Below are 144,179 nucleotides of genomic sequence, written 5' to 3'. Positions count from 1 at the left end.
TGTTTCTTGGTTTGTCTCTCTCATTTTTTTCCTTTACTCACTTGTTTTGTTCTTAAATTCCACATGAGTGAAATTATATGGTATTTGTCTTTCTCTGACTGACCTATTTCTCACAATATTATACTCTAGCTCCATTCATGTCATTGCAAATGGCAAGATTTCATTTTTTTCATGAATACCATTTCCTTCTGAGCTGCAAAATTTCTGCTGCAAAATCAGCTGATAGGCTTATGAGGTTTCCATTGTATGTAACTGTTTTCTCTTGCTGTGTTTAATATTTTATTTTTATCACTACATTTTGCCATTTGAATTGTTTTATGCCTTGGTGTGGGCCTCCGTAGGTTGATTTTGTTGGGAGCTCTCTGTGTCTCCTGAATCTGGGTGTTTATTTCATTCCTCAGATTAAGAAAGTTTTCTGCTATTATATTTTCAAATAAAATTACTGCCCCCTTCTCTCTCTTTTCTTCTTCTGCATCCTTATAATGCAAATTTTATTACAGTTGATGAATTTTCTGGGTTCCTTTAACCTATTCTCATTTCTAATTATTCTTTTTTGCTTTTTGCCATTCAGCTTGGTTGCTTTTCCATACCCTGCTTTCCAGATTGTTGATTGGTTCTTCTGCATCCTCTAATCTGTTATTGATTTCCTCTACTGTACTGTGTTTATTTATTGAGTACTTCATCTGTGACTTTTAATATTTTTATCTCTTTATTGATGATCTTACTGAGATCTTTTACTTTTCTCAAGTCCAATGGGTATCTTGATAAACATTACTTTGAATTATTTATCAGGCATTTTTTTAATCTCCATTTCATTTAGCTCTTTTGCTGTGGTTTTGTCCTTTTATTTCATTTAAAACACATTACTCAGGGGCGCCTGGGTGGCTCAGTCGGTTAAGCATCCGACTTCGGCTCAGGTCACGATCTCACGGTCCGTGAGTTCGAGCCCCGCGTCGGGCTCTGGGCTGATGGCTCAGAGCCTGGAGCCTGCTTCCGATTCTGTGTCTCCTTCTCTCTCTGCCCCTCCCCCATTCATGCTCTGTCTCTCTCTGTCTCAAAAATAAATAAAAAACGTTAAAAATTTAAAAAAAACACATTAGTCAGTCTCCTCATTTTGTCTAAATCACTTTGTGTTTGTTTCTATGAATTAGGAAGGTGAGCTATGGGGACACCTGGGTGGCTCAGTCAGTTAAGCATCTAACTTCAGCTCAGGTTATGATCTCAAAGTTTGTGAGTTTGAGCCTCGCATTGGGCTCTGCAAGGACGGTAGGGAGACTGCTTGGGATTCTCTATCCCTTTCTCTCTTCCCCTGTCCCGCTTGCTCTCACTCTCTCTCTCTCTCAAAATAAATAAATAAACTTAAAATTTTAAAAATTTTAGGGGCGCTGGGTGGCTCAGTCAGTTAAGCATCAGACTTTGGCTCAGGTCATGATCTTGCAGTTCGTGACTTCAAGCCCTGCATTGGGCTCTGTGCTGACAGCTCAGAGCCTGGATCCCGCTTCGGATTCTTTGTCTTTTTCTCTCTCTATTCCTCTCCCACTCGCACTCTGTTTCTCTGTCTCTCTCTCAAAAATAAATAAAGAATTAAAAAAAATTAATTAATTGTTTTTAAAAGAAGGTGAGCTATGCCTCCCAATCTTGAAATTACTGGCTTTTTGAAGAAGACATTATGTACTGCTTTGTAATTTACAGCCCCCTTTTCCCCAAAACCAGGTGTTGCAAGGATATCTCCTATATGAGCTGCATGTATACTACTGTGGTGGCTGAGCAGCATTTGCTTTCAGTCCAGTCAACTGCAATGGTCCATTTTGCCTGTAGTGGGTATACCGGGCAGGGCTTGGTTCCTTCATTGTTAAGGGGCCTCTGTGGGGCCACCAGGGGCTTGTGCTTGGGTGGTGTCAGCATTCTGACCAGATGCCTGCCCTCATTCTTCCAGGACTGCAGTGTCACTAATTTGCAGGATGTTGTCTTTCCTGTCCTCTGAGAAGCATTCGTTAGTGGGACCAAAAGTCAGATGGGTTGCCTACCCACAGTTCATTTGCTGGACTCACTGAACTTTCTTACTGAACTTCAGAGTGCCCTCCTTATATTGCACTCTGTGAAGTTTTTGTTGGCGGACCAGACGGATATTCAGACCAGATGTCTGCCATCAGTCTGTGGGTCTTCAGTTGCACTGGTTGGTAGGGAAGTTTCTCTGCACTGCCAGCTATAATGTTCTGCTGGGACTGTGAGTACACTAGTGTGTGTTGTTACCTTCTCTCCCCAGGGCAATAGTGACTTTGGAGTGGTGTGGGTCCCTGTCAGGGTTGCTTGCAGGGTTTTTTGGGTCAAGAGCCCTTTTGGAGGGATGTCTAATTAGTAGGGCAGGATGAATGGGGCAGATCCACAGAGGAACATGGGGGTGGGCATAGAGTAGTAGCAAGACAGGTGGAAAGGGCTTGCAGTGGTTCCTTTCTGGCTTATTTTCTGTTGGCAGATCTCTTGCTAACCTGATATGTCTTCCCTTATAAGTCAAGGACATTTTTTTCCTTTGCTGCTTTCATGATTCTTTCCTTGTCTGTGTGTTTTGTAAATTTGAATATAATATGCCTTTCTGATGGTTGGCTTTTGGTTGATAGATGAATTTAATAAGAGTTCTTTGTGTTTCTCATATTTTGATGTCTGTGTACTTTCGCAGATTTGGGAAGTTTTCAGCTATAATTTGGTCACATAAACCATATGCCCCTTTTCTCTCTCTTCATCTTCTGGGACTTCTATTATATGAATGTTATTCCTTTTTAATAAGTTGCTGAATTCTCAATTCTGCTTTCATGATCTTCTGCCTTTGTTTCCTTTTCTTTTCAGCTTCATTATTTCCAATAATCTTAACTTCTGTATTACTGATTTGATTTTCTGCTTCATTCATCCTCACCATCATGGCATCTATTTGAGTTTGCATCTCAATTATAGCATTTTGAATTTCAACCTTACTAGATTTTAGTTCTTTTATCTCTGCAGAAAGGTATTCTCTTGTGTCTTCTGTGTATTTCCAAGCCAAGTTAGTATCTTATGATCATTGTTTTAAATTCTATTTCAGACACCTTATTTATTTCTATATTGCTTAAATGCTTGGCCATAAATTCTAGTGCCTATTCTTTCTTTTGGAGTGAATTTCTCCATCTTTTCATTTTGCTCTGAAAAGAAAAGTAGAAAGAAAAAAAAAACAACAGAAAAAAATACAAAATGCAAAGGACCACGACCCCCAAGAAGAAAAAAGAAAAAAAAAAACTAAACTAACTAGACTCTGGGTGAGTTTTGGTCTACTTGTTAAAAGAATCCAGATTCAAAACGAAAATAAATTAGATGACACTTGGGGAAGATGGTGGCGTAGGAGGACGCTGGGCTCACCGCGCGTCCTGCTGATCACTTAGATTCCACCTACACCTGCCTAAATAACCCAGAAAACCGCCAGAGGATTAGCAGAACTGAGTCGCCGGAGCCAAGAGCAGACCAGAGGCCCACGGAAGAGGGTAGGAAGGGCGGCTAGGCGGTGCGTGCTCCACGGACTGGCGGGAGGGAGCCAGGGCAGAGGGGCGGCTCGCCAGCCAAGCAGAGTCCCTGAGTCTGGCTTGCAAAAGTGGAGGGGCCTGACGGACTGTGTTCCGACAGCAAGCGCGACTTAGCCTCTGGGAGGTAATAAGTTAACAGCATTACTCGGAAAGCAGGAAGGCTGGAGGACAAAGGGAGGGAGAGCTGCTGAGCCCCCGGACGACAGAGCTTACTTTGGTGGGAACAAAGGCGCTCGCCAGCGCCATCTCCCCCGCCCATCCCCCAGCCAAAATCCCAAAGGGAACCGGTTACTGCCAGGGAACTTGCTCGCTCCGCTCAAACACCCAACTCTGTGCTTCTGCGGAACCAAACCTCCGACAGCGGATCTGACTCCCTCCGGCTGCCACAGGGCCCCTCCTGAAGTGGATCACCTAAGGAGAAGGGAGCTAAGCCTGCCCCTCCTGCCACCATGCACCTTGCCTACCCACCCCAGCTAATACGCCAGATCCCCAGCATCACAAGCCTGGCAGTGTGCAAGTAGCCCAGACGGGCCACGCCACCCCACAGTGAATCCCGCCCCTAGGACAGGGGAAGAGAAGGCACACACCAGTCTGACTGTGGCCCCAGCGGTCGGCTGGGGGCAGACATCAGGTCGGAGAGCGGCCCCGCCCACCAACTCCAGTTATACACCACAGCACAGGGGAAGTGCCCTGCAGGTCCTCACCACACCAGGGACTATCCAAAATGACCAAGCTGAAGAATTCCCCTCAGAAGAATCTCCAGGAAATAACAACAGCTAATGAGCTGATCAAAAAGGATTTAAATAATATAACAGAAAGTGAATTTAGAATAATAGTCATAAAATTATCGCTGGCCTTGAAAACAGTATACAGGACAGCAGAGAATCTCTTGCTACAGAGATCAAGGGACTAAGGAACAGTCACGAGGAGCTGAAAAATGCTTTAAACGAAATGCATAACAAAATGGAAACCACCACGGCTCGGATGGAAGAGGCAGAGGAGAGAATAGGTGAACTAGAAGATAAAGTTATGGAAAAAGAGGAAGCTGAGAAAAAGAGAGATAAAAAAATCCAGGAGTATGAGGGGAAAATTAGATAACTAAATGATACACTAAAAAGAAATAATATATGCATAATTGGTATCCCAGAGGAGGAAGAGAGAGGGAAAGGTGCTGAAGGGGTACTTGAAGAAATAATAGCTGAGAACTTCCCTGAACTTGGGAAGGAAGAAGGCATTGAAATCCAAGAGGCACAGAGAACTCCCTTCAGACATTACTTGAATCGATCTTCTGCACAACATATCATAGTGAAACTGGCAAAATACAAGGATAAAGAGAAAATTCTGAAAGCAGCAAGGGGTAAATGTGCCCTCACATATAAAGGGAGACCTATAAGACTCGTGACTGATCTCTCTTTTGAAACTTGGCAGGCCAGAAAGAACTGGCACGAGATTTTCAGTGTGCTAGACAGAAAAAATATGCAGCCGAGAATCCTTTATCCAGCAAGTCTGTCATTTAGAATAGAAGGAGAGATAAAGGTTTTCCCAAACAAACAAAAACTGAAGGAATTTGTCACCACTAAACCAGCCCTACAAGAGATCCTAAGGGGGACCCTGTGAGACAAAGTACCGGAGACATCACTACAAGCATAAAACATACAGACATCACAATGACTCTAAACCCGTATCTTTCTATAATAACACTGAATGTAAATGGATTAAATGCGCCAACCAAAAGACATAGGGTATCAGAATGGATAAAAAAACAAGACCCATCTATTTGCTGTCTACAAGAGACTCATTTTAGACCTGAGGACACCTTTAGATTGAGAGTGAGGGGATGGAGAACTATTTATCATGCTACTGGAAGCCAAAAGAAAGCTGGAGTAGCCATACTTATATCAGACAAACTAGACTTTAAATTAAAGGCTGTAACAAGAGATGAAGAAGGACATTATATAATAGTTACAGGGTCTATCCATCAGGAAGAGCTAAAATTATAAATGTCTATGCGCCGAATACCGGAGCCCCCAAATATATAAAACAATTACTCATAAACAGAAGCAACCTTATTGATAAGAATGTGGTAATTGCTGGGGACTTTAACACCCCACTTACAGAAATGGATAGATCATCTAGACACACGGTCAATAAAGAAACAAGGGCCCTGAATGAGACATTGGATCAGATGGACTTGACAGATCTATTTAGAACTCTGCATCCCAAAGCAACAGAATATACTTTCTTCTCGAGTGCACATGGAACATTCTCCAAGATAGATCATATACTGGGTCACAAAACAGCCCTTCATAAGTTTACAAGAATTGAAATTATACCATGCATACTTTCAGACCACAATACTATGAAGCTTGAAATCACCCACAGGAAAAAGTCTGGAAAACCTCCAAAAGCATGGAGGTTAAAGAACACCCTACTAACGAATGAGTGGGTCAACCAGGCAATTAGAGAAGAAATTAAAAAATACATGGAAACAAACGAAAATGAAAATACAACAATCCAAACGCTTTGGGACTCAGCAAAGGCAGTCCTGAGAGGAAAATACATTGCAATCTAGGCCTATCTCAAGAAACAAGAAAAATCCCAAATACAAAATCTAACAGCACACCTAAAGGAAATAGAAGCAGAACAGCAAAGGCAGCCTAAACCCAGCAGAAGAAGAGAAATAATAAAGATCAGAGAAGAAATAAACAATATAGAATCTAAAAAAACTGTAGAGCAGATCAACGAAACCAAGAGTTAGTTTTTTGAAAAAATAAACAAAATTGACAAACCTCTAGCCAGGCTTCTCAAAAAGAAAAGGGAGATGACCAAATAGATAAAATCATGAATGAAAATGGAATTATTAAAACCAATCCCTCAGAGATACAAACAATTATCAGGGAATACTATGAAAAATTATATGCCAACAAATTGGACAACCTGGAAGAAATGGACAAATTCCTGAACACCCACACTCTTCCAAAACTCAATCAGGAGGAAATAGAAAGCTTGAACAGACCCATAACCAGCGAAGAAATTGAATCGGTTATCAAAAATCTCCCAACAAATAAGAGTCCAGGACCAGATGGCTTCCCAGGGGAGTTCTACCAGACGTTTAAAGCAGAGATAATACCTATCCTTCTCAAGCTATTCCAAGAAATAGAAAGGGAAGGAAAACTTCCAGACTCATTCTATGAAGCCAGTATTCCTTTGATTCCTAAACCAGACAGAGACCCAGTAAAAAAAGAGAACTACAGGCCAATATCCCTGATGAATATGGATGCAAAAATTCTCAATAAGATACTGGCAAATCGAATTCAATGGCATATAAAAAGAATTATTCACCATGATCAAGTGGGATTCATTCCTGGGATGCAGGGCTGGTTCAACATTCGCAAATCAATCAACGTGATACATCACATTAACAAAAAAAAAAGAGAAGAACCATATGATCCTGTCAATCGATGCAGAAAAGGCCTTTGACAAAATCCAGCACCCTTTCTTAATAAAAACCCTTGAGAAAGTCGGGATAGAGGAACATACTTAAACATCATCAAAGCCATTTATGCAAAGCCCACAGCTAACATCATCCTCAACGGGGAAAAACTGAGAGCTTTTTCCCTGAGATCAGGAACACGACAGGGATGCCCACTCTCACCGCTGTTGTTTAACATAGTGCTGGAAGTTCTAGCATCAGCAATCAGACAACAAAAGAAAATCAAAGGCATCAAATTGGCAAAGATGAAGTCAAGCTTTCGCTTTTTGCAGATGACATGATATTATACATGGAAAATCCGATAGACTCCACCAAAAGTCTGCTAGAACTGATACATAATTCAGCAAATTTGCAGGATACAAAATCAATGTACAGAAATCAGTTGCATTCTTATACACTAACAATGAAGCCACAGAAAGACAAATAAAGAAACTGATCCCATTCACAAATGCACCAAGAAGCATAAAATACCTAGGAATAAATCTAACCAAAAATGTAAAGGATCTGCATGCTGAAAACTATAGAAAGCTTATGAAGGTAATTGAAGAAGATTTAAAGAAATGGAAAGACATTCCCTGCTCATGGAGTGGAAAAATAAATATTGTCAAAATGTCAATACTACCCAAAGCTATCTACACATTCAATGCAATCCCAATCAAAATTGCACCAGCATTCTTCTCGAAACTAGAACAAGCAATCCTAAAATTCATTTGGAACCACAAAAGGCCCCGAATAGCCAAAGGAATTTTGAAGAAGAAGACCAAAGCAGGAGGCATCACAATCCCAGACTTTAGCCTCTACTACAAAGCTGTCATCATCAAGACAGCATGGTATTGGCACAAAAACAGACACACAGACCAATGGAATAGAATAGAAACCCCAGAACTAGACCCACAAACGTATGGCCAACTTATCTTTGACAAAGCAGGAAAGAACATCCAATGGAAAAAAGACAGTCTCTTTAACAAATGGTGCTGGGAGAACTGGACAGCAACATGCAGAAGTTGAAACTAGACCACTTTCTCACACCATTCACAAAAATAAACTCAAAATGGATAAAGGACCTGTATGTGAGACAGGAAACCATCAAAACCTTAGAGGAGAAAGCAGGAAAAGACCTCTCTGACCTCAGCCGTAGCAATCTCTTACTCGACACATCCCCAAAGGCAAGGGAATTAAAAGCAAAAGTGAATTACTGGGACCTTATGAAGATAAAAAGCTTCTGCACAGCAAAGGAAACAACCAACAAAACTAAAAGGCAACCAACGGGATGGGAAAAGATATTTGCAAATGACAAATCGGACAAAGGGCTAGTATCTAAAATCTATAAAGAGCTCACCAAACTCCACACCCGAAAAACAAATAACCCAGTGAAGAAATGGGCAGAAAACATGAATAGACACTTCTCTAAAGAAGACATCCAGATGGCCAACAGGCACATGAAAAGATGTTCAGCGTCGCTCCTTATCAGGGAAATACAAATCAAAACCACACTCAGGTATCACCTCACGCCAGTCAGAGTGGCCAAAATGAACAAATCAGGAGACTATAGATGCTGGAGAGGATGTGGAGAAACGGGAACCCTCTTGCACTGTTGGTGGGAATGCAAATTGGTGCAGCCGCTCTGGAAAGCAGTGTGGAGGTTCCTCAGAAAATTAAAAATAGACCTACCCTATGACCCAGCAATAGCACTGCTAGGAATTTATCCAAGGGATACAGGAGTACTGATGCATAGGGGCACTTGTACCCCAATGTTCATAGCGGCACTCTCAACAATAGCCAAATTATGGAAAGAGCCTAAATGTCCATCAACTGATGAATGGATAAAGAAATTGTGGTTTATATACACAATGGAATACTACGTGGCAATGAGAAAAAATGAAATAGGGCCTTTTGTAGCAACGTGGATGGAACTGGAGAGTGTGATGCTAAGTGAAATAAGCCATACAGAGAAAGACAGATACCATATGGTTTCACTCTTATGTGGATCCTGAGAAACTTAACAGGAACCCATGGGGGAGGGGAAGGAACAAAAAAAAAAAGAGGTTAGAGTGGGAGAGAGTCAAAGCATAAGAGACTGTTAAAAACTGAGAACAAACTGAGGGTTTATGGGGGGTGGGAGGGAGGGGGGGTGGGTGATTGGTATTGAGGAGGGCACCTTTTGGGATGAGCACTGGGTGTTGTATGGAAACCAATTTGTCAATAAATTTCATATATATAATAAATAAATAAATAAATAAATATTAACTAGTAAAAAAAAACTAAAATAAATTATAATAAAACAAAGTATAATTAAAAGAAACAAAAAATCATAACATAAAAAATAAAAATAAAAGAATATGTATATATAAATAAAATAACAATACTAAAATATAAAATTTAAAAAAAGATTTTGAGAAAATAAGAAATGAATTAAAAAAATAAAAATAAATACAGAATAAAAGTAAAATAAATGTTAGATCCCCTAGAACTGAAGCTTTGCAGCACTCTATGATCAATAGACTTGGTGCGAGTTGTGCAGGTCTTCTGGGGGAGGGGCCTGCCCAGCTGATTCTCAGGCTTACTTGTTTCAGTGGAAATTTGCCTCCAGGGTTCGAGGGGAAAGGGTTTGGTTCGAGCCACTCCAGCGTCCACCAGGTGGCACTGTTTCTCTCTGAAGTCTTGGCTGGTGGGTGGAAGATGGTGCCACCCTGCTCTTTCATCCCCTGGGAGGGGAACATATTGTGGCCATTGTTCAGGAGGCTCTCACAGAAGAGTCACAGGCTTTTGTGCAGATCCCTATCCTTAGCCTTTCTGTGTCTGGCAGTTGGCATGACCAGCACCACAATTCTCTTGTGTTTTATCTCTGGCTGGTGGCTGGAATTCAAAAGTCCAAAAAATGGCCTGGCAAAGTGTGGACCTGCCTCCCTCCTCCAGAGGAGAGCCTCATGGTGTGTCAGGCTCAGTTATGTCCTAGAAAAGCAGTTTCACTGATATGTAAAGTGGCTGGAGTGATTGTAGTGCACAGCAAAAATCTGGGATCAGATCATCTGCCCTCTGTGCATGCCTCTTTGTTCTGTTCTGTCCCAGAAAACCAGGTGCATAGTGTGTGCACAGTGGCTGGAGTCTACTGTGGAGTACAAGAAAGGTCCAACCGGGTTATCTGCCTTCTGTGTGTGCTTCTCTTCCCTGCTGTTGAATGGCTGCTCAGTGGCTCCCAAAGGGCCTTTTGTCCTTGAAGAGGCAAAATACCCTCTTCCAAATGCATCCCAGGAAGGGGAGTGATCTCTCTCAGTGAGACCCAGGAGATCCCCACACCACAGTCTTGCAGGAACCCTAACTGTTGCTGTCTTCCCACTCCCTGCTCTCTCACTCTCTTCTTGACCTCTCTCCCCATAAAGGGTTCCCTTCTCACCTCAGCACCATGGCTTTTATCTCCACAGTTCATGGCTCCAAACCTCTCATCTGCCACATTCTCTCTCTTCAGTTGTGCAGATTGTTTTCTTAATACTCAGATCAATTTCTTAGTTCAAAATGATTTGATGTACATTTGATGATCTAGCTGTGTTTGTTGGACAAGGCAAGGTCGGGGTCCCCTTACTACTCTGCCACCTTAACTCTTCCTCCTAAGATGTGTTCTTTATTCACTTTCTTTTTTACAATTTCCACCATAGTATCTAAGGCAGAAGTCCCTTTTTCAAAATTAAAGTTAATTTAGAAAATTATTTAAAAACGTGTCTGGGTCAAGAACATTTGAGAAAGTTAGCAGTATACAACACACAATTGAAGGTAGTTGAAAAAAATATTGGAGTTGCAAAACTTCTCTGTAATTCTGTTAATGCCAAAATATTCTACACATTCTTAGCCTATTTAAACTTTTTTTTAACTTTTTAAATGTTTATTTTTGAGACAGAGAGGGAGAGCTGGGGAGGGGCAGAGAGAGAGGGAGACACAGAATCCAAAGCATTAGCCTTTTAAAACTTTTAAAGTTTAAACTTTAAAATGTGTTTTCATTGACAGAATATTTTCATTGTTTATTGCATTGTCATGCTTTGTTTTACATACATCTTGAGGGGTGTCTGGGTGGCTCCGTCTGTTAAGCACCTGAGTTCCACTAGGGTCATTATCTCAAGGTTGGTGATTTGAACCCTGTTCTGGGCTCTGTGCTGACAGCTCAGAGCCTGGAGCCTGTTTCAGATTCTGTGTCTCCCCCTCTCTCTGCCCCTCTCCCATTTGCACTCTCCCTCTCAAAAATAAATAAGAATTAACAAAATGTTTAAAAAAATCCTTAGATATGTCTTGAAATTTGTTTATATCCAGGTGTTTTATAGCAAAATAATGTTATTGGGTTATTAAAATAAATGTGGTGTTTTATTTTTTTTGGTTAGCAAAATAATGTTGTGATGCATATGAAGTTGTGGGGACATTTACAGTAAGACAATGTTTATAATATAGATACACCTTTGCCCAGGAGGAGGGTCCTATATTAGCAGGTGTTACCATGATGACCTTCAAACAAAAACCAGAAGCTAGGAAATAGGGATCTCAGGCAATATTACTGTAAGAAGGGTAAGTCTTGGACCCTGATGGTAGCTATCTCTGATATGGTATGGAACAGAACAGAATTAGAAGTCTTGGGGATAGGGTAGGTTGGAAATTGGAAACTATTAGATATAAGATTGGGAATATGTTAAGTGTTTTTAGTGCATTTAGTCCCCAGTTGTTTTCTATAACACATCTGAAAAAGACTAGCTCTCAAAAAGACTTTACTGACTCCCCAATATTCTCAGGGGCAAACTGTCTCTTTTGCTTACCAAGAAGTGTTTCCAAGGCAGAGATAAAATAATTTTCTTCTACATTATAACTATTCTCATTCACTCGCACTTCAGTGTCCAATATTAACCACATAAGAAGTTTTAAATCAATGTTGATGTTAGTTTAGGAGAGCTACTGTCGATCAGAAATAGCTACTGGTATAACTTATACCCCATCCTTTTTCTCCCTTTCAATAACCCAGAATCCCAGGGGGATAGAAAATATATTTGAATAAATAATAACTGAAAACTTCCTGAATCTAGGGAGGGAAACAGAGATCTAGATTCAAAAGGAACAGTGATTCCCCAACAAATTTAACCCAAGGAGGCCCACACCAAGACACATAATGTGTGGCAAAATGGCAAAAAAAAAAAATAGTGGAAAAAAAGATTTTTAAAGGCTGCAAAAGAAAATAATAAGACAGTTACATAAAAAAGATTCCCCAAAAGGCTATCACCTGATTTCTCAGCAGAAACCTTGCAGGCAAGAATGGAGTTGCATGATATATTCAAAGTCCTATAAGGAAGAATTCTACAGCCAAGAATATTCTATTCAGCAAGCTATCACTCAGAATAGAAGGAAAAATAAAGAAAGAAATATATTTCCAAACAAATAAATGGTAAAAGAATTCATGACCACTAAATCAGCCTTAGAAGAAGTGTTAATAGGGACTCTGAATGGAAAACAAAAATCAAAGTAAGAGAAATAAAAATAGGAAGCACACACACAAAAAGTATACCTGTAAAATCAGTCAAGAATAGCACAAAATAAAATACCAAATATCTAAAACATGGAGGGGATAGGTGTAAAGAATAAATTTATAATTAGGGACTATGAGTATAATATAGACTGATATGTGCAGAAGATGTTATATATAAATCAAATGATAATCACAAATCTAAAAACAGTAATAGATATGTAAAAAATAAAAGGAAAGAAACCCAAGTGTACCACCAAAAAACCCCAGCAAATCATGAACGATAGAAAGAGAAGAAACTATCAGAGCAAGGCTACAAAGTGACCACAAGACAAGGAATAAAATGGCAATAAATAAATATATCAATATTTGCTCTGAATGTTACTGGACATTATATTCTAATCAAAGATATAGGGTGGCTAAGTGGATAAAAAACACAAGACCCATTCATATGCTGCCAATAAGAGACTCATTTCAGACCTAAAGACACCTGCAGATTGAAAGTGAGGAGATAGAGAAACATTTATCATAATAGTGGATGTCAAAAAAAAATCCAGAATAGCAATGCACATATAGGATAAAATAGACCTCAAAACAAAGCCTGTAACAAAAGACAAAAAAGACACTACATAATAATAAAGTGGACACTCCAAAAAGAAGATATACAATTGTAATATTTATGCACCCAACATGATAGCACCCAAATATATAACAACCACAAAGGAACAAATTGACAGGAATACAATAATGTTAGGGGACATTAAGACCCCACTTACATCAGTGGACATATCATCCAAACAGAAAATAGGTCTGTTGGGAAGAAGTAAGATTGTAGAATAGTAGTGGGACCCTATGCTTGCCTTGTCTCTTGAACACAGCTAGATAAATATCAAGTCATTCTGAATGCCCAAGAAATCTATCTGAAGACTGATAGAACAAACTTACATCTAGAGGGAGAAAATGGCCACATCATGAAAGGTAGGAACTGTGGAGTGTTGATTTGGAGGAGACAAGAATTGCAGGTGCTGTGGAGGGGAGGGAATCTTGATCACAGAGATAGAAGAGAGAGAGAAAGCACAGCAAGTAGGGAATTGCACAAGAGAAACTTTTCCCCAAAACCACTGTCTGGGAAAAGATGGGCTGAATACCACAAGTTTTTACAAGGAACAGAGCTAAAAGTCTGAAGTTTTAGAAGTCTAGGCCATCAGGGAGTTGTGCAAGGTAGGCTTAGCAGTGTTCATGTGGGGAAAGAAGGCAGAAGCCTGGGAGCAGACAGTGTGGTCTGAGAATCCCCTGGGTCACACAGGGATAAACAATTCCCCTTCTTGGAGTGCATTTGGGAGAGGTGGTACTGCCTTTCATGGGACAAAAGAGATGTCAGATGCCATTTAGTGGCCCTGTTAGGATAGCAGCAGAGTCACTTACTGAAGGCAGCTAACCCAGAAACTAGCTTTTGGCTGCACTTTACCATAAACTTCCAGCCCCTGCATGGCTATGCGACTTCTTTTCTGGGACAAACCAGCACCAGCCACAGTGCAGCAAGACCCTCTGTGAGATCACCAGTGCAGGTTCATGCCATGCTGAGTCCCTGAAATTTGGATTTTGAAACCTGGGCACAAACCTGAGATAAAACACAGGAGTACTATAGGGGCGCCTGGGTGGCTCAGTTGATTAAGTGTATTGTTCGGGTCATAATCTCATGGTTCATAAGATCGAGCTCCATTTCAAGCTCTGCACTGAAAGCACAGAAAGTACTTGAGATTCTCTCTTTCCCTCTCTCTCTCTAGGCACCTCCCCCATTCTCTCTCTCTCTCTCTCCCTCTGTCTCTCTCTCTCTCAAAACAAATAAATAAACATTTTAAAAAGAAACACAAGAGCACTGTACTGTGAGGCTCAGACAGATGTCTCAGACATGGACAGGGTGAAGGCAGGGTTCTGGTAGAAGACTGAAACAAAAGATAGGAGATTGTTCACTATTCTCTGAGGGCTTTCTGAACAGCAACAGGCATATCGTCTTCTCCAGGGATGATAGAGCAGGGTGACACAACTTCCCCCTGCCTATCAGCAAGAACAGATTTCAGTGAGCAACACAGTGCCCCCAGTGGAGACAGGAACCGTTTACAACAAGCTCCACTACAGTGCATCCTGAAGGTGCAACTTTTACTATGGCAAGTCTGTCTGAGAACCAGTGCAGCTGGCCCCTCCCCAAGAAGACCAACAACAATGCTTCACACACACCAACTCTACTGATCGTAGAATGCTGCAAAGCTTCATCTCTAGGGAAGTTAAGATCTAGCTTTTACTAACAAGCAGACAAAAAAAAAAAACAACTAATTAAAACTCACCACACATGTCCAAAACAGGACCGGGTCCAAACACTCCTCACTCCCTTGCCCCATGGCAAGGAGAAACTCTGCATAGGACTTATCTGTAGGAAAGAGTAGCCAAAACACAACGACAGTGAGCACACAGCATACACCAAAAAAATTCCTGAAGCACCAGGCCCTGGACAGTATATGACCTCTTCTTAATATAGCCATTTACTCTCAGGAGCAAGGAACATAACAGGTTTTCCTAACACACAGAAGACAGGGGTCTAGGGATGGAGGAATTCATCCCAAAAGAAAGAACAAGGAGAGGTCATACCCAGTAATCTAATCAAAACAGATATAAGTAATATGCCTGAACCAGAATTAAAAACCAAGCATAAAGTCACTAGCGGGGCTTCAAAAAAGCATATAAGAAGCCAGAGAGATCCTTACTGCAGAGATAACAGGCCTTAAAACTAATCAGGCTGCAATAAAAAATGCTATAACTGAGATGCAAAACCAATGGATGCATTGGCACTAAGGATGGAAGAAGCAGAGGAATGAATCAGTGACAGAGATGACAAAATTATGGAAAATAAGCTGAAAAGGACAGGGAAAAAATTATTGCATCACAAATGTAAACTTAGGTAATTCAGTGACTCCATAACGTGTAATAACATTCATTATCATAGGAGTCCCTGAAGAAGAAGAGAGGGGAAAATGGCAGAAGGTTTATTTGAGCAAATTATAGCTGAAAACTTCCCTAATATAGGGAAGAAAAATAGTCAAGTCCAGGTGGCACAGAGTTAATACTTATTCTCAGACCATTAAAAAAATGAGGAAGGAAATGTTCCAAGTTCATTCTATAAGGCCAGTATTACCCTGATACCAAAACCAGTATTACCCTGATACCAAAACCAGATAAGACACCACACAATAAAGGGAACTGTAAGCCAAAATCTGTGATGAACATATACAAAAATTCTCAACAACTACTAGCAATTTTCACGCAACAATATATTTAAAAAATTATTCACTGTGATCAAGTCAGATTTATTCTCAGGATGCAAGGATGGTTCAATATTTTCAAATCAGTCAACATGATACATCGCATCAATAAGATTAAAGATTTAAAAAATATGATCATTTTAATACATGAATATAAAGCATTTGACAAAGTACAGCATCCATTCATGATAAAAAACCTTCAACAAAGTAGGTCTAGAGGGAATACACCTCAGCATAATAAAGGCTATATGTAAAATCCCACAGCAACCATCATCCTCAATGTGGAAAAACTGAGAGCTTTATTCCTTAAAGTCAAGAACAAGACAAGGATGTCACTCTCACCAGTTTCACTCAGTACTGTACCAGAAGTCCTATCTACAACAATTGGATAACAAAAAGAAATGAAACACATCCAAATTGGTAAGGAAGAAGCAAAACTCTATTTGCATATGACATTATACTCTGTATAGAAAGCCATGAAGACCCCACCAAAAAACTATTAGAACTGATAATTAAATTTGGTAAAATACAGGAAATAATACCAAGATACTGAAATTCATTGCATTTCTATACACTAAAAATGAAGCAGCAGAAAGAGAAATTAAGAAAGCAATCTGATTTACAATTGCACCAAAAAGAATAAAATACCTAGGAATAAACTTAACTGGAGGTAAAAGACCTGTACACTGAAAAGTATAATACCTTAATGAAAGAAGTTGAATATGACACAAACAATACTCCATGGTCATAGATGGGAAGAAAAATATTATTAAAATGTCTATAGTATTCAAAGCAATACTTATCAAAATACCAAGAGAATTTTTCACAGAACTAGAAGAAAACAACTGTAAAGTTTGTATGTAACCAAAAAAAGAGCCTAAATAGACAAAGAAATCTTGAAAAGAATAGTGAAGCTTGAGGTATCACTACATGAGACTTCAAATTATATTACAAAGCTGTAGTAATTAAAAGAGCATGGTACTGGTATAAAAAAAATAGACACATAGATCAATGGAAAGAATAGAAAGCCTAGAAATGAATCCGCAATTATGTGGTCAACTAATCTTCAACAAAACCAGAAAGAATATCTAATGGGAAAAAGACAGTCTCTTCAACAAATGGTGCTGGGAAAACTGGACAGCTACATGCAAAAAAGTGAAACTGGGCCAGTTTCTTTCATCAAACACAAATATAAACTCAAAATAGATTAAACACCTAAATGCAAGACCTGAAATTATAAAAATCCTAGAGGAGAGCATGGATAGTAATTTCTCTCACATTGGCTGTATCAACATTTTTCTAGATATGTCTCCTGAGGAAAGGGAAGCAACAATAACCTGTTGGGACTACATTAAAATAAAAAGGTACTGCATAATGAAGAAAAGAGTCAAAAAAACTAAAAGGCAATCTACTGAATGGGAGAATGTATTTGTAAATGACATATCTGATAACGGGTTAGTATCCAAAATGTATAAAGAACTTCTACATTTCAACACCCAACAAACAATCCGATTTCAAAATGGGCAGAAGAAATAAACAGACCTTTCTCCAAAGAAGACATAGATCACAAACCAACACATGAAAAGATGCTCAATATCACTTATCAGGGAAACTCAAATCAAAACTACAGTGAGATATCACATCAGACCTGTCAGAATGGCTAAAATAAAAGACACAAGAAATAACAAGTGTTGGCTAGGATGTGGAGAAAAAGGAACCCTTTTGCACTGTTGGGAATGCAAACTGGCACAGCCTCTGTGAAAAGCAGTATGAAGTTCCCTCAAAAAGTTAAAAATAAAACATCTTATAATCCAGTAATCACACTACTGGGTATTTACCCCCAAAATACAAAAACACTAATTCAAAAGGATACATACACCTCTTTGTTTATTGCTGCATTATTTATAATAGTCAAATTATAGATGCAGCCCAAGTGTCCATCGATAGATTAGTGAATAAAAAAGTGGTATACATACATTTTGTGTGTGTGTGTGTGTGTGTGTGTGTGTGTAAAATTCCGCCTTAAAACAGAATGAGATCTGTTCATTTGCATCAACATGGATGGAGCTAGAGAGTATAATGTTAAGCAAAATAAGTGAGTCAGAGAAAGAGAAATACCATATGATTTCATTCATATGTGGAGTTTAAGAATGAAAAATGAGCAAAAGGAAAAAAAAAGAGAAAGGGGCAAACCAAGAAAAAGGCTCTTAAGTGTAGAGAACAAACTAATGGCTACCAGATGGAAGGTGGGGAGGGGGGCTGAGTTAAATAGTTGATGGAGATAAAGAGTATACTTACCTTGTCATGCACTGAGTAATGTATAAAATTATTGAATCATTATATTGTACAGTTAAGCTAATATAACACTGTATGTTAATTATACTAGAATTAAAATTAAAAACTGATAATTTAAGAATGTATTTTGTTTGTAATCAAGGAGAGCAAAATACATTTATTTGGAACAACTGAATTTCAATGCACTACATTATTGTTTATAGTTTTTAGGTTTTGAACAAATCTCCAACGTGTTTCCTTCCTTCTTTCCTTCCTTCCTTCCTTCCTTCCTTCCTTCCTTCCTTCCTTCCGTCCTTCCTTCCTGGTAAAATAAGAGTGTTACAAGATCTAGCACAAGGAATTGTGAGCCCACCTATATAGATATTCTTGAACGATAGTTTTATTCAATTTAATGCATCTTATTTGAGTGGATATTGTCAAATATTAAGTAATAGCTTAATGATATTGACAGTCACCTTAATAGGGGCTGGTGATTTAATTTTTCCAACATTAGTAAAGGACCATAATTCCCTTAGGATTTGAAATAACAAATGTTTATCTTCCTGCTGTTTTGTTTGGTATATTTGTTTTGTAATAAACCAGATTGTGGCCTTTACATATATCTTTTAAATCTAAAAACATTTCACTTTTTTGAGAAAAGGTCATTATACACTTCTAAAAGTGCTCATCATATAAAATGAATTGGGACACAATTGGTCAGCAAAACAAACAAATATCAAAAGCCACACAAAGCATACTTTTTTATAAAATTTCATATGTGAAATGTTACTGATTATGACTTAAATACTGAAATTGGTAGATTTAAAACTCCTACCTTTTGAACTAATTTTTAGTCCAAGGGAGAGGGCAATAGAGAAAAATAGGGTTAAGAATAGCTAGTGTAGTTCCAGGTCTATTTGGGTCTTTGAAGTTTTCCCTACAATAGTGATACTGACCTTTCCTAAAGTATTAGTGAGGAGGAAGGGAAATGCCCTCTCATTTTCCTCTGAGCATTCCTATTTTTTTATTATGCTCAATGTGCCATTTAATTTTTCAACTGCAACATTTGAGATGTCCAGGGTTTTCATAATAATAGAAGATACAGTATTCTTGCCTTTGAGTGTTTGGAAAGACATTTTAGTGAGACCATGAAGATGTTGTAATTGTAAATTCATAACTTTAGCTGTTTTTCTTTCCTTATTTTTTCATTGGAAGCTCTTAGAAATTTGATCCACAAGGGAAACAAGGTTATTGGTAGGTAATGTTGCCTTTTCTAAGTCAAATCTCCTTACTAGTGAAACCAATTCTTCATCTAGATCTTCTAGGAAGGCTGAATTTAAGAACAAATCACTTTGATGACTTTGAAAACTCTCAGGAACCATTGCAGAATATTGTTAAATTTTTTTTCAAATCTTTCAAAATAGTCAAAAGTAGTCTCTCCAGACTTTTCTTTACATTGTTGAATTTTTGTCCAATTTACTCTTTTTGCAGAAAATCTAAGGAATTTCCAGTATAATCCATGGGCAATTCTTCTACAATTTTCAAGATCACTTCATGTCTAAGGAAATCTTCCATTTGTGTTTTCCATTCTGGCTTCTTTAACCATTCCTTTGCTTTACTATCAGATATGAGCATATGCACAAGCTGGTATAGGCCAGCATATCCACAATTCATATGCCCTAACAGTTAAATCAAAAATCTCTAGCAAATCCTATGGGATCTTATAAATAGTCTAGGAATTCTTCAATTTTTTAAGCACTATTCTGGTCCAGCGGGGTATAAATAAGTGCCAGCTCACCTCTCCCTGACATTGGTTTTTCCTTAAAGGTTACTTAAATAATTGTTGATCCCTCAGTATTAATTCCTTGAGTTTTGGGGGGTTCTTCTTTGGGAAAGTAGGTGGCGGTAAAGCAGATAAATAGTGGATAAACAGCAGATAAATAGGGGAGTGCATAAAGAAAGGGATGCAAAGAAGTGAAAGGGGGCAAAGGTGGGAAAAAGTTATTGGCAGTTGTTTCCATGGTGTTTTCTAGCTTACCACTAGATTCTAAAAGTTTGTTGTTGTTGTTGTTAGTTTCCTGTAAGGAAGACATCTTGTTACCACATTTTAAAGCTTCTAAATACCAATCAAAATAAACTTTCCATTCTATTTCTTTAATTTTATAGCTGTTCTTCAAAAATAAATAAAAATAAATAAAATAAAATAAAATAAAATAAAATAAAATAAAATAAAATTATAGCTGTTTTTCCAATTGTGCATACAATACAATTATTTTTGGTAAATCAAATGATTCCCATTTTGGCCATCTAAGACTTAGATTATCTTCTGTTAAATTTTCTCATTTAATTGAGTACTTAAAAATAGGAATTCTGTATGCATTTTCCATACATAAAATCTCCCTGATTTCCTGTGTGTGACTGTTTTATGTTCAGAAGTTGTTCAGCTTTAGAAACAGAAATTCCCATATTATTTGGGTTGTAGTTTTGGTATAAAGACTGAAAAATTTTCGTGGGAGAGGAGAAAAATATAGTGGATAAAAATGTGCTGTTTATAAGTGACACTTCCAAGAGGCCATGAAACACACTCTTACGTGTCTCTGGTTTCCCACTAATCATCTAAACTGCTGTGGGGGTTGGAAAGCCAGATGATCAACCCTTATCTGTGCAACCCTGGATGAGCAAAACTTTACTTACTATGTTAAAAAGATGGAATTCCCAATGCACCATTTTTTTGTCTTTAGGAATAACTTCAGAAACTTTCTATAGGTTCTGGGTCTCCAGAGAACACCTTTCAGCTGGAAAAAGAAAGTGTCCCTTATTTTTGGAGCTGAATAATTTTTAAAAGATGTAAAAAAATATATATAAATTTTTAAAAACAGCTCATTCTTCAGAGCATTTCCTCCCCTATAGAGGTTGTGTTTCAGCTGGAAGGGGAAAGTGTCCATTATCTTTGGAGCTGAATAATTCAGTCTCTTATTTTCTGACCAATTAGCATTGTGCAGTCTTTAAATTTTTATGCTAAATCAAAGCCAAATATGAATTAGCCAACCCAAGTTATATTACTTTTCCTTAGGTTTTGTATCTAGAAAAATGTACTGGTATAAACAAAATCAGTCTAAATAACATATTAAATAAAAGTCAGGACCGTCAATGTAAAATAAGGAGATCCACATATCAGGAGAACTCACCGATCCACCAGAAAGTTGGCAAGAAGCCAGAGGGGCACAAGGAGCCTGTGCTGTTACCAAGCATCAAGTTCCAGAAGACGTCAGGTGGCCTCAGGTGGGTATCTCTGATATCCTGACAACTATGCCAAGAAATGTTGACACAAATTTACTAGAGAGAGGACTCTATTATAAAAAGAAAACAGAGAGTTTTATTCAGGCCTAAATTAAGACAGCTGCCCAGGAAACACAATATTCACAGGGAAGAAAGTGCTCCAGAAAATAAACAGTTTTTACAGGTTTATATACACTTTTAAAGTTTATTTTTGAGAGAGAGATAGAGGGAGAGAGAGAGAACGAATAGGAGGGGCAGAAAGAGAGGGAGAGTGAGAATTCCAAGCAGGCTCTGTACTGTCAGTGGAGAGCCTGATGTGGGTCTTGAATCCGTGAACCATGAGATCATGACGTGAACCAAAATCCAGAATCAGACACTCAACCAACCTAGCCACCCGGGCACCCCTATACTTTTTTATGTCTTGCAAAATCTCAAAAGATTATAGATTAACATATAGGCAAGAATTGCAAGTTTTAACATCAAGAAATACAGGGAGTAAGAACATTGATTGATATCGCAAAGAGAGATGGTTTTCCTTTAGGCTACTCATTCACAAAGCAAATGTACAATGCCTATGTGGTGGGCCATAAATCAGGTTTTTGTTTGAACAAAGTTTATGTACAGTCATGCTGATTTAGGAAGAACTCTAAAATGGCTTTCCTTGTATATCAGCCTTTAGAAAGATTTTTTCTTATTTCTTCATTTGTGTATATTTATGTAATTATCTGTGTATGAATGTGCTTATGTTCATGTGTATTAAAATTGATACTTTTAAGGGTTTGTTTTTATGTGTGTTTAAGCATAAAATGAAGTGAATTTTCTTTAGAACAACAAATATCCAATAATTGGCATTCTTATACACATTTGCTAATAAGATACTTACTATGTTATTATGTCAGAAATGTAAATGATACAACAAATCTTAATAAGTTAGGATTAGCTACTGCAACGATGTACAAAATAGTCATCTAATCACCCAGAAGAATGATGAAACTGTTGAAAAGATTACAGAGTTCATTCATTAAAACAGATAATTGACTGAAAATTAAAATTAAAATTTGAAATATATGTTATGAGAAGATTCAGTGTGTTTCTTCTAAGAACACAATAAATCTGTGTGTATTTTTCTGTATGTGTGTGCATGTGTGTGTATGCTTGTATATGTGTGAAGGTATTTATGTATATTCATACCTGTGCAATGTGTAAAGGGTATCTATATAGGTATATGTGTGTGTGTGTGTGTGTGTGTGTGTGTGTGTGTATGAAGGCACCTTAAATGCAGGAGTGGAGAGAATTTTCAATGAAAGATGTCTTCAGCTCAGAAAACCTAAAAGTGAATCTACATTACACATTCATACATGACTAGCACATAAGATTGATTACCATCTAGTTATATGTGTCAGAGGATAAATTCCTCCACTCCAACTGTTTCAGTGAAGTGAGACATTGGACAAAATGCATGTAGATCTTGCTTTCTCCGAAGTATGTCTCCAAATGTCCTAGGTTGGACCACAATACAGTTTCTTGGCGTTGGACAAAGACTAGTATATGCATTTGTATGTGTGAAAGGGGAGAATTTGGCAGCTTCTCCTATCCACCATTGCTTTAATTCTCTTTGCTCAAATACACATTTCAAAAATAATGCCCTTCTGACAAAGTGACATTACTACACGCTATTATTAAGGAATACACTTTAAACTGTTTCTGCATGCATGAAAATTTTGCAGGGCTATTGATACAATGGTTTTGCTGGGTCTTCCACTTAGCTGATAATCCATGTTCAGAAAAAGTCTGGTCCAAGTGAGTGGTGCAGTCTATTACAATCACCCTTGGGGTTTTGAAACCACATGACCATTGTTCTCTGGCACCATGCTCAAATCCATGGAGCTAAATAGCTGTACATGGGTTACAGTCAAATGCCTAGAGCTCACCAGCACCATGTTCCAACCAAATTAGCCCACCGGTCAGAAACTACTTACAATGGCAGCGTCCACATACTTGCCAAGTTCAGATTAGTTGCTGCTAAAAAAAGTGTACACAAAACTCACAAGAAACTCAAACTATCAAGAGGCCCAATTCTTCCAACATCCTGTATACACCAAAGTTGATGGGTAGACAAAGTTCTATGAGTGGCGTTGAGGCAACAGCAAACTTTGAAGCTGGATCATCTGTCAATCATGGAATATTCCAGATCTTCAGCCTTGCTGAGCGTAAACAAAAGTGACTTTTTGGAGGATAGAGATGAGAGTAGGGAGGGGTTTTCCTGGGAATGAAAAAACATGAGGTGAAAATACAATAGCACAATAATCACTTAAAATACAATAATAGCCCTTTTATCTGACGTATTTCTAAGTCAAAGCAGGAGAAGGAGCATCACAAAACAAGGTATGATTTCTCCAAGAAGCACAGGTACCTAGGGGTATTTTCATTCTTTCCTCTCCTTGTAGGGAGACCATAGACAGTCAGCCTGATTGTTCTGGGATATATCCATTCGACAAAAGGAGAATAGGAAGCATAACTCTCTGTCCTTAGTTAAAAGAGTGAGAAGGATTTACCAGAGGAAAGAGGAAAAGATACCAGCAGAGCTCAACACTCAGAAAAACTACTAATCTCAAAAACAGCTAAAGATAAAAGGAGATGATAGGTGGATGTGCAATTGACAACAGTGGCAATAGAAGATTGGTCGTCTACTCAGCCGAGGACTTCTCTAAATATCTAATCTTATACTTGTGTGGAAAAGTAATATATACAGGCGGTGGTAAGATTTGGAAGAGAGAGGAGATAAAGGGTACATCAATGAAAGCAAAAAATGGAAAGAAAAAAAGACAATTTAAACTACAGACCTTTCCCTTTAAATTCTCCTTGACTAAAAAGGTAGATGCAATACTCTAACAAGTATGGAAATTTTAAAGAGATGCCTGGAGTTCTGAATCCAAAATCCACCTTTCCCTGTCACAAGGTGGGACAAAACTACCAGAAGTTAAACTGCAGTTAATTTGCTTTATGCTTTTAGAGATTGGCTTGCCCTTTTCCAGAGGAAACTCAAGGACTCAAAGTACTTTGAATAATATGTCCTCATTACAAAGAGAATGATCAAGATAGAAGAAGAAAGAGAAGATGGTTGAGGAAAAAGAAGAGGAAGCAGATAAACACATAAACTCTAACCAAATTATGATAATCCATTTTCAAAACTGTTAAACCTAATGGAGTAGGATAGCCATTATGAAGTTGACAACAAAGGCAGCAGGAGAAGTCTGAAGCCAGTCAGCTGGGCATGGGACTTCCAGGAACCTCCACAGTTGTCCTGTGTTGATTAGAATCTATTGTTGTTATTGTTGTTGTTTTTAGTTATTTTCTATTTTTATAAGTTATGTTGCTTCCTTGGGAATGGCTATGGGAAAGAGATCAAGAGAGGAAAATGAACAATAGCTAAAATGCTATAAAACAGGCTTTGAAAAAAAAAAACACGAGTGGCTAGAGATGAAACATGCTTGAACTGGGTATAATTCCTTCAGAGTGAACTGACCCATGTTCTTGGTGGTCACTGCATGGTAATAACTTCCCTGAAGACACAGAAGTTATGGCCTAAGTCTATACAATTTCCCCAATTATCCTAAGGTGAACCATCCTATCCCTTTAGAGGGCACAATGGCCAGTCACCTTTTGATAGTTACAATTGTATGAGAAAGAGAAATATAGAAGAGAAAAACATTTTGGTGGTGGTAAGATTTGGAAGAGAGAGGAGTTAAATTTACATCCATGAAAGCAAAAATGCAAAGAAAAAAAGACAATTCAAACTACAGATCTTTCCCATCAAATTCTCCTTGATCTAATAAGGAGATGAAACACTCTAGCAAGTATGGAAAATTTCCAGAGACGTCTGGGGTTCTGGCTCCAGAAATCCACTGTGGATTCTTGTAATCAGCGGCCACCACTCATTCTGACCATCACACATTCCACACAGAGGCCTATGCATTAATGAAGAGACTGTAAAGATTAAACCCAGAGGCAGTTGCTCCCCAAATCCCTACCATCCAATAAGGATAAAAGAGAAATCCAAATTCTGAAGAGAAGAGAAGAGAAGAGAAGAGAAGAGAAGAGGAATATGGGAGGAAATTTATAAACACTAGCTAGAATGCAATGGGAAAATAGTAGCTTCAACTATACATCAGAGTACAAAGAAGTAAAGAATAAACAAATGATCCTGGGAAGATGGCAGCGTAGGAGGACGCTGGGCTCACTGCACGTCCTGCTGATCACTTAGATTCCACCTACACCTGCCTAAATAACCCAGAAAACAGACAGAAGACTAGCAGAACAAAGTCTCTGGAGCCAAGCGCAGATGAGAGGCCCACAGAAGAGGGTAGGAAGGGCGGCGAGGCAGTGCGCGGTAAACAGACTGGTGGGAGGGAGCCATGGCGGAGGGGTGGCCCGCCAGCCAAGCAGAGCTCCCGAGTCTGGCTTGCAAAAGCAGAGGGGCCAGTCAGAGTGTGTTCCCACAGCAAGAGGGACTTGACATCTGGAAGGTTATAAGCTAACAGCTCTGCTCGGAGAACAGGAGGGCTGGAGGACAACAGGAGGGAGAGTTGTTGAGCCCCAGACGACAGAGCTCAGCTTGGCAGGAAACAAAGGCGCTTGCCAGAGCCATCTCCCTCGCCCATCCCCCAGCCAAAATCCCAAAGGGAACCAGTTCCTGCCAGGGAAATTGCTTGCACCGCACAAACACCAAACGCTGTGCTTCTGCGGATCCATCCCTCCGGCGGCGGAGGGTATGACTCCCTCTCAGTGCCACAGGGCCCCTCCAAAAGCTGATCAAAGAAGGATAAGCGAGCTGAGCCTGCCCCTCCCGCCCCCGTGCACCTTGTCGATCCACCCCAGCTAATACGCCAGATCCCCAGCACAACAAGCCTGGCAGTGTGCAAGTAGCCCAGATGCGCCACACCACCCCAGGTGAATTCCGCCCCTAGGAGAGGGGAAGAGAAGGCACACACCAGTCTGACTATGGCCCCAGCGGTGGGCTGGGGGCAGACATCAGGTCTGACTGAGGCCCCGCCCACCAACGCAAGTTATTCAAGACAGCACAGGGGAAGTGCTGCGGAGTCCCAAACCACTCCAGGGAGTATCCAAAATGACGAAATGGAAGAATTCCCCTGAGAAAAATGTCCAGGAAATAACAACAGCTAAGGAACTGATCAAAAATGATTTAAACAATATAACAGAAATTGAATTTAGAATAATAGTCATAAAATTAATCGCTGGGCTTGAAAACAATATAGAGGACAGCAGAGAATCTCTTGCTACAGCGATCAAGGGAATAAGGAACAGCCAGGAGGAGTTAAAAAATGCTATCAATGAACTGCAAATAAAATGGAGACAACTACGGCTGGGATTGAAGAGGCAGAGGAGAGAATAGGTGAACTAGAAGATAAAATTGTGGAAAAAGAGGAAGCTGAGAAAAAGAGAGATAAAAAAATCCAGGAGTATGATGGGAAAATTAGAGAACTAAGTGATGCACTAAAGACAAATAATCTACGCATAATTGGTATTCCAGAGGAGGAAAAGAGAGAGAAAGGTGCTGAAGGTGTACTTGAGGAAATCACAGCTGAGAACTTCCTGGATCTGGGGAAGGAAAAAGGCATTGAAATCCAAGAGGCACAGAGAACTCCCTTCAGACGTAATTTGAATCGATCTTCTGCAGGACATATCATAGTGAAACTGGCAAAATACAAGGGTAAAGAGAAAATTCTGAAAGCAGCTAGAGATAAACGTGCTCTAATATATAAAGGGAAGCCTATAAGACTCGTGACCGATCTCTCTACTGAAACTTGGCAGGCCAGAAAGGATTGTCAGGAGATCTTCTATGTGATCAACAGAAAAAATATGCAGCCGAGAATCCTTTCTCCAGCAAGTCTGTCATTTAGTAAATAGAAGGAGAGATAAAGATCTTCCCAAACAAACAAAACTGAAGGAATTCATCACCACTAAATCAGCCCTACAAGGGATCCTAAGGAGGATCCTGTGAGACAAAGTACCAGAGACATCGCTACAAGCATGAAACCGACGGACACCACAATGACTCTAAATCCATATCTTTCTAGAATTCCACTGAATGAAAATGGACTAAATGCACCAACCAAAAGACATAGGGTATCAGAATGGATAAAAAAACAAGACCCATCTATTTGCTGTCTACAAGAGATTCATTATAGACCTGAGGACACATTCAGATTGAAAGTGAGGGGATGGAGAACTATTTATCATGCCACTGGAAGTCAAAAGAAAGCTGGAGTAGCCATATTTATAACAGACAAACTAGACTTTAAATTAAAGGCTGTAACAAGAGATGAAGAAGGGCATTATATAATAATCACAGAGTCTACCCATCAGGAAGAGCTAACAATTATAAATGTCTATGCACCAAATACAGGAGCCCCCAAATATATAAAACAATTACTCACAAACATAAGCAACCTTATGGATAAGAATGTGGCAATTGCAGGGGACTTTAACACTCCACTTACAGAAATGGATAGATCATCTAGACACATGGTCAATAAAGAAACAAGGGCCCTGAATGATACATTGGATCAGATGGACCTGACAGACCTATTTACTACTCTGCAGCCCAAAGCAACAGAATATACTTTCTTCTCGAGTGCACATGGAACATTCTCCAAGATAGATCACATACTGGGTCACAAAACAGCTCTTCATAAGTATACAAGAATTGAGATCATACCATGCATACTTTCAGACCACAATGCTATGAAGCTTGAAATCAACCACAGAAAAAAGTCTGGAAAACCTCCAAAAGCATGGAGGTTAAGAACACCCTACTAAAGATTGAATGGGTCAACCAGGACATTAGAGAAGAAACTAAAAAATATATGGAAACAAATGAAAATGAAAATACAACAATCCAAACGCTTTGGGATGCAGCAAAGGCAGTCCTGAGAGGAAAATGCATTGCAATCCAGGCCTATCTCAAGAAACAAGAAAAGTCCCAAATACAAAATCTAACTGCACACCTAAAGGAAATAGAAACAGAACAGCAAAGACAGCCTAAACCCGGCAGTAGAAGAGAAATAATAAAGATCAGAGCAGAAATAAACAATATAGAATCTAAAAAAAAAAAAAAAAAAAAAACCTGTAGAGCAAATCAACAAAACCAAGAGTTGTTTTTTTGAAAAAATAAACGAATTGATAAACCTCTAGCCAGGCTTCTCAAAAGAAAAGGGAGATGACCCAAATAGATAAAATCATGAATTAAAACGGAATTATTACAACCAATCTCTCAGAGATACAAGCAATTACAGGGAATACTATGAAAAATTATATGCCAACAAACTGGACAACCTGGAAGAAATGGACAAATTCCTAAACATGCACACGTTTCCAAAACTCAATCAGGAGGAAATAGAAAGCTGGAACAGACCCATAACCAGCGAAGAAATTGAATCAGTCATCAAAAATCTCCCAACAAATAAGAGTCCAGGACAAGATGCCTTCCCAGGGGAGTTCTACCAGACGTTTAAAGCAGAGATAATACCTATCCTTTGCAAGCTATTCCAAAAAATAGAAAGGGAAGGAAAACGTCCAGACTCAGTCTATGAAGCCAGTATTACTTTGATTCCTAAAGCAGAGAGGGACCCAGTAAAAAAAAAGAGAACTACAGGCCCATATCCCTGATGAATATGGATGCAAAAATTCTCAATAAGATACTAGCAAATCGAAATCAACAGCATATAAAAAGAATTATTCACCATGATCAAGTGGGATTCATTCCTGGGATGCAGGGCTGGTTCAACATTCGCAAATCAATCAACGTGATACATCATATTAATAAAAGAAAAGATAAGAACCATATGATCCTGTCAATCGATGCAGAAAAGGCCTTTGACAAAATGCAGCACCGTTTCTTAATAAAAACCCTTGAGAAAGTCGGGATAGAAGGAACATACTTAAAGATCATCAAAGCCATTTATGCAAAGCCCACAGCTAACATCATCCTCAATGGGGAAAAACTGAGAGCTTTTTCCCTGAGATCAGGAACACGACAGGGATGTCCATTCTCACCGCTGTTGTTTCACATAGTGTTGGAAGTGCTAGCATCAGCCATCAGACAACAAAAGGAAATCAAAGGCATCAAAATTGGCTAAGATAAAGTCAAGCTTTCACTTTTTGCAGACGACATGATATTATACATGGAAAATCTGATAGACTCCACCAGAAGTCTTCTAGAACTGATACATGAATTCAGCAAAGTTGCAGGATACAAAATCAGTGTACAGAAATCAGTTGCATTCTTATACACTAACAATGAAGCAACAGAAAGACAAATAAAGAAACTAATCCCATTCACAATTGTACAAGAAGCATAAAATACCTAGGAATAAATCTAACCAAAGATGTACAAGATCTGTATGCTGAAAACTATAGAAAGCTGATGAAGGAAATTGAAGAGGATAGAAAGAAATGGAAAAACATTCCATGCTCATGGATTGGAAGAATAAATATTGTCAAAATGTCCATACTACCCAAAGCTATCAACACATTCAATGCAATCCCAATCAAAATTGCACCAGCATTCTTCTCAAAGTCAGAACACGCAATCCTAAAATTCATATGGAACCAAAAAAGGTCCTGAATAGCCAAAGTAATTTTGAAGAAGAAGACCAATGCAGAAGGCATCACAATCCCAGACTTTAGCCTCTACTACAAAGCTGCATTCATCAAGACAGCATGGTATTGGCACAAAAACAGACACATAGACCAATGGAATAGGATAGAAACCCCAGAATTAGACCCACAAATGTATGGCCAACTAATCTTTGACAAAGCAGGAAAGAACATCCAATGGAAAAAAGCCTCTTTAATAAATGGTGCTGGGAGAACTGGATAGCAACATCTAGAAGATGGAAACTAGACCACTTTCTCACACCATTCACAAAAATAAACTCAAAATGGATAAAGGACCTGAATGTGAGACAGGAAACCATGAAAACCATAGAGGAGAAAGCAGGAAAAGACCTCTCTGACCTCAGCCATAGCAATTTTTAACCTGACACATCCCCAAAGGCAAGGGAATTAAAAGCAAATATGAACTACTGGGACCTTATGAAGATAAAAAGCTTCTGCACAGCAAAGGAAACAACCAACAAAACTAAAAGGCAATCAACGGAATGGGAAAAGATATTTGTAAATGACATATCGGACAAAGGGCTAGTATCCAAAATCTATAAAGAGCTCACCAAACTCCACACCCGAAAAACAAATAACCCAGTGAAGAAATGGGCAGAAAACATGAATAGACACTTCTCTAAAGAAGACATCCGGATGGCCAACGGGCACATGAAAAGATGCTCAACGTCGCTCCCCATCAGGGAAATACAAATCAAAACCACACTCGGATATCACCTCACGCCAGTCAGAGTGGCCAAAATGAACCAATCAGGAGACTATAGATGCTGGAGAGGATGTGGAGAAATGGGAACCCTATTGCACTGTTGGTGGGAATGCAAATTGGTGCAGCCACTCTGGAAAATAGTGTGGAGGTTCCTCAGAAGATTAAAAATAGACCTACATTATGACCCAGCAATAGCACTGCTAGGAATTGCCCCAAGGGATACAGGAGTACTGATGCATAGGGGCACTTGTACCCCAATGTTCATAGCAGCACTCTCAACAATAGCCAAATTATGGAAAGAGCCTAAATGTCCAGAAACTGATGAATGGATAAAGAAATTGTGGTTTATATACACAATGGAGTACTATGTGGCAATGAGAAAGAATGAAATATGGCCCTTTGTAGCAACATGGATGGAATTGGAGAGTGTGATGCTAAGTGAAATAAGCCATACAGAGAAAGACAGATACCATATGGTTTCACTCTTATGTGAATCCTGAAAAACTTAACAGAAACCCATGGGGGAGGGCAAGGAAAAAAAGAGAGGTTAGAGTGGAGGAGAGCCAAAGCATAAGAGACTCCTAAAAACTGAGAACAAACTGAGGGTTGAATGGGGGGTGGGACGGAGAGGAGGGTAGGTGATGGGTATTGAGGAGGGCACCTTTTGGGATGAGCACTGGGCGTTGTACGGAAACCAATTTGAGAATAAACTTCATATATTGAAAAAAAAAGTAGTGAAAAGAAAAACAGAAAATGAATGCCATGATCAAAGGTCAGTAGTTTTTGTAAATACTATAGGAAAAAAGTTAACCGGAGGCTTCAACTTAATAAAATATCATTTGCAATTTAGCTTTAATATTTTATTGTAACATTACTTGTTTTCTTGTGTTTTGATTTGGCATTTGTCCTCATTTTGCAGACACTTATGCATTTTGTTCATTTTTCTCGTCCAGTCTCCTAGGTGTTAACTTCATTAACTGTGAAAAATAAAATTGCCACCATAAGGAAATTAAAAAAATATATGTATAATAATTTCTGTCTTGTTTCCCTCATAGGATATCTGTCAGGGTCGTGCATATTTATCTATAAAGAAACAACGGTTATTGGTAAGATATTGTTGTTGTTGTGCATTTCGACCATTGCTCATCATCTGTTTGATTGTTTTCACTCTTTTTCTCACCTGCTAATCTCTCTGCCATGAGCATTTCAATTTTTTAATTCAGAAGTTCTTTTTTGTGTGTTTCAGAAATTATTTCCTTTTTTATATATACTTTTTGAACATTTATTTATTTTTGAGAGACAGATACAGGGCACGAGGGGGAGGAGCAGAGAGAGAGAGGGAGACACAGAAATCCGAAGCAGGCTCCAGCTTCTGAGCTGTGAGCATAGAACCTGATGCGGGGCTCAAACTCGCAGACCACAAGATCATGACCTGAGCCGAAGTTGGAAGCTCAACTGACTGAGCCACCCAGGTGCCCCTAAAAAATAGCTGTGCTGCAGTTTATTTTGTTTACTCCTGCATTGTTGAATATAATTTTCTCCCAATAGTTCTCAGTTAAAAGCACAAATATATTGCTGCAAACACCCTAAGCTATTTTCTCGGCAAAAGTATTTTTTTAAGTTTTTATTTTAATTCCAGTTAGTAAGCATACAGTGTTATGTAGGTTTCAGGTATAAAACATAGTTATTAAACACTTCCATTCATCATCCTGTGCTCATCATGACAAGTGCCTGCCTTAATGCTTATCATCTATTTAACCCATCCATCCATCCTACTCCCCTCTGGTAACCATCAGTTTGTTCTCTATAATTAGGAGTCTGTTTCTTGATTTATCTGTCTTTCTATCTTATTTCTTTCTCTTTGCTTGCTTGTTTTGTTTCTTAAATTTCACATGTGAGTGAAATCATATATATATATATATATATATATATATATATGCATTGAGATATATATTGAGAAATGCAACTAGGCAGCAAATAAGCAGTAGGACATGTGAGTCAGGGATTTAAAGGAGAGGTCCATATATGAAATCATATTATAGATATGCATGGAGATAAGTGAAATAAATCAATCAGAAAAAGACAAAGTCTGTTCTTTTGTGCAACTGTGCATTAACTTCCTTGAGGCATGTCCACGGGATGCCTATTGACTCTGTCTTATTTATATATATGATGGTAGTCTTAGTTGTACCCTGTAAACTAGCAGGGTCTGCCCTAACTTACTAGAAAGTAGGAAACTAGATGAAGAAAACAAACAAGGTGAAAAATCACTGAGAGCCAAAGCTAACTGATCAACATGCAAACAATGAAAATTAACAAGCAGTAAGTCCTTGAAATTACTATACCTGCCCAGGCCTGCCAATCATTCTGTTTAGGATCATTCCTCTTAAAAATCCTTAGTTGTTCCCAAATTAGAAAGAAACATTGATAGCCAAAGACAAGTTTTCTAAATGATCACAGAGTGAGAAAACTAAGGTCCAAAGAGCAGAAAGTGCTTAATCAAAGTCACATAAATATACAAATGTTTAGGTCTGGAGTTGTGTCCACTAATACCTACTAACTACTCATTAATTACTGACTTGTATTAAAACTTTTTAAGAAGGGCACAGTAGAATATTAAAACAGAGATTGTATTTCTATTTTAAGGATTCTTATTCATTCAGTTAGTCGTTCATTCAATAACTAGTGCATGATCTGTGATTTCATTGTGATGGGTACTGAGAGATCCACAGGTAACCTAGCATTTAAAGCCAATTAATTAAATGTAAGTTGGTTACTGTGTTTCCTTATTACATCATAAAATATTGCACTTTTATGGTGTTTTACTGGTGCCTGCCTTCCTATGCCAACATACCTGGGAGGTGTGAGCCTTGTCTTAGGGCCATAAGAAGGATTGCTTATGGCAGCAGCTTTACCAAGTACCTCATGGGTAACAGAGGTGGTTCCTAGGTATCATTGACTCAGCCCCATGTTTTGTTCTGATTATCATACCTCATCAGGCTAAGAGTTTCCCAAGGGTTGGAAGAATGACATTCCATTTCTCCTTTATGTCAGTAATTAGGTACTATGTGCTGTAAGTACTGTAGTTGTGCTGAGAGATAAAAGTCAGACACATTATCCTGAGTCTTATGGGCTGGGAATGAAGGAGGAAAGAAGAAATCATTTCCTCAATGTAGACAAAAGGGGGAACTAAATGCAACCATAATTCCAATCCTATATGTATGAGATATTTTAAAACTTAGAGAGGGCCTTTTAAGGGCCATTATCTCAAGGCTCTAAAACCTTGCAAAGTAGGTGGTATAGAATTCATTGGTTCTACTTCACAACTACAAAAACTTAGATTCAGAGGTTAATGTGACTTGCATAAAATCACAAGCCTGCAAAGTGACAAAGCAGATTTCAAACCTAGGTAAGTATTCTGATCAAGCATCCAGAGGTCCTTTTTCTGAGGGCAGATCATCTGCAGGGGGTTTTATTTTGGAAACTTGGATAAAAGGAAACAGTACAACGGGAGATATTTGCACTGGGGAATAAAGAGATTTTGGTTTTCTTTATTAATTCATTCAGTTCACAAGAATTTACTAAGTGTCTACTCTATGCAAAGACCTATCTTCAGCTTTGGGATACAGAGATGACTAAGACACATCTTTTGACTTTGAGGAGTTCACTAGTCAATGATGTGACAGACATGTCTATAAATTATTGCAGCAGAGTATGATAAAGTTATATTCAAAATAGAAAAGGAACAGTGGTGATTTAGGAAGATCTCAGGGAGGAGTTGATGCATGAACTGACCACATGACACATGTTTCTAAATTACATGATCTTTTGAAAACTGTTTCTCTATTTTTACCATGAGGGTTTGAACTAGATAGTCTCTAAGGAAACACCTAGTGTATTTTTTAAAGGTTGTAGTTCACAATAGGGGAGAGTTAAAAGTCTGTAAACTTTCAAAAGTACTAAGATTTATTAGTTATGCATCTTCTTTGTCTTACTGCCTTGATACACAGAACCACCTGGAATGGTGCTGAGGTTAATTGGCCTGAGATATCTTGAATAACTAATTATAGGTGCTATCTGAATTTTCAGGCATATTCTGGGTTCCTAATCTATTTTTCCTGTCTACTCTCTTTTTCTGTTCCCACTGACATAGCTCAGTAATAAATAATTTCATCACTCCTTTCTCTACCCATTCTACCCCTAATAATCATCTTGGACACTTCAATACCTAGCAGGCCCTGTCTTCTTCAACATTTTAATGTATTGAATTTACCACAATGTTCTGGATACCTACCATACACCTGATGTGGCACTAGTTTCTGGGGATACAAGCATGAGCCAAAACAGATTTGGCTTCAAACTTCAATGAGCTTACAGTTTAGTAAGGGAAATTTTAAGGTAATTGTAAAAATCATACAAAAATGTAAAAATACAGGTGGGATGATTTGTAAGAGGTAAAAGTATGGGGCTATGAAAATGTAAAAATGTGAGACCTGAAACCATAAAATTCCTAGAAGCAAACTCAAGCAGTAATTTCTCTGACATCAGCAATAGCAAATTTTTTTTTTAGATATGTCTCCTGAGGAGAGGAAAACAAAAGAAAAAAATAAACTATTGGGATTACATAAAATTAAAAGCTTTTGTACAGCAAAGGAGACAATCAACAAAAGTAAAAGGCCACCTACAGAATTAGAGGAGATAATTGCAAATGACATATCTGATGAAGGGTTAGTATCCAAAATCCAAAAAAAACTTATACAACTGAACAGGAAAAAATCATTAAAAAATGGATAAAGACATAAACACATATTTTCCCAAAGAAGACATAGAGATGGCCAAAAGACACATGGAAACATACCCAATATCACTCATTGTCAGGGAAAGGCAAATCAAAACCATAATGAGATATCACCTCACACCTGTCAGAATGGTAAGAATGGCTAAAATCAACAACACAAGAAACAATAAGTGTTTGCAAGGATGTGGAGAAAAAAAGAACTCTTTTGCACTGTTGGAAGGAACGTAAATTGGTGCAGCCACTGTGGAAGACAATATGAAGGTTTCTCAAAAAATTAAAAATAGGACTACCCCGTGATCAGTAAATTCCCTACTGGGTATTTACCCAAAAAACACAAAAATACTAATTCAAAGGGATATATGCAACCTTATGTTCATTGCAACATTATTTATAATAGCCAAGTTATGGAAACAATCCAAGTGTCCATCAATAGCTAGATAAATATAAATAGGTAAAGAAAACAGTATGTATAGCAACTATACATACACATACATACCATGGAATATCAGTCAGCCACAAAATAAATGAAACATTGCCATTTACAACAATATGAATGGAATCTAAAGGGCATAATACTATGTGAAAGAAGTCATTCAGAGAAAAATAAATACTATATGATTTTATTCATATGTGGAATTTAAGAAACAAAAAATTAACAAAGAAAAACAAAGACAAACAAAAAAACCCAGATTCTTAAATGTAGAGAATCAGCTAATTGTTACAAGAAATGTAGAGAATCAGCTAATTGTTACTAGAAGGGAGGTAGGTGGCAGAATGTGTGAAACAGGTTAAGGAGATTAAGAGTACACCTATCTTAATGAGCACTGAATAGTGTATGGAGTTGTTGGGGGACAAAAGTTGGGACTTAAATTAGTCAAGGATGTCAGGGAATGTTTCCCTTAGAGTGGCACAAATTATGATCTGAAGAAAGAGCAGAAATCAACCAGGTAAGAATGATATATGTGGGAGAAAGTTGGTCCAGGGAGAAAAGCATGCACAGAGGCCTTGTGGTAGGAAAGAGTGCAACTGATTTAAGAAACTTAAATAGGGGCACCTGGGTGGCTCAATCAGTTAAGCATCGAACTTTGGCACAGGTCATAATTTCACAGTTGGTGAGTTCGAGCCTCACTCTCTGCTGTCAGTGTAGAGCTTGCTTCAGATCCTCTTTCCCTTTCTTTCTGCCTCTCTCTCTCTCTCTCTCTCTCTCTCTCTCTTTCAAAATTAAATAAACATTTAAGAAACTGAAATAAAGACAATGAGTTTTGAGTCAAATAAATGAGGTAAAATATGGTGAAAGTAGAGCTGGAGAAATGGGCCAGGCCATACTATTCAGGGCCTGTAGTCCATGATAAAGATTTTAGTCTTCATTCTAAGAGTAAGAGAAAAAAAAATTAGTGTGTTTTTAGGAAAAGATAACGTTGTGTGAAATGATCAAATTCATGTTTTGGTAAGACCACTTCATCTGCATTAAGGAGAACAGGTCAAGTGTGGATTCAGAAATAACTAATGGAAGGTCCTTTTAGTAACCCAAGTAAGGGATTAAGGTTGTGCCAGTGTAATTGGAAATAATATTATTCAAAATAGTAACAACATACTTGAGATATTTAGGAGTTAGATATCATTGGCAAGATGTGGTGATAGACAGGATGTGGGTAAGGGAGAGAAAATGTCAAGAATGACTTTAAGGTCTCTGGATAGATGGATCCATTCACTGAAAAAAACTCTGGAAAAGAAACAGATTTGAAGAGCAAGAGCATGTTGAGCAATATGGAGATCGAGATGCTTCTGTGACATCCAGTGGAGAAGTCAAGCAGATGGTTGAATATAGAGGACTGCTGTTCATAAAGAATAACTTGGCTAGAGTTATAATTTTGGGAGTTTTTAACATATACATTATTACTAAAGCCCAGAGTTTGGATAAGATCACCTACACAGAGTGTATGTATAGATAAAAGGAGAATGAAGTACAATAAAAGAATATAAGACTCACCAAGGACTCGGGGACACCTGGTATCTGTCTTTGGAAGAAACATATGGATTCTGTGGGGTCCTAAGGTGACAGCTAGTCAGGAAGGAGCCAAGGGCAAGGAAAATAGCGAGAAACAAATTATCACACTGGGGACCCTGCATGGGGAAGACAAATCCTTATAACAATTGGCTCTGAAAATGAGAAGGGCTGGATTTCATGAATTCTTACAACCAGCAGAACTTAAAACCTGGAATTTTAAAACTCAGTAGGATCAGCTTTGGGCGAGTTCAGAGGACTTTAGGAAGCTAAGTCCCCACCCTTAAATAAATAAAAGGACAAAAAAAAAAACCTCTTGGATTTACAACCTGGAAGCAGCAGTTTCAGAAATGCCTGGGGCATATAGGAGGGAGAGTTATTTACTTATCTCAGAGGATGTCCCAGAGAGACAGGGATCACAAGAAAAGCTGTCCAGTAGCAAAGGAGCAAGTAGTCACCATTTCCCTTTCTTAGAAAGTAACAGAGAAAATCTCCAGAAACAATGATAAAAAAAGTAATAAAATGGCACTAAATACATATCTGTCAATAATTACTCTAATGTAAAAGGACAAAATGCTCTAATCAAAAGATATAGGTGTCAGAATGGATAAAACATAAAACAAGATCCATCTATATGCTATGTACAAGAGACTCATTTCAGATATACAGACACCTGCAGACTGAAAGTGAGGGGACTGAGAAATATTTACCATGCAAATGGATGTCAAAAGAAAGCCAGACTATCAATACCTGTGTCAAATACACTAGACTGTAACAAGAGATGAAAAAGGGCACTATATATATTTTTAATTAAAAAAATATATATATATTATTTATTTATTTATTTATTTATTTATTTATTTATTTATTTTGAGAGGGGGAAGTTGCTGATGGAGAGAGAGATTTCTGAGCAGGTTCCACACTGCCAACATGGAGGAAGGGCACTATATTATAATTAAGGGGACAATGAAACAAGAAGATCTAATAATTGGCCCAGATCTAACAATCCGAAGTTTCCTCCTCTCTCAAACAAAGCAGGGTTGAGGCCAAAGGACTTTGAACTCCAAGAGTCTGGGTGGAAAAGTGACAGAGATGCTTCCAGAGACCCACTGGAACAACATGACAGGTCATAGGTGTGTGATTGTTAATGGAGAGAGATAAAATGAATGGCGGGGAGGGATCCCTTTCTGTGGAGAGACAAAGAGAAAAGAAAGACAGGCTGGGGAAACATAGGACTGTATCTTGACAGGAGAAAAACCATGGACTGGGATGGGAAAAGATCCAATCTCTAATAGTGGGGCTTTCTCCAGACTGGGGTCAGCTGCCCTATTCCTGCAACCTGGGGAGGAGGGGAGCCAGCCCTGGGCTCAGTAACTAGTTCAGAGGCACAGTCTATAGTGGGAGAAATTGATCCCCTACAGGAACTGCTGTGGGAAGAATGTCCGCTCAAAGAAGCAGCACTTCCCAGAAACCAGGAAAGATGGAGTGGGAACCTTAAAGACCACTGGGTTTAAGTCCCAGCTAAGCACCAGGGAGGTGCGGGAGTTGGCAGAGCAGGGACAAACTGCACACACAGCATTGTGAGGCGGCGGGGCAGCTCTTCCCCGGAACTGGGAAGCACGGAGTGGGAATGTTTAAGACAAAGGGATTTAAACCCAAACCAAGTGCCAGGGAGGCATGGGAGTCGAAGGAGCAGGGCAAACTGCTTCATTTGCACCCTCAACACAGTGAGGATGGCTTGAACAGAGTGGTTTGGGACATCCGGTCCATGAAGGGGAAACTAGGGAGTCGCCATTTATCTCTCCATCACCAATAAGGTGGGGCTTCAGGGAATGGACAGTGGGCCCACAGTGGATGCAGGACCCGCCTACACCAAACCACACCCCTCCACAGTGGTTAACTGCATGTCTACAAGAGCAGGATTGATTTTGAGTAACCAGACAGCCCATCCTCCAGGCCAATGCTGTTGCATTTCTTGATTTAATTCTCTGACAATTCTAATTATATAGATATATTCTTCCTTCCTTTTCTCCTTATCTCTTCCCTCCTCTAGTCTGATTACTCTGGTTGTTGGTTTGTTTAAGCAGACATGTTTAATCTATTTTCTTGATAAATGTTCTAAAACTTCTTTATTCTCCCTTCTCTCTCTCTCTGGATTAAGCCATATAGTTTCTCTATCTGATCAATTTTCTTTTCTTTTTTTTTTCCCTGCCTCCTTCTTTAATTTCTTTTCTCTCTCCTTGGAGTAAGTCGTATAGTTTCTCTTTCTGGTCAATTTTTATTTTATTTTCTTTTTCCCCACCGCTGTCATTTATCTCTTTTCATGGGATAAGTCCTCTTCCATCATCAGCACAACCTCCTCTCTATTGTTTACTTATAGCTGGTGTTTATGGTTTTTTGTCTTTGTTTTTTTTTTTCCTCCTTGTGTGTTTGTTATTGTTTTCTGTTTGGGTTTGTGTTTTTTGTTTGTTTGTTTGCTTGTTTGTTTTCCTTTCCAGGACTACTTCAATGAACAAATCAAAGCACATCTAGTGGAAGGTCCAAAACTTCACTAAGAGTAGGGAGATAAAGTAACCAAAGTCATAACAACAGAGAGCAAGTAACACTCTCCAAAACACCACCTGAAGGACCAGGCCCTGGACAGTGTATTATCCCTCTTTTATATAGTAGTGCTCACAGGTGCAGGCCACATAACGAGCTTTTAAAACACATAAGGGACAGAAAACTAGCGACAATGATGAAATGCAAGAATGTTCATCAAAAGAAATTCCAGGAAGAAATGGCAACTAAAGAATTGATCAAAATAAATATAAACAGTATAGCTGAACAATAATTTAGACAAATAGTCATAAGATTAATTTCTGGGATTGAAAGCAGCATAGAAGACAGCAGAGAATCTATTGTTGCAGAGATTAAGGAACTAAAAAATAGTCATAATGAATTTAAAAATGCTATAAATGAGTTGCAAAATAAACTAGAGGCGGTGACAGCAAGGATTGAAGAGGCAGAGGGCATATTAAGTGAAAAAGAATATGAAATTATGGGAAAAGATAAAGCTGAGAAAAAGATAAAAAAATTCTGGACTATGAGGGAAGAATTAGAGAACTAAGTGATTGAATTAAACAGAACAATACCCATATCATAGGAGTTCCAGAAGAAGAGAAAGAAAAAGGGCTGAAAGTGTACTTGAACAAAACATAGCTGAGAACTTTCTCAATCTGGGGAAGGAAACAAACATTGAAATCCAAGAGGCACAGAGAACTCCCTTCAGGCATAACTTGAATTGATCTTCTGCTGAACATATCATAGTGAAACTGGCAAAATAGTTCTGCCCAACATATTATAGTGAAACTGGCAAAATACAAAGATAAAGAGAGAATTCTGAAAGCAGGTAGGGATAAACGGGCCTTAACCTACCAGACTGGACACATAAGGGTAGTAGAAGTCTTGTCTACTGAAACTGGGGAATTCACAGAGTGGATCTTGAGAAATTTAACAGAAGACCATGGGGGAAGGGACGGGGAAAAATAGTTACAAACAGAGAGGGAGGGAGACAAACCGTAAGAGACTTTCAAATACATAGAACAAACTGAAGGTGGATGGGGGTGGGGGATAGAGGGAAATGGGTGATGGGCACTTGTTGGGATGAGTACTGGGTGCTATATGTAAGTAATGAACCTTCTCTGACTGATATATGTCCTTCTCTGACTGACTTACCTCACCCAGGATAATACCTTCCAGTTCCATCTACGTTGCTGCAAATGGCATGATTTCATTCTTTCTCATTGCCAAGTAGTATTCCATTGTATATATAAACCACATCTTCTTTATACATCCATCAGTTGATGGACATTTAGGCTCTTTCCATAATTTGGCTACTGTTGAAAGCATTGCTATAAACATTGGCGTACATGTGTCGCTATGAATCAGCACTCCTGTATCCCTTGGATAAATTGCTTGTAGTGATATTGCTGGGTCATAGGGTAGTTCAATTTTTAATTTTTTGAGGAAACTCCACACTGTTTTCCAGAGTGGCTGCACCAGTTTGCATTCCCACCAACAGTGTAAAAAGGTTTCTGTTTCTCCATGTCCTCACCAGCATCTGTAATTTCCTGAGTTGTTTATTTTAGCCACACTGACTGGCGTGAGGTGGTATCTCAATGTGTTTTTTTTAATGGGGTTTTGATTTGTATTTCCCTGATGATGAGTGACATTGAGCATCTTTTCATGTGTCTGTTGGTCATCTCTGCCTATCCCCTGCTTGTGCCTGCATTCTCTCTCTCTCTCTCTCTCTCTCACACACACACACACACACACTGTATGCATTCTCTCTCTCTCTCCCTCTCTCTGAAAATAAATTTAAAAAAAAAACTTAAAAAAATGTAAACATGTAAAAACACTGTCTCTTCCTTCTTCTTCCTTCCTTAAATACAGTTATGATTGCTGGAATAACAGTAACCATTTGTGATGTGAGAAAATAGCTCAAGAGTATCTCAATGACTTCGCCCTAATGTCACTGGGTTACTAAATCACTAGCGACCACTTTATATTTCTTGTTATGTAAATATATATATATTTGTTTAAGGTACTATAGATGGATTTTCTCTTACTTACAGCCTAAAGAAACCATAATTGAGACTACTAGTGTGGGGTAATAATTCATTACAGGTGTGCCTGAATATAACTCTTACTTTATTGACCAGCATCCTATACCATATGCCATAATTAGACATAATTTATAAATAGAACACAATACTCTAGGTTTAGTTGTAAGTGAAATGGTACAGATTCTTTGTGGTATGGAATAGGAAGATAGGTAAAGTCTGGTGTTGGCAGGAAAGGCCTCTTCCAAGGATGGAGTTGGGCATTTCATGTCATTGAAAGTGCATAAACACTGGGTATTACTTTTGCTCCACAAATGATTGGCTCCTGCCTGAGGTTCCTTCATGAGTCCCACTCACTTCCCAAAGGAGCCCTTATCTCTTGGCTCCATGAAATCAGACATCTCAAGTGTACCTCTCAACTAAATAACAGCCTATAGTAGGCCTGGTATATTCCATAGAGCAGAGGTCAGTGGAGGTTGTGGCAACTCTGTCTGCTTTATTGAAATTCTCCTGGTAGGGATCAAAGTACTGCATACAGAAAAATCCAAAAATACCTCATAGACTGCTGTAGAGCAGATGGGTAGGATCTCTCCAAGAATCTTACAAATTGTCCTGTGACAAAAATTCCTCAAAATTTCCACCTGACTTGCACCCTGATTAATTCAGTGGGCCTGGCCTTACTTGTTTATGATTATCAGCCTCAGTTCCACATTATCACCCTCAAAACTTCATGTCATTGTAGCTCAACATCAGCTATTAGATTCATACTAAGATACTTAGCACTTACTACAGGATTTAGCAGGGATGGGTGTCAGTGGGCAGAGAGTGAGAAGGTAGGAAATAACCAAAATTTTCAGTGCGCTTGCCTGTCATTTTTAATGCTCCATCCCTTTATGTTAAATCATCATTACATCAAGTTTTAACCTTTCAAAATGGAAAATAGTTTTTTCCAGCTTTATTAAGGAATAATTGACACACAAAGTTGTATATTTGAACTGCACAACAGGCCGATTTGGCATAAATCAGTCAAATGATTACTATGATCAAATTAATTAACATGTTGAGGGGAAGATGGCGGCGTAGGAGGACGCTGGGCTCACCGCGCGTCCTGCTGATCACTTAGATTCCACCTACACCTGCCTAAATAACCCAGAAAACCGCCAGAGGATTAGCAGAACGGAGTCACCAGACCCAAGTGCAGACGAGAGGCCCACGGAAGAGGGTAGGAAGGGCGGCTAGGCGGTGCGCGCTCCACGGACTGGCGGGAGGGAGCCGGGGCGGAGGGGAGGCTCGCCAGCCAAGCAGAGCCCCCGAGTCCGGCTTGCAAAAGCGGAGGGGCCTGACGGACTGTGTTCCGACAGCAAGAGCGACTTAGTGTCTGGGAGGTCATAAGTTAACAGCTCTGCTCGGAAAGCGGGAAGGCTGGAGGACAAAGGGAGGGTGAGCTGCTGAGCCCCCGGACGACAGAGCTCAGTTTGGTGGGGAACAAAGGCGCTCGCCAGCGCCATCTCCCCCGCCCATCCCCCAGCCAAAATCCCAAAGGGAACCGGTTCCGGCCAGGGAAATTGCTCGCTCCATGCAAACACCCAACTCTGTGCTTCTGCGGAGCCAAACCTCCGGCAGTGGATCTGACTCCCACCGGCTGCCACAGGGCCCCTCCTGAAGTGGATCACCTAAGGAGAAGCGAGCTAAGCCTGCCCCCCCTGCCGCCGTGCACCTTGCCTTCCCACCCCAGCTAATACGCCAGATCCCCAGCATCACAAGCCTGGCAGTGTGCAAGTAGCCCAAACGGGCCATGCCACCCCACAGTGAATCCCGCCCCTAGGAGAGGGGAAGAGAAGGCACACACCAGTCTGACTGTGGCCCCAGCGGTGGGCTGGGGGCAGACATCAGGACTGACTGCGGCCCCGCCCACCAACTCCAGTTATACACCACAGCACAGGGGAAGTGCCCTGCAGGTCCTCACCACACCAGGGACTATCCAAAATGACCAAGCGGAAGAATTCCCCTCAGAAGAATCTCCAGGAAATAACAACAGCTAATGAGCTGATCAAAAAGGATTTAAATAATATAACAGAAAGTGAATTTAGAATAATAGTCATAAAATTAATTGCTGGGCTTGAAAACAGTATACAGGACAGCAGAGAATCTCTTGCTACAGAGATCAAGGGACTAAGGAACAGTCACGAGGAGCTGAAAAATGCTTTAAATGAAATGCAAAACAAAATGCAAACCACCATGGCTCGGATGGAAGAGGCAGAGGAGAGAATAGGTGAGCTAGAAGATAAAGTTATGGAAAAAGAGGAAGCTGAGAAAAAGAGAGATAAAACAATCCAGGAGTATGAGGGGAAAATTAGAGAACTAAGTGATACACTAAAAAGAAATAATATACGCATAATTGGTATCCCAGAGGAGGAAGAGAGAGGGAAAGGTGCTGAAGGGGTACTTGAAGAAATCATAGCTGAGAACTTCCCTGAACTGGGGAAGGAAAAAGGCATTGAAATCCAAGAGGCACAGAGAACTCCCTTCAGACGTAACTTGAATCGATCTTCTGCATGACATATCATAGTGAAACTGGCAAAATACAAGGATAAAGAGAAAATTCTGAAAGCAGCAAGGGGTAAACGTGCCCTCACATATAAAGGGAGACCTATGAGACTCGTGAATGATCTCTCTTTTGAAACTTGGCAGGCCAGAAAGAATTGGCACGAGATTTTCAGTGTGGTAGACAGAAAGAATATGCAACCGAGAATCCTTTAACCAGCAAGTCTGTCATTTAGAATAGAAGGAGAGATAAAGGTCTTCCCAAACAAACAAAAACTGAAGGAATTTGTCACCACTAAACCAGCCCTACAAGAGATCCTAAGGGGGACCCTGTGAGACAAAGTACCAGAGACATCACTACAAGCATAAAACATACAGACATCACAATGACTCTAAACCCGTATCTTTCTATAATAACACTGAATGTAAATGGATTAAATGCGCCAACCAAAAGACATAGGGTATCAGAATGGATAAAAAAACAAGACCCATCTATTTGCTGTCTACAAGAGACTCATTTTAGACCTGAGGACACCTTTAGATTGAGAGTGAGTGGATGGAGAACTATTTATCATGCTACTGGAAGCCAAAAGAAAGCTGGAGTAGCCATACTTATATCAGACAAACTAGACTTTAAATTAAAGGCTGTAACAAGAGATGAAGAAGGACATTATATAATAGTTACAGGGTCTATCCATCAGGAAGAGCTAAAATTATAAATGTCTATGCGCCGAATACCGGAGCCCCCAAATATATAAAACAATTACTCATAAACAGAAGCAACCTTATTGATAAGAATGTGGTAATTGCTGGGGACTTTAACACCCCACTTACAGAAATGGATAGATCATCTAGACACACGGTCAATAAAGAAACAAGGGCCCTGAATGAGACATTGGATCAGATGGACTTGACAGATCTATTTAGAACTCTGCATCCCAAAGCAACAGAATATACTTTCTTCTCGAGTGCACATGGAACATTCTCCAAGATAGATCATATACTGGGTCACAAAACAGCCCTTCATAAGTTTACAAGAATTGAAATTATACCATGCATACTTTCAGACCACAATACTATGAAGCTTGAAATCACCCACAGGAAAAAGTCTGGAAAACCTCCAAAAGCATGGAGGTTAAAGAACACCCTACTAACGAATGAGTGGGTCAACCAGGCAATTAGAGAAGAAATTTAAAAAATATATGGAAACAAACGAAAATGAAAATACAACAATCCAAACGCTTTGGGATGCAGCGAAGGCAGTCCTGAGAGGAAAATACATTGCAATCCAGGTCTATCTCAAGAAACAAGAAAAATCCCAAATACAAAATCTAACAGCACACCTAAAGGAAATAGAAGCAGAACAGCAAAGGCAGCCTAAACCCAGCAGAAGAAGAGAAATAATAAAGATCAGAGCAGAAATAAACAATATAGAATCTAAAAAAACTGTAGAGCAGATCAACGAAACCAAGAGTTGGTTTTCTGAAAAAATAAACAAAATTGACAAACCGCTAGCCAGGCTTCTCAAAAAGAAAAGGGAGATGACCCAAATAGATAAAATCATGAATGAAAATGGAATGATTACAACCAATCCCTCAGAGATACAAACAATTATCAGGGAATACTATGAAAAATTATATGCCAACAAATTGGACAACCTGGAAGAAATGGACACATTCCTGAACACCCACACTCTTCCAAAACTCAATCAGGAGGAAATAGAAAGCTTGAACAGACCCATAACCAGCGAAGAAATGGAATCGGTTATCAAAAATCTCCCAACAAATAAGAGTCCAGGACCAGATGGCTTCCCAGGGGAGTTCTACCAGACGTTTAAAGCAGAGATAATGCCTATCCTTCTCAAGCTATTCCAAGAAATAGAAAGGGAAGGAAAACTTCCAGACTCATTCTATGAAGCCAGTATTCCTTTGATTCCTAAACCAGACAGAGACCCAGTAAAAAAAGAGAACTACAGGCCAATATCCCTGATGAATATGGATGCAAAAATTCTCAATAAGATACTGGCAAATCGAATTCAACAGCATATAAAAACAATTATTCACCATGATCAAGTGGGATTCATTCCTGGGATGCAGGGCTGGTTCAACATTCGCAAATCAATCAACGTGATACATCACATTAACAAAAAAAAAGAGAAGAACCATATGATCCTGTCAATCGATGCAGAAAAGGCCTTTGACAAAATCCAGCACCGTTTCTTAATAAAAACCCTTGAGAAAGTCGGGATAGAAGGAACATACTTAAAGATCATAAAAGCCATTTATGAAAAGCCCACAGCTAACATCATCCTCAACGGGGAAAAACTGAGAGCTTTTTCCCTGAGATCAGGAACACGACAGGGATGCCCACTCTCACCGCTGTTGTTTAACATAGTGCTGGAAGTTCTAGCATCAGCAATCAGACAACAAAAGGAAATCAAAGGCATCCAAATTGGCAAAGATGAAGTCAAGCTTTCGCTTTTTGCAGATCACATGATATTGTACATGGAAAATCCGATAGACTCCACCAAAAGTCTGCTAGAACTGATACATGAATTCAGCAAAGTGGCAGGATACAAAATCAATGTACAGAAATCAGTTGCATTCTTATACACTAACAACGAAGCAACAGAAAGACAAATAAAGAAACTGATCCCATTCACAATTGCACCAAGAAGCATAAAATACCTAGGAATAAATCTAACCAAAGATGTAAAGGATCTGCATGCTGAAAACTATAGAAAGCTTATGAAGGTAATTGAAGAAGATTTAACGAAATGGAAAGACATTCCCTGCTCATGGATTGGAAAAATAAATATTGTCAAAATGTCAATACTACCCAAAGCTATCTACACATTCAATGCAATCCCAATCAAAATTGCACCAGCATTCTTCTCGAAACTAGAACAAGCAATCCTAAAATTCCTATGGAACCACAAAAGGCCCCGAATAGCCAAAGGAATTTTGAAGAAGACCAAAACAGGAGGCATCACAATCCCAGACTTCAGCCTCTACTACAAAGCTGTCATCATCAAGACAGCATGGTATTGGCACAAAAACAGACACACAGACCAATGGAATAGAATAGAAACCCCAGAACTAGACCCACAAACGTATGGCCAACTCATCTTTGACAAAGCAGGAAAGAACATCCAATGGAAAAAAGACAGCCTCTTTAACAAATGGTGCTGGGAGAACTGGACAGCAACATGCAGAAGGTTGAAACTAGACCACTTTCTCACACCATTCACAAAAATAAACTCAAAATGGATAAAGGACCTGAATGTGAGACAGGAAACCATCAAAACCTTAGAGGAGAAAGCAGGAAAAGACCTCTCTGACCTCAGCCGTAGCAATCTCTTACTCGACACATCCCCAAAGGCAAGGGAATTAAAAGCAAAAGTGAATTACTGGGATCTTATGAAGATAAAAAGCTTCTGCACAGCAAAGGAAACAACCAACAAAACTAAAAGGCAACCAACGGAATGGGAAAAGATATTTGCAAATGACATATCGGACAAAGGGCTAGTATCTAAAATCTATAAAGAGCTCACCAAACTCCACACCCGAAAAACAAATAACCCAGTGAAGAAATGGGCAGAAAACATGAATAGACACTTCTCTAAAGAAGACATCCAGATGGCCAACAGGCACATGAAAAGATGTTCAGCGTCGCTCCTTATCAGGGAAATACAAATCAAAACCACACTCAGGTATCACCTCACGCCAGTCAGAGTGGCCAAAATGAACAAATCAGGAGACTATAGATGCTGGAGAGGATGTGGAGAAACGGGAACCCTCTTGCACTGTTGGTGGGAATGCAAATTGGTGCAGCCGCTCTGGAAAGCAGTGTGGAGGTTCCTCAGAAAATTAAAAATAGACCTACCCTATGACCCAGCAATAGCTCTGCTAGGAATTTATCCAAGGGATACAGGAGTACTGATGCATAGGGGCACTTGTACCCCAATGTTCATAGCAGCACTCTCAACAATAGCCAAATTATGGAAAGAGCCTAAATGTCCATCAACTGATGAATGGATAAAGAATTTGTGGTATATATACACAATGGAATACTATGTGGCAATTAAAAAAAATGAAATATGGCCTTTTGTAGCAACGTGGATGGAACTGGAGAGTGTAATGCTAAGTGAAATAAGCCATACAGAGAAAGACAGATACCATATGGTTTCACTCTTATGTGGATCCTGAGAAATTTAACAGGAACCCATGGGGGAGGGGAAGGAAAAAAAAAAAAAAGAAGTTAGAGTGGGAGAGAGCCAAAGCATAAGAGACTGTTAAAAACTGAGAACAAACTGAGGGTTTATGGGGGGTGGGAGGGAGGGGAGGGTGGGTGATAGGTATTGAGGAGGGCACCTTTTGGGATGAGCACTGGGTGTTGTATGGAAACCAATTTGTCAATAAATTTCATATATATTAAAAAAAATAAAAAAAGAACTTATTTTTTTAATCAGCTCAAGAAGTTTTATCTTTTCTAATGCATTTTAGTTCTATAAATTTGCTTATCAGCACTGCTATAGCTGTATCTTACATTTTTTTTAAACTTTGTTTATTTATTTATTTATTTATTTATCCAGAGAGATACAGCACACAAGTGGAAGATGGGCAAAGGAGCGGGGGGAAAATCCCAAGCAGGCTCCACACTGCCAGAGCAGAGTCCTTGAAATTTTGAGAGCTTTTTTTATAGGTAAGATTCTTTCTCTCTGTTACCTTAAAGCAATATTGCTTTGTTGCCTGTAAGTTCAAGCCTTTCTGAAACTTTGGTGTGAGACTGCAGACAACCAAGTTAAAAAGTAGGGATGAGATAAGATGATCCACCCTCACTATATATCCATAATACCATTTTACATGGTAAACGGAGAACAGAAAATATATATACATGTATATACATGTATATATATAATATATATGTAATATATATATATATGTTCTCCGTTTACCATGTAAAATGGTGTATATATATATATATATATATGTATGTGTGTGTGTTTGTGTGTGTGTACATATGTACCCGTATGTATGTATGTATGTATATACATACATACATATATATATTTTTTAATTGCTTTGCTGAAGTTTTCTATTTTTTTAATTTGTCTCAGAGACATTTGTAATTGCTTGTTGTAGCAGTTGCATTATAGCTATTTTAAAATCCTTTTCAGGTAATTTGAACATCTGCTTCATTTCAGTTTTTGTGTTTGCTGATCATCTTCTCATTCAAGTTGTGATTTTGCTCGTTCTTGATATCATGGAAATATGAAGCATATTTAAGCAATCTATTTTAGAAGATATTCATCTTGTTTATATTTAGCACACAAGTCCTGGCATAATTCTGTGTTCCAATGACAGTGTAATTTTCAGAGACCTTGCTGTGGGATTTTGGTTTGCTTGGTTTCTCTGGTGTCACTAGTGTTTTTGTTTATCCCTGACAGAGCCACTTATTATTTCTGGATAGTGAAAGGGATTGCAGCTCGCAGGAAAATTGCTTCCTGGGCTTGGCAGCTTGCTATGTTGAGATTCCCCCTGCAGGTCCTTCCCAATGTCTAATTAGGAAAGGGGAGTCTCTGACCAAAAGAGATGAATATCAGTTTCCCTGCCTATTTGATGTATGCAGGGCTCTTCCTCAATCCCCCTTTTTGTGTCCAGGGCCATCTGGGGTTGTCATTAGGATTCCTCGTTGATCTTGGTCTGTGTTCTGCTAGGTTGGATGTTGGAAAGATACCCAGTTGCTTTGTCATCCTGTTCTTTTCCACATTGCCATTTTCTTTCTATATTTTTCAGTCTTTCTATTGCCTCTTTCATTATTTACAGTGTTTATTTATCATTAAACACAAATGAGTTTGTGGCATCTCACCTGAAAAGTAAGCCCAATTTATATTTTTAAAACATCACTTTTCTGCATGGAGAATAAAATGTGAAGGGCTAGAGTAAATGAAAGGAGAGTAATAATGAGGCTACCACTCTAGTCCAGGTAAAAGATGGTTGTTTTTTAGACTGAGGTGGTAGCAGTAAAGATACAAAGAAGTGAATCAGTTATACCAATTTAGGAGGCAAACAGACAAGGCTCACCAATGTGATGACTTTGGGGATTTCTGGCTTGATCAACTAAACGAATTGAAGTGTCACTTAATTGTCAAAAACATCTTCTACATCCCCACTGGGAGCAAAACCACCACAAATATATATATATATATATATATATATATATATATATATATATTTATATATTTATATATATATATATATATAGGCTTGAGCTTAGTTTCCCCAATCTGTAGGAGGGTTACATCCTCAGAGGAAACTTATCCTCATTCCACCTACTTTTCTTTGTCTCTGATTCATGACCATGACCAAGGTAACATCCCAGTTGTGTGCAAATCATAGCTATTAATTGACTCAAGTCCTCAGTGCGCACTGGGTTTTCAATAACCTCCACATTTACCATAGACCAAAATTGTTTGCTTTTAAGTGCATTGATTTTGCAATGGCTTAAATACCCCACTATTTTATTTTATAACTAGCAATTTAAACCTTCCATCATCTCCTTCCCCTGTTATGTTTCTGAGATTTCCAGTAAAGCTCACCAGAAAGCCACTGACCACAGTAAAGCAAGATGAATAATAGGCTCAGGACCATGTTTTCTCTTCTAACCTTCAACATTATATGGCAACTGAATACTAGCCCTGTGGGTTTCTACATTTGATCTGTATAGGATACCTAATTAGGCAGAGAGATTGGCTGGGAAGACAAGAAAATTGCAGTTAATATGGATACAAAGGATGGAGATTGGTGGATGTTTCTATGATACACCAGGATAAAACAAGTATTTGGAGTAAAATAGATTGACATGAATCTTTGCTCAACTTCTAGTTGAATGCCCATGGATAAAATTACTCTGATCATTTGTTTACTCAAATATAAAACAAAGTATCACTCTGATAAAGCTAAGGTGAGTTAAATGCAATCAGGTATTAGATGTTTTGTAAAGTGTAAACCAGTACATATTTCAGTTATTATCTTAATTCTGCTTCTAATGTCTTCTTTTCTTCATTTCCCATGTGAAATGGTATTATGGATATATAGCGAGGGTGGATCATCCTATCTCATCCTTACTCTACATCTTGTTCATCTGTGGTCTCCCACCAAGTTTTCAGAGAGGCTTGAACTTACAGGCAACAAAGGAATATTGCTTTAAGATACCAGAAAGGAGTCTGTCCTATTTAAAAAAAAATCCAAAAATTGCAAGTAGACCTCTCATATGCCCAATTGCCAAAGAGTCCACAAGATTGGTGCCCATATCATCTTGCCCAGTGGATAGGTTTAAGCTTTGTCTCAGACTTCTGTTTCTCTCTGGAAAATTTTCTTAGAATTCAAAAGTGTTTGGGCACCTATGTGTTACAAGATGGTACCCACCAGTCTGACTTAGTTTTTTTTTTTTCCAAAACACAAACACATAGGCCCCACACAAAGGATAGCTAGACCCATATTATACCCCCTCCCAGTGAGTGTTCTTTGTTTCAATCATGGTCACAGATTCCCAGAGGCCACAGAGATCATTAACATCACCATGTTCACTCTTATAGTGTTCTAACAAGTACTTTAACATACAGTATTTTTTGCCTACAGTATGGAGTGCCAGAATTTTTGAAGACTGACTTCCTGAGGAGCTTCTGGCTCCAGAGGTTGTAGGTGCTCATAGCAATAATATTCCATCTACTTCTTTTCCAAAATAGTTTATTTCCAAGGAGAATCAAAATAAAATTTGGATCTTCAAATCCCACCCCACACATTCTCCATCATGCCCATGTTGTTAGCCCTTAGTTTAGATGTGGATTATCTTCACAGCTCACTTACCTAGGTTCTGAAAAAGCAATAAAAACCTAATCAATTTATTTTACCTTAGGTATCTACTTTGTAAGAAGAATAGGTTATTAGTAATTTCCAGATCTTCCAAGTGTCAGTGGTTGATATAATCCAGCTGTTGAAATTTGTGATATAAGATAATATGGGATTTTCTTGCCCCAGCTTCCCAAGTGGAGAAAAAAAAAATAAAGAAAAAGAGAAGGTACATAATTTCCATGTAAATAAATAAGTGAAGAAATTCCCAGATGAGTTTATTTCCCTACTCTGCCTCTCTACTACTCATGTCCCTTTGACAGTGGAGTCAGTTACTAGAGCATGACCTGCTGAGACTGCATTCAAGATGTGCAGTTGCAGGACCCAACTGCTACTGTTTGAGGGACAGAAGCTTGAAGCTGTCATCCAGGATGGACCTCCTGTTGCGTCGTAGCTTTCTCTGTCGATGCTGGTACCAGATCACACCACCAAGAGCTAGAGCAATGAGGAGGAGAATGATACTCATGGCAATTAAAAGAGAAGCCAGTATCTCAATATTCTTTACAGGGATCTGCATGCCCAGCACTCTCACATTGCCTTCTCCAATGTTTCTGAGGATTGATGCTGAAATAGAACAAGAGAAAAATGGCACCCTGAGCTGTAGAGTACTCTAATGTGGCACCATTCGTGGTCAACTCTTGGGAAATAGGAAATAACTCCATCAACATAGGGCAGAGGAATTGCTCCTATCCCTAAAAACACCAGCTGATGAATACAGGTTTATAGGTTACAAAGAATTTGTGTAACAGGAAGTCACTGCTAAGAAAGCCCTTAGGAATCACTGTGTTCTTTACCCCCATGGAAAGAACTAAAACTGAGTAGAAAGGACCCTGATACATTTCTTCAAATATAAAAATGTTTGTGATGTAAAGCTAACAATAAAAAGAATTGGATTTGGTTTATATGTTTCCAGAGGATAGAATTGGGAGCAATGAGTGGAAGTTTCAAGGAGGCAGTTTGACTCAATCATCTAGCTTATAAATGCTCAATTTGACTATTTGTACCATGACAACAGCCTGCCACTGTGCTGTCTTGTCTCTCAGCTCTTTGAGTCTTGATACACTGATGTCACATTGATCTTTCGAGGTGAAATAATATGATTGTTTTAGTTACTGACATACAAACTTTTGGTGATCTCCAATTAACCTACACAGCAAAGCTATGAATCAAACTAGGCATTCCAACTCTCACAATCAGGCTCTAACTTACCATTTTGGTTTTATATAATACTCTTTAGCCACAGCAACTGATTCTTTGTTTCCAAGAACAGGTGACCCTCTTTCAGGCCACCTTTTCTCCCTCTTCACTTTTCTATACGCATATTAAATGTTACATTTGAAGTCAGTTAATGGTCCTTTCTTCTGTGTTCCCAAAGTATCTGTACTGTTTGTATTCTCATGATTTACTTGCTTGGGCCAAGTGAACTATCTCCCTCACTTTTGGACTTCAGTCTCCTTTTTTATAAAATGATGATAAGAACTATACTTAGGTCAGAGGTTTATTGTGATATTTAAATGAGCTAATATTTATAAAATATTTAGCATAGCACCTGGAAGATAGCAAATGAACAATAATTAATAGCTGTCTTTTTGCCCCTTTTTACAATGTATACCAGCAATGCAATTATTGTTTTTGTATCTCATTCCATTTATAGATGAAAATCTCCTGGATAGTAATATCTTACTTGTTTTGGTTTCCCTGGAACTCAGCACATGTTTGATAAATATATAAATGGATGAATGAACATTATTAAAGAAATAAGAAAAGATGAACTGTGAGTTAAAATGGAAGCTGGAAACTTCATAGTTCTAAGTTTACATTCTACTACTTACTCCTCTTGTGATCTTGGACAAATTACTTTCCATTTCTCAATTTCTCATGTAGAAAATTTTGGGGCTTTATTAGACCAAGAGTTTACACTATCCCAACCTCACTTTTACTATTCCCAATCCCTCCAAAACATACCTTAGTCTCCTGGTTCACAGTTTATAAAATACTTGGGGAGATCATTAGGACTTTTCAAAACATAGCTGAAAAAAATCCCCATATTAAACTGATGGTCTGTAGCATCCCTTCTACTTCTCATAACTCTCTGAGACTTTCTCAGTCCATGTACAAATGGGATGGGGGAGAATGAGGTAGGTAAGGCCCACTATTTGGACCTAGTTTAGGTAGGAAAATAATTTCTACTTTTGTGAATGGCAGAAATGGCTGGTTCCAAAGAGTCAACTATTTGGTATTCCATGGAAACAAGAATAAAAAAGCTGATGTAGACTGTATGGTATTTATACTAGTTTCATACTGTCTCTGTGAATAATTTATGTCTGTGTTACAGCTCCTTCATGTCTAACCCAAGGAAACCTTGAATCCACACCCCCCCTTCACACATTAGGTGAGAAGCTAAGATAGCAACTTTCAATTGGGGTGAGGCTGTTTTCCCTAACTCAGGATGTTGGGTATAGGGGACAGAGAGAATAAATATGCTGAGAAAAACTGAACCTTGGGTTCCTGACTTTTGAAGTATTACAGAAATTTCAGGGTGCTTCCTGCTAGTATTGTAGTCCATGTTTTGGTAGTGAATCTCATTTTCTTAAATTTTTTTTTCAACGTTTATTTATTTTTTTTGGGACAGAGAGAGACACAGCATGAACGGGGGAGGGGCAGAGAGAGAGGGAGACACAGAATCAGAAACAGGCTCCAGGCTCTGAGCCATCAGCCCAGAGCCCGACGCGGGGCTCGAACTCACGGACCGCGAGATCGTGACCTGGCTGAAGTCGGACGCTTAACCGACTGTGCCACCCAGGCGCCCCAGTGAATCTCATTTTCTAGAGGCACTACACCTCCCCCCAAGTACATACCATATATAACTACACAGTTTATGCATTATCCTTCCTACCTTTTCCAATCTCTTTGGTGATGGTGGTGATAGTGCTTACATGTTCTGGTAGAAAAGAAAAAAAAAAAGAGGTTAGTTAGCGCTGTTATTCTTCCTACCAATCCACAGGTTTGCTGTGGGCATTGGCATTGGATAGAGGAATTTCTCTGTAGTATCCTAAGCAAAAAGAAGGTGCCTGGAATTAATTACCTTATGGTCAAAGTCATTATTGGCATATGTATTTGGTTTTGAGTAGTGACAAATATATAAGCAAAAACATAGGCTTAGGAGTCCAAAAGGTAAGTCACCCCTCTGCCATTATGTACATATTTATTGATATTTCCTACCCACATTCTTGTGTTCTTTGTCACCCTTTCCCACCCTCCCTTCAATAAATCTCTGCTCCTTGTCAAAACTACATCCTTACATATTCAAACCCTTTTGAGAACACTGCTTCCTCTTCTTGATTTAATGAGGTTGAGCTCTTCTCTGAGGACTATGTTTCCTTTATATACTCTCAATACTGCTTTTAGGTAATTTTTCCTCCCTTTTTTGGGTAAATATCTATCTGTTTTGAAGATTATATTTTTCGGCTACAAAACTCACAACCACTTTTTGTTACTGTTACCTAGTAGTTCTTTTCATTCATGGAAGTCTTTGCTACCTGACTCAGTCTTCCCATTCCTCCATTCCCACCATAGGTGTTGACACATTCATCCTTCAAACTTCACAGTTTCTGTACCTTTTAATTCCAACAACTTTTATATCTACTCTAATTCTATTAACAATTCCCATGGTCACATTGAACTTGTTATTCAGAACTGCTCCATCTCAGAAATATAAAATCTAACAACAGCCTCCTCTTCCTTACATAGTTTAATGATACTTATTCCATTTAACCTGTTATCACCACCTCATACAGATATCTAGCTCCTGGATCCTTCCATTTTTTCCCAGACTGTCAGCTTTATCATGCCTTTTTTTGTTTACCCCATTCCTGGTCTAGCTAGACTCTATGGTCTATCACTTCAACTACTGACTTACCAGGAGCATTATAATTGACTGATGAAACCACAGTGAGTATGATTTCTCTGTGTTTTGTCTGGTATGCTGAATGTTGGTGTATAAAAATCATGTAATTGTAAAGATAAGTATTCTTTGTGTCAAACTTTAACTAAGCCCTCAATTTTTCCTGCCAATAAATTATTTTCTATCACTCAGAGTAAGCTTTGTTTTCCCATCTCCCAAAGTGGTTATTTCAAATCTTAGCCCACTCTCTTCAAGTTCCTTATCCTACTTTCTATCCTTCACTCTAAGCAGATGAATTCTCTCCCACAAATGAACAAATGAAGCAGAGACAAGGAAATAAATATTCTTTCTGTCAGACTCCTCACCCAAACTTATACAATGATCATTTACTTTTCTGTCTTCTCTTCTTTTAGTAAAAAAAAAAATCTATTCCAGTCTAATTTTTCATTTTATCTCTGGTTTTCATACCCTGTTTCCTCATCAGGAACGTTGTTTCAACAATTAGCCCTTTCTTCCCTGTCTACAACTATTCCCTCTGGTTGGCCAGGTAGCATATATGTGGTTGGAGCAATACTGAATTAGACTATCGTGAAGTATAAACAAACAATAAAAAGCAAATAGGTAGGCTTTGTAGGCTGGCTCATTGTCAGAGAGAGATATGAGTTATCTTTATTCATGGAAGTTCTTTGATGTTATATATTGAGATAATTTTGTGAAATGGTCCAGATTTTGGATGACCCATTACTATACACAGACAAAACCTGTTGTCTTGAACCTATAGCATCTTGATGACACATCAATTTATCACTTGACTTTGTTTCTAAGGGCTGACAAAACACAACAAAGAGTTTTGTGTACCTATCTGAGTAGTAAGGAATAGTACTATAGTAGTAAGTTGAAGACACATTTTAGCAGTATAGATTACTAGAGAACAAAGCTTTTCAAAGATACAGGTTATTATAATGGAAAATGTCTCTTTCCCTGGGGGTAAAGAGCAGAGTTGTATTCTCTACCCTGGTTTGCTAAGCTTGTTTAAAAGCCCAAAGACATTTTCAAACTTTGTATTTCTGCTGATAGAGTGCCAATGACTGAAAATCCTAGACACAGGTCAAGAGATTCCTAAACAATTAATGACCAAATGACAAAATCCATAGCCAGCCAAAACTTTTATGTTCTTGGTGATGATCAAAAATTGACTGATAAAGAAACCAACCCAGCAATTCACTCTCCATATTAAAAAAGAAAAAAGGCAAAACCTTTTTGCACACTTGGTAGCAACTCTTTCTGAGATAAGCCATAACTAAGACCAATATGTCCATCTAGCTTTAGACATAGTTGTTCCAAGACAGAAAGAACTTTTTCACAAGCTCCACAAAACAAATCAATTAAGGAGTGACTATTAGAACTATATTTATTTTTTAAAGAACTCATTAGCAAGATTTCTTGAAATAGTGAGTACTTCTAATGAATCCTAAAATAATAGATTTCTATTTAAATGAAATATATTTCAAAGGAAGCAAATCTATGCTAAGCAACAATGCATAGAGCCTAATGAGTTTCAGGCTGGGTCAACCCATGTGAAATCAACAAGTGTCAAAGTAATTAGGATGGGGAAGGAGCAAGGAAACAATGGAGAATGAGAAATATAGTTGGGAGAACACCTGAGTGTGGCATGCACTGTCTTAAGTCCTGGTTCTTATGGGATCAGAAAGACAGGGGTAAGGAATTTCTTGGGATTATCTGGTTCCTGTAGACTACATAAAGTATTCAAAGATTTCCAATCTTGGGGGAAGTTATACCTTACCTCTTTGGGACAAGACAGTAAAAAGGGTCTCCATGCCAGCATGGACATGGTCAGAAACGTGGCAGTGCATCAGCCATGTCCCAGGGTTGCTGGCTACCATCTCCACAACCTCAAAGGTCCCTGGGAACAGATCTACAACATCTGCACGGTAGCTCTCTCCATTCTGCAAAAGAGATTGGGGTGGAGGAGAAGAAATGAAGGGTAAAGAGTTCATCTTAGAGCTTATAGGAGCTAAAAAACTTGGATGTCCAAATCAGGGACATGGGGCTCCAAGATTCATAGATCAGAGAGCAGCTTAACAAGTACAACTGATCCATCTCCTCTGTAAATCTGCCCACACAAATTGAACCATCAGAGGAGACCCTATCTTCCTACTTTTCCTTAAAGTGTCCCAAAGGACACTTTGGGAGCTAAAACTAGTATCTCCATACTTTTCATCATGCTGACATCTGGGGAATTTGGCTTAATCCTTGACTCCTAGGAAGGAACTACTTATTTCCTTTAGAAATTTATCTCAATTTAGATTTCTCCTCTATGCTATCATCTTTATCACACTTCTATATCTTTAAATCTATATCAATGCCTTCAACTCCCTTTCCCTTCAACTGCCCCCTTTCCCTAAGGCTAAAACTTCTTTTTCAAAACCTACATGTTGTTCCATGTAGCTTCTGAATTGAAGTTTCTTATAATCGATTAAGAACTTTCATAGATTCTGAGACATCACTATGAAATTTCTTGCTCTTAGGATCACTGTTTAATGGCACTCCAGTCCTTGACTGATGTTCAATTACTTCAGTTTCTTCAATCTACTTACACCACAAATGAGCTACTCACTTCTTTTTTTTCCTTTGAGCTACTCATTTCTTCTATGTCAGAGGGGAAAGCCAAGGACTAGAGGGAAGTGACTAACCCTGGAGTACACAGCCAAACTAGAATTCCCAGTTCAATTCTCCATGTACAAGACCTCTCCTCTTTTAACTATTATCTTGTTCCTTAAGAAGCTATCCCTTTCTTCCTTAATGACTGTCAAAGCATTCCTCTAATTGTTCCTGAGGTACTCAGCCCTTTGCCAACTCACCCGATATAGGAAGCTCTCTGCATGGAAGTGGATAGTGTGTAGGTCAATATCTTGGCCCATGGCCAGCATGTACCATGCCACTCGTTCTCCTTGGTACATGGTAAGACCCCTGAGGTTGCTGTAGAGCTTTCCATTAATGGCTGTAAAAAAAAAATGTCTCATATCTTTTGTTTTGATTTCCCATTGCCATTGCCTTAGGGCTAGTCCCTATCATGTTTGATGATAACAATATCTTCTTAATTTCTCTAATCTTTATAACATTTGCGTTCCATAAGTCTATCTTACACATTGGTGTTATAAGAGTGGTCTTTCTAAATATCTAATCTGACCATTTCTTTTTACTGCTTAAAATACTATAATAGATGCCTCATGCCTAAAAGATCAAGCTCCTTAGTTCAGCCAACGAGGTCCTTCACAATATAAGGTCAAACCACCTTCTCATATTCATTTCCCATTATCTAACACATTTTTTCCAATGAAGGTGATTTATTCACCATCCTCAATATGGCCCCATATTCATGTTCTTTGTGTCCTTGCTCATGCTTCTGATATTTCCCCCTAGAAATCCTGCCTTCTTTTATTTATCTTTTCAAAGCCCAATCATAACTTTACCTTATCCAAGAACACTTCCTTGATCTAGCTCCTCTTAGTAACTCTCTTTCCCTTCATTTACTTCTACTTCTGAACTCCTCCAGTACTGTCTGTACCATATTTGGAAGTCACCCAAATCTCCCTTATATACTTACCTATCTTTAAATTGGTGGAAGCTCATATCCCCAACTGGACTATAGGTTCCTAGTAAGCAGGAAATGAAAGTATATACTATACTAATATAGTTTCCTTATATTCTTCAGAGCACCCAGAAGACACCTGAGCCTACAATACATGTTAAATAAAAAGTACTTGCAATATGCTTGGAATTAATAATTATATTAATTGCATAGGCTTCATTATCTGTTTCTTCACAGGCCACATCCTATGCTCTAAAGACAACAAACTACTTATAGCCATGTTAATTCATATTGTCAGGACTATGCCCAGAGCACATTCCTGTGCCCCACATATTCTTATGGAGGGAAAGTCATTTTTACTCTACGTTTCAAGAGTGGAAATAATGGAAGGAACATTTATAACCTGTCATTTATTTACCCCAATCAAATTGTGAATTTGTAAAAAAGGAACTAAAGATGCTCAACTCTACCCTTTGTGAATCTTCTCTCTCTAGAATCAGTCTTGACATAGAAAATAATTCAAATTGATTTAATATTACATTGTAGAGAAGATTCTACTGCTGCAAAGGGGAGGCTATTGTTGTTTATCTATATCAATGTCAGGGTAGAAAATCTATTCCCTGCAGGAGGAGTATCAGCAAGCCCATTTAGCTTCAGAAATAAATTCAGTGTCCTTCTCAGGAACTAATTCTCAGGGGAACTAATTAGTTCTAATTAGTTCCTTCTCAGTAAGCCCACATTTGGTCATAAGCATCTCTGTCTTTTTTTTTTTCTCAATTGTTTCAAGAATCTGGAAGGGAAAGGAAGGATATATTATTTGTTTTCCCTCAGAATATAACATTATCTTTCTATCTTCAGTACCAGCATTTAGAAAGTGTTCAACAAATTCCTGATACATAAGTAGATGGATTGATGTCTGATGAGTTTGGATGAATGAACATATAAACAAACAGATAGAAATGGGCATTAACCAAACAAATGGACACTAGCAAGTTGTAAATGTGCCCTAATTCCCTTTTTCCCCTGGGCAACTAATTTCTCTGATTTGTCAGAAGATACAAAGTTCACATTGTTCAGTTTGTGAATCTTCTATTTCAATGTGAATCATTTTTATCTCCAGCAAGGGGAAATAGCTAGAATCAATGAGACAATGAGATACTAATTTTGAGTTCCATTGGAATCACTATCAAAGCTGCACCTTATCCTCACGTCAAAGAAATATTACACTAGAAAGGATGGTGAGAAATCACTTCACACATTTAAATGTATTTAAGTTCTCACTCTTATTTTAGATTTTCTTTTGTTTGTGAAATGCTACACAGATCTTTGAAACAAAGGAAGGCTTGGATGCACAATTTTCTTCCAAAATCCATTCAAGCATCAAAATCTCTTCATTGTACGTAATATAAATCCAGCATTATTTTCTCTGAGGTTCTTTCCTATTTGTAAATTGAAACTTTGTTGTGAAATTAGACTAAAAGACAAGCTGTCCTTCATTTGTCTATCTTGGAATCTATTGAGAAAGTACATTCTAGATGCAGGGGGGTAAAGAAATAAAATGATATTGAGAGACTAAACTCAGGATTTTGAAATAGAAGGACCCTAAACAACCAACCTACCAGGTACATTGAGAGTCACAAATTTCCATCTTTCTTTTCTAGTGTGTTAAAGTATGCTGGTGTCACTACAACAACTTTACACAGTCAGCTTCTTGCTTTATGTGCACCTGATCTAATGCTGACTATTTATATATTTTGTGTATATAAATGTACAATAGTAGGAGACAGTTCTTTTAATTTGCCCACATACGACCTTCCTACTTTCCCATACTTTCAATTATGCTCCCTTAGGTAGTGATGGGCCTATCATATACCTCCATGAAACCAATGGGGAGTTCTTTGGAAGAAAGGTAGTTATTTTCTACAGACCATGCATTTTATTGCTCTCCAAAAAAGTCTCATTCTGTAGGTTAACACGGCCTGGCTCCTGGGCCCCATGGGTTGCTACATTCTCCTCTAGATACCAAGACTGGTTCTCATCAAAGATCAAGAATAACAAGGCAAATTCTCTGTCCATGTCACTCCGTCCTCCATAAGGCTCCAGGATGCCCTTTCGGCAGATGGTCAAGGGTCCAACAAGACCACTATACATGTCCTGAGGATGGGAGGAAGGGGAAGACAGTAAATCAAATGGAGTTGTTCCTGGGTAGCAGTGTTGTACATGGTGCCAGACTGACTTCTAAGTCAAGCCTACTGTACTCAGCACTTGATCATAATGTCTTACATTTATAAGCAACTCTAATATATTATCTGAATTCATCCTCACAATAATTTGAGATACAGATAAGAGGTACCTATGCAACCTATGTTTTAGCTAGGCTGGCCTATCCATTGATCTCCAAACTCACAAGGCACTTTCACAACCCAGTGCCTTTCCTTATGTTGTTTCTTCTTTGTATAATGCCTTCCCTCTGCCACATACCTTATCTTAAGGTATACTGCTATTTAGTATTCAAGGCTTAAAGTATGAAATACATGTACCTTTCATTGTGGTGCATTCTCCAGCTTCCCTTTAATCATCTCCTCCAACCAAAAGTGATCGCTCTCTCATGGGCCCCTCACAGCACTTTCTATTATATGGGTTCTTTTATTATTTTTTAAAGTTTATTTATTTATTTTGAGAGAGAGAAATAAAGAGCACATGAGCAAGGGAGAGGCAGAGAGAGGGAGAGAGAAAATCCCTAGCAGGCTCTGCACTGCCAGTGCAGAGCCCAATGTGGGGCTCAAACCCACTGACTGTGAGATCATGACCTGAGCTGAGGTCAAGGGCTGGGTGTTTATCCAACGGAGCCACCCAGGCACCCCTCTATTACATGTTTTTTTTAAGGAGCTGTTAGTATTTTACTTATTTGTATATATAAAAATATATATATATATTTACATATACATATATATTTATATAAATAAATACATGTAAAAATAAATTTATATTATATTTAATTTATGTTATATTATATTGTTATTTATTATAATTATAATATATTTAATTATATATATATATATATATGATTGAAGATGGGAACTGTATCTTACATTTTTATCATCCAAAGCACCAAATAAAATCCCTAAAATATAGTAGTCTCTCAATAAATTATTGCTGACAGATGGTTGTGAATGGTTGGATGGATAGATACACTCATTTTCCAGATGAGGAAATGGGGAGATAATGCCCTACCGAAATTCACTCCAAAAGCAATATTGAAACAAATTTTGGGACTAAAACTCCAATTGTTTGACAACCAATCCTAGGCTTTTTAAATGGGAACATACTCACCTATAGGATCCAAAAGGAAAAAGAAAAGAAAAGAAAAGAAAAGAAAAGAAAAGAAAAGAAACAAAGAAGAAAACCCTTAGGACAAAGATATGGAGCTACCTATTCCCTTCATCCCTCCTTCTGTCTTTAAAATAAGTACCACATTTGAGGAATTTTCCCGAAACTCTGGGCTGCATTATTTCAGGGTTGGGCTCTGCCCATTTATGAGACTCACCTCCAAGAAATCAATATTGTCTTTACCTTGATGGGATCCACTGCAGAATAATAGATCCAGGAAACACAAGCAGAATCATTAGGCCCTGGGCCAGATCTTTCTGGAATGTTCCATTGGTAAGTGAGAACCTCACCTAGGAAGGGTAACAGGGATCTCCAGTTGGGCCAAATCAACTTTTTCCCAACTCTCAGGTTTTCCAAGAGGCTATGGTGGATGAACCTCAGGACTTTTAAGATCTTTTTCCATTATTTCCATACCAGTCTCCATTTTAGTTTTATTATATTGCTCTTCTAACTCCTGGGACACATTCAGCCTCTCTTCTATACCCCTATCTTTAAAAGTCCAGTTCCAATCCCCTGGTAAATCCACTCTGATATTGTTCTTTCATCTTATAATGTCTTCCCTCCTTCCTTTTTTAGCATGCTTTGTTCTCCTTTTCTTGCTGCTGCTTCTTATATTCAACTATTTTCCCAAGGCTGTCTCCAGTTCTCTTCTCGGTTTTTTTTTTTTTTTCATACTCTCTCTATGAACGCTTTTAGCTACCTTTCTGGTGTCAATTATGAACTCTGTATTGATGACTCTTAAATACTTAACCAGAACTCCCTTGCTAGCATTAAGCTCCAATCTGAAATTTTTAATTAGATACTGAGCATCTTTTAAAGATTGTCCTGACAACACATCAAAAACTAAAATTGTTCTGAATTCACTTACCTCCTTTGAAAAAATAACCTATTACTCAATCTGTGCTCCCAGTATCTAGTAATGATAACAAAACCCTCCTACTTACCCACACACAACACTTTAGTTTTTGTCTTCTAACCTTTACACACTCCACATGCAACTAAATAGTGAGTTCTACTGATTGTATCTCTACAATATATTGTGTTGCCATGCTCTCCTCCTTCCAATTCCCAAGAATATTGCCCTCGTATAGACCTTTATTTTCTCAACCAGACTATTACAAAAACCCCTAACACGTTTCTCTGCCTCCAAGTTTCATCCTCTCCAATCCTTCTTCCAACTGATGCCATATTACTTTTATAACATTTCTATTGAGATAGAATTTGTATACCATACAATTCAACCATTTAAAGGGTACAATTCAATGTTTTAGTATATTCACAGAATTTTGTAACATAACCACATCAATTTTAGAAAGATCACTACCTCTGAAATAAAATCTTCACTCTTTCGCCATCATTCTGTAATCACCCACTCACTCGAGCCCTGGACAACCACTAATCTATATCTTTATAGAGTTGCCCATTTTGAGTATTTTATACAAATTCAGTTATATAGGATGGATGTCAGCAAATTAGCAGAGTAAGAAGGTCTCAATGCTCATTTCCTTCCACGATAACAACAAAAATAAGGAATAATCAACTATATACTCACAAAAATATATCTGAGAGAGCTCCAGAATATATGAAATAATTATAACAACCCAGGGGGGCAAAAACCTGGACATGGCCATACAAAAAAGTATAGGAAGTATCTTACCTACCTTGTCCCAGTCTGGTGCAGCTGGTACCAAGAGGGAAAACTCATGGGGGAAAAGAACAGAAGGTGAACCTCAGCAGCCCTCACCACCAGGGAGTCCTTCTTGGCACTGACCCCAGTTGATGGTGCTGCCTGGATCCCATGCTGCTCTGCCACTTCTATAAGGAATCATTACGACTTTGCCCCAACCCAAGAAGTTGTATCTTATCTGCATCCTCAAAGGAGCTGTCATTCCCTTGCTCCCCAAGAAGGATCCTCCACTGCACTGCCTCCTAAGGATCCACTATCCATCTTCCTTCCCCCAAGGAATCACGGGTTATTTGCTTCCAGTTCCGCAGTCATTTCTGTTGTATTTCATCAGAAAACGAGCTGCTACTAGTCTACTCCCTTAGAAGGAGACACCACCACTGCATCCTCCCAAGAAGAAGCTGCTACCACTACATGCCCCACACCCAGAAAAAAAAAAAAACTGCTGCCCTTCTTCTCACTGTCCCCCTGAGATGCATCAGTGCTGAATTTCCCAGAAGCGCCCCTTGTTTCTTTGCCTAACCCCAGAAAGAGCCGCTAGGGCTCCACATTCCCCTCAAGAAGTTGCTTCATTCAACTTGCCACCCAAAGAGCCACACTCTGCTCTCCCATAAAGAGCTATTAACCTCAACCCGCAAGAGGGAGCCACTGATGTCCCCTCACCCCACAAGGAGCCAACACCTCTGTGTTCTCCAAGAGTAGGAACCACTAATACATTGATCCTCCATGTAAGGAGCTGCTGTTGCTGAGCCCTCCAAAGGGGTCAGCTCTGCAATGGTTAGAAGGAACCACTGATGCTTCGCTCCATCCAGAGGCAGCGGCCACCTTTCACTTTCTTGATGGTACACTTTGAAGCACAAAAGTTTTTGATTTCAAGGAAGTCCAAATATTTATTTATTTATTTATTTATTTATTATTTAATCACTTGTGCTTTTAGTGTTATATTTAAAAAACTTTTCTATCTCAATGTCACAAAGATTTACTGTTATGTTTTAAAAGTTTTGTAGCTTTAGCTCTTACATTTATGTGCTTGGTTCATTTTGAGTTAGTTTTTATATATGGTAAAAGGTAGGGGGTATGATTCCATTGTTTTGTATATAGATATTTAGTATGTTCCAGCATCATTTGTTGAAAAGACTATTATTTCTCCATTAATTAGTATTGGCACGTTTTTTTAAAAATTAATTTGCCATAAATATGAGGGTTTACCACACGGTCTTGATTATTGTAGCTTTTTATAGTAAATTCTGAAATTGGTATGTCTAAGTTCTCCAACTTCATTACTCTTTTTGAACATTGTTTTTGCTATATTATTTCAATCTTCCCAAACTTCTGTTTATTCATGTTATTCTTCTGTTCAAAATTTTAATGGCTCCCTTATACCCAAGTAATGAAGCTCAAACATTTCATCCAAACATCCAAGCCCTGATAACTCAGACCTAACCTACCTTTTAGCCTTAATTTTTACTCTTTCTACTTTTGCAAAATATACACTGGCAAAATTTAACTAATTGTATACTTTAGCATATCCCATACTTTCACATATCTGTGACTTGATCATGTTCTTCTCCTTACCTAAACTATTCTCCAAACTCTACATTGAATTCTAGACTCCTTTATTCAATTTCCTACTTGATATTTACATTTGTCTAATTTTCATCTCAAACTAAACGTATCCAAAGTACATCATTGACTTCTCCCTCAAATTTACTCCTCCTATCTCAGTAAATAGTGAAACCAGTTGTTGAAGCCAAAACTCAGGAGTTATTTTTTTAAATAGTGTTTATTTATTTTTGAGACGGAGAGAGACAGAGCATGAGTGGCGATGGGCAGAGAGAGAGGGAGCCATAAAATCCAAAGCAGGCTCTGGGTTCTGAGCTGTCAGCACAGAGCCCAACGTGGGGCTCAAACTCATGAACCTGTGAGATCATGACCTGAGCTGAAGTCAGACGCTTAACCAACTGAGCCACCCAGGCACCCCAGGAGTTATTTTTTATTCTTTTCCCCTATAGCTCATATTTATCAGCAAGTTATGAGGGATATACCTAAGAAATATATTCCCTACCCATCCACTTCTATTTGTCACCACTGTTAATACCCTAGTCTGTACCATCATGTTCTGTCACCTGAATAACCATAATAAACACCTAAATGGTCCCTCATAACACATGACCTACATAACAAGAAATGTAATCCTTTAAAATATAAAGTGGACATGAGGCACCTGGGTGTCTCAGTCAGTTGAGCATCTGACTTCAGCTCAGGTTATGATCTCACAGTTTGTGGGTTTGAACCCCGTATCGGGCTCTGTGCTGACAGCTGAGAGCCTGGAGCCTGCTTCAGATTCTGTGACTCCCTCTCTCTCTGCTACTCTCCGTTCATGCTCTCTCTCTGTTTTTCAAAAATGAATAAACATTACAAAAAAAAAGAATATTTCCTCAAAGCCATTGGTTTGAAAAACAAGAGGGCCTGAATTTTGTCAGTTCTGGCAGTCACCCAGGCTTAAAGCCTGGAGTTTAAAGGTCAATTAGCTTGCCTGGGATAGAGCCTGGAGGGCACTTCACTGCTCCTGGTAAGAAGGCATGCAAATAATTCTGGGGCAGAGAGCATGGAAACAACTACTGGAAAATGCCTGGGGACCACAGGAGGAGGTGATTTGGTTTTCTCAGAGTGTGTCCCTGAGATGCAGTGTTCAAGGAGACACCTCTCTGGGAAAAAAAAACAGCAGCTGGCAGCTGCCATCTCCCTCCCCCACTCTTCAGTATAAACACAGAACCACCTGCAGGAAGTGGCACAGCACCAACTCTGCCTAACTTGTTTACACCAAGTCCCACCATCTTCGTTCTGGTGGAAGTGCCTTTCTCAGTCACGTTAGTCTCAATTCCAGTGCTGTGGGCCCTTCCCCAGAAGACCAGCACAAACATCTGCCACACCATTTCTCCAGACCAGAGAGTTTTCAGGGCCTCAGTTACTGTGGAAGTGATGACAGGACTCATTTCACAAGCAGATCAGAGCACACTGAATTAAAACTTGCCACATTCAGGCCAGAATCAAACACTGCCCACATCAGGCAAGAATGACTACATGTTACTGGCCTGAAAGAACAACCAAAACAACATCAGAGTGCATACAGAACACACCAGAGAAATTCCATGCAACACCAGGCACTGGACATTGCATGATATCTTCTTCATAGGGTCACTATTTTTAGGAGCAGGAGACATAGCTGTCTTTTCCAACACAGAGAAGAAGACAGACACTTAGACAAAATGTGAAGAAAGAGGAAATTATCCCAAATGAAAGAACACAATAGGTGAAAGACAGAGATCTAAGCAAAACAGGTATAAGTAACATGTCTGATGGAGAACTTAAAGCAATGATTATAATGATACTCACTGGACTTGAGAAAAGAATAGAAGACATCAGTGAGACCCTTACCACTGAGATAAGAATTAAAAAGATTCAATCAGAGATGAAGAGTGCAATAAACAAGTTTAGAAGCACATTTGATGCAGGGGCATCTGGGTGGCTCAGTCAGTTAAGCATCTGACTTCATCTCAGGGCATGATCTCATGGTTCATGAGTTTGAGCCATATGTCGGATTCTGTGCTGACAGCTCAGATCCTGGAACCTGCTTCTGATTCTGCATCTCTCCCTTTCTCTTCCCTTCCCTGACTCACACTATCTCTCTCTCTCCCTCTCTGTCTCTCTCTCAAAAATAAAGAAACATTTTTTTTAAAAGAAACATGCTTGATACAATGAACAGCAGGCTAGAAGCAGAAGAATGAATTAGTGACTTAGAAGACAAAGTAATGGAAAGTAATGAAACTGAACAAAAAAACACTTAAAAACAAAGTATGTAACACAAGGATAGACTTAGGGAACTCAGTGACTGCATCAAATGTAGTAACATTTATATTATAGGAGTCCAAGATGGAGAATAGAGAGAAAAAGAGGCAGAAAATTTATTTGAAGAAATAATCGTTGAAAACTTCCCTAATCTGGGGATGGAAACAGACGTTCCAGATACAAGAGTCACAGAGAACTCCCATCAAAATAAAGTAAAGCAGACCAACACCAAGACATACTGTAATTTAATTGTCAAAATATAATTACAAATAAAAATCTTAAAAGAAGCAAGGCAAAAGAAGTTCTTAACTTAGAAAAGAAAACCCATAAGGCTAGCTAAATATTTTTCAACATAATCCCAGCAAGTCAGAAAAGAATAGCATGAATGAAAATAAAAACTCTGCAGCCAAGAATTCTCTATACAGCAAGGCTATAATTCAGAATAGAAGAGATAAAGAATCTCTCAAAACACAAACAACAACAAAAAAAACCCACATAAACTCATAAAGGAGTTTATGAACACTAAAGCAGTCCTACAAGAAATATTAAAGGGAAAACTTTGAGTGCAAAGGAGAGACCAAAGTGACAGTATAAACGCAGAAAAAATCAAAGCAGTAAAAATGAATATTTATGTAAAAATCAGTGAGGGAGCAGACATGTGCAAAAAGGATATAAAATATAACATACACCTGAAATATGGGGAAAAGAGAAGTGAATGTGTTCAAACTTGAATGACCATCAACTTAATATAAACTGATATTTCCAGAAGAGTTTATATACAAAACTAATGGTAACCATACATCAAAAATAACTAAAAAACATAAAATGAATAGATAGAAAGAAATCCAAATATATCACTAAAGAAAAACAACAAAACACGAAAGACAAAAAGACAAGAAAGGATCAGAGAAAATTTCCAGAAACAACAAAATAAGTAATAAAATGTCAATAAATGCATATCTATCAAAATTACTTTAAATGTAAATGGACTAAACACTCCAATCTAAAGCCATAGTGGGTCAGAATGGATTAAAAATAAGACACATCATATGCTGCCTACAAGAGACTCATTTTAGACCTAGAGACACCTGTAGATTGAAAGAGGGGAGAGGAATTGGATTTTGAAGATGATGACGTAGGAGAATGCTGGGCTCACCACGTCCTTCTGATCACTTAGATTCCACCTACACCTGCCTAAATAACCAAGAAAACACCCAAAAGACTAGCAGAACAGAGTCTCCGGAGCCAAACGCAGCTCAGAGAGTAGGAAGGCTTGAGGACAACTGGAGGGAGAGTTGCTAAGCCCCAGGACGACAGAGCTCAGTTTGGCTGGGAACAAAGGCACTCGCCAGCGCCATCTCCCTCGCCCACCCCCCAGCCATAATCCCAAAGGGAACCAGTTCCTGCCAGAGAACTTGTTTGCACCGCACAAACACCCAAACTGTGCTTTTGCAGATCCACACCTCCGGTGGTGGATCTGACTCCCTCCCGCTGCCTCAGGGCCCCTCCAGAAGCGGATCACTGAAGGAGAAGTGTGCTGAGCCTGCCCCTCCTGCCCCCATGCACCTTGCCTATCCACCCCAGCTAATATGCCAGATCCCTAGCACCACAAGCCTGGCATCGTGCAAATAGCCCAGATGGACCACACCACCCAACAGTGAATCTGGCCCCTAGGATAGGGAAAGAGAAGGCACACACCAGTCTACTGTGGCCCCAGCAGTGGGCTGGGAGCAGACAATAGGTCTGACTGCAGTCCCACCCACCAAGGCGAGTTATTCAAGACAGCACAGGGGAAGTGCCCTGCAGTTCCGCACCACTCCAGGAACTATCCAAAATGACCAAACGGAAGAATTCCCATCAAAAGAATCTCCAGGAAAAAACAACAGCTAACGAACTGATCAAAAATGATTTAAAACAGTATAGAGGACAGCAGAGAATCTATTGCTACAGAGGTCAAGGGACTAAGGAACAGCCAGGAGGAGCTAAAAAATGTGATAAACGAGCTGAGAAATAAAATGGAAATGACCATGGGTCAGATTGAAGAGGCAGAGGAGAGAATAGGTGAACCAGAAGATAAAATTATGGGAAAAGAAGAAGCTGAGGAAAAGGGAGATAAAAAAATCCAGGAGTATGAGGGGAAAATTAGAGAGCTAAGTGATGCACTAAAGAGAAATAATCTATGCAAAATTGGTATTCCATGGGAGGAAGAGAGAGGGAAAGGTGCTGAAGGTGTACTTGAGGAAATCATAGCTGAGAACTTTCCGGATCTGGGGAAGGAAAAAGGCATTGAAATCCAAGAGGCACAGAGAACTCCCTTAGACGTAACTTGAATTGATCTTCTGCAGGACATATCATAGTGAAACTGGCAAAATACAAGGATAAAGAGAAAATTCTGAAAGCAGCGAGGGATAAACGTGCTCTAACATATAAAGGGAGACCTATACGACTAGTGACCGATCTCTCTTCTGAAACTTGGCAGGCCAGAAAGGAATGGCAGGAGATCTTCAGTGTGATGAATAGGAAAAATATGCAGCCGAGAATCCTTTATCCAGCAAGTCTGTCATTTAGAATAGAAGGAGAGATAAATGTCTTCCTAAACAAACAAAAACTGAAGGAATTTGTCACCTCTAAACCAGCCCTACAAGAGATCCTAAGGGGGATCCTTTGAGACAAAGTACCAGAGACATTGCTACAAGCATAAAACATACAGACATCACAATGACTCTAAGCCCATATCTTTCTATAATAACACTGAATGTAAACGAACTAAATGTGCCAAGCAAAAGACATAGAGTATCAGAATGGATAAAAACACAAGACCCATCTATTTGCTGTCTACAAGACACTCATTTTAGACCTGAGGACACCTTTAGTTTGAGAGTGAGGGGATGGAGAACTCTTTCTCATGCTACTGGAAGCCAAAAGAAAGCTGGAGTAGCCATACTTATATCAGACAAACTAGACTTTAAATTAAAGGCTGTAACAAGAGATGAAGAAGGGCATTATATAATAATTACAGGGTCTATCCATCAGGAAGAGCTAACAATTATAAATGTCTATGTGCTGAATACGGGAGCCCCGAAATATATAAAACAATTACTCATAAACGTAAGCAACCTTATTGATAAGAATGTGGTAATTGCAGGGGACTTTAACACTCCACTTACAGAAATGGATAGATCATCTAGACACACGGTCAGTAAAAAAATAAGGGCCCTGAATGACACATTGGATCAGATGGACTTGACAGATCTATTTAGAACTCTGCATCCCAAAGCAACAGAATATACTTTCTTCTCGAGTGCACATGGAACATTCTCCAAGATAGATCACATACTGGGTCACAAAACAGCCCTTCATAAGTATACAAGAATTGAAATCATACCATGCATACTTTCAGACCACAATGCTATGAAACTTGAAATCAACCACAGAAAAAAGTCTGGAAAACTTCCTAAAGAATGGAGGTTAAAGAACACCCTACTAAAGAATGAGTGGGTCAACCAGGCAATTAGAGAAGAAATTAAAAAAATATATGGAAACAAATGAAAATGAAAATACAACAATCCAACGCTTTGGGATGCAGCAAAGGCAGTCCTGAGAGGAAAATACATTGCAATCCAGGCCTATCTCAAGAAACAAGAAAAATCCCAAAGACAAAATATAACAGCACACCTAAAGGAACTAGAAGCAGAACAGCAAAGACAGCCTAAACCCAGCAGAAGAAGAGATATAATGAAGATCAGAGCAGAAATAAACAATATAGAATCTAAAAAAAAAAAACTGTAGAGCAGATCAACGAAACCAAGAGTTGGTTTTTTGAAAAAATAAAGAAAATTGACAAACCTCTAGCCGGGCTTCTCAAAAAGAAAAGGGAGATGACCCAAATAGATAAAATCATGAATGAAAATGGAATTATTACAATCAATCCCTCAGCGATACAAGCAATTATCAGGGAATACTATGAAAAATTATATGCCAACAAACTGGACAACCTGGAAGAAATGGACAAATTCCTAAACACCCACAATCTTCCAAAACTCAGTCAGGGGGAAATAGAAAGCTTGAACAGACCCATAACCAGCGAATAAATTGACTCAGTCATCAAAAATCTCCCCAAAAATAAGAGTCCAGGACCAGATGGCTTTCCAGGGGAGTTCTACCAGACTTTTAAAGCAGAGATAATACCTATCCTTCCTAAGCTGTTCCAAAAAATAGAAAGGGAAGGAAAACTTCCAGACTCATTCTATGAAGCCAGTATTCCTTTGATTCCTAAACCAAACAGAGACCCAGTAAAAAAACAGAACTACAGGCCAATATCCCTGATGAATATGGATGCAAAAATTCTCAATAAGATACTAGCAAATCGAATTCAACAGCTTATAAAAAGAATGATTCACCATGATCAAGTGGGATTCATTCCTGGGATGCAGGGCTGGTTCAACATTCGCAAATCAATCAATGTGATACATCACATTAACAAAAAAAAAAGATAAGAACCATATGATCCTGTCAATCGATCCAGAAAAGGCCTTTGACAAAATTCAGCAACTTTCCTAATAAAAACCCTCGAGTAAGTCAGGATAGAAGGAACATACTTAAAGATCATAAAAGGCATTTATGAAAAGCCCACAGCTAACATCATGCTCAATGAGGAAAAACAGAGCTTTTTCCCTGAGATCAGGAACACGACAAGGATGCCCACTCTCACCGCTGTTGTTTAACATAGTGTTGGAAGTGCTAGCATCAGCAATCAGACAACAAAAGGAAATCAAAGGCATCAAAATTGGCAAAGAGGAAGTTAAGCTTTCACTTTTTGCAGATGACATGATATTATACATGGAAAATCCGATAGACTCCACCAAAAGTTTGCTAGAACTGATACATGAATTCAGCAAAGTTGCAGGATACAAAATCAATGTACAGAAATCAGTTGCATTATTATACACTAACAATGAAGCAACAGAAAGACAAATAAAGAAACTGATCCCATTCACAATTGCACCAAGAAGCATAAAATACCTAGGAATAAATCTAACCAAAGATGTACAAGATCTGTATGCTGAAAACTATAGAAAGCTGATGAGGGAAATTGAAGAAGATATAAAGAAATGGAAAAACATTCCGTGCTCATGGTTTGGAACAATAAATATTGTCAAAATGTCCTTACTACCCAAAGCTATCTACACATTCAATGCAATCCCAATCAAAATTGCACCAGCATTCTTCTCGAAGCCAGAACAAGCAATCCTAAAATTCATATGGAACCACAAAAGGCCCCGAATAGCCAAAGTAATTTTGAAGAAAAAGACCAAAGCAGGAGGCATCACAATCCCAGACTTTAGCCTCTACTACAAAGCTGTAATCATAAAGACAGCATGATATTGGCACAAAAACAGACACACAGACCAATGGAATAGAATAGAAAACCCAGAACTAGACCCACAAATGTGTGGCCAACTAATCTTTGACAAAGCAGGAAAGAACATCCAATGGAAAAAAGACAGTCTCTTTAACAAATGGTTCTAGGAGTACTGGACAGCCACACGTAGAAGATTGAAACTAGACCACTTTCTCACACCATTCACAAAAATAAACTCAAAATGGATAAAGGAACTGAATGTGAGACAGGAAACCATGAAAACCCTAGAGGAGAAAGCAGGAAAAGACCTCTCTGACCTCAGCCGTAGCAATCTCTTACTCGACACATCCCCAAAGGCAAGGGAATTAAAAGCAAAAATGACCTACTGGGACCTTATGAAGATAAAAAGCTTCTGCTCAGCAAAGGAAACAACCAACAAAACTAAAAGGCAACCAACAGAATGGGAAAAGATATTTGCAAATGATATATCGGACAAAGGGCTAGTAACCAAAATCTATAAAGAGTTCACCAAACTCCACACCCGAAAAACAAATATTCCAGTGAAGAAATGGGCAGAAACCATGAATAAACACTTCTCTAAAGAAGACATCCAGATCGCTAACAAGCACATGAAAAGATGCTCAACATCGCTCCTCATCAGGGAAATACAAATCAAAACCACACTCAGATATCCCCTCACGCCAGAGTTGCCAAAATGAACAAATCAGGAGAATATAGACGCTGGCGAGGATGTGGAGAAACAGGAACCCTCTTGCACTGTTGGTGGGAATGCAAATTGGTGCAGCCACTCTGGAAAACAGTGTGGAGGTTCATCAAAAAAATTAAAAATAGACCTATCCTATGACCCAGCAATAGCACTGCTAGGAATTTACCCAAGGGATACAGGAGTCCTGATGCATAGGGGCACTTGTACCCCAATGTTTATAGCAGCACTCTCAACAATAGCCAAATTATGGAAAGAGCCTAAATCTCCTTCAACTGATAAATGGATAAAGAAATTGTGCTTTATCTTCCAATTACTTTCTAATCCTAGTCTAATATGACTTCTTTTCCACCAAGTAAAAATAAGCAGCCTCTCCCTTTTTGCTATATCCAATGAGAAATTTTCCATTCTTATTTAACCTCTCTGAAGCACTTGAAATTGTTGATCTTTTCACCCTTGACATTATCTTTTTAACATGTTTGACACCATCTTCTCTCTTCTAATGTCTTACTCACTTTTTCCCCAGGCTTAATTTTTAATCATTGCCTCCCTTAAAAATAGGTCTTCCTTTGGTCTTATTCTAGGATTCTTATGATTTCATTAATGTACTCTTCTAAGGAAGTTGTGTTCGTTACTTTGGTTTCAATTATACTTAAATGTTGATGCCTTTCAAATCTATTCTTTCAGATTTTATCTTTCTCCTGAGCTTTAGACCTTTGTGACTATTAGATGCCTCTATTCGGTTGACTTACAAACATTTCAAATTCAACAAAGTCAAAAATGAACACATCATTATCCAATCTCCCCCATCCCACGTCACATTCTCCCCATGTTTCCTATCTTGGATATTGACATCACTATTAGGTTCTTAAAGCCAAAAATGTGGGTATCATTTCAGAACTTTGGGTATCTTTCCAAAATCCTTTACTTTCTCCCCTTCAATATTCAATTAGTCACTGAATCCTATTGATTTCACTTCATTGATCTTTTTTAGAGCCTATCCCCTTTCCTCTACCCCAACTATCACCACTCTTACTAGGTCATTACATATTGCATTCCCTACAACCGAACTTTTTTTTTTCTCTGTGCTTCTTCTGTACTATACCTTTACCTGTATGCTCTTTCATATCCTTCCGATCAGTGGTTCTCACATTGCTCTGAGTTTTTCTGATCCATCAACACAAGAATTACCTGGAAACTTGTTTGAAAACCACTTTTTTTAGAGAGAAAAAGAGAGAGTTCAAGAGCACAGGAAGGGCAGAAAGAGAGGGAAGGAGGGAGAGAGAGACAGAGAGAGACAGAGAGACAGAGAGAGAGAACACCAAACAGGCTCCACACTGTCAGCACAGTGCCCAATGTTGGGCTCAATCTCACGAACTGTGAGATCATGACCCGAGCCAAAATCAAGAGTTGGACTCTTAATTGACTGAGTCACCCAGGTACCCTTTGAAAAAACACATTCTTAAACCCCATACCAAACCTAATGAATCAAATATTCTTGAAATTGATCCCAGAAATTTACTAAATTTTGAAAACTACTGATTTAAATCTAATCTGATGTATCATCTGCTCTGGAAAACTACCCTTGACAGTCTAAACATTAATTAGGTACTTTTTCTTTTTTGTCCTTTTTTCATTACAAATTTTATTTAAATTCCAGTTAACATAAAGTGTAATATTAGTTTCAGATGTAGAATTTAGTAACATCATTTACATACAACTCCTGGTACTCATCACAATTGTCCCCTTTATACCTATCATATATTTAAATCATCCCCCCACCCAACTCCCCTCTGGTAATCATCAGTTTTTTCTCTCTGGTTAAGAGTATGTTACTTGGTTTTCCTATTTTCTTTTTCCCCATATATCTATTTGTTTAGCTTCTTAATTCTCCATATGAGTGAAATCACATGGTATTTGTCTTTCTCTGACTGATTTATTTCGTATAGCATAATATCTTCTAGCTCCATCCACATTGTTGTAAATGACAAGATTTCATTATTTTTATAGCTGAGTAATATTCATTATATATTATATTCATTTGACACATACACACACACACAGACGCACCCACCCACCATATGTTCTTTACCCATCCATTGGTCAATGAACATTTGTGCTCTTTCCATAATTTGCCTACTGTTGATAATGCTACTATAAACATCCAGGTGCACGTATCCCTTCAAATTAGTATTTTTGTAACCTTTGGGTAAATACCTAGTAGTGAAATTGCTGGATCATAGGACAGTTCTATTTTCCACTTTTTTTGGAGGAACCTCAATACTGTTTTCCAAAATGGCTGCACTAGTTTGTATTCCCACCAACAGTGTAACAGAGTTCCTCTTTCACCACATCTTCACCAACACCTGTTATTTCTTGTGTTGTTAATTTTAGCCATTCTGACTGGTTTGAGGTGATAGCTCATTGGAGTTTTGATTTGTATTTCTCTGATGATGAGTGAGGTTGAGCATTTTTTCATGTGTCTGTTATCAATCTGTATATTTTGATAAAATTTCTTTTCATGTCTTCTGCCCATTTTCAAAGTGGATTATCTGCTTTTTTGTTGTTGAGTCTGATAAGTTCTTTATATATTTTGGACACAAACCATTTATCATATATGTCATTTGCAAATATCTTGTCCCATTCTGCATGTTGACTTTTAGTTTGTGATTGTTTTCTTCACTGTGAAGCTTTTTATTTTGATGAAGTCTCAATAGTTTATTTTTGCTTTTGATTGTTTTATTTCCAGAGACATATCTAGGAAGAAACTACTATGGACGATGTCAAGGAGGCTGCTGCCTGTGTTCTTCTCTAGCGTTTTGTCTCACATTTAGGTCTTTAATCACTTTTGAATTTATTTTTGTGTATAGTGTAAGAAAGTGGTACAGTTTCATTCTTTGCTTATGTTTATGACATTCTTTGCTGTCCAGTTTTCCCAACATAATTTCTTGAAGAGACTGCATTTTGTCCATTGGATATTCTTTCTTACTTTGCCAAATATTAATAGACCATATAGTTGTGGGTCCATTTCTCGATTTTCTGTTGTGTTCCATTGATCTATGTGTCTGTTTTTTTTGTGCCAATAACATACTATTTTGATAAATTCAGCTTTGTAGTGTAACTTGAAGTCCAGAATTGTGATGATTTCAGCTTTGCTTTTCTTTGATAAGTTTGGCTATTTTGGGGGTATTTTGTAGTTCCATATAAATTTTAGGATTGTTTGTTCTAGCTTTGTGGATAATGCTGGTAGTATTTTTATAGAGATTGCATTAAATGTGTAGATTGCTGTGGTTAGTATCTACATTTAACAATATTTTTTCCTCCAATTCATGAGCATGGAATGTTTTTCCATTTCTTTTTGTCATCTTCAATTTCTTCCATCAATGTTTTATATTTTTCAGACTACAGATCTCTCACTTCTTTTCTTAGGTTTATTCCTACACATCTTCTTTTTGGTGTATTTGGAAATTGGACTAATTCCTTGATTTCTTTGTGCTGCTTCATTATCAGTGTACAGAATGCAACAGATTTCTGTACACTGATTTTATACCCTGTGATTTTAATGAATTTGTGTATCAGTTATAGTAACTTTTTGGTGAAGTCTTTCAGGTTTTCTATATTGAATATCTTGTCATCTACAATTACTGAAAGTTGTACTTCTTCCTTGCCAATTTGGATTCCTTTTATTTCTTTTTATTGTCTGATTGCTGAGTCTAAGACTTCCATTACTATCTTAAATAACAGTGGTGAGAGTGCACATCCCTATGCTTGTTCCTGACCATAGAGGAAAAGCTCTCAGTTTTTACTCCTTGAGGATATTAGCTGTGTTTTGTTTTGTACAAGGCCTTTAGTATGTTGAGGTATGTTCCCTATAACCCTACTTTGTTGAGGGTTTTTATCATGAATGAATGTTGTACTTTTCAAATGCATTTTCTACATCTATTGAGAAGATCATATGTTTATCTTTTTTTATTAATGTGGTGTATCAAATTGATTGATTTTCAAATATTGAGCCACACTTGCATCCCAAGAATAAATCCAAGTTGATCATGGTGAATGTTTCTTTAAAAAAATTTTTTTAATGTTCATTTCTTTTTGAGACAGTGCGAGTGGGGGAGGGGTCGAGAGAAAGGGGGACACAGAGTCTGAAGCAGGCTCCAGGCTCATAGTTGTCTGCAGCATAATGCCCAATGCAGGGCACAAAACCACAAACTGTAGGATCATGACCTTAGCTGAAGTCAGACACTCAACTGACTGAGCCACCCAGGCACCCCTGAATGTTTCTTTTAATGCACTTTTGGATTTGGATTGTTAGAATTTTATTTATTTTTCATTTGTTTTCATCAGGGTTATTTGTCTATGCTCTTTTTGTAGTGGAGTCTTATCTAGTTTTTGTATCAGGGTAATGCTTGTCTCATGGAATGAATTTGGAAGTTTCCTTGCATTTCTGTTTTTTGGAATAGTTTGCAAAGAATAGGTATTAACTCTTCTTTAAAATGTTTGATAGAATTCACCTGTGAAACTATGTGGCTCTGAAGATTTTTCATTCCTAGTTCAATTTATTCCCTGATTATTCTGCTGTTTGAGTTTTCATTTCTGTCTGTTTCAGTTTTGGTAGTTCATATGTTTCTAGGAGTTTATGCATTTCTTCTAGGTTGTCAAATTTTTTGGCATATAGTCTTTCATAATATTCTCTTATAATTCTTTTTCTCTGGTGTTGGTTGTTTTTCTCCTCTCTCTTAGTTGTAATTTCATTTATCTGTGTATTTTCTCTTTTTTGTATGTGAGTCTAAAGCTTTATAAATTGTATCAATATTTTCAAAGAAGCAGCACCTTGCTTCATTTGCCTGTTCTGTTTTTTTCTTCTTATTTTAGATGTTATGTGACTTATTTTTACTCTAATATTTATTTTAATTGTTCTACTAGTTTTAGACTTCATTTGTTGTTCTTTTTCGAGCTCCTTTAGGTGTAAGGTTAGATTGTTTATTTGAGATTTTTTCTTTCTTCTACTGTTTTATACTTCCCTTTTGTGATAGCTTTTGCTTCATCACAAGGATTTTGGGCTGTCATGTTTTCATTTTCACTTATTTCCGTGTATATTTTTTATTTCTTTTTTGATTTCCTGGTTGACCCATTTATTGCTTAGTAGCATGTTGTTTAACCTCCATATATTTGTGGTCTTTCCAAATTTTTTCTTGTGACTGACTTCAAGTTTCATAAAATTGTGATAAGAGAATTTGTATGATATGGTCTCAATATTTTTCTACTTGTTGATGCATGATTTCTGGCCCAATATGTGTTCTATTCTGGAGAACGTCCCATCTGTACTAAAGAAGAATGTGTATTCTGCTGTTTTACAATGAAATATTCTGAATATATCTGTTAAATACATCTGGTCCAGCATGTCATTAAAGGCCATTCTTTTCTAGTTGATTTTCTGTTTAGATGATTTCTACATTAATGTAAGTGGGGTGTTAAAATCCACCAGTATTATTGTATTATTATAAATGAATTCCTTTATGTTTGGTTTAAATTGTTTTGTATGTTTTGGTGTCAGAAATTGCAGGCATAAATATTTACAGTAGTTATATCTTGTTGGATAATCTCCTTTATTATGATACAGTGCCCTTCTCTTGTGACAGTCTTTGTTTTAATGTCTAGGTTCTGATATAAGTAATGCTCCTTCAGGTTTCTTTTGATATCCACTAACATAATGAATGTTTCTATATCCCCTCTTTATCAATCTGTGGTTCTTTAGGTCTAAAATTAGTCTCTTGTAGGAAGATGGTCCTTTATTTTTCTATTTTGACACCCTATGTCTTTGGAGCATTTATTCCATTTATTCAGAGTATTTATTTATTAATTTAACTTGAGAGAGAGAGAGAACAAGTGGGAGAGGGGCAAAGAGAGGGAGAGAGAGAGAATCCCAAGGAGATACCTCATGGCTCTGCATCTGAGGACTACCCTTTGGGCTAACTGTAGAGGAGTTGCTCCTGCACCCCAGTTGGGGTTAGAGTAGGAGTGCTCACCCGGGTTATGCTGAGTAAGCCACCTTGTCTGCATTTCCCCATGTAATGGATTACTTCAATAAACAAATCAGACCACACCTGGGTGAAGGTCCAAACACTCCACCACTACAAGCAAGAAAAAGCTTTGTAGATGACTGACCAGTGGGATAGAGCAGCCAAAAGGCAATAAGAGTGCATGCAAAACACTCCAAAAACTCTCCCTGAAGTGCCAGGCCCTGTATAGTGTATGACCCTTTTTTAATATAGTAGCACTTGCAGGTGCAGGACATATAACAAGCTATTAAAACATGTAAAAGACATAAACCTACCATAAATGATGAAAAGGAAGAATTCTCCTCAAAAAAAATCAAGAAGAAATAACAGCCAGAGAATTGCTCAAAACAGATGTAAACAATATATCTGAACAAAAATTGAGAATAATAGACATAAGACTAATAGCTTGGTTTGAAAAAATATTATAAGACAACAGAGAATCTCTTGCTGCAAATATCAAAGACCTAAGAAATAGCAAAGGTGAATTAAGAAATGCTATAAGTGAGATGAAAAATAAACTAGATACAGTGACAGTGAAGATGGAATAAGCAGAGGAGAGAATATGTGAAATGGAAGATAAAATTATGGAAAATGATGAAGCTGAAAATAAGGAAAGGAAATTACCAGATTATGAGAGGAGAATTAGAAAGCTAAGTGAGTCCATGAAATTAATTAATATCCATATCATAGGAGTTCTGGAAGAAAAGTGAGAAAAAAGGTCAGAAGGCTTATTTGAACAAATTATAGCTGAGAAGTTCCCTAATCTGGGAAAGGAAACAGGCATCCAAGTCCAAGAGGCACAGAGAACTCCCTTCAAAATCAACACAAACAGGTCAACACCACAACATATCATAATGACACTGGCAAAATACAAAGATAAGGAGAGAATTCTGAAAGCAGATAGGGACAAATAGACCTTAACTTATAAGGGTAGACACATAAGGGTAGTAGCAGACCTGTCCACTGAAACTTGACAAGCCAGAAGGGAGTGGAAGGAAACATTCAATGTGTTGAATAGGAAAAACATGCAGTGAAGAATCCTTTATCCAGTCAGACTGTCATTTAGAATAAAAGGAGAGATAAAGGCTTTCCAATATGAACAAAACCTAAAGGAGTTCATGACCACTAAACCAACCCTGAAAGAGATCCTAAAGGAGACTCTGTTAGTGGAAAGACTACAAAGGACCAGAAACATCACCACAAGCACAAAACCTATAGATAATACAATGACACCGAATTTATATATTTCAATAATCATTCTAAGTGAAAATGGACTAAATTCCCGAATCAAAAGACATAGGGCTTCAGAATAGATAAAATACAAGACTCATCTATATTCTGACTATAAGAGACTAGTTTTCAAACGGAGGACACCTGCAGATTGAAAGTGAGGGGATGGAGAATGATCTATCATGCTACTGGATATCAAAAGACAGCTGCAGTAACCATACTTATATCTGAAAAACTAGATTTAAAAACAAAGACTGTAACAAGAGATGTAGAAGGACATTATATCATAAAGGATCTATCCATCAAGAAGAGCTAACAATTGTAAATATTTATGCCCCCAATGTGAAACACCCAAATATAGAAATCAATTAATCACAAATATAAACATGTATATAAAATAAAACCATAATTTTAATTTAATAATTTTATATTTAATATCTTTAATACTCCACTTACATCTAGGTAGAAAATCAATAAGGAAACAATGACTCTGAATGACACATTGGACCAGATGGACTTAAAAGATATGTTGAGAACTTTTCATCCTCAAGCAGCAGAATACACATTCTTCTCAAGTGCACATGGAATATTCACCAAAATAGATCATATACTGGGTCATAAAACAGCCATTTACAAGTATTAAAAAGACTTGGATCATCCCACACATATTTTCAGATCACTATGAAACTTGAAATCAACCACAAGAAAAAATGTGGAAAGTCCTCAAATACACTGAGGTTAAAGAACATCCTATTAAAGAATGACTGGGTCAACCAGGAAATTAAAGAAGAAATTAAAAAATACATGGAAGCAAATGAAAATGAAAACACAACAGTCCAACTCTTTAGGATGCAGCAAACACAGTCCTAAGAGGAAAATACAGTGCAATCCAGTCCTATTTCAAGAAGAAAGAAATGTCCCAAATACACAACTTACCTTACACCTAAAGGAGTTAAAAAGGCAGCATCAAAGAAATCCCAAAGCTAGGAGAAGAAGAGAAATAATAAAGACTACAGCAGAAATAAATAACATAGATTAAAAAAAAACAGAACAGATCAAGATCTGGTTTTTTGAAAGAATAAACAAAATTGATAAACGCATAGCTAGACTTCTCAAAAGAAAAGAGACAGGACCAAAATAGATAAAATCACAAATAAAACAGGAGAGATCACAACCAACAGCACAGAAATACAAAAAAAAAATACTATGAAAAATCACTTGCCAACAACCTGGACAATTGGGGGGGGGGGAATTGACAAATTCTTAGACACTAACACACTTTCAAAACTCAAATAGGAAGAAATATAAAGTTTGAGGAGACCCATATCCATCAAAGAAATTGAATTGGTTATCAAAAATCTCCTGAAAAATAAGAAAGCTGGGGCTGATGGCTTCCCAGGGGAATTCCACCAGACATTTAAGGCAGAATTAATACCAATACTTCTCAAAATATTCCAAAAAAATGGAAGGAGATCTTCCAGGATCATTCTATGAAGCCAGCATTTCCTTGATTTCCAAGCCAAACAAAACCCCACTAAAAATAATTACAGGTCAATATCCCTAATGAACATGGATACAAAATTTCTCAACAAGATACTACAAAATTCAACAGTGCATTAAAAAAATTATTCACCATGATCAAGTGGGATTCATTCCTGGGCTGCAGGGCTGGTTCAATATCCACAAATCAATCAATGTGATACACCACATTCATAAAAGAGAGGACAAAAACCATATGATTCTTTCAACAGATGCAGGAAAAGCATTTGACAAAATACAGCATCCTTTCTTGATAAAAACCCTCATGAAAGTCATGATAGAAGGAACATGCATTAACATCATAAAAGCCATATATGAAAGGTCACAGCTAATATCATCCTTAATGGGGAAATCTCTCAGTTTTTCAGGAACACAACAGGGATATCCACTCCCACCACTGTTGTTCAACATAGTGTTGGAAGTCCTAGCATCAGCAATCAGATAACAAAAGGAAATTAAAAGCACCCAAATTGTCAAAGAAGAAGTCAAACTTTCACTCTTCACAGACGACATGATATTCTACATGGAAAACCTGAAAGACTCCACCAAAAAACTGTTAGAGCTGATAACAGTAATTAAGCAATGTAGCAAGATATAAAATCAATATACAGAAATTGGTCGCACTTCTGAGAAGCCTCCTCACCATGAGCATGGAGCCTGGTGTGAGCCTTGATCCCATGAACCATGAGATAAGGACCTGAGCTGAAATCAAAAGTTGGATACTCAACCAATTGAGCCACCCAGGTGCCACATTCAGAGTTATTGATAGGTTTGTTTTTATTGCCATTTTCCTACTTGTTTTGTCATTGTTTCTGGGGATTTTCTCTGATCCTTATTTCTTTGTCACTTTTGATCTTTCCTTCCCATTCAAAGAGTCCCCTTTAATATTTCTTGAATGGCTGGTTTAGTGGTCAAAAACTCCTTTAGTTTTTGTTTTTTTCTACTTGTTTTGTCATTGTTTCTGGGGATTTTCTCTGATCCTTATTTCTTTGTCACTTTTGATCTTTCCTTCCCATTAAAAGAGTCCTCTTTAATATTTCTTCCATGGCTGGTTTAGTGGTCAAGAACTCCTTTAGTTTTTGTTTGTCTGGGATACTTTTTATCTCTCCTTCTATTCTAAATGACAGTGTCACTATATAGACTATTCTCGGCTGCATATTTTTCCCATTCATCACTTTGAATATATCATGCCCTTTTATCTTGCCAAATTTCTTTTGAGTTATATGCAGCTAACCTTGGGGTCTTCTCTTGTAAGTTAGGGACTTCTTTTGTCTTGGTCCTTTTAGGATTTTTTTTTTGTATAGCTAATATTTTATAAATTTAATTACAATGTATTTTGGTGTTTTCCTGCTTTTGTTGATTTTGATGGAGTTCTCTGTGCTTCCTGGATTTGGATGTTTGGTTTTCTCCTTCAGATTCAGAAAGTTTTCTTCTATTATTTGCTCAAATAAAATTTCTGCCCTCTTTTCTCACTCTTCTTCTTCTGGGACTCCTATGATACAAATGTTATTATGTCTGATGTTGTCACTGAGTTCACTAAGTCTATTCTTGTGTTACATAATTCTTTCTTTTGTTCAGCTTCATTATTAGCTTCTATATGTATTCATTTCTCTGCATTTTCCACTCTTGTGTTCATTACTCTTAGTCTGTTTTGAATCTGTTATTGTGCTTTCAATTTCTGACAGATTTGTAACTCTTATATCTCTGATTTAACAGCCTCCCTGAAGCCTTCCATTCTTTTATCAAGTCCAGAATTATCCTTATGATTGATGCTTTAAATTTTCCATTAGGCATATTATTTACATCTGTCTCAATTAGATTTCTGGCCGTGACCTTATCTTTTTGTTTCATTTGGGATGAATTACCCCATCTTGGCATTTTGTCTAAGTTGCTGTCTTCTTCTCTGTGTTAGATAAGCCTGCTATGTTTTCTATTACTGAGAGTAATGGCTTTATGAAGAAGAGGCCATATACTGTCCAGATCCTGGAACTTTAGGGAGTGTCCTTGGTGTGTGCTGCGTGCACACTGCTGCTGTGTTTTGGCTGCTCTATCCTTCAGGCCAATCCTCCGCAGAAGATCTCCTTCCCTGAATTGGGCAGGGTTTGGACCTTGGCCAGAGTGTGCTGAGTTTTAACTAGGTGTGTACTGGTCTGCTTGTTAAATGAGAACTGATGCTACTTCCACTAGAACTGAAATGTTGTATAACCCTTTGGTCCAGAGACATTGTGTGCATGGTGTTTTCTGTTGGTCTTCTGGGGAAAGGTCCCAGATTGAGGCAAACTTGACTGAGAAAGGCAGTTCTGGCAGAGCGCAGGTTGTGGGACTTGGTGTAAGTAGGTTAGGCAGGCACTTTCAGCACTGTGCTGTTTACTGAAGGTGAGTCTGAGCTTACACTGAAGGTGGGGAGCCAAATGGTGCTGGCCATCTCCTTTGTCCATGAAGAGTGGTCTTCAGGCTTGATATTCTCAGGGAAGTACTCCCAGAATAGTGAATAATCTCCCCCCTGTGCATCTCAGGTATTTTTCAGATGGCCATTTTCATGCTATCCATGTCTGAGTTGTTTTCCTTCCTTCTCTACAGTAGTAGCTCAGTGCCCTCCAGGCTCTATTCCAACCAAGCCTGCTGACCTTTAAAATTCCAAACTTTAGGAATGTGTTGTAGGCCAGGGCCCTTGCTGGTTTTAGGAGGGTCTTACCATGCTGGTACTGGTGCAGTTTAATCCAAGAAGGTCAGTTTCACCAGAGCACAGGGGCATGGAACTTGGAGCAAGCAGGCTAGGCAGCCAGTTTTGGGCTCTGCTCATATACTGAGGAGTGGAGGAAGTATATGGCACCTGCAAGCTCTTTTGTACCCAGAGAGGCATCTCTGTGAACACCACCTCTCACAGATGCACTCCAAGAAGAGTGAACAGTCTCCCCCCATGCACGACTTAGGTGTCCAATGACCTTTAAAACTCCAGTCTTCAAGCACCGCTGGCTACAAGGACTCACAAAAACCAGCCCCTCTAATTTTCCCAACCAGTGGCCTTGGGAAATGTTCTCCTTGTGTGTTATCCTATGTGCTCCACTCTTGTCTTCCTTTCCCTGATACCAGGGCTTGCTCCCCTCTGAAGCAACTGCAATCTGTTGCTCCCCAAAACTGTGTCTTCACACTTCCTACCTTCTTCAATGTGGCCTCTTTTCTTTCTCTATTTGTGTAGTTTGTTATGTCCATCCTCAGATTGATCACTTGTGTGTTCAGAATAATATGATAATTATCTAGCTTTTTTTTTTCAAGGGATGAGAGGAGCTTTTAGTCCTCCTTCTACCCTGCCATCTTAGCGCCCCTCCCTAGGTAGCCTTTTCTATACCTCTCCAGCACACTTTAAGAACTCTTATTAACACATAAAACATAGAATTATAATTACCAGTTTATTTGTCTGTCTATAATAATTGCCTGTTTTGTAAAGGTAGGAGCAAGTATTATTTCCTACTGCATCCATAACTTCTAAAATTGTTTCTGCACCAACTAGGCTGCCTGCAAGCATTTACTCAATGAATAAATGGATGGAAGACAATGTGGTCAAGATTATGATCACCCTACATTTTAATATTAGAAACCTAGTATATGAATGGGATTATAACTTAGCCTGTAATAGGATGACAAGAACCTTATCTATGACTGAGATTAATGATCAATTTTTGGTATGGGACATGTCGCTCTCTAATCATGTTTAGAAGCTCACATTATAGCCAAGATTAACTTCAGATCTAGAGAGGGTGAGAAACTCAATATGCATCCAGAGTTAAGGCCAGTATAATGCTCCATGTGTGATCAATATTAGGCATTTCTTTGGTGAAACTAAGTACCCTATTCTGAAATTGAAAATGAGTGTTTCATAGAGACAAACTCAGGCTGTGACTTTATCCTGGTTAATATTATATTTTAAGTTCTCAAAGAGAAATTTAAAAAAAAGAAACAAGTCAGAAGGCTTAAGCAGAGGTGCTACACATCTTTTATCCCTTCAGCTAAGTGTTTCAACTCACCAGGATCAGCAGCCAGTGGCCAACCAGTGCTAGATTCTACCACTCCATGAGCATGCATAGAGTAGGGGCGGCTGGCATTATTCTTGAACACCACAGTTAGAATATCACCAACCTCTCCTCTGAGAAGTGGACCTAAAATATGCAAAAGAAGGAAAAGTCTCATTAGTGGAGTGTTGGAACAAGGGTACTAAAGGAATTGAAGAATGGACACACAGAGGAGCTCTCTAGAATTAAGGTTTTCAGTCATTAGACTGAAAATCATGACCAGTTCCATTTTTTTTTAATCCAGAAGCCCTTTAACTGATACTGCTACTTACAGGATGAGGATACTTCAACAAGAAAATTATGGCTCCAATTATCCTTATTTTACCACCCCAAATGTATGTATGTAGGTATGTATGTATCTAATCTATCTATCTATCTATCTATCTATCTATTATCTATAATATCCCAAGGATCTAGGTAATCAGGGCTCTGTGGAATCATTGTCAGTAAGGAGTTTAGCACAGAGTAAAAAAATGTTGGGGTCTCTGTAAAGGCCAATGGGTTTCTTCTCTGTGAGGACAAGAATGAGGAAACTCATTGGCCCATAAAAAGTGAATAAATTGTATGAATAACTAAACTGGGTTCAAGGGTAATACTGATTCCCTGTACAGTGCTTTTCCTATTCTTTCATGTTACTAAGTTCCCCTATCATTAGTATATTTAAAAAATCTATCACAATCAAACATCCCTAGAGAGATTCCTGGAAAAATATGGTTCATGTTACAAAAAAATTAATAAATCCTCCCTTTGATTGCTTATTTTTATGGTTGATTTAAAAAAATATATATGACTATTGTTCCATTATATAATAAGGAAAAACTAATTGAAAGAAAAAAAGGTCCTTATATGACATGGCATCCTTAGGATCAGCATAAACTTCTAACACAAGGAAGAACTCACCTAATATTCCCAAGTGTTCCTCTGGTCCAGTCCTTGGCCGAGGGATCTTGAATGTACCATCCGTGTATTCTCTGAATACAGCTTTCTTGTATCTGGAACCCAGGAGTCCATCCTGGTTGCTCAGGAAAATGTGACCATAACTAGTGGAATCCAAAGAGTGGTATCATCACCTGGCCTTCGACTCCTTAATTTCACTTATGAGAAAGCTAAGTCAGACCCAACATCATATCACAAATAGAATCCTTCTAATGTCAGATTTCCCACCACATTGGTCATATAACTGCAGTAAAGATAGCAGATTTAAGTATATATTAATGTTTCCTTGTTTACCATAATCCAGATAGGAATTTTTAGTACAATTAATATGGCCAGAACACTGGAATAAGAATCAGAAGCCCTGGGCTTAACTCCAGTCTTAGTGATTTCTCAGATGGAATCAGTTTGACAAAAGGACAAGGTACAAGGTGCAAGGAGAGTACTAACTTTTGCTGCTGCTGCTGCTGCTGCTGAGTAAGGAATGGGAAGAGGTAAGGAGGAAATGGAATTTTACAGATTCCTCCTTAAGGGATGCTTTCTGGTTTACAAATACCTTATTATTCATTTTATCATTTGACATTTACAATAACATAATGAGATAGGTAGAGGTGTAATCAGTGGTCCAGAGGTAACAGAACTTATCTTCATTTATACTGTCAGCCAGAAGGTATCAAGGGATCATGCACTTGGATTCAAGTTTGCTGCTTCCTCCTTATCTCTTTCTAGTCAATTTCTTTTAACTGTATCATGTCACTTTAAAGGTGAGTAAATTAAGGCCCAGGGAAGAAAATTCACTTTTTCTAGGTTTCAGAACAACTTAGCAAGGAAATGTCAACAATCAATAACCAACATAAAAGGCAAGAACTGCTAAATTGTTGTGAGAGCACCAAAATTGTAGTGGAAATTGATAAACTGTATTTCAGTTTCTGTTCTCCTCTGCTTCCTTTTAATGATAGAATCACCTAGATTGAACTGAGCACATGGCCACCTAACCATAGATTATATTTTCCAGGCTTTATTTATTTATTTTTACTATAGTTGACATACCATGTTACATTAGCTTCATGTGTACAACTTAGTGATTTGATAAATGTATATATTTGTGCTATGTTTACCACAAGTGTAGTTACTGTCTGTGCCAATACATCTTTATTACAAAATCATCGACCATATTTCACATGCTGTGCCTTATTCCATAACTTACTTATTCCTTAACTGGAAGCTTGTACATCACCCTCCCCTTCATTCATTTTGTCCAACCATCTACCACCTCCAAGTCCCAGACTTTCTTGCAGCTAGGTATGGCCACATTAATAAGTTCATGATAATGGATTATGAGAGAAAGTGATGTCTACAACTTTTAGGTCCTTGTCTTATAGACAGTGATGCTTGCCTTGGACTGCTTTCTCCTTTTGTGATAGCTTGGAATCTCTACAACAAAAATCGGCATCTTAGCTACAGAGATGAAAGAATGTATTACGAGTGATTAGTTTAACTACTGGTTCTGGTCTGTTCATATTTATACTAGTATGTGAGCAGGAAATAAAATTATAACTCACGTAAGGCACTCTATGTTGAGCTTTTTCTGCTATACAGCTTAGCCTGTAGCTTAATGACATTTTGTCAAGTGATGGGTAAGCTTGGGGTGTTCAGTCTTTTGAGTGATACCTCTACAAAATTTAACTTCTGGTATAGGTGCTACTAGCTACCAGAAGAAAAGAGGCAAAGATTAAGAGCATGACGGTGTGGATAAGATCTTTTACTTCAGGCCTATAGCATTGCAACATAGAAGAAGTGCTGAGTTCCAGCTTATCTGCATTCCACCACCGGTTCCAGATTTCCTGGTATCCTATTACGTGACCTTAGATAAGTCCTCTTCTCAGAATTTTAGTATCCTCCTTATTGGTAAAATGATGCAGAGTCTCTGAAAGTGTGATATCTTATTTTCTGAAGCCTTACCTGTCCTTCTCAGACTGGTTGTGCCATTCCAGTTCCCAGCTCCTGTCAGGGCAATAGTCCCACTCCACCTCTTCTGCCATGATGTAGTAGATTCTTGCAGCCTGGTATCGATGATGATAGTCAGGTTGGTGGCCAGGACACTGGGAGACATTATAGATTGCTTTCATCCCTGATTCTCTATGGCTGCCTGCTTGGCAGTAAATCTCAAATATCCCTAAAGAAAGAACAGAGAGCAAAACCTGAATCTGAATATCCCTGCATAGCGCCTGGGGGATTCCCTGCCTCTCTCTAGGCATACTGCACAGAGTGTGTAGTTTCAAATAAGGTTCTTCTATGCATTGGATAAAATATTATTATTTTTTAAAGTTTATTTATTTTTGATACAGAGAGGGGAGACAGAGAGAGAACAAGCAGGGGAGGGGCAGAGAGAGTGAGAGGGAGACACAGAATCCAAAACAGATTGCTGGCTCAGAGCCTGACATGGGGCTTGAACCCAAGAACCTGAGCCATCTAGGCTCCCCACAGATTATTATAAGTGTATTGAAAGCAATGAGCACAGAGGTTAAGAAGCTCTGCTTGCAAAACTACCATTGTTTAGGTTTAAAACTAAACTCTGCCTCCAGGATGGACAACTTTTCTCTGTTAACCCAGGGCTTTCCCAGTTTTAGCACTGAAAGTCCCATACTCTGTGAAAAATCCTCAGTTCTGAGCAAAGTGGGATAGTTGGTCACCCTATCTGACATTTATTAGCTATATAACTTGAAGTAAGTTAAGCCTCTGTATGTTTCAGAGGTACAATGGGAGTCATTTTACTTATTTCACTGGGCTGTTTTAGAATTAAACATAATAATGTTTACACATTGCTTAGCATAATACATAGTAAATTTTAATAAGTAAAGTTATAAATACGTAAATAAAATTGTAATAATTATTATTCCAAACAATTCATTGACCAGTGTCTCTATTTTCTACCAAGTATCAAGGAAATAAATGTGGGCTTAAATAGAACCCCCCAAAACAAAAACAAACAAACAAACAAACAAAAAACTTGGTTATAGGGATGCTTATATCAGAGGGCTTTGGATTGGCCTTACCTAGGTTTTTATAATAAAAGGTTTGGATACCAGGCTTAAATGTGAGAGTTGTGGAGCTGCCTGGAACTGATATCAAGCCCCAGTCTTTCTATGTCAAGAACATTAAGGCTTATAGAATGTTAATCAGGAGAAGATGACTTTCTTACAACATTTTTTTTTCATCATTCCTTCCCTTGCTGTCCATTACCTATCCCATCACTACAAATTCTTTTCTCCTGGCTTTCAAAGGCCTCTATGAGGTGGCTCCAGACTATGATCCAGTGCCAAATGCACCTAGTGATCCAACTAAAGCTGTCCCTGACATCCCTTATCACATATCTCATTTCTATCTTGGAATTTTCGCTCATGTTGTTCCTCCCTAGAATGTACTCACCCACCCCTCCCCAAAATACCTAAGAGAGCTCACTCATTTTCCAAGACCCTACTCATGTTTCATTTCTTCTAGAAATCTCTCCATGACTATTCTGGCCCACAGTGACTTCTACATTCTTGGCCTCTCTATTTTTATCTCATTTTACCTCTAAACCACATGGTTAAGGACTAAGTGCTCCTCTCTTTACGAAAGAGTTTTTCACTCATTTATATACTTCTTGAAAGATTCTACTCTTTTCTTTCCACAACTACTCCCCAACTCTTCTCTGTCCCCTACTGTCCCACATCTATTCCATCAGTAAATCTTATCAGCTATTCCTCAAAAATTATCCTTTCATTTTCACCCTCACTCCCCTAGTCAAAACCACCATCATCTATCACATGGAAAACTTTAGTAGTATTCCAAATTTCTTCTCTGCTTCTTCCCCTTCCTTCTTCAACCATTCCTCACATAGGATTCAAGGCTCTCTTTAACGAATATTATTCAGAACACATTGCTCCAATGCTTTAAATGCTTCCTTTATACTAAGAATGCAATCCAATCTCCTAAGTATAGTCTATAAGACCCTACATAATATGAATCTTGCCAGCCTGATATAATGTCAGTCACTTTCCTAGCTTACTACAATCCAATGGTACTGACCTTTCTGACCCTTGAAAATCCATGCTTCTTGCCAGTTTAGGACATTTTCACTTGCTTATCCCTCTGTTTGAAACATTCTGCTCAGAAAACTTTATATAGCTCTTTTCTCCTCATTATTTAGGTGTTAGCTTAAATATCACGTTCTCAAAGATGTCTTCCTGATCATCCTGTCTAAAGTAATGATGCTCCTATCATTTTATCACATCACTGTATTTTATTTCCTTCATGACATATATCCCAATCTAAATTGATTTTATTGTTTTATGTAGGTTTTGATGTGTTTATTGTGGATCTTTCCTGAGAATAAGAATCATTGTCTTTTCACCTTTATTCCCCAGTGTTAACACATTGAAAATGTGTTATAAATACGTTTGAGTAAATAAATGTATATGCAAATGAATGCATATATAAACATATATGCTGCCCAAAGTCATAGATCAGAAGTTGGTGTGGGGAAGAAAGTCTGATGATCACTGAAGGGAATGAAACAAATAGAAGACATTCTAGGAAGTCATGTGACTTTGGACTGGTACATCATCTAAATTTTTTTCTGAACATTGTTATCCAAGCCACTTTTTCAGCACTCCTCTGTCCTTGGAATCTGAGCCTCCTCCTAACTCTTTGACCACTTATTTGCTGGTTCCTTACTTTGACTTCTCTTTTCCTTCTTGGCTCTTAAATGTTGATTTCTGCTTTAAGTTTTCTTTCCTATCACTTTACATGCTTATGGACATGAACTATGAGACCATTCAAATTTGCTCCCCAAACTTTACATTTCTACCCATAACAACCTATTGTGAAATCCACACCATCTGTATTTCATGAGGAACTTAAAGCTCAACATGCCTTAAAATGAGTACTTTCTCTGCAAACCTTATTACTCTGCCCTTGTTTCTGTATTTGCTCATTTGGTTAATGGTGCCACAAAACATATAATACATAAGCTAGAAACCTTGGGTGTCTTTTATTCTTGCTCAGCCCCTCAGAAAAGTTCTTTATTTTCTCTGTCAAATGTCCCTTAACTGTAACCCTTCTTTCCATGTTGCTTCCACCCATTGGTAGCCTCTCATCACCTCTTGCAATAGCCTCCTACTTTACATCACTTAAGCCTTACTTCTCAGTATTCCTTCACAGGGCTGATAGTAACAATTTGCATGGGATTATTCTTTATTGTTTAAGACTGTCCTACATATTGAATAAAGTTTTAGCATCTTTGACTCCAATTTTCTTTTTATATGTATTTTTTTTAATTTTTTTCAACGTTTATTTATTTTTGGGACAGAGAGAGACAGAGCATGAAAGGGGGAGGGGCAGAGAGAGAGGGAGACACAGAATCGGAAACAGGCTCCAGGCTCTGAGCCATCAGCCCAGAGCCTGACGCGGGGCTCGAACTCACGGACCGCGAGATCGTGACCTGGCTGAAGTCGGACGCTTAACCGACTGTGCCACCCAGGCGCCCCTCTGACTCCAATTTTCTAAATAATAATATGACCCCCTCCATATCCCTTGTCATTGTGACAACTAAAAGTACCTCCAAACATTTCCAAACAGTTTTTAGCATACTGCCTTGAGTTGAACGTCACTGAATAAAACCAATTTATGTAACCTTTCTCAGGCAGATGCTTCTACCAAGTCACTATCATAAGCTTCCTGCTTCCTATAATGTTCCCTTCACCCCCCCCATCCCCTTTCTTTGCTGGGTGACAGTTTACTCATACTTAAATGCTCAGTTTGAAGGCCTGATTCTGTAGGAAAGCTTTACTCTACAAGTCAGACAGAATTTGTTATAGCTTGCTGTGTATTACCATAGCTCTTGGGACAATGGTGTCATCATTTCCATTTCACAATAACTATGAGCTGCCTAATTCATCTTTACATCCCTATATCTATACCAGTAAGTGGAAGAAAACATATTAATCATGTTTTGTGAAAATTTAATTGTAAAATAAAAGGAAAATAAGATGTGAAGACTAAAAATGAAGGAAAAACAGAGAGGAAGACATAGAGAAATAAAAGGTATATACAGATTGGAAGAAAAAGGATAAAGAAGAAAACAGGAAGAAGGGGAAAGAAAAGACATAAATAAAAGAGAAAGAAAGAAAAATGAATAAAAAGGGAAGGTAATGGGAAAGAGGGAAAGTCAAAAAAGGAGGGGAAAACAAAGGAAGAAAGAAAAGTTGAAAAAAGGTGAAAATAAAGGAAAGGAAGGAGAAAAGAGAAAGAAAAAAGAAAGAAGAGAGATAAAAAGAATGGAAGAAAAAAAAGAAAAAGAAGAGACAGAAAGTAATATACATAAAAATAGATGGGAGTAAAAGAAGGAAAGAATGAACAAATGAAGAGAGATAAGAAATGAGAGATAAAAAGACATAAGAAAGGAAACAATAAAACTAAAAGGCAGACTACAGAATGGAAGAAGATATTTGTAAATGACGTCTTATAAAGGGTCAGTAGCCAATATCTTATAAATAACTTATCAAATTCAAAACCCCACAAAATAATCCAGTTAAAAATGGGTAGAAGACATGAACATACATTTTTCCAAAGAAGACATCCAGATGGATAACAGACACATGAAAAGATGCTCAACATCACTCATCATCACTCATCATCAGGGAAATGCAAATCAAAACCACGATGAGATAGCACCACACACCTGTCAGAATAGCTAAAATTAACAACACAGGAAACTACAGATATTGGTGAGGGTGTGGAGAAAGGGAAACCCTCTTGCACCATTGGTGGGAATGCACTGGCACAATCACTTTGGAAAACAATATGGAAGTCAGTCAAAAAGTTAAAAATAGAACTACCTTATGACACAGCAATTGCACTATTTGCCCAAAAGATACAAAAATATAGATTTGAAGGGTCACATGCACCCTGATGTTTACAGCAGCATTGTCAATAATAGCCAAATGATGGAGAGAGCTCAAATGTCCATCGACTGATGAATAAAGAAGATATATCCATATATAGTATTATAACATATATATGTAATACATATATAATATGTATTTTAATAAATAATATAATATATAATATTACATATTATATATTATATATAATATATACTGGAATATTACTCAACCAATAGTGATATCTTGCTATTTGCAACAATGTGTATGGAGCTAGAGTGTATCATGCTAAGTGAAATAAGTCAGCTAGAGAATATACATATATATTTATATCATCTTTATGCATTCATCAGTCGATGGACATTTGGGCTCTCTCCATAGTTTGGCTATTGTTAATAATGCAGCTCTAAACTTTGGAGTGCATGTGACCCTTCAGATCTGTACTTTTATATCCTTTGGGCAAATACCTAACAGTGCAATTCCTGGTCATAGGGTTGTTCTATTTTTAATGTTTTGAGTAACTTCCATACTATTCTCCAGAACGGCTGCACCAGTTTGCATTCCCACCAATGGTGCAAGAGGGTTCCGCTCTCTTCACATCCTCATCAATAGCTGTTGTTTCTTGAGTTGCTAATTTTAGCCATTCTGACAGATGTGAGGTGATATCTCATCATGGTTTTGATTTGCATTTCCCTGATGATGAGTGATGTTGAGCATCTTTTCATGTGTCTGTTAGCCATCCGGATGTCTTCTTTGGAAAAATGTATGTTCATGTCTTCTGCCTATTTCTTAGCTGGGACATTTTGAGTGTGTGTTTTGAGTTTAATATGTTCTTTATAGATTTTGGACACTAGCCCTTTATCATGTATGTCACCTGCAAATATCTTCTCCCATTCTGTAGGCTGGCTTTAAGATTCCTTCACTATTCAGAAGCTTTTTATCTTGATTAGGTCCCAATACTTCATGTTTGCTTTTGTTTACCTTGCCTTCAGTGACGTTTCTAGTAAGAATTGCTTGGGCTAAGAAAAAAGGCCTGTGGTCAAAATCTTCTAAGAATTTGATCGTTAATGTTTCCTATATTAAACTGTAATTTTTTCAATATGATATTATCTGTTATTAACATGAAGCATGTGGTTGAATATTGTTTACTCTTAAATATTTTTATTTAAAGATAATAATTAGAATTTTTATTATTAAATATTTGAAGTAAAAAAAAGATAAGAAAAACAAAGAGGATGGGTGAGGAAGAGGAGAAATGAGAAACGGCAGAAAAAAGGGGCAGTGGAAAGAAAACAAGATTTGAAAGGAGGGAATAGAGGAATGATGAATAAGGAAAGCTCCAATGATGAAGGAAAGGAAAGACACCCTGAAGGACAGGGCAATAATAAATAATGAATTCTTCTCTTTCCTGCTGAGAAATCTAACATGAATTGGGTGGAAATAAGACATTACAAGCCCTAGATTTTTATCTTCCAGTTTCCCTGTCTATTAAAATTCCAGTATCTTTAGTTGTATTGGAAGAGATGAGGTATGCAAGATAATATTTTAAATACAATTGTTCATTTTTATTAAATGTAACCTTATTTAAATTTAAAGTAAATAAAAGAGGATTAAAAATCACCAATAAACCCACAGGAATCAAACACTCTTAACCTTTTGCTGCATTTTTTCTGGGGATTTGTTTTTCTAGTTTGTTAAACATAACTGTAAGCCTCCAGTACACAAAATGTTGAATATTCATGGTGGTGTTTTTAAGGCATCTGCAAAGTTACTTAATTACATATGTATATTTACCAATCCCCATTGCTACCCCTTCCTCTAGAATTCCAAAGCCAAATTCTAGTGCTGGCTTTTCCATTAACTCAGTATTTTTGTCTTGGGTTTGGAGAGCTACTCCCAACGGTCTCTCTCAATCTTCATTGGATATCAAGCCCCCAGGGAAAGAATGAAGGAAACTTCAGATTCAAGAGATCATCTAGGAGTAAGAATTAATAGAACTTGATAGGGAAAGGGCAAGACAGTAAGAAAAAAAAAATAAAGCAAGGTATTTAACCTGAGTAAATCATCACCCCCTCCATCCAGGTCTCTGTCTTTCCTCTCATTAGTAAAGTAACTAAATTGAGATTATCTCAAAAGTGTTCTACCACTTCCAACAATTTATTACTCATTAATTATTCATAAAGAAAAAAGAGTTTGAAAGATCTGGAAAATGCAAAGGTAAACAGAGTCTGGGCTTTTGCTAATATTTAAGGGATATTGGACCAAGAGTAACCTTTCAAGTCTTTAATAAACCCATTCACTCCCTCTCCCCCCATATCACCAATTATAATGTTTTTAAACCATCTACAACAACCCTCCTTGGGACTCCTTTTGTGTGGGTACAAACATAATTTCATTTATCCAAAGTAAGAGTAAGCATAGGGACACATATAAACTTGGCTGAGGAGCCTGGCTAATTTTGCAGGAAGGAGAGTAAACATAGGGTTTGGTTTTGGGATCAAGGATAGAGAGGAGGGTCTTTTTTCTTCCCCTTCACCTTTTGCTTCTTTGACTTCTCTGCCTGCCTTCCTTATTTCTTCCTTCCTTCCTTCCTTCTTTCCTTCTTTCCTTCCTGGAAAGTCTTTTCATTTAGAAATTTTCCACCCTAGGCCTTACTACAAGCATTTGTGTCTGTTGTTTTTTTTTCATCTCCATAAACCATTGTTTCTAATGTTCTACCACCATCTCTCCTTAACCAAGAAAGTATCCCCCAGGTAGATGGCCAGCAATGAAGTTCCAAGAAGTCTGTGGAGACCAGCTTTATGTCAAATGTTTTTCAAATGTAGTGCCAGAATGAAATTATTAAATTGTCAAGGAGACTTGTTTGGTTTAGGATTTTTTTTCCAAACACTAATGGAATTTACAGAACTAAAATAAAAGTTTAGTGGAGACTGTATGGAACTCACAAATTTTTCTGAAAACGCTATTGCCACCTACTGCCTAAAAAAAATAATACACACTACAAACTGCAAAGAAAAAGTACTATTGCATTATAAAATGTCAGACATAGATGGAATCTAAAGAAATACTCTTGAAAACTAAGAACAATCTGAGGGTTGATGGGGGGTGGTAAAGAGGGGAGAGTGGGTCATGGGTATTGAGGAGGGCACCTGTTGGGATGAGGACTGGGTGTTGTATGGAAACCAATTAGACAATAAATTCCATATTAAAAAAAGAAATATTCTAGCTAATTTTCTGTATGAAAGAAAGATATGGAAATGAGGGAAAGAGATAGACAAAGAGAGGGAAGGGGAGGGGCATGAACAATGGGAGAGAGAGGGAGGGAGAGAAAGGAAAGGAAAAAGGGAGGAAAAAGGGAAGATGGGAAAGGAAAGGGAGGGAGGAAGTGAGGGGGCTGGACAGAGAAAGAAAAGAATGATGAAATGCAGCCACAGGGTGGGGGTTGGTTAGACCACAATTAAATAGCAAATTAATTAAATACCTTGGGCTAAAAGGTTTTATGTTCTGATTCCTGGGCTGAATTTGTTACAGCACACCCCACCCCACTCCCACCAGAAGTTTGCACAAATCCTCATAGAATATCAGAGTTAAAAGCACTTTATAGATAGGTACATCTTGTGGACTTCCCTCACAATGCAAGGATTTTAGCTATAAAATCTCTATATAGCTATGGGACTACACAGTTAAGTCCACCCTCTATCCATATAAGAATTGCCCTGTTGTTGGGCAGTATCCATATTTCTTTCCTGTTGTTCCAGAAAAGAATTTCCTTAGCTCTTTACTTTTTGCCTACAGCTAAGAAAAAATGAAAATAACCAGAACAGAGTGCACATTGAGGAGAGAGGAGATAAGAGTGTTTTGAAAACTTCCCATGAACCCTTAACATGTCCTCTTTTCTCTTCACCTTCCCCCCTCACCCAGCACCATACCCAACAGAGCCTCTCAGCCTAGGGACAGTTGTTGAGTCACTTACCAGGGTTTTCAGGCTGCATGATGGCCATGACAAAGGTATGAGGAAAGAGCATGGCTGCACTCTTCCTCATGCCCTGAAGCTGCACAGTGTTGCCCTGGAACACGACCCCATGCACATCAGTCTCTGTGCCCAAGCCAAGCAGGTGCCAGGCCACTGTGTCACCCTTGCACATGTCCAGCCTGGGCAGGTTAGAGAACAGAAACCCATTAATGGCTGGAAAACAAAAACACAACACAAAACAGGAAGATGAGAACAGATTCTTCAAGCACGGGCCAGGAGCATAGCATCAGTTCTGTACTATGGTTTCCCACAATTTGAAATGTTGGATTCATCCTCAACTTCTCTGCCTTCTTCCCTAAGCCACTTTAGTTCTACTTATGAAGATCTGCCTCCTTGAGATAAGGGCCCAGCTGTCCTTTCTGAACTCACCCCCTGTAACTCTTATATCACACTTCACGTTCTTGCAAAACTGAAATTCTTTCCACTACCACAACTCTTTCACACACACACACACACACACACACACACACACACAGGTACCAGCATCTATTATTCCCACTCTTTTGAAACTCTCCTCCGTTGGCTTCTGTGACGCCACACTTTCCTGGTTTTCTTACAACCTCTCTGATTGTTTCTCTTTCATCTTGTTCTTGTTCTTCATCCCTCCTGAAAGTATTGGGGTTCCCTCAAGTTTCCATATTCATCTTTCAATCTGTCTCTTTTTCTTTACTTCACTGCTACGGCCTAGTATCTTGCTCTCATAATTTCTGGCCTGAACTCCTGAAAAAGCCCTCTCCCTGGTACCCTTGCCTTCAGTCTATCCTCCTACCCTATCTCACACAGAGGAACACACTATTCCTGTGAGCTCTATTTGTCTCTGTATCCCCAAGGCCTTAAAGATGCTAGGTGTTTATAAACACATGTTGAATTTTCACATGCTATTCCCTCTGCCTGGAATAACATTTTCCTCTACTTTCTCTACAGCAAACTGCTACTCATCCATTATACCTCAGCTCAAATGTCAACTCCCCTGTGACATAGGGCTACTTCTCTCCCCCCCCACCATGTCTTTCTGTGTGTGCCTCTCTCTGTCTCCTTCTCTCTCATTTCCATGAAATTTCCCTCCTACAAAATTCTTCCATATCACTTATCACAAAGTCCAATGATTTACTTACAAATGTATCTCCCACACTAGATTGACCTAGAAGCAAGCACATTTTTCTATATTTGTGTGACTGCCCAAGCACCTGGCATATTGTCTGGTACTACTCACGTGCTCCATAAAGTCAAACTGAAATGAACTTGGTTCACAGGACTTGTTTACTTTTTCCAGCTGATATAACTGGTTATGAGAACCAAAGAGACAGTCAAAAGACAACACAGTCATTCATGACTCCCTCCCTTTCTTCACACTCCTTTTGAAAATATAGGGAGGTCTGCTTAAATCTGACCCCTTTTTAATGTCCTCACATCCACTGGAACCACCTTTAATGAGTAATCCTACTTGGTAATTCTTCAAAATACTGATGAGAATGTTGCTAATCTCCTGATTCTGCTTCCATTGCCTGTAATGTATAATTGCAAACCTATTTAGCTTCCAAAACCAGCTCCAGCACTCCCTTCTCCCAGGAATCCCTCAATTGGATTGTTTCTCATTAACGTTCTCCTATGAACTCCATGTCACTTGAGAGCTGTTTCACATATCACACTTCATTATAATTGATCTTGTATTGTTCTATAATTATTTCATGTGTGTTATTAGTCTTATTTCATTGCAAAATGTTGGGAGCTCTTTGAAAACTGGGACCATGTCTTCACATTTACTCACTCACCCACCTACATACCTACCCATTAATTTGGTAGTTCACTTGTTCATTAAACATTTACTGTGTATTAGAAAATGTAGACTATACAGAGAGCAGCAAACAATACCCACCTTTCAGGAAAGTACACTCTAGCAGAAGTCAAAAGCCATGTAACAAATAACTATATAGAAAATGCTATTAAAATAGTCTGATCAAATTGAATAGTGGTTCAGAAGAGGGTGTCATTATCCTGGGATTGGGTGCTAAAAATGGTTACATGGATTAAGTCGCTTTTGAGTAAGACCTTAGGGAATGGAAAGAATTTCCACAAGCTAAAGGAAAAAGTATAAGGAAAGGTGCTTCAACTGGAGGGCAAAGCATTGTAAAAGCATGAAGTCAGAAAAGTACAAGGTATGTCTATATAGAGAAAAATAGTCCTGTTTGGCAGGAATATGGAGTTGGGGAGTAAGGATAGTGGTCAATAACAGAAAGAGGTAAGACTGGAAAGGTATCATCCCAACTTACTCTCTTCACTCTCTGGTGGATGCCTTGTTTGCAATTCTCATTTCATAGCACCTTTTTCCAATGCCCCCCATACTTTGTAACACAAGATAGAGCCCAAGAAGGCACAAAATATAAGATCTGTTGTCTTAGATTGAATTATTCAATCTAGCTCATATTTTGGGTAGAGCTGACCATGGGATCAGTGCTTTCACAGATGGGACATGATTATGTTTAGGTTAGGTTTTTACTTGTAAACTCTCAATTGTATCTCAGGGAAAAAACACTCTCCATACCATGCATCCGATTGGAGTCTTGGAAGCCTTTGACATCCTCTGAGAGCAGTCGGGAATCCAACATAGCAGTTGCTTGATTGGCATTGCTGTACCAGCTCTTGTTCTCATCCAACACAGTGAAAAGGAGAAAAAATTCCTTATCCACCCCTTTCTGTAGGTCCATGGTAGAGAACATAGGAAAAAAATGACAATGGTTTCAGCAGTTGTGAGTTGTGCAGCTCTAGACCTAAGAAGCCCCGATTTTTCCTATTTATTTTTTGAGATACAGAGTGATGCCCATTCCTCCTGCCTAGGGTTGTAGTTGTTGCTACACAGTTTTTCCTTTGGAAATTTAAATTTTCTAAATGTTTATTTATTCTTGAAAGAGAAAGAGACAGAGTGAAAGCGGGGAAGGGGCAGAGAGAGAGGGAGACACAGAATCTGAAACAGGGTCCAGGCTCCAAGTTGTCAGCACAAAGCCAGACGCAGGGCTAAAACCCACAAGCGGTGAGATCATGACATGAGTTGAAGTTGGATGCTCAACCAACTGAGCCACCCAGGCGCCCCTCCTCTGGTAATTTCAAACTGAAGGTGGGTGAAAGAGGTCAAAATAAAATAAAATGACGAGACTGGAGGGGAGGAATATATGAAAGTGGACATGAAGAAGCACAAGATGGGGATTATGGAGAAATAAAGAGTGATAGAAGAGAGCATAGAGTCACCCGGGGAAAGGTGGCTTGGAGATCAAGAGAAGACTCTGAAGAAAATAAGAGAAAAGGGTATATAATTATTATTAATGTACTATTATCATTATTATGATGATGATGATCATTATCATCATCATCACTATTATTATTACTTCTAACATTTACTGAGTGCTTATTATATATCAGATACTGTGATAAAGAAACTTCACATGGATTATTTTAATTAATCCTTGCAAAAACCCAAGATACCGACTTTTATTGTTAAACTTTACTACAGATATAGAAGCTGAGGCAATGGGAGGTTAAGTAACTTGCCCAAGGTTATACAGCTAGAAATGGTGAGATGGAAATGAAAGAACACAAATATTAAAATACATTTAGGAATTAGGATCACACTGGATAGTGGCATGCAGAAGTATGAAATTGCACACTTTCTTACATCATACACAACAATAAATTCAAAATGGTTACAAGACCTGAATGTGAGACAGGAAACCATCAAAATCCTACAGGAGAACACAGACAGCAACCTTTTTAACCTCAGCCACAACTTCTTACTAGACATGTCTCCAAAGGCAAGAGAAATAAAAAATGGACAATTGGGACCTAATCAAGATAAAAAAAACAAAAAACCTTCTGCACAGTGAAGGAAACAAAACAAGAAAGGCAACCAATGTAATGGGAGAAGATATTTGCAAATGATGTCAGAAAAAGAGTTAGTATCCAAAATCTATAAAGAACTTACAAAACTCAACACCCTAAACACAAATAACACAGTTAAGAAATGGGCAGAAGACATGAATGGACACTTTTCCAAAGGAGACATCCAGATGCCTAACAGACACATGAAAAGATGCTCAACATCATTCTTCATCAGGGACACACAAATCAAAATCACAAAGAGATACCATCTCACACCTGTCAGAGTGGCTAAAATTAACAACTCAGGAAACAGCAGATGTTGGTGAGGATGCAGAGAAAGGGGAACACTTTTGGACTGTTGGTGGGAATGCAAACTGGTGCAGCCACTCTGGAAAATGGTATGAAGGTTCCTCAAAAAATTAAAAATAGAAGTACGCTATGACCCAGCCATTGCACTACTAGATATTTATCGAAAGGATACAAAAATGCAAATTTGAAGAGGCATATGCACCCCAAAGTTTATATGCTATCAACAATAGCCATTTATGGAAAGAGCCCAAATGACCATCAACTGATATAAATGGATAAAGAAGATGTGGTTTATATAAACAATGGAATATTACTTGGAAATGAAAAAGAATGAAATCTTGCCATTTGCAATAACGTGGATGGAACTAGAACGTAATACTAACTGAAATAAGTCAGTCAGAGAAAGATGAATATCATATGATTTCACTCATATGTGGAATTTGAGAAACATGACAGATGAACATAGGGGAAGGGAAGGAAAAATAAGATAAAAAAAGAGAGGGAGGCAAACCATAAGAGACTCTTAAATACAGAGAAAAAACTGCAGGTTGCTGGAGGGGAAGTGGGTGGGAGAATGGGTTAAGTGGGTGATGGGCATTAAGAAAGGCACTTAGGATGAGCACTGGGTATCATATTTAGAGTTGAATCACTGGGCTCTATTCCCAAATTCATGACAACAGCATGTGTTAATTAACTTTAATTTACATTTAAAAATTAGAAAAAAACTATTTAAAAAATTAAGTCAAGGTTTAGAGGAAGGTGAGGTTTAAAAAATGAGGAGGTGATGAGAGGATAAAGATTAGAAAGGAATAGAAACCAAGAAAGATATTTGTGAATGAAAGAATACCATGCAAAATAGCATGAGGTCACCAAGTATCCATTTCTGATTAAATAGCTTGGTTATTTTTTCCATTCCCTTATCTCTAGAACACATTCCATTTTTAACCCCTATTTAACAACATAGCCTTGTCTTCTTCCCAGCAGGCTTTCCATCCATAAACCTTGGCAATACCTGTTTGCCATCTGCATTCAAGGCACCAGCCTTGCATACCAATAGGGGCCCCACCAGACCGGAATTCGTATCTCTTATGGGATCTGCAGCAGAGAAGTACATCCAGGTGAGACAGGCAGGATCCTGAGCAGCAGGGCCAGCGTGAGAGGGGACTGCCCAGCGATATGTTACTTTCTCAAAGGGCTTGGCCACCAAGCCAAGGTTGGATGAGCCTGCAGGGAAAAATATGACTAATTATCGTATTTGCTACAGTGAGAATCAACAGCTCCAAAGAGTGTGGTTAATATTATAAACCACAAGGTATTTTTGAGCAGCAGCAATATACAATATAGAATATTAAAAAGAATCCTTGGTAGGAGTGAAGAGACCAAAGTTAGTTTCTGGTTCTGTTAATAGTTGTTATGCAAACTGGGGAAATTTAAACTTTGCCAAGTTACAGTTTTCTAAACTCATAGGACTGAAGGATTAAAAGGGCCTTTAAAACTTATTTGGCCTCTTTGGTTAGATTTATTCTTAGGTGTCTTCTGTTTTTTGGTGCAATTGTAAATGAGATCAATTCCTTGATTTCTTTCTGCTGTTTCATTATTGGTGTATAGAAATGCAACCAATTTATGTAGGTTGATTTTACATCCTGTGTCTTTGCTGAACTCACGTATCAGTTCTAGCAGTTTTTTGGTGGAGTCTTTCAAATTTTCCATGTAAAGTGTCATGCCATCTATGAAGAATGAAAGTTTGATTTCTGTATGCTGAAAACCATAGAAAATTTATGAATTTATGGATTTGTGAAGAAGACACAAACAAATGGAAAAACATTCCATCCTCATGGATTGGAAGAATAAATATTGCTAAAATGTCGATACTACCCAAGTCAATCTACACATTCAATACAATTGCTATCAAAATAACATTAGCATTATTTACAGAGCTAGAACAGTCTTAAAATTTGTATGGAACCAGAAAAGATCCCAAATACCCAAAGTAATGTTGAAAAAGGAAACCACAACTGGAAGAATCACAATTCCAGACTTCAAGCTTCATTACAAGGCTGTATTAATTAAGACAGTATGGTACTGGCACAAAAGCAGACATGTAGATCAGTGGATCATAACAGAGAACCCAGAAATGGACTGACAAATCTATGGCTAACTAATCTTTGACAAAGCAGAGAAGAGTATCCAATGGAAAAAAGGCAGAATCTTCAGGAAATGGTGTTGGGAAAACTGGACAGTGACATGCAAAAGAATGAACCTGGAACACTTTCTTACAGCATACACAAAAATAAATTCAAAATGGATGAAAGACCTAAATGTGAGACATTAAACCATCAAAGCCCTACAGAAGAAAACAGGCAGCAACTTCTTTGACCATGGCCACAGGAAATTCTTCCTAGACATGTCTCCAGAGACAAGAGAAATAAAATGAACTATTGGAACCTCATCAAGATAAAAGTCTTCTGCATAGCAAGGGAACAATAAACAAAACTAAAAAGCAACCAACAGAATGGGAGAAGATTTTTCAAATGATATATCAGAAAAGGGGTTAGTACCCAAAATCCATAAAGAATTTATCAAACTCAATACTCAATAAACCAATAATCCAGTGAAGAAATGGACAGAAGACATGAATAGACACTTTTCCAAAGAAGACATCCAGATGCCTAACAGACACATGAAAAGATGCTCAATATCACTCATCATCAGGGACATACAAATTAAAGTCATAAAGAGATACCATTTCACACCTGTCAGAGTGGGTAAAATTAACAACTCAGGAAACAGCAGATGTTGGTGAGGATGCAGAGAAAGGGGAACTCTTTTGGACTGTTGGTAGGAATGCAAACTGGTGCAGCCACTCTGGAAAACGGTATGAAGGTTCCTCAAAAAATTAAAAATAGAACTACACTATGACCCAGCCATTGCATTACTAGGTATTTATCCAAAGGATACAAAAATGCAAATTTGAAGAGGCATATGCACTTCAACGTTTATAGCAGCACTATCAACAATACAAAGTTACTGAAAGTGCCCAAATGTCCTTTGACTGATAAATGGATAAAGATGTTGCATGGGAGCACTTGGTGGCCCAGTTGGTTAAGCATCCAACTTCAGCTCAGGTCATGATCTCGTGGTTTGTGAGTTTGAGCCCTATATTGGGATCTGTGCTAATAGCTCAGAGACTGGAGCCTGCTTTGGATTCTGTGTTTCCCTCTTTTTCTGCCCCTCCCTCACTCACACTCTATCTCTTTCTCAAATATAAACTTCAAAACAATATAAAAAAGTAGGCAGATGTGGCTATATATATATATATAGTCACTTATTTATCCATTCACCTATTGATAGGCACTTCGTCTTCTTCCATAGTTTGGCTATTGTAAATAATGCTGCTATAAACATAAGGGTGTGTGTATCCCTTTAAATTAGTGTTTTGGGGAATTTTTAAAGTTTTTATTATTTAAAGTTTAGTTCAATAAAATAGTGTAATATTAATTTCAGGTGTACCATATAGTGATTCACCACTTCCATACAACACTCAGTGCTCATCACAATAAGTGCACTCCTTAGTTCCCATCATCTATTTCACCCATCCCACATCCACCTTCCGTCCAGCAACCAATAATTTGGTCTTTTCCACTGTGGTCAGGAACAAGATAATGATGTTCACTCTTACCAATGTTATTTAACATTGTACTGGAAGTCCTAGCCACAACCAGACAACAAAAGAAATTAAAAAAAAATCAAAATCACCAAGGAAGAAGAAAAACTTTAAATATTTGCAGATGACATGATATTCAATGTAGTGTTTTTTGTATTTTGTGGGTGTATACCCAATATGAAATTAATGGATCATAGGGCAGTTCTAATTTTCACTTTTTGAAAAACCTCCATACTGTTTTCCATAGTGGCTGCACCAGTTTGCATTCCAACCAACAGTGTAGGAGGGTTCTCGTTTCTCCACATTCTCACCAACACCTGTTGTTTCTTGTGTTTTTGATTTTTGTCATTCTGACAGGCATGAGGTGATATCTTATTGTAGTTTGATTTGCATTTCCCTAATGATGAGTTGTGTTGAGCATCTTTTCATGTGTCTGTTGGCCTTCTGGATGTCTTATTTGGAGAAATGTCTGTTCATATCTTCTGTCCATTTTTAATTGAATTATTTATTTTTTTGAGTGTTGAGTTGTATGAGTTCTTTATATATTTTGGATACTAACCTTAAAGGCCATATATGAAAAACCTACAGAGAACATAATACTCAATCGGTGAAAACTGACAGCTTTCCCCCTAAAGTCAGAAACAAGGAAAGGATGTCCACTCACTACTTTCATTCAACATAGTACTGGAATTTCTAGCCACAGCAATTAGACAACAAAAAGAAATAAAAAGCACCCAAATTGGTAATAAAGAAGTAAAACTTTCACTGTTTGCAGATGACATGATACTATCTAAAGAAAACCCTAAAGATTCCACAAAAAAGATACTGGCAATGGCAAATTAATTCAGTAAAGTCCAGGATACACAAATTAAATGTGCAGAAATCTGTTGCATTTCTTTTTTAAAATTTTTTTTTTCAACGTTTATTTATTTTTGGGACAGAGAGAGACAGAGCATGAACGGGGGAGGGGCAGAGAGAGAGGGAGACACAGAATCGGAAACAGGCTCCAGGCTCTGAGCCATCAGCCCAGAGCCCGACGCGGGGCTCGAACTCACGGACCGCGAGATCGTGACCTGGCTAAAGTCGGACGCTTAACCGACTGCGCCACCCAGGCGCCCCGATATCTGTTGCATTTCTATACACTAATAATGATATAGCAGAAAAAAATTAAGAGACTGTTAAAAACTGAGAACAAACTGAGGGTTGATGGGGGGTGGGAGGGAGGGGAGGGTGGGTGATGGGTATTGAGGAGGGCACCTTTTGGGATGAGCACTGGGTGTTGTATGGAAACCAATTTGTCAATAAATTTCATATATATATATATAAAAAAAGAAATAATCCCATTTACAATTGCACCAAAATAAGAACCTAGAAATCAACCTAACCAAAGAAGTGAAAGACCTGTACTCTGAAAACTATAAAACACTGATGAAAGAAACTGAAGACAACACAAAGAAATTGAAAGACATTCCATGCTCATGGATGGGAAAAACAAATATCATTGAAATGTCAATCATATTGAAATATATATGTGAAATATATTTGAAAGAATATGTCTCTTTTTTAGCTCAGCTCTGCTTCACTGTAATATCATGCATGCATTCAGCAATATCCATGCAAGGCAATTAATTCTGTCCCTTCCCTCATTTCCTCCCCCTATTTATTTGTCCTCAAGAGCTACTTGATATTTACTGCAGCCCACATCAGTTGGAAACCCTGCTTGCTCACCATTATTGTACACAGTTCCTTCGTAATCTTTCTCATAAAAGACTCCATGAGGCTGTATGCTGAATGGCTGGGAAGCACGGTTGTAAAAGATCACCTGGATGGTGTCACCCACCTCAGCCCGGATCACTGGTCCTGGAAGATGGAAAGGAGAGACAATGGGAATGAAAACAGAGATGACCAGGGAGGATGGAAACAAAATAAGAGGGAGGTAAAGAAAAAGGAAGTGAAAAAGATAAACCCTCCCTGTGTAATAATAAAAATAATCCCTTATAAGTGTGTTGCAATTGACAGCTATAAAAAACTTCTTTTTTAAATTCATTATCTCATTTGGACCTTCAAACATTATATTGAGGATATTTTTATTTTACAAATGTGGAAACTGCAGCTCAGAGAGGTTGAATTGATGTTCCCAAATTCAAATAACTGATTAGAAACAGATTATGACTTAAAGCCAAGTCTTTCACCCACCCCCACTGTCAGGTTCAATCCCATTTCCCTTACGTTTATTGCCCCAATTCCCATAGCTGCATTTCCTAGTAAGATACATCTAACTATCTGATCTTGCCTCAAGCCTAAACCAATTCTGAGCATATAAAATTATTATATCCTCTATCCAGGTCCTGAACTAGGTAGTTGAGCCATGATTCATGGAGCCTTTTTTGTTCCACTATTCACCACCTCTAACTTAGCTCAGTCATCTTTGAGATTAACCAGAAGTACCAAGACAATACCCTGAGCATTTGTGCAGGCTTAAACCCTAGTTCAGTGTTTCTGGTTTGTTTTCTACTCACTTTCCACACCTAATGCTGCACCTATGATCCAAGAATCAAATGAAAATGAAAACACAACATAGCAAAATGAGATGCCATGGAAAATGTGCTAAGGGAGACCTTTGTAACTATAAATATTTACATTGAAAAAACATCTCAAATCAACAACTTACTTTACAAATTAAAGAATTAGGAAAAGAAAACAAACTAAATCCAAAAATAGAAGAAGGAAGAAACTGATAAAGACTAGATCAGAGATAAATAAGATATAGAAAAGAAAAACAATAAAGAAAATCAATGAAACCAAAAGTTGGTTCTCTGAAAAGATCAACAAAATTGACTAACTGTCGTAGATATGGATTAAGAGAAAATAGATAAGACTCAAATTACTAAAATAAGAAATAAAAGTGAAGACTTTATTACCAATTCTACAGAAATAAAAAATATTGTAAGATAGTACTATGAATGATTGTACACTGACAAATTGGGTAACCTAGATGAAATGGAAAAAGTCCTAGAACAGAAAACCTACCAAGACTAAAGCATAAAGAAATAGAAAGTCTGAATAGAATTGTAACTAGCAAGGGTATTTTCTTCTTTATTTTTATTTTTACTTTAACTTCAGTGTAGTTAACATACAGTGTTATATTAGCTTCAGATGTATAATATAATGATTCAACACTTCAATACAACATCTGGTGCTCATCACAAGTGCCCTCCTTAATCCCCACCACCTATTTCACCCATCCCCCCACGCACCTCCCCTCTGGTAACCAACAGTTTTTTCTTTATAGTTAAGAGTCTGTTTCTTGTTTTGCTTCTCTATTTCTTTCTCTCTCTCTCTTTGTTTTCCTTTGCTCATTTGTTTTGTTACTTAAATTACACATAGAAGTCAAATCATATGGTATTTATCTTTCTCTGACTGACATTTTTCATTTAGCATTATACTCTCTAGCACCATCCATGTTGGTGCAAATTGCAAGCTTTTATTATTTTGTATGGCTGAATTATATATAAAGAAGATATATGTGTGTATATATATATGTGTGTATATATATACATATATATATGTATATAGATAGATGTATATCTATATCTATCTATATATATATCTTCTTATATCAATGGACACTTGGGCTCTTTCCATAATCTGCTTATTGTAAGTAATGCTTCTATAAACATACAGATGGTTGTATCCCTTTGGTTTAGCATTGTATTTTGATTTAGTGTTTATATTTTGGGGGTAGATATGCAGTAGTGTGATTACCGGATTCTAGGGTAGTTCTATTTTTAACTTTTTATGGAACCTCCATACTGTTTTCCAAAGTGGGTGCACCACTTTGCATTCCCACCAACTGTGCAAAAGGGATCTCTTCTCTCCAAATTCTTGTCAACACTTGTTGTTTCTTGTGTTTTTTATTTTAGCTACTCTGACAGGTGTGAGGGGATACCTCATTGTAGTTTGGACTTGTATTTCCCTAATGATGAGTAATGTTGAGCATCTTATCATGTGTCTGTTGGGTATCTCAATGTCCTCATTGGAGAAATGTCTGTTCATTTATTCTGCCCATGGTTAATTGGATTATTTGTTTTTGAGTGTTGAGTTGTGTAACTTTATATATTTTAGATACTAATTCCTTATTGGATAATAATTTGCAAATATTAGGTTGATAATTTGCAAATAGGGTAGGATGCCCTTTAGCTTTGTTGACTGTTTCCTTCACTGTGCAGAAGCTTTCTTATTTTTATGTTGTCCCAATAGTTTATTTAGCTTTGTATCCCTTGCCTTAGTATACATATCTAGAAAAAGGTTGATACCGCCAATGTCAGAGACATTTATGCTTGTGCTCTCTTCTAGGATTTTTATGATTTCAGGTCTCACATTTAGGTCTTTAATCCATTTTGAATTTATTTTTGTGTATAGTGTAAGAAAGTGGTGCAGTTCCATTATTTTGCATGTTTGCCAATATTTGTTGAAGAGACCTTTTCTGTGGGAACAGTCTTTTAAACATATAATGCTGAGAAAACTGGATTTCCACATGCAAAACAATAAAGTGGGACTTCTATTTAATACCTCATTACCATATATAAAAATTAACGCAAAATATATTCAAGACGTAAATTTAAGATCTAAAACTATACAACTCTGGTAAGAAAACATATGGCGAAATCTTCCCAACATTTGCTTTGCTGATGATTTATTACATATGACACAAAAAGCGTAGGTAATAAGAGAAAAAAATAAACATAATGAATTTCAGTATTTTTTTAACTGTGCATCAAAATACACTATAAACAGAGTTAAAAACCACCCACAGAATGGGGAAAAAATATTTGCAATTCCTAAGTCTGATAGGAGATTAATATCAATAATGCATATGGAACTCCTAAAAATCAACAACAAAAAATAAAAAAAAACTCAATTAAAAATGGGCAAGTGACTTAAATAGACTTTTCTCCAGTGAATACACAAAGGACCCTGAAGCCAAGACTACCCTGTATGTCAACTAACTTGAATTTAAATTAAAAAATGTACAAATGACCAATAGGAACATGGAAGGATATTCAACATCACCAATTATTAGGGAAATTATAATCAAAAATACAATGGGATACCTCCTCATACCTCTTAGGATGGTTACTATCAAAACAAAAACAATACAGTACAAAACAAAACAAAAGAGAAAACAAGCATTGGCAAGGATGTGGAGAAATTGGAACCCTTGTGCACTGTTGGTGGAAATACAAAATGTTACAGCCACTATGGAAAAGAGTACGGTGGTTCCTTAGAAAATTAAAAAAAATAAATTTACCGTATTATACAGCATTTCCACTTCTGTGCACATAACAAAAGGTATCCAAAGCATGTCTCAAAGAGATATTGTACACCCATATTCATAGTAGCATTATTCTCGATAGCCAAAATGTGGATGCAACCAAAGTGTCCACTGATAGATGAATGGATAAACAAAATATAATATATACATACAATGAAATATTATTAAACCACGAAAAAGAATGAAATCTTGTGATGTGCACTAACTTGGATGGAGCTAGAGTATAATGTGAAATTAGTCAGCCAGAGAACAATAAATACCATACAATATCCATCATATGTGGAATTTAAGAAACAAAACAAAGGAACAAAGGAAAAAAGAGAGAGAGAGAAACCAAGAAATAGATTCTTAACTATAAAAAACAAACTGACTGTTTACCAGGGGCAAGGGACATGGGTGTATGGGGTAAATAGGTGGTGAGGATTAAGGTGTGCACTTGTCATGATGAGCACTGGGTGTTATATGCAGTTGTTGAATCACTGTATCATACACCTGAAACAAATATAACACTGTATGTTAACTATAAGAGAATTAAAATTTTTAAATTTAATAAAAAATAAAGACATGAGAATGATAGATGACAAGAAAAAAAAGGAAGGAAATTCTGCAATATGCTGCAATGTGGATCAAACTTGAAGGAATTATGCTAATGAAATATGCTGGTCATGGACAGACAAATACTGCATGATTCCTCTTATATGAGGCACTTTGAGTAGTTAAAATCATAGAGACAGAAAGTACAACAGTTGTTGTCAGGAACTAGGGAGAGGGAAGAATGGGAAGTTATTGTTTAATGGGTGTAAAGTTTCAGTTTCATAAGATGAAAAGATTTATGAAGATGGATAGTGGTGATGATTACACAACACTATGAAATGTATTTAATGCCGTTGAAGTGTACACTTAAAATGGTTAAGATGTTAAATTTTATGCTATATGTATGTTTTCCCAATAAAAATGTTGAAGAACAAAGAAGACTGAAACTCATACTGGACATCAGCTAATGATAGCTTCTTAATACTCAGGGCCCACCTTCTTTCCCAAAGTGGCTTTCTGCTCCTTGTATCTTCCTGTCCAGCAGATGTAATACCTGTTGTCTATGTTCATATTTCCTAGAATCAACTGACACACACTTAACCCCAGAACATGGCCAATTCCATTACTTTCATTACAAAAGTTTTCTTCTATCCAATCTATTTTACTTCCTGGCTCTACCAAGTGGCTAAACCACACCCAACTTTGCTATATCTGTGCTTTACAGAATATTATTCTTCTGGATGCCTTATCCAGGATCAGGCTTTAAACCTTGTACTATATCCCTCACCATAGCAAGCATGTCTGCATGTCATGCCAATCTGTTCCTGGTCTCATATTGCCAGGAACCTGAACAGTCTTACTGCCTTGTATATCCCTTCAGAAATACACCTAGAGAAGCACTTCTAAAAGTGTAATCTGGGGACGCTTGGGTGGCTCAGTCAGTTAGGCATCCAACTTCAACTCAGGTCATGATCTTGCAGCTCGTGGGTTCAAGCCCCATGTTGGGTTCTGTGCTGACAGCTCGGAGTCTGGACCCTACTTCAGATTCTGTGTCTCCCTCTCTCTCTCCCCCCCCAAGAATAAACAAATGTTAAAAAAAATTAAAGTGTGATCTGTATAACAGTGTTACCAGAAGATGTTCACTAATAAAAAGTTCAGGAATTAAGTATGGTGAATTCTATATATTCTTCACATTTTGAATATTTTTGATGAACAAAAATAAATACAAGTTTATGAGAAGTCCTGCAGCAAACACTATTTGACCACGTTTAACCTAGTGTTTTGCAAACACATTCAGACTTGTAGCCTTTTTTTCACCAGATATTCATCCCTCAGGACTCAGTTTGGGAGATGTTTGTTTCAAGTGTACCTCTGAGGTGCCCCAGGTTCCAGTGTCTAAGTCCTCACCAGTTCTCAGGTTCCAGTAAATGAATTTCATATGTTAAGAATTCCTCACCCAGGATTCCAAGATGCGTATTTTCCTCTATCTGCACCTTTTCCTGGAATGTCTCATCTTGGAAGGCTTCATATCGGACTTTCCAGTAAGTGCCCCCAATTCGACTGGAGCTCTTCTGGAAGAATTTATCTGAGCCACTGGATATAAAGAGGTAAATGTCATATGATTTAATTATGTATCATATAGATCCCCATCTCATCCTTGGTCTCATTAAGTTATGGGTACTTATGTCTAGTAAGAACCTCAGGGATAACCCAGGTTAAATTCCACACAGTGAAGTTATATCCTTTGATGACACCACTAATTAATGACATATAGCTTCTGCCTGCTTGAGTCTTTCAAAGGTCAGGGGACTTATTTTCAGAGAAAACAATCCTTCTTGCTATTGGAGTTTTAATGGTTGGGATTCTTTATAGTAGGCTGAAATCTTCCCTTAGCAAGTTCCAGACAATGGGAAAAGTTCTGCCCTCTTAAGTTACATAGCCTTATACATGTCCTAATTATCCTCATGTATTCAAGATCCTTTCTCACCTTAATAAAAAATATTCTTAACTTAAAAATGAAAGCCAACAAACTTAGCAAGCACAGTTGGAGATTCTAGAAGCTATGCTGAGATCCAAGTTCCTACTTTTTTGTGGTTTCTGCAGATTCATTCCATTATTCCTCACTAGAAGAATAAACACGACAGGTGCCCTAGAATATTCCACCCAAAACTCTCCTAGTCATTTACTAAGTACCTCTTCTGTAAAAGATCTGGAATCACTGATAGCCCAGTGAGTCAGTATAAGTTAAGGCCTAGCAACTGAATAGGGAACTAACCTTCTGCTCTATTTTCCCTACATGATTCATGGGTGAGGTAGGAGAATTTGGAGAAGTTCTTCCAAAAGGGTGAGAATGGAATGGCTACAAGGTGGGTTTCTCCCACTCTTCCTACACTTCTCACAGTGCTTTTTACACTCCTTTTCAATTGCCTCCTTCAGGCTGTAGAAAAGAAAGGAAGGGACCATGAGGTAAACAATGAGTCAAATAAAGAAGAATTGGATAAATGCCATTTCAACTGTTCTGGTTTCTTTTGAGTTTTATTTTCTGAATGTGGCCTGGGATCATAACAGGAGCAATCTCAAACTCTACTTGGATCCTTTGCTGAGAATATGACATAACCCTACAAAAATCTTTGTAGCTTCCCAAGAGCAAACTCTCTAAGGGACCACAAGAATTTGGCTAACAGTTGTGTCATGTAATTCCAGCCAGACAATGATTGTAATGTCTAAGTGAAGTGAAAGATTTCTGAGAGGGTGTAATAGGTGGTGGGCTGGTCCCAGGAGCTGGGGGAGGAAGCCCACTGCCTCTTACCTGCCTGGCTCCTTCAAATTCTTCCCAGTACTCCCATCATGCCCCATTGGGCCATAGTCCCATAGAATCTCATGGGCCTCAATGAAGTACTGCCGGACTTTGCCTGTGAGTTGGTTCATGGGAGGAGTCATGGAGCAAGACTTGACCTGGTAGAGTGCTTGCATGCCATCTGGAGGAAGGACATAATGGCTGGATCCATTCTACCCAACAGGTCGTATACCCAGATGACCCACCTTCCTCCTTCTCCTGTTACCCCCCTTCACTATGCCACTTTCTTTTACTCCTTAACAGCGTGACTGGGAGAAAGGGAGCATTCTATGTGGGAATTCCATGTGGGAATTCAAGTACCTTCACTTGCTCACCACCACTTGTTTGTTTACTAGATCACATTCTTGCTTCTTCAAAAGGCTTACATTGTAGCAACATCACAGAGTTTGAAGTCAGAAATACCTGAGTTCAAATCTAATCCTTATCACTCGCTATATGACCTTAGGCCAGTCACTTTCTAGATCTGAGCTTTAACCCCTGTTTTGTAAATGAGGAGAATAGGGAAATCTACCACTGGGCTGGCAGGAGCATCACATTTTTTTAAAAAGAGGAGTAAGAAGAAAAAGGGAAGTAAGTTACATGTAAACTGGAAAGTTCCCAAAATAATGGAACTTCTATACATAGAGATGAAACTGCAGACTTGGGAATGTCAGGAAAATTCAAATTCTAAATAATAATAATAATAATAATGTTTATTTATTCTTGAGAGAGAGAGAGAGAGAGAGAGAGAGGGACAGACAGAACATGAGCAGGGGAGGGGCAGAGAGAGAGGGAGATACAGAATCTGAAGCAGGCTCCAGGTTCTGAGCTGTCAGCACAGAGCCTGATGCGGGGCTCAAACTAACAAACCGTGAGGTCATGACCTGAGCTGAAGTCAGATGCCTAACCAACTGAGCCACCCAGGCACCCCGGGAAAATTTGAATTCTAAATAGTATCTCCAAATGTGCAAGAATTTACATTGAGGTATGCATAGTAATAACGGATAATAATACCTTATGTTACCTTTACATATGTTACCTCCTTCAATCCTCATATGATTATGAGGATTAAAAGTCTTGTGAAACAGACTTTTAATGTGCCCTTTTGCAGATGAAGAAAACTAAGGATCAGAGAGGTTAAGAAACTTTCCCAAGATTACACAGCTAGTCAATGGTGAAACTGAGATTTATAATCCCATCTTTTAACTGCAAATTGGAATGCTTATTTTCTTCTCTCAGAGAAGTTACCTGAGCTCAACCAAAGTTAATTAAACAACTGGTAGAACCAAGATTTGAGTTCAGGCTTTTCTGGCTGGCTCATATTACCTTCCTGAGATCCACCTAATTTATCATATATCAAATAATGCTAGAAAGTGTGAGCTCAATATTATACTATATGTTACCTAACTAGAATTTAAATAAAAATTTGAAAGAAAAAAAAAGAAAGAGCTAGCAATGATCTTAGACAGTATGTAGACTAACAAATTTTATAGATGTGGAAAATGAGGTCTATATATGGGAAAACAGTTTTCCAAAGTCATACAGTGAGTTTTTCACAGAGGTGAGACAATATCTCAAACCTTCTAATCACTCATCTAGTGTTCTTTTCATTGTCTCATATATTCTCCCTCTCCTTTGATGCTCCTCAATGCACTATGTCATTACTTCAACAATGTTCTCTCTGAAAACCAAATCTTCTACCCCATAACTGTTGGTTCCCAACTAGAGCATCACTACTTGCTCACAGTACTCTATGATCTCCTGAAGAAGCCTTACTCTTCTTTAATCTCTCCTTCATTCCCTGTTCAATAAGCTGCAAATTGCTCCAGATCTTAATTCCTTCGAATTCCGAGCAAAGAGGACAGCAAGTTAACTGCCAAGCTAGGGAAAGTCCTGGCTAGGTCCCAGAATTCTAGTCTAGTATTTCATTCTTTATACCTAGCTGTCCCACCTGAAAGACCTATCTTTTGGCTCCAGACACCTGATGACCATTAATGCCATCTCCCTTCTATACTTCAAGGGTCAGAGTTGCTTAATCTCACCTCGCAAGTGACTATTCACTTGACAGCTAATCAACCAGGTGCCAGGTTCCTGAGGCACCATCTCAGCAGTCACAAAGGTGGCTGGAAAGATGTGAGCCACATCAGTGCGGTGGCCCCGGATGGTTAGTATTTGTCCATGGAAGAAAGCTGTGTGGACATCTACTTCATTGCCCATGCCAAACAAGTGCCAGGCCACACGCTTCTGTGCACACATGCTTAGATCTGGTAAGTTACCAAAAACAAAGCCATTGATTGCTGCAAATAAAAATCCAAATAAAATATCAGAGTCAGGAAAATACAGCCTAATGGGAGAAGGTTTGCCATCTGACAATAATAATAGATAACATTTAAATAAATTTTTAAAAAGCAGACTATGTTGACCATATGCTTTATTTCATTTAAAACCTTACAAACACTCCTGGGAAATAAGCAGATATTGTTGCTCTCAAACAAACAACGAGAAAACCAAGGCTCAGAGAAATAAAGTTACTTCTCTGCCAAAGCCACAGAGCTATTAAGTGATAGAACCAAGATTCCAACCCAGAAATCTGAAGAAGTTTTCTAAAGAATGGGGTTTATTTTGCAAGCTAATCTTTCATTCCAGGCCAATTTCCTTCAGAAATTTCCACAGGACAATTTTCAAGTTAACTAATTACCATGGTTATCAAAAGCAATTGGTGTAACACTAAAGATAAATTTGAACTGTGCAAGCCATCCCTACATCTTCCATCTGAGTTTTCACCTCCCCTTGGAATTGTCTGGCTTTGATAAGAAGTAAATCCCTTTCTTAATTAAACAAAAATAAAATCAAATTGTTTCTATTACTAAAATAAATTATTTGCTCATGATTCAGGGCTTTTGTGTCTTTAGTTTGTTTTGGATTAATTAAGATGATCAACTCCCTCATTGCCAACCATTTCCCCCCACAAAGTGGGTAATTCTTCTAACCTTTTTAGGACAAAGAAATGTTGACTAATTGTATCAGTGGGCAACCCTCACCCTGAGTGACTGAGCATATAGTACTTGACTTTAGAATTGATAATCTAGGCCATTCCACATTAGAAGGCAGGGCATCTAATGGCAAGAGCACAGACTGTGCAGTCAGACAGATAAGGGTTAGAATTTTAGCTGTGCAGTTTATCTGTTAGCTGGATAACAGCTGACAGATCTGTTAGCTGTGATCCTGGATCCTCAGTTTCCTTATAGGTAAAACAGAGAAAAGATACCTACTATTTTAAGTTCTTGTGAAGTTAAAAAGAACCAAATATGTGAAAGTACCCACCAAATGCTAGGCCCAGTACAAACTCTCCATCAGTCTTCACTATCATGGTGTGGCCACCCTCTCCCAGCTCACCATGCATCCTATTGCTTTCCTGAAAGGCCTCATCTTCTTTGTCTACTGAGGCAGGGTCTGAGCAGTAAGTGACAATGTTCTCATCAATATGCCAGCTAAGGTTCTCATCTACCACACTGAAGAGCAGGAAGAAATAACTGTCCACATCCTTCCGCTGAGGAGGGGAATTCCCATCCAGGGTTCCTAGAGTAAGAAAGAAAGATGCCCTTGAAAACATCCCTTCCTTAGCAACAGTAACCTGCAAAGGGTACTCATAAGGAATAAATAGCAAGACAGGGTGACTTAAGAGTCTGTTGTCAACAGGAAAACAGATAAGGCCTTTTGCTGATAATTTCTTTTATTTTCCTATTTTTAAATGTTTATTTATTTATTTTTAGACACAGAGAGAGAAAGTGGGGGAGGGGCAGAGAGAAAGAGTGGGGGAGAGAAAGGATCCCAAGAAAGCTCTGTGCTATTGGCACAGAGCCCAACATGGGTCTCAAACTCACAAACCGTGAGATCATGACCTGAGCCGAAATCAAAAATCAGATGCTTAACTGACTGAGCCACCTGGCACCCCTTTTACTGCTAATTTCGATTTCCAAATTTCGATTACCCCAGTTAAACCCAATTCAGCTGAGCCTAGGACTTGAAGGTTAAGCATATAGGATTAATATCCCTCCCACCATCCCTACCTATGCTTTCAACCCAGGGCTTTAATCTGACCATACTTCTGAAACACTCAGGTCTTCTGGGCCTGGCAGTACTTAAATTTATCATATTTCCAACCAAGTTCCAGTTCTTCCCAAATCCTAATGGCTCCACTTTTGATATAAATCACACTTAAACTCTTAGTGCACACCTTACTTTTATGTTACTTGACTCTCATCATTACTAATTCAAGGTTTTAAAATGAAGTAAGAAAAAAAAATAAGAAAACATTATTATTTTTTAAATGTTTATTTATTTTTTTTAGAGAGGGAGAGCTGGGGAGGGGCAGAGAGAGGGAGACACAAAATCTGAAGCAGGCTTTAGGCTCCGAGCTGTCAGCACAGAGCCTGATGCAGCACTTGAACTCACAAACCACAAGATCATGACCTGAGCCAAAGTCAAACACTTAACCAAGTGAACCACCCAAGTGCCCCAAAAGTTTTTAAAAGGTAATGAAATTAAAAAAAATAGTAGAAAGAAAGTTTAGTGTGGTTTATTCCTAATAATAAATAAAGGTGCTGGATTAACACTCCTTGAGGTTGCTGTTTAATATGTAGGTGATCCAACACACATCACTGCTTCCTGGAAATATCCCACACCACATCTCAGTAGCTCACCCATGGGGTCTGTACCTCTTTTACAAGTGATAAGGGGTCCAATGAGACCAGTAGCAATGTCTCGTGGAGCATCTACATGAGAATGGTAGATCCAGGTGAGGCATGCTGGGTCAGCATCAGTGGGTGCGTGGCCTTCTGGAATGGTCCAGTTGTAAATGTGGCTGCCTCCCGGGAGAACAAAGTCATCAGCTTTTAGCTGACCAGAGGAGCCATCTGGGTATAGGGAGCCTAGAAAATGAAATCGCACATGCCCAATCTCAGGGTGAGTGAGAACGAACGTAACAGATATAGAAGCCAAGAGAAGGATGATATATGAGACAGTGGTCCTCACAACCTGAAGAGGGCACCTGTTCAGGTAATATCCAGCCAAAGAACCACAGACTTTATATCAACCTCCCAGCACCTGGAGAGGTGCCAGCCATTGGAGAAGGAGCTGTGGCCATGGAAAGTGCTGCACAGCCTGATCCAATAGTATCCTCGTGCAAAACCAATGGCATAGAAGCAAGAAAGAAGACAGAATTCCTGCCCCCACTGCCCTTTCTTCAGGCCCTCTTTGGAAAATAGACAATTACAGAATTTCAATCTAAAGCTAACTGAAGTTCCTCAAAATATTAAAAATAAAACTACCCTATGATTCAGTAATCACACTACTGGGGATCGACCCCAAAGAAGAAGAAGAAAAAGAAAAAAAAAAACTGAGAAACTCTTTATCTTTCCTTCTATTCTAAATGACAGCCTTGCTGTATAAAGAATTTTTGGCTGCATATTTTTCTTATTCAGCATGTGAAATATCTCCTGCCACTCCATTCTGACTTGTCAAGTTTTAGTGGACAAGTCTGATGCTAACCATATATGTGTCTACCCTTGTAGGTTAAGGACATTTGTCCCTAGCTGCTTTCCAAGTTATTTCTTAGTTTTGTATTTTTCAGGTTTCACTCTGATATGTCAAGCTGATGACATGTTTTTGCTGATTTTGAGGGGAGTTCTTTGTGTCTCTTGGACTTGAATGTTCATCTTCCTCTGGGACTCTTATGATACAGATATTGTTTCATTTTATGGAGTCACTAAGTTCCCTAAGTCTCCCCTCATGATGTAATAGTTTACTTTACTTCTTATTTTCAACTTCATTATTTTCCACAATTTTATCTTCTGTATCACCTATTCTCTCCTCTGCTTCTTGAGTCCTCATTGTGACTAATCCGGTTGGTTTTGCATCTCAGTTATAGAATTTTTATTTCAGCCTCACTAGATTTTAGGTCTTTGATCTATTCAGTAAGGGTTTCTCTGGTGTCTTCTATGCCTTTTTAAAGCCCAGCTAGTAGTCTTATGACAGTTGTTCTAAACTCTTGTTCAGATGTATTGTTTATATCTTTTTTGAGCAACTCCCTGGCTATGATTTCTTCTTGACCTTTCTTTTGGGGAGAATTCCTCTTGCCATTTTGGCTAAGTTTCTGCCTTTTGCATGGTTTAAAAGCGTGTTATGTTTCCTGAAACTGAGAGTACTGCTATATTTAAAAGGGGTCATGTGGCACTTTAAGAAGTATTTCTGGTACATGCTGTGTGCACTCTGCTGTTGTGTTTTGTCTGCTCTTTCCCACTGGTCAGTCCTCTGCTGAGTTTCTCCTTGATTTTAATGGGAAGTGTTTGGACATTTAAGTAGGTGTGCTTTGATTTGATTGTTAAAATAAGCCTAGAGGAAAAAATCCTGATTCCCCAAAACAAGAGAAATGGAAAGGGAATTTAAAAAAAAAAACAGAGAATTAAAAAAAACTATACAATCGATTCCAGAGAAAAATAAAAGAAAAAAAAGTAAAGTAAAAAGAAAAAGAAAATACAAAAAGAAGACTGATCAAAAAAAACAAAACAAAACAAAACAAAACAAAAACAAAACAGAACAGAAACGGAAATGAAACAAACAAGAAACTATGAACCAATTCCAAAAGAAAGAAAGAAAGAAAGAAAGAGAAAAAAAGAAGAAGAAGAAAGAAAAAACAGGAAAAAAATAAGCCTGGACCTATTTCCACCAGAACTGCAGGTGTCTTTTTGAAGCACTCAATTTTCAGTATATTTAGTGTATGTTGGGTGCTGCCTATGCTGGTCTTCTAGAGGAGAGACATTCTGTGCTGGCTTAAAGTCAGTCTTGTTCTAGTAAATATGCAGTTGCCAGGCACAGGGGGGTGGGTTTAGTGTAAATATGTCCTGCTTTCACTGGGGGCTGCTGTGCTGCTCTGAAGTCCCATCCTGTTGGTGTTGGGGGGGAAATGGCACCACCCTAATCTCTTGTTCCCAGACAGGGGATCTTACACCCTGTACTGTTCAGGCAGCCATCACAGAATAACAATATCAGTCAACTTACCCTGCACCACAGCTCTCCTGTGTGCTTTCTTTGGCACATGGCTGGGATTCAAAACTTGAAGTCTTAAAGGACCCAGCACTGTGTGGACACACCCCCTTCCTCTAGAGTAGAGCAAAAACACTAATTCAAAGGGATACATACACCCCTATGTTTATAGTAGCATTACTTACAATAGTCAAGACATGGAAGCAGCCCAGGTGTGCATCCATTGATGGATGGATAAAGAAGATATGATATCCATCTATCTATCTATCTATCTATCTATCTATAATATAGATATCTATAGATAGAGTTATGAGTCTGTTTCTTGGTTTCTTCCCCCTCCCCGTTTTATTTCTGTTGCTTATATCTATAATATAGATAGATAGATAGATAGATAGATATAGATATAGATATATAGATATATAGATATAGATATTGATATATAGATATATATGCAATGGAGTATTATTCAGCCATAAAAAGAATGAAATCTTGCCATTTGCAATGACATGAATAGAACTATAGAGTATTATGCTAAGCAAAATCATTCAGTCAGAGAAAGACAAATGCCATGTGATTTCACTCATATATGGAATTTAAGAAAGAAAACATATAAGCAAAAGAAATAAAATGGGGAGGGGGAAGAAACCAAGAAACAGACTCATAACTATAAAGAACAAATTGATGGTTATCAGAAGGAAGGTGGGTGGGGGGATGGCTTAAATAAGTGATGGGGATTAAGGAGGGCACTTGTGATGAGTACCAGATGATGTATGGAAGTGTTGAATCACTATATTGTACATCTGAATCTAATATAACATTGAATGTTAACTATATTAGAATTACTTTTTTAAATGAAGCCAACTTAATGATCAGTTGGTCCACTTACCCATTTTATAGAGGAGAAAACTGTGGAAAAATAACTTACCCAAGGTGATACAGGGTGTTAGTGGCCCAGTCAAAACCTGATTCCCTTCTACTTCCCTCACTCACTGTTGTGTCATTATCATAGGCCATTGGATGGGGGTTACAGATTAGTAAACTGAACTTCCTCTTAAGAAGAAAACCGGACCTTTCAGAAGACTGTGACACTGTGCTGAGATGAACACTGGATGTTACATTTAAGTGATGAATCACTGGGTTCTACTCCTGAAACCAATACTACACTCTATGTTAACTAACTTGAATTTAAATAAATAAATTAAAATTAAAAATAAATAAATAAATAAATAAACCCATGGGCACAGTACCTGATGCTCACTAAGCTTTTCAAGGGCTTATGGAATTATTTAAGATTCAGAAGAAAGAATGTGTTGTTCAAAATGTTAAGGTAAAATAATGAAATTAGGATTATAAATGTTTACAAAATATAATATGTTAACTAGTCAAGTAAAACCCACCTCAACATATAAGTAAATTAAACATATGCAAATTATATTAAATGTGGTATATAAGTAAATTAAACATATGTAAATTATATTAAATGTGGTATATGGATGCAAAAAAAAAAAAAAGAAGACTGTGACACTAGAATAACACTCCATTACATTTGAAGCACACTCTTCTCTTCCCAAAGTACAGTCAAATATTTTATGTATATTATGGAGGGCACTTGTTTTGATGAGCACTGGGTATTATATATAAGTGATGAATCACTAGATTCTACTCCTAAAATCAATATTATACCAAATTTTAACTAACTATAATTTAAATAAAATTTTGAAAAAATCCTATTCAAGTAATTCTTTATGATAAAAGGTAGATTGAATCTCCATATTATCTACCCTGCCAATTCAGATCAATAAGGAGATTAAATATTATTTTCATTCCCAGCTCCTGTCTCTAAAATGACACTAAAAGAAATGTAGTCTTTGTTGTGGATAGGAGAAAGAAAGGGTGGTCTGATTTACCTTCTGAGTCCTTCTCATAGAAAACACCATGGGGGTGGATTGTGTAAGGACGAGTGGCAAAATTCTTCAGGTGGATAAGGATGACATCTCCCACCTCAGCCTGCAACACTGGCCCCAAGAAGCCCAGCCAAGTAGGCTGGGCTATTTCATCCACATAAGAGCTATCTCTGTATTCCTTGTAGATGGTCTTCCTGTAGCTGCTCCCTATCCGGTTCTTGTCAGATTTTAAGAAGCTGGAAGCTACTCTGGGAAGAAAGAAAAGAATGATGCACAATTTTGCCACAGTCTTTAAACATCTGGAGACCTTTCTCCAGGGGGAGCTGACCAAAAAATGTCTATTTTTGTTTAAGAGAAAATGTGATTGTACTGATCAAAACACAGAAGCTTTAGGTTAGAATCTAACTGTTAGACAATGGGAAGCATTAAGTTCAACTATATAAAATTGAAATTAGACTATATTAAATTGTTGATATTTGACCACTTTTAAACTCCAAAAAAAAAGGCAATTTCACACTTCAACCTAAAATATATAGTAATGAAGAGACAAGCAATTACGGACTCGCTCTTTTTAGGTCATCAACTCCCAATCCATATGACCTGACCTTGAGTCATCTTGCTATATATGAGAGGTCTTCTAGCATAATGGTTAAGATCACAAGCTCTGGAGCCAGATGATTCCCATACTGCCCATATTGTCACTTACAAATTTGTGGAACTTTGAGAAAGTTACTTAGCTTTTTTTTAAAGTTTATTTGTATTTAGATTGAGAGAGAGATAGCAAGTGGGGGAGGGACAGAAAGAGAAGAAGACAGAATCCCAAGTGGGCTCCGCACTGTCAGCACAGAGTCCAATGTAGGGCTCAAACTCATGAACCGTGACATCATGACCTGAGACAAAGTCAAGAGTTGGGCGCTTAACCAACTGAGCCACCCAGGTGCCCCAAGTTATTTAACTTCTTTATGCATATTTTTCCCATCGTAAAATGGACATAATCATGGTACCCAACTTGAACAGTCAATACTGGTGACTAAAAAATTTTAAATACATAAAGAGCTTAAGACAGTGCCTGGAAAATAGTAACAGCTTAATAAATGTTAACTATTATTTCAAAGTATTAGGAATGGAAGATAATAAAGTTATCCCTCAAGGACACCTTTAATAAAAAGACTGTTACTCCAAAACTAGATGGGTAGGAAGATGGTTTTTCAAAAAAAGATAGCTGCTAGTCTTACTTTAGTTTTTCTTATAGAGTTCTAAGACATTACAATTAACTTTAGAAAACTCTGACACTTTGGGGAGACAAAGTGACTCAAGATCACAAAAGAATCTTTAATACATTTCTTTTTTTTTCCCCCAATAGATATTTGTGGAGAATCTTCAAGCCTCTAAGATTAAGAAAGGTTAATCTCAGGAAGCCTGGGTGGCTCAGTTGGTTGAGTGTCCGACTTCGGCTCAAGTCATGATCTCACAGTTTATGGGTTTGAACCCCGTGTTGGACTCTGTGCTGACAGCTCAGAGCCTGGAACCTGCTTCTGATTCTGTGTTTCCCTCTCCCTCTGCCCTCCCCCACTCACATTTGGTCTCTCTCTCTCTCTCCCTCTATCACACACTCTCTCTCTGTCTCAAAAATAAGCATTAAAAAAGAAAGGTTAATCTTATGGAAACTGTGAAAGGCAGAATTGTGACAAGAGTACCAATTTTGTATTCACTTTACCCAGGCTTAAATTCCAGCTCTTCCATTTACTAGCTGTGGGACTTGGGCAGGTCACTTGATCTTCCTGAATCTCAGTTTTCTCATCTATAATATGAGGATATTCATACTCACGTCCTAGAGTTTTGTGAGAATTAGGTGAGACAAGGTATGTAAATTTCTAGTATGGTGACTGTCATAGAGAAAGTGTTACATGGTGATAGCCATCACTGTTAGTTACCTGATTCTGAGGATTACCATAATTTTTCAAGTTTTCACATATCTGAAATCAATATAGTTCCACTGACCTATGGTAGCATGGTTCCATCACATACATCTTAGAAATACTGTATATTTTTCACATTTCTTTCTTCTTTGAAAGCATTGTAGATAACATTTTAGAATCAAGAGAATATGGAATTACCTTTAGGACCCTAAAAATGCTGGAACACCTCAGTGTGGAAAAGCATACTCCATATAGGATGCTGGCACCTGAGTGAACTAACCATCTTACCAGGAAACATGCCACTGGGTGTATGGCTATGGAGATCAGGAGCTGGCTAACCACACCCTGAAAAAAGGTCTTCAAAAGGCTACCTCTTGAGCTCAGTGGTGCCCCCCCCCACTCCAGCTATAATTGCACAAATGATTAAACATACGTATCATTGTCCAGAGGCTGGTTCATGATGACATTCCTTCCCTTGGGAGCATAGTTCCACTGCACATCCAGGATGCCCAAGTAGTAGACTCGAGTGGCCCCATCAGTCAGTCGGGGCCACAAAGGTTGCAGAAACAACAGAGCCCAGAAGAGATGGCCTGGTTTCATGGCCCACATAACTCTGGGAAACAGGCAAATGAATAGCTGCTGGTATGAAAGAAAGAAAGAAGAAAGAAAGAAAGAAAGAAAGAAAGAAAGAAAGAAAACAAAAGGGCTTTGTGTGTGTCTGGAAAACTAAAAAGGCAAGAGCCAAACCAAGTGCCTGAGAAAGCAAAAACCAATTAGCCCAGAATCTCTCTCTCTTACCTGATCCCTTTCAGTTCAAAAAACATTCAATAATATCTGTATATTGGACTTTGGAGAGCAAAGTTAAAAGGTCACTTATAGTGATAATTATGTATCACTTCTTTCAGATTAGAAATCTGGATAGAGTTCCTTCAAAAGTATAAAAGTAAGAATGTACTCTGGCCCAAGAATCAGGAAACAGGCACTAGAAACCTGATTTGGCAACTAACTAACTTATTACCTAAGTCAAGTCACCAATTCTTCCTCTGCTTCTTTTTTCATTGTTGTCACTTCCCATCCTCTTTGAATTGTGTTTAAAAACAAATGATAATTAAATGTCCATGAACACTAGAATGAATGACTAAATTGTATTTTATTCATACAATGGAATTCTATAGAGCAATGATAATTAACCCACTACAACCTTACATAAAAATATGGATGTCTCTCGCAAATGTAATGTTACAGGAAGAAACAAGACACCAGAAACCAGAGAAAAAGGTACATTCTATATGAATTAATTTCTGTGAAGCACAAAATCAGACAAAACTAATCTATGTTGTTAGAAGTCAGGATAATGTTTACCCATTAGGAAGGGAAAAGTGACTAAGAAAAGAAGAGGATAAAAGCTTCTAAGTAATGTTATGTATCTTGATCTACACATACTGGTTACATGCATGTATTCAGTTTGTGAAAATATATTGAGCTATAAAGTTGGAAAATATATTGAGCTATAAATTTAGCATTTGTGCATTTTTCTGCATATATGTTATACTTCAAAGAAGTGAAAAATGAAACAAAACAAGTGAGAATATGTGAGGGAAATATTAACTTCTCAGATGAAATTTTCTCTGCTATGCACAAACCCTTTTTATTGGAACAATCCTGAGTCAGAGTGAGAACAAAAACCTCTAGGCTTTCATTCTAGGTTTTCATAGTACATCAGCCAAGATGTTAGACTTGTGGGGGGGGGGATGAAACATTCAGTCATACCATACACAGCTAGAGTCAAACTCAGAAACGCAGACAATAATATAAATAAACATAAATAAGCTTATGCAATCCTATCTAAAAGCAGAAATGCACGCACTTGCATCCACACATAAAACGACACTGTCACACAGAGCCTTTGTACTTTAATAATAATAATAATAAATTGATATTTATTGAGTGTGCATAAGCCAGACACTATTCCATGTGTTTTATGTAGATTAAATCTTTTTTTTAATTGTTTTATGTTTATTTTTTTTAACTTTTTTTTAACGTTTATTTATTTTTGAGACAGAGAGAGACAGAGCATGAAAAGGGGAGGGCCAGAGAGAGGGAGACACAGAATCTGAAACAGGCTCCAGGCTCTGAGCGGTCAGCACAGAGCCCGACATGGGGCTCGAACTCACGGACCGCGAGATCATGACCTGAGCCGAAGTCGGCCGCTTAACCGACTGAGCCACCCAGGCGCCCCAAAGTTTATTTATTTTTGACAGAGACAGAGTGTGAGCATGAGCTGGGGAGGGGCAGAGAGAGAGGAAGACACAGAATCCGAAGCAGGCTCCAGGCTCCAAGCCGTCAGCACAGAGCCCAAAGCGGGGCTCGAACTCACAAACCGCTAGATCATGACCTGGGACGAAGTCGGATGCTTAACTGACTGAGCCACCTAGGCAGCCCATGTAGATTAAATCTTTTAATCCTCACAACCGCACTATGAAACATATGCCATTATTATCCCTACATTATGGAGGAAAAAACTACAGTATAGAAGTGTAAAGTAATTTGAACAAGGTCACCTCATTAACAATCAGTTGAGTTGGGTTGTTAGCCCAGAAATTATGATTCCATTGTCTATATTCTTAATCACCTTACTATACCACTTTCCACAAAACATACTTGCACACTCACATACATATATACACAGAGAATATGAATATGCCATATCCATAGCCATATCTTGGAAACCCTGTACATTCTGAAACATGCAATCACATGTAGTTATAATCACTTCTAGAAACAGACGTGCATACTCATATTGGAAGGGAGACACTGAATTGATATCATTTTTGATTATGATAATAATTATGGAAACTGCCATTTATTGAGAAGTTACTATATACTAAACACCATGTTCAGTGGTTTATATAAATTATTTCACTAAATCCTAGTCCTACACTCATGAGATAGGGACTGTTAATCAAAAATAGAAAATCAAAAATATGCACAGACTCACATATGCATAGGAAATTCCCAGATATTTATTCTGGCTAGGCCTAGATATTTACCTTGATTAATAAACAGAACAATAGACTTGCCTACAAAATCTCAGGCCCTTCCCCACACAGCAGTGGCCTGGATTTTTCTTTCCAAAACCTAGGCCTCCCACTGACCAGTTGGGTAGCCTTTGGTAATATTTAACCATGCTAAACTTTTTTTCCTTACCTATGAAATATATATAATAATATCAACCTTGGAGAAGTAAATTTGAAAACTTACACAAAAGGGCCTCAGTACAATTAGAGTTTGGAACATAACAGAAAGTAACTGCTTGTTTTCTTCTCCTTCTACCCCCTGGCTATAGTTTTTGTTTGTTTGTTTGTTTGTTTTAATAATCTGCACTGTCTCCACACACCATATGTTCTATATTTCTACTCTAAGGCGAATCTAAATCCTAACTTTCCCAGAAGGCCCTTTGTAGGCTCTCTATACCAGTGTCCTCTGAAAGACTACTTACTCTCTACAACACCCAATTACATTAAGTCAGACTTTGTATTTTTGTTACCCTTCGGTGAGCTGCCTCATGAACTGTTTTTATTTCCCAAATTTGACTATAAACTCTCTGGAGGTGGACATCATGTCTTAGAAGTCTTTGTGTTTTGCCAAAAATGGTGATGGGGGCTCTGCAGGTATACCATAAACAGCTACTACTAGAGTGTCATAAAGTGACACAAACATACATTTTTCCACTAGTTGACACTAGTTCAAGTTTGCCACTGATTTAAAGAGTGACTTTACACAAGTTACATCACCTTAGTGAGCCTGAGTTTCCTTATCTATAAAATAATAGAGCTGCATTATATAGTTACTACCTTTGTGGGGTCAGAATATTTGAGAATATAATGAAATGCAAATTGCAGAACTACAAAAAATATTTTACATAAAGAGCTCTCAAAAAGTCCTTTTAAGCTCTCACACTCTGCCAATACTCACATTCACTAATGAAACACAGGTGCATTTACATGTGTCTACACATAGTACCACATATGGTCATACAAATTCCTTGGAACACTCAACAGGAAGGGAGTGTCTTAATTCAACAAAAGTCTGGATATAACATAGACCTTGTTTAAGCAAAGATGCCAGCAAAGCTGTTGTGCCTTAAACTCACTTAACTAGAGACAAAAATGCCCCAGATAAGAGTTTCACCATTAGAGAAGTACATAATAAATGTGAAAACATTCTATAAATAAACCAGTACAGATCTTCAGCATACAATGAACAAGCATTAAAAAGTGGTGACTAATGACCAGAAGAGCTAGATAATAAATCCTGGGAGAAAAATGCTACCTAGCATTTGCCTAGCACTTCCCACTATACAGCATGGTTTTTATATCTGCCATCTTGTTAATTCTAAACTTTTGTGAGATAAGGATTGTCTTCCCCATTTTTCATCCAGTGCACAGGGTTTGAAATCAGACTACCTAAACAAAATCCTGGCTCCACTTTTCCAAGCTCTGTGATTTTATAAACTGCTTCATTTCTCTAGACATAGTGTTTTCATCTTTGAAATTAAATTAATACTATTAGTTACATCTCAGAGTAGCTTTGAGTATTAAATAAATTAAAATCTGTAAGTTCATAGGACACAAATAAGTGATCAAGTTGCCCAAGTCAGTAATCAAAAAGTATTAATAGCTATTATTATTACAAATGGGAAACAGGTTTAGAAATGAAACTTGACAGGATCACGAAGCTTTAACATTTTATAGATAGCTACAACATGTACACACTCATAAGTTCCGATACACAGTAACACATACTAAGCATACATGTACATGTATATGTATATGGCTGAGATTAGTCTCTTTGGAAGCAACATGATATAATGAAAAAAAATCAAAACTTTTGAGTCAGATAAACTCAGGTTTGAGTACTGTTTTCAGTTGTGTTTGAATGAGATAGCATTGAGTACTTAATAAGCACCTGATAAATATTAGTTTTCTTAGTTTCTAACACACTGGCTAGTCCTCTTTTTCTTCCCAAAACTGCATTTGTTGTTGCTACTGTTGTTGTCATTTTTAATTTGTTTTTACAATACAGTATAAGAATAGAAGAAAGGGAAAACCCATAAATCTCCTTAAGGATCACTTGGGTATTTAATGGTAAAATTGAAAGTTTTCATATTCTAGAAAAAAAAGGGTTATAGTTCCGGAATCATCATGTATTAGTTGTGATAAAGAGCAAGTCACCTAATATCCTGAGCTATAAGTGGAGGTGATCTGTTAAATGGAAATAATCTCTCCTTTGGGCTCCTCAAAAGTTTGCTATGAAAATCTGGTGAGGTAAAGGATGTAAAACCCTATGTAAACTTTTCACTTGGGCAGGGCTATTTTCTCCCAGCTGAGTCCACAGGAGGAAGTCTTAAAGAAAGGCCAGACTGAGGATGGAAAATAAGAGGGAAAGGTGAAAAAAAAAAAAAAAAGAAATGAAATAGGCAAGGTGAGCAAGAGTCGTGGATGAAAAGAAAAGGAAAGAAATAAATAAAATCAAAAGAAAGAAAAGAAAACAAGAATGAAGAGATGACCAAAGGAGGAGAGGGGGAAATAGAGAGAGAGAGAGAGATGGAGAAAGAGAGAAAGAGAAAGGGTGAATGAATTTTGGGGCTACTTGGAATTAGATATAGTTTAACTAATATACACTTGAAAATAGCCTTAGGGGGAAGGTCAGCTAGCAGTAGATCAAGCCTCTCTTTCCTTTACCTTATCTTCCTGTCATCTCAGTATCATGTGGGCCTGATCCCCATTACCCAGGACAAATTGTGTTGTTTTCCCTAGAATTTGCAAGTTTTTCCTTCAACAAGACAATGCTCTTTTCTCTCCCTCCATCTTTCTCTCTGCATTGGGCTACACTGGGCTGGACAGGTTTATTCTAGAGTGAAAGGATCACTCAAGGGAGCACAGGAATTCTTTTTTTTTTTTTTTTATTTTATTTTTTTTTTATGACATTTATTGACAAATTGGTTTCCATACAACACCCAGGGGAGCACAGGAATTCTTAGCTACTCTTGGCCGCCTGTCTTAATCTCAGCAGCCTTCCTAACAGAACCCTCTGTCAAGACTGACCTTTTGGTTCTCTGTTTTTTAAAGGTTTAATGCTCTTTCTTCACTCTGTAACTCAAAACAAAACAAATAAGCAAAGGGGGGAAAAGTAAGAGAGAGAGAGAGAGAGAGAGAGAGAGAGAGAGAGAGAGAGAGACAAGCCAAGAAACAGACTGTTAACTGTAAAAAATGAACTGATTATTTCCAGAGTTGGTGGGGGTGGGGGGATGAGTGAAATAGGAGATGGGGATTAAGGAGTTCACTTGTGATAAGCACCAGGTGTTATATAGAAGTGTTGAATCACTAAATTGTACACCTGAAACTAATATTACACTGTATATTAACTAACTGGAATTTGAATAAAAACTAAAAAAAAATAGATTCCATATAGGGATTTTCTCACCTTCAATAGGCATAGGCCTTTCTTTTCTGGGATGGAAAATGGAGAGAGTGTTAAAAGCCCCAAGAGGATCCAGATAGTACAAATACAATTTGTATTATTGTTTAATCATTATTACTGTATCCTAGTATGCCGGAGGTAGGAAAATTGAGGCCGAAAAAGGAAGGGACTCACCTAAAGTCCTCAGAACTAGTACTAGAACCTAAGAGTCCTGATACCTCAGCCTGGCAATAATTTCTGGCATATCACATTTATATCATTCCTGGGACAATATGATTCCACTAAATACTTGCATTTGTAGTAATAAGACTGCTTTATTTCTTCATACTCCAATTGTGGTATCATAGAAGCAAACTAATTTGAAATCAGAAGACATAGAATCAAATTCTTCCTCTTGCCTGTAATAGCTATGTGATCTTTCAACAAATCACTTTTACCTCCCTGAGCCTCAGTTTTCTCATCCAAAAATAGGAATATTTATCTTACAGGAGTATTTTGAAATTAAAATAAATAGATGGATTTAAGACCCTAGCAAAGGGCTTATAATACAATAGATGCTCTGTAAAAAGACTGAATGCATTATAGATTCATACATCCATAAAGACTTTTAGAAACCATCTTATTTCAACCCCAGAGAGGTGAAGGGATTTGCTCAAAGTCAACCAGCCAGTTACTGCCAAAGCCAGAATTTGAAAACATGTTTTCTAAAATATTTCTACTATTTAGACATTATGTATGGGAAATAATTTAGATTTTAAGCTGATAGTTTGGTTCAGCTATCGTTTATTGGCTTAGTCTATGCCAATCTGGATCTCAAAACACGAAACCAAGTGGTTGTTTCAAGCATTTGAGATTCTCACTTTAGTCTTCATATCCATCACATCAATAAACTCCTCAATTTGTGAGACAGAGGACTAGCACATTATTTCAACAAGAAAATTAACTACTCTCTACAACTCCATAACCATTCCTGAAGCAGTTAAGCCAGGGTGGTCCTGGTCATTTTGGCCAAAGGAATGAAAGGAGCCTATTGTTCACTTTAACTTCCCTGAACACCTAGCCAAGCTTCCTCCAACTTCTCTGCCACTGACTTTCTCTCCCAGTGGCCAAAAATTCCCCTAAATCCAGCCACATAAAGGTTTCACAAAAAAAGAAGGTGAGGTAGGGTTTGGAAAGGGAAGAAAGAAAGCTTACCTTTGCTAGAGTAAATCCTTCCATATTCATGTCAGCAGGCTAGTGATGCTGCACTGCAGACCCCAGCGAGAGACAGCCAGCCCTGTTCAGTCAGTATCCTGGGTTACAGAGCCTTTCTCATAAATTAAGTCCAAGATTCCAATTTGGCTGGTGTTACTGGGGTGGGGTGAATGGACGAGGGGGCAGTGCTGGGTGCCTTATATTGGAATGTCTTGTTTATCCTGGTTTGGTACAAAACACTAGATGGTTCTTTGACCATATATGGGTGTTTTCCAAATTCTGGTTAGGATCTCAGGAGGAATCACAGGGGGTGGGCTTCATTTTTGTTATTGAAGCTTGGTAGTTGGTCTTTTGCTGAAAAGGGGAGGAGAATGCGCTGCCAGTTGCCCATTCAAAGCTTACAGATTCCAGTAGCTCTATTTCAGAAATGGGGCCCTTTGCAAAGATTATTAAATGTGGGAAGGGGCCCCACCACCGCCAAATTTTTTCCTTCTTGCTGTGAAGCACAGTTATCAGCCATGTCTGTTATTCTGCTTGGTAATAGAGAAAAATGAATCTGGTAATAAAACAAAAGAGCTTCCTACATGTCAGGCCCTAGGCTAACCACTTTACATGCATTCTTTAAGTCTCATGATTATCCTGTGAAAAGGCTGCTCTTATTCTTATTTTACAATTGAATAAAACCAGTCTTTGAGAAAGAAGGTAACTTGTTCAAGGTCACACAGTTAGGAAGTAAAAGTTGAGTTGGGGATTTTACTGCGTATGTCTAGACGTTTAGCTGCCACACTACCACACTGTGCTGCTAAGGGGAGAAACAGAGGACCTTTTTGAGTTAGGAAAAGTGACTTCAAAATTATGTGCCTGCTGTCCACCAGTTACTGCTAGTTTTTTTTTATGTACATTAGTTCTACCTCTGCAATTTCTAGCAACTCCTACAGTGAAAACCCAGGACTATATTACCAACGTTTTTCCGTCAAGGAGACCAGATGTAGCTTGAAAATAGGTCAACATCCTAAAATCTGAGAAGACCCAGAATAACTGGAAATATTAAATTAAAAAAAAAACTAAAAAAAAAAAAAAAAGTAAATGGGCCCTAAAATTTCTAAGTGAAACTGGAGTTTGGATTTAAAAAAAAAATAAATAAAAAAAAACAAAGGCTATCCTTGTCCCTGCTGGAAAGAGAGAGTAGTGGAAAGTGATTAGCCTCAGTCAAGTGCCCTAGGTTCCAGCCCTGGTTTGCTCTGGCAGTAATCAGCCATTTGGCCTTGACCCAGGCTCTTATTTTCTCCTGGCTACAGTTTCTCCATTTGCATAATAAAGGCATAGAACTAGATACAGACTCTCCCAGCTCTATAAACTTACATATCTGGGATTCCATGAAGACAGCATATTATTTATATTAACAGTAGAAGAAAAAGAGATTTCAAAAATGCAAAGTATAAGGAAAGAATGGGTACTGAGTAATTTGTGGATAAAAGGCAGATAATTTCATGCCTCTTTGGAAAGGACTGCATCTACCCAACAGAACAAGGTATAAGAAGGAGACAGGTATGATGGTGATTCCACCACTTAGTATCCTTACTTTGTGATGAGAGATCTTGGCTAGAAGCAGATGCTGTTCTCCAGGCAGGCTTGACACATCTTTCTCTCCTGGATTCAAAGTGTCTGGAGCAGGGTCCAGGGAGGAGGATTTTCAAAGACTGAACTGGTGGGGCAAAGTCTGGCTCATAAACCAGTGGAGGTGCTTAAGAGTGCCTAGACACTTGGGAGCTGCCCTCACAGACTGCACCCCAGGCTTAACCAAGTAGAAACAACTGACGGGGAGAAGGGTGGAGTCGCAAGCTACAGTTCCCTGAGAAATACTTAGTGATCAAAGGAAGCTGGATCAGGCTACAGCAGCCCTTGGAGTTATCTGCCTCTTTCCTTACCTGGCACGGATGCAGACCTTGGAGTTAAAGGGGAAGGTGGGGATCAAACCCATTAAGCTGAGATCCAAGTCCAGGCTCTAAGGCATTTATGACAGGGAGTGGAAGGGATAAGGCCTCTGTTGTGACTCATAAAAGACAACAAGAAAGAGGTCATATAGACACACTTAAGCCAACACAATGAAGGCTGCAGGAGGCAGAGAGGCTAGGTTTCTGAGCTTGTTTTATTCATTCAGCAATTTACTGCAGGGCACACAATGCCTACCTCTTCTACAAATCCTAGGCATATTTCTGGTGTTTTTCCTCAGGAGACACCTAAAAAATGTTTAACTTGATACCTATAGAATAGAGGTTTTTAAAGTATTTCAGTAAAAGGACAGTTAATAAATATTTTATTTGGAGAACATATAGCATCTCTCTGTCATAAGTATTAAAACAGGCTATTGCAGCACATTGGATATATCTATGAACCAATAAAAGTTAATTTCACAAACAAGAAGCAGGACAGATTTGGCCCACAAGCTGTAGTTTGAATACCCCCACTACAGACTGCTTTGAAATATAAACACTTGCAACATGGCAACTTATTAAGAGCACAGAAACTAGAATCAGACAATCTGGATTGAAATCTCAACTCTACAACTTCCTGAGCCTGTGACCTTGGAAAAGTCATTAAATCCTTCTAAACCTCAGTTTTACCTCTGTAAAATTGAGTATAATAATAGTACATATTTTATAAGGCTTTTATGAAAACTGAAATGAAATTATACATATGAGCTATTTAGCACAGTATCTGGCAAAAAAAAAAAAATCCAAAAAAAAGTTATCACTCCAAATTTTTCAAACAAAGAAATTAATCTAAATTCTTCTTAGAAAACAAGTTGTACTAATTCATGGTAAAAATAAAAAAAAGAATATTTTGGAGTGCCTGGGTGGCTCAGTCGGTTGGACTTCTGACTTCAGCTCAGGTCAGCTCAGGTCATGGTCTTGTGGTTTGTGAGTTCGAGCCCCACACCAGGGCTCTGTGCTGACATCTGAGAGCCTGGAACCTGCTTCAGATTCTGTGTCTCCCCCTCTCTCTGACCCTCCCATGCTCATGCTCTCTCTCTCTCTCTCTGTAATTAAAAAAAAAAGAATATTTCATGAATGCTGGTTTTAAGTTTTAGTTATTTTACTAAAGAAAACACAGGTAATCTTGGATACATGATTTTGCCTTTATGGGACTAAGTACTTCACCTGTAAAATGAAGAAGGCGGTCTAGATTTGTCATTTTTCAAAATTATTTTTGACAGCAAAACTATTGACCCAAACAGAATCTTACAGTAAATGCCCACTACCTATGGAAGATGAAAGTGTAGCTTTTCTGGTAAGGCTAGGAAAAGAAAAAAATTGGTCAGGGCTAAGGGTACCTAGGGACTTTCTCACTTGTATGGCTGCCCACCCAGGCAATGTGCTTAACCTTGGAGCACCAGCAAGGAATCTTGATAGCTTTAAAAGAACATTTGAGAAACGCAAGACCAGAATGTACTTAAAAGTCCCTCAAGTCTCAAAACAAAAAGGCACCCTGCTGAATGGGAGAAAATATTTATAAATGATATATCCAATAAGAGATTAATATCCAAAACATATAAAGAATTTATACATCTCAAAACCAAAAGCCCCCAAAAACCAAATAATATGATATAAAAATGGGCAGAGGGCCTGAAGAGGTCCTTTTTTTTCAAAAAAAGGTTAAAAATAGTCTCTTAAATACAAAGAACAAACTGGTGGCTGCCAGAGGGGAGGTGGTTGAAGGGAGGGATGAAATAGATAAAGGAGATCAAGAGTACACTTACCTTTATGAGCACTGAGCAATGTTTAGAATTGTTGAGTCATTACAGTAAATACCTGAAAGTAATATAACACTGTATGTTAATTATACTTCAATAACAAAAAACAAAAAAAAAAAAAGAAAGGAAGAAAGAAAAAGTCCTTTAAGTTTCAAATACTTTCACTAACCCATCCATTTATCAATTCACCTAATTGATATTTCCAAGTTAACTTTGTATGGATAACCACAAGGCATGGCCCTAGGATGGTTAGATGAGAGGTTCACAGGGTAGCTCACTATCTAATATGAGAAGCATGGTGTTTGAAGTTAGGACTAGCGATTGTATCCTACATGGTTTCTTCTGAACTATGTTACTTAACCTTTCTGAGCCACTGTTTCCTCATCTGTAAAATAGAAACAATAAAACAGTCATGACTGGGGGCACCTGGGTGGCTCAGTCCGTTGAGCCTCCAACTCTTGATTTAGGCTCAGGTCATGACCTCAGTCATGAGATCAGGCACTGCATCAGGCAGTGCGGAGCCTGCTTAAGATTCTCTCTCTCCTTCTTTGCCTCTCTTTCTCTCTCTCTCTGTCTCATAAATAAATAAATAAATAAATAAATAAATCTCCATGACTGTAACATTGTGAGGATTAAATAAGCTTGCATTTGCATGAACCATTAGCACACTGCTCAACATATTAAGGACCTTCAATAAATGTTTTATTTTTCCTTTCCATCCTTCTTACAGTGAAATTTAGCTACAGCATAAGATACTTGGTGAAAATAAAAGCCATGGGCAGGGTTGCCTAGGTGGCTTAGTGGGTTAAATGTCGGACTCTTGGCTCAGATCATGATCTCGCGGTTCATAAATTAGAGCCCCACATCAGGCTCTCTGCGATCAGCACAGAGTCCACTTCAGATACTGTCCTCCCTCTGTCTCTACCCCTCCTCACCTCTCATAAATACATAAACAGAAACAAAAAGCCATGGGCAGTGTTCCAGCATAGCCAGTCTGTCTGCTTTATCACAGGGTCATTTGATTTAGCTTACCCTTAACAGTTCTAAAAGAAAGAAGAAAGAAAGAAAGAAAGAAAGAAAGAAAGAAAGAAAGAAAGAAAGAAGAAAGAAAGAAAGAAAGAAAGAAAGAAAGAAAGAAAGAAAGAAAAAGAAAGAAAGAAGTCCTATGGAAAAAAGTGGAGAGGTTCAGGGATGAAAAGATTTTCCCCTAGAGACCACACCTCTGAAGCCACCACACTCCCTTTACATTCCCCACCACCACTTCTGACCAGCAGGCTCCATCATGCTTGGAAAGTATTCATCTACACTGCTGCAATGTGTAACTGTCCTGGGCTCTCTCAGCAAACACTAGTTCTTGAATTCTATTTGCCACTTTCCTCAGCCCTCCAAAGCAATGGGTCTCACCCTTAAGTATGGACCAGAATTCCTTGGAGGATTTGTTAAGGCAATGAGTGTCTGCTTCAGTAAATCTGTGGTGAGGCCTGATAATCTGCATTTTCAACAGGTTGCCAGGTGATGCTGATGCTGCTGGACTGAGGACCACACTTTGAGAACCACTGCTCAAATCTCAGTTGCTTTGAAACTCACCCCCTGCTGGCTAACTTGAAAATGCAGACTGATTCTTGGATTCTTGACACCCCTAGTCTTCAGGTATCTATCTATGTCCCAAAACCAAAGGTATATTTCCTTCAGCCTCCTGGTACTTTATTCATGTACACACTCCCTGAGCATCCTCCTAACACTTATTTACCCACTCCTTTGTCCCAGACCCTTCCTACCTGTCTTGGCAAAACTCTTTTTCCCCATCATGCTCAGTTAATATGTCTTGTTTTTTGGCTGCCTTCCTTGAACAGCTCTATGAATGGCATTAGCTCCTACTTTACTCTTCTTTACATTATGTGGCTTCCTGATTGTGGGGTTTGGGCATGGACAATTCTGGTTTGAATCCTGTTTCTGCCTCTTCCTGAAGTGTGTGATCTTGGGGAAGTTGCTTGAATTCTCTGAGCCTTAATCTGTCACCTGCAAAATCAGGTTGTGAAAACAAAATGGAAGAATGTCTATAAAAGGGCCTAGTACATAATAGTTGACCAATTAATGGTACTCTCTTTCTTTACCCCCTCTACTTTCCTTACACCTGCCTACCTTCCCCCACCCCCAGTAAGAAGCTGGCAGTAAATAAGTATTAGACAATGCAGGAATAAAGTATTTCATTAGTATTAAAGAACATGGTAAATGAGAGAGGGAGGCCTATACAAAGTGATATATCACTTAAGAGAAAGGAGAGATAATTTTCAATGGGTGGGCATCAGGATAAGCTTCAGGAAGATGATAGTATCTTCCCTCCCACTCCCACTTCTCCAGCTAAAAAGCTGAATGTCATCCAAGATTCCTAGTTTTTGTCTCACTCTCCACATGCATTCCATTGACAAATGCTGTCATATCAGTATTCTAAATGTCTTTTGAATACACCTACTTCTCTGTTTCTCCACTGCCATAGCCTTGGTCTGAGCTATACTCATCTCTTAACAGGATCATTATAATAACCACCTTGCTGTGATTTTTGCCTTAATTTCTGTCCCACATATTCTGCTCTTCAAATAACAGCCAAAACTACTTTTCCCAAACCACAAAGGTGATTTTTACTTAATACCTTACTTAACACCCTCCAGCAGCATTTGCTGTATTGACTGAAATTAGAGTAATACAGAGTTTAGCAGGGCCCCTGAGTAAGGATGACATTCAAACTGGTAAAATGTGTTGAATATATGTATGTGTGAATGAATATATGGAACTATCTCCAAGATATATCATTAAGTAAAAGGCAAGGCACAAAAGAGTGAACATCTTGCATTTGCTTTATAGATACACACATGCACACACATACATCCACACACATCTATGTGTGTGTGTGTGTGTGTGTGTACACACACATAGATGGTAGGGTAAGGATTTTTTTCTGATAGTCATAGAAATATGTTTTTTTTTAACAGTGGTTTCCTTTAGGGTGAGTGATCTGGTTGGAAAAGAGTGATTTGCATTTTTCATTTTGAAATTTAATGTTTAAAGTTTAAATTTCAAAACTTCATATATTAATTTTTTTAATTATGGAAAGTGAATATAAACTCACTTTTGTTTCTTTTTGTGTGTGTTTCTATGCATGAAAAAGAAAGTTATAACTGTATTTTAAGAAAACTAATGACTTCATTTTCACTAGGACAAAAGCCAAAATCTTTAACAAGGACTACATGGCCCTTTGTGATGTGCGCCTTACTAATCTTTCTAGCTCACTGTTTGACCTTCCTCACCTCATATACTATGATCCACCCATGCCAGAATTATATCTGTTTCCCATTTTTCCAAGGTACTGTGTGCTTTCTCTTACCTCCAGATCTTATGTGTTGTTCTATTTGGCTCCAACATGCTTCACCTTATTTACTCTCTAACTTATCTTTTGGGTCTCTTTTTAAAATTCCCTTCCTTCCCGAGTTTTTTCCTGACTTCCCGTGTTTCTCTTTTAGATGGCATTGCCGTATACTCCTAATACACCCTGTATATTAAACAGTTTATTAAAATTTCTTGTTTAACTGCCTGTCTTTAAAGTTTATAATGGTAGCTTTGTGAGACCAGAGATAACCTCGTTCATGCTTCCAATTATAGCCTCAGAGCCTAGCATAGCATTTGATACAGACTTGATGATGCTCAATATGCTTGATGAATGAAATACGTGAATGATGAATAAAAAAGATAGCCTTGAGCTGGGCTTCATGGTGAGCAAAATCCTACCATAAAATGGCTGCATTTGTAAACTTCATTTTTAAGAATATGACAGGTGGGACTTTTCCAACTTCGAGGTTGACTCAGTTGTACCTGATATTTTCACTACTTGATCAACCAGCTTGTTCCCCAAATATGTGTTGTATGTCAATGCCTGTCCCTCTGCTGTTCTAATTTATCCATTATAACACTGTCACAACTTTGTTCTTCTAAGCATCTGACCCCTAAATTCTCCTGGGGTATCTTGGATTACAAATATAGTGATCAAAAGGAGACTTCAGAAGACATGGGGAGGTGTTTGCTTCCAGATTAGGTTGCCTCACAGTGCTCTTAAAGGATCTTTGGGGCACCTGGTTGTGGCCTAGTTGGTTAAACGTCCAACTTTGGCTCATGTCATGATCTCAGGGTCTATGAGTTCGAGCCCCGCATCAGGCTTGTTGCTGACAGCTTAGAACCTAGACCCTGTTTCAGATTCTGTGCCTCCCTGTCTCTCTGTCCCTCCCCCATTTGCACTCTGTCTCTCTCTCTCTCTCTCTCTCTCTCTCAAAGATAAACATTAAAAAATTAAAGAAAAAAGCCTCATTTACCTGTTTTATATTCTTGGTTAAGCAGACGTATAGATTTTCATTCAAAGAAAAAAATATATTAGTAAAATAAACCGGAAATTGTAAACAAAATATTCTTTCCAAATGGCTACACAAACTCTACTTGGATGCTTCCAATAACTGAAGGCTCACAATCTCCCAAGAAAACTCATTCAACTTCTGTATTACTTTTCATTATATTAAATAGCCAAACACCTGTCATCTTCTACCTTCTGTTCATTGCATCGTTTTTCTATTGAATTGAGGACTCCTGAGAAAAATTCTAGTCAATGCCATATCATCATTTTTTAACATCAAAAGAACCCATTCTCTTGTGGAGAGTGTTTATCCTCTTGGGTACCTACAATTCAATGCTTGCTCCCAGATCCCATCTTGTCTTTGGTCTCATGCCGATACTTTCTTCATATTGTGGTAGAAGATTACATGATGTTATCTGCCCCTCCTAATCTTTCTAGTTCACTGCTTATCCTTCCTTCTTTGTCCACCATCTTCTCACTTGTAAAATTATATTTTCTTATTAGCTGATCTTTGAGGTATCTTCAATATTTCTCACTCTATATTTCCATTATTAAGGCTTTTGGATTAGTGCCTACCAGTATACAGAAAGCATGTGCAGGTGTCTGAAAACAAGTTATAGGGCCGCTGAATTTGCATGAATTACTTTATGACAAGTTAACCATTTGGAAAAAATAACTGTGTGAAGTTTTGAAATCTAAATCTCTATTTAGATGAGAAGAAGAAAACACAGGCATTTTCAGGATTCAACTGTTGCTTCAGGAAAGGTGAATACAATAGAAACTCAGGGTATAGCCCAGGCTGTGGTAGACAGCTCCCTTCTCAGCCTTACCTTCCAAACAAATTGATCTACTTCTTTGGCTATTTGTTATTCTGTTACAGTGGAAAAGACGCTAGTTTGAGGGAATGAAGTAGATAGAATAATGCCTTACTCAAAGATGTACATGT

At 38.1% G+C, this 144,179-nt stretch overlaps 1 protein-coding gene and 1 pseudogene across 2 annotated transcripts; one reads left to right on the top strand and one right to left on the bottom strand.

The window, feature by feature from the left end:
* Positions 1-52,385: 52,385 nt before the first annotated feature.
* Positions 52,386-128,026, bottom strand: HEPH (hephaestin). 2 transcript variants are annotated; one of them, XM_032592210.1, is made up of 20 exons: positions 127,840-128,019; positions 125,491-125,735; positions 121,258-121,470; positions 119,936-120,118; positions 118,582-118,836; positions 116,513-116,681; positions 115,160-115,296; positions 109,563-109,694; positions 105,183-105,394; positions 102,534-102,684; positions 99,932-100,144; positions 90,995-91,208; positions 89,000-89,139; positions 88,055-88,186; positions 63,763-63,869; positions 62,118-62,343; positions 59,459-59,598; positions 58,381-58,543; positions 55,569-55,613; positions 52,386-53,236 (listed from the first exon to the last, which is right to left on the bottom strand). In XM_032592210.1, exons 1-20 carry the CDS (start codon positions 128,013-128,015, stop codon positions 53,004-53,006), a joined length of 3,486 nt encoding a protein of 1,161 aa, XP_032448101.1. In that variant the 5' UTR covers positions 128,016-128,019; the 3' UTR covers positions 52,386-53,003. The 2 variants fall into 2 exon arrangements, with proteins under 2 accessions (XP_032448101.1, XP_032448102.1); XM_032592211.1 differs by lacking the exons at positions 62,118-62,343; positions 63,763-63,869 and having other exon boundaries at positions 127,840-128,026.
* Positions 128,027-141,505: 13,479 nt separating this feature from the next.
* On the top strand, positions 141,506-141,604 carry LOC115507954 (annotated as a pseudogene).
* The last annotated feature ends 2,575 nt before the right edge of the window (positions 141,605-144,179 follow it).

Source organism: Lynx canadensis, chromosome X (assembly GCF_007474595.2).
Source record: "Lynx canadensis isolate LIC74 chromosome X, mLynCan4.pri.v2, whole genome shotgun sequence".
In the NCBI taxonomy this organism is placed as follows: Eukaryota; Metazoa; Chordata; class Mammalia; order Carnivora; family Felidae; genus Lynx; species Lynx canadensis.
This window is presented reverse-complemented; position numbering and strand designations above follow the sequence as displayed.

Excerpts from the sequence above, each read along its gene's own strand:
- HEPH (XM_032592210.1), bottom strand. The coding sequence starts at position 128,015 with ATGTGGGCCATGAAACCAGGCCATCTCTTCTGGGCTCTGTTGTTTCTG. Across the intron at positions 63,870-88,054 it reads GCCACTGGCTGCTGATCCTG|GTGAGGTTCTCACTTACCAA; the intron begins GTGAGTTGAAAC and ends TACCCTTCCTAG. Across the intron at positions 58,544-59,458 it reads CAGAGAGCTTCCTATATCGG|AATGGAGAGAGCTACCGTGC; the intron begins GTGAGTTGGCAA and ends TCTCTTTTGCAG.